General features: G+C 40.9%; 3 protein-coding genes across 4 annotated transcripts; 1 reads left to right on the forward strand and 2 right to left on the reverse strand.

Annotated features, from left to right (window-relative positions):
• The first annotated feature begins 563 nt into the window (after positions 1–563).
• fbxo16 (F-box protein 16) lies at positions 564–8,072 on the forward strand. Its single transcript, XM_030046803.1, has 8 exons — positions 564–659; positions 1,527–1,562; positions 1,689–1,895; positions 3,612–3,776; positions 4,361–4,617; positions 5,203–5,305; positions 6,421–6,694; positions 8,005–8,072. The coding sequence occupies exons 1-8, from the start codon at positions 564–566 to the stop codon at positions 8,070–8,072; spliced, it is 1,206 nt and encodes a 401-aa protein (XP_029902663.1).
• Positions 8,073–8,789: 717 nt separating this feature from the next.
• On the reverse strand, positions 8,790–54,191 carry fam49a (family with sequence similarity 49 member A). Of its 2 annotated transcripts, none has more exons than XM_030047032.1 (12): positions 54,044–54,191; positions 27,580–27,635; positions 20,578–20,657; positions 18,009–18,130; positions 16,246–16,351; positions 15,448–15,584; positions 15,182–15,259; positions 14,737–14,853; positions 14,328–14,407; positions 13,172–13,298; positions 13,011–13,081; positions 8,790–11,743 (listed from the first exon to the last, which is right to left on the reverse strand). In XM_030047032.1, the coding sequence occupies exons 3-12, from the start codon at positions 20,648–20,650 to the stop codon at positions 11,680–11,682; spliced, it is 975 nt and encodes a 324-aa protein (XP_029902892.1). In that variant the 5' UTR covers positions 20,651–20,657; positions 27,580–27,635; positions 54,044–54,191; the 3' UTR covers positions 8,790–11,679. The 2 variants fall into 2 exon arrangements, with proteins under 2 accessions (XP_029902892.1, XP_029902893.1); XM_030047033.1 differs by lacking the exon at positions 20,578–20,657 and adding an exon at positions 21,047–21,126 and having other exon boundaries at positions 54,044–54,189.
• A 55,274-nt stretch (positions 54,192–109,465) lies between these two features.
• LOC115355879 (uncharacterized) lies at positions 109,466–114,908 on the reverse strand. The gene is made up of 6 exons (XM_030046804.1): positions 114,807–114,908; positions 114,089–114,341; positions 111,936–113,441; positions 111,279–111,899; positions 109,648–110,792; positions 109,466–109,543 (listed from the first exon to the last, which is right to left on the reverse strand). The coding sequence occupies exons 1-6, from the start codon at positions 114,906–114,908 to the stop codon at positions 109,466–109,468; spliced, it is 3,705 nt and encodes a 1,234-aa protein (XP_029902664.1).
• Between the last annotated feature and the right edge of the window lie 29,271 nt (positions 114,909–144,179).

Raw genomic sequence — 144,179 nt, forward strand, 5'->3', positions numbered from 1 at the left:
ACACTGCACACACTGACTCCCACCGTGCTTGGGTTTGCAGCGCCCTCCTGTGTGAAAAGTGACAGCCAGGCCACTTGCAAGAAAAAAGAGCCGGGTGGGGGTGCAGTCAGTCAGTCAGTCACTGGTGCACGCTCAGCATTGCTATGGAAACAAGTAAACTGTGCACTGGTAACTCACACTGGAAGAGGCCTTAGAAACAGTTGGCTGTTCAAACACAACAGAGATCAGGATTGTGCACCAAGAGAAGACGCGTGTTTAAGAGTTGAATTTATGTCCCTCCTCCACTGGCCGACGGAAACTGACCGTGAGTTAAACACCAGAAGAGACATAAACATAGCCCATTTACCTTGTAAGGGCAGTCCCAGAGTGTATTGCACTGTTCTGTGTAACAGTTCACTGCACATTGTGTGTTTGAATGTGTGTCAGGCTACATTTGTCCTGTTTTGATCTTTGACACTGATATAGCACCAGGATTGTTTTACGCTGTGTAATTCTAACTCATTCATCATGTGTTCTCTCAGTACATCCCCTTTACCCAGTGTGATCTCCCCTTGTGCAGGAGGATGCCATTCGCACCGAGGTCAGCGCTGAGCTCTGCTAAGATGCAGACCAAACTGAGTGCCTGGACGCCTCTGAACCACCAGCTGTCCAACCACAACGTCAGATAAAGCCATCTTTCCTTGTCTTGTTAGTGACCATATGGTGGATATAAATCTATGAGGAGCCAACAGATAGCTTACAGAATCATCAGTAAAAAAGACACTTATTTGGAAGCAACAATAAAGAATTAATTTAGTTATATAAATTTGAACATCTTGGAGATTTGACTCCACACATGGAATGTGTGCTTGTAGAAACTTCAATATCCCAACTATAAATCACCAGAAGTGGTCTGATGAAAACCTCTTATCCTCAAAATGTCAACTTTTGAGGAAATGAGAAAAACATTTTTTTTTTTTTTTTTTTTTTTTTGGTACATGGCCAGACACTTCTGAGGTTGTAAATTGGTTATGAAATGTCTTCAGCAACGCTATAGAGTTGTAGTTTTTTTTTTCAGTCCCCTGAGGACCATGTAATATTTCGACTGAAGTCAAAATATAGAAATCACAAAGGTCCATGTGATGAAATCTAGGTGTTATTTTAGGCCCACTGCATTTTATACTGCACTACCAACATAAGCACGCCTCTTGCAGATATTAAATTGATATTTTCAATTATATACTGCCAGTTTGAGGGAAATCTCTTCAATCTAGTGAATCAAAACACTAACAAAGGCAGTAATGGGGTGACACTGATTGGACCTGTGGCACACTACATTAATGATATGGGCTTGTAAGCCATTGGTTTTGGAAATACTGGCTGCCTATTTGTGTGCAACCTTTCATTATATAATTCTTAACCATCTCATTTTGTGTTGTTGTGCTATTATTCACTATACCTAGCTGTACAAAAAAGCTCATACTGAATTATTGATTATTTAATTTTGTGTGATTTCCAGCTGTGTTCACAACTGTCTTCTTTTTCAGGTGTTTGTAGAGAGACGAAACCTTTTGGCAAAGTGGGTAAGTAGAGAGGAGACACATGAAGATTCAGTACATCCCCAATCGGCTGATGGTTATCAACTGCTCTGTTCTGCTCTATTCAGTTGTATCCAGTGTGTTTTCTCTGTGTGTGTGTGTGTGTGTCAGTTTGACAAGTGGTCTGACAGCCAGAGGAAGGCGGTGCTGCAGGACTTGGTATCCAGCTGTAGTGCAGAGCAGCTGAGGTTCCTGAGCCTCAGTGTGAGCAAACGGCTCCCCCTGCAGGCCGCCGACTTCACCTGCCTGCTGCCCAGAGTCCTCTGTCTGTACATCTTCTCCTTCCTGGACCCCCGCAGCCTCTGCCGCTGTGCTCAGGTAAAAACCTGCACCTGAACAAATCAGCATTACTGAGCTGCATATGAGCATTGTGATACTGTGCATTTATGATACTGTATATTGCTGTTGATGCTATAAATAGAAACCTTATTTCTGTAATGATAATCTGTGCTAGAAAAAATTTATATTATTCTAATTCCTTTGCCACAGACGCAGGTTGATAAAAGACTGCAAAATGCCCCTTTAAATATCTTTTGACTGAAGTACTACATTTAATTTGCATCTAAATTTTGTCATCTGTCTATGAGCCCTGCTGCAGAATCTAACCAACCATATGTGAAGTCTGCACCCAACCTGCATATACATGCTGATGATTCACTAAGCTAACAAACTATCATTAAATGCTCTAACTTAGGCATGGAAGTTGCTTTGTCAACTTGCAGTCAGCTGCAGTGTTATTGGTTTGTGTTTGCCAGGTTGGTGCTCAGCTAATTTACTGTCCTTGCAAGTTAGATGGGCTGTTAGCAGCAAAAGAAAAATCAGTGTAGTAACATTACTGAAAAATGTGGATTCACTTTCCCAGTGTTTAAAGGATAGATGTTACTTAACATATGCATGTTACATATTAAATGGCCCATCCTTTTATGCTGCAGTGGGAAGATCAAAAATCTCTATTTCTCTAATTTTTAGTTTTATGCCAGTATATTTTGGTATTGTGTCAAATAAATCAATAGATAGAAAAATAAATAAATAAATAAAATAAAATAAAAATAAACAGTATTCTGACTCAATGTTTTGGTAGTCTTTCCACTATTTCTGCTGATTTGGTTGATGGAAAATTATTTATCCCAGGCAGAAACAGCTTCACAGATACAGTATAACCACAGACAGCGCACTAGCTTTACATTAGCCTAGGCATTGAATTTGCAAGGTAAACTGAGTGCGTCTCATTGACTTTCCAATGCATTCAAATGGTATTCAGATGTGTCCAAACATCTCAAATTGCTCCACGTGTTTTAACTCGGTCAATTGTGTGCTCTTTGATTAGCCTGAACAGGAAAAAAGAATCTTGTTTTTTGGCTAAATCATGAAGTCCTAATAATAATAATAATAATAATAATAATAATAATAAAAAGCATATACATATTACATATAGCCAGACACACTGTATATTCACAAGTGCTGTTGTAGCAAACCACATTTGAACTGTGTTTATCAGCAAACCAAAATTATGAAGTCAACCAAAGGGTAATCCTCTCCTCAGGCTGAAGGAGATATTTAGGCTTCACAATGGGGCTTCTCTCTTACTCTAGAACATGTTAATGCACAGTAACATTAATGGGGTCAGCATCAGCAATAAATTTTCCATCATAGCTGATTGCTTGTTGATATTTTTGGTTTTCTCCTTTTATGACACAGATAAATAAATAAATAAATAAATAAATAAATAAATAAATAAATAAATAAATAAATAAAGCAGGACCACTGGCTGATTTAGTAGTAGCATAGGCCATGATTTGTATTGAGCCCTGAGTGGATAGTGGGTAGCTGCAGCAAAAACAGAATAAGATTTAGATAGCCATAAAACACATTAAAAATACTGAAGATTAAAGAAACTACATTCTCATCTTGCTAATACAGAGCTTTTAGCTACAGAGAAAGAACCCCTACAGAATAGTACATACAAAATTCACAAATGTGCATCATTGGATATTCAATACAATACATCGGTATGACCTCGCTGTGTGTGAGCAGGTGAGCTGGCACTGGAAGAGCATCGTGGAGCTGGACCAGCTGTGGATGCCCAAGTGTCTGAGGCTGGGCTGGTGCATCAGCTTCTCCCCCACGCCGTTCGAGCAGGGCGTCTGGAAGAGACACTACATCCACACCGTGCAGGAGCTGCGCATCGGCAAGCCACAGGTCAGGAGGCCAGACACTACCTTACACCAGATTTGTGCCACAATATCCAGTTTCATGATGTTTTAATATACCATGGCTAAGGATATGAATATTGTTCTATATCATGTTTTGCATATAGGTAATTGGGTCACTATTAAACTAGAGGAAAAAAAGACAAGATTTGTTGAATGAATGTGAAGACTAATGCTGCATTCACTTGGAATTTCCCACTTCCTGCCTTAAAGCATTCAAGTGGTTGAGGTGAGAATAATATGGTCATCCAAAAGAGAGATGCATTTGTGTGGCTGCTTTCAGAGCAGACATCACATGACTAACTGAGATACAAACATCATGCACAGGCTGATAACTGCTTTGCGGCTTTAATAGGGTTGCATAGAACAACTTAACCTTCCAGTTGACCAAATTTATTTATTAAGTATGCCATGCGCAAACAGAGGGTTGACAATCTCTTGAAACACTTGTGCTTAATGTTTTGCTGATAGTAGCTGAGAGAAGAGTCCCCCATTTATGACTAGGATTTACAAGTTGCAGAACCATTCAACTGCATGTTGTCCTTTTGCTTGAAGGTGTGTGTTCTTGCTCAGACGCCTTCATCCCAGCAGCAGTTTGTGGCTCCAGATGTCTGTAGTAAAAGTGCAGAACCATCAGAAGCCATCCTCGCCAGAGAGGAGCGCTGGGCATCCGCCAGCAAGCGAGCTGGAAGCGCTGCTGGGAGGGGTTCAGGGACAGTGAAGCAGACAGCTGCACTGCCCCCATGGAGAGATTCTGACAGACATCCCAAAGACACCCTGCGCTTCAACTACCTGGCCAACCTGGACCCCATCGAACAAGCCCTCCAAGCGTAAGACCGACCCCCCCCCCCACCTAAAACTGCAGGGCGACCGAAGAGGAATGCTAAGTTTTAGCTTCCCTCATGACTAAAATTAGAAATGCATTCCTTCAGTCGACTGTTAAATAAAGATAAAACTGACAGAAACAGCAAATGCACCATGATAAGCATAAACAAATAAACCCCTGACTCAAGTTAGACAGTTCACCCCCCTCATGTGACGAGAACCCCAAATCATCTCAATGGATTTAATGAAGCACAGTATAGGATATGTGGATCATTCATGGATGATTAGTCTAATCATTGAACTTTAAAATAAAACAGAACTCACACCTTTCTAGTGACTGTAATTGAAAATACAGAGGGTGCAGCTTCAGTGGGTTTTTCCAGTCAGTGGAGAAATTTTATAGAGAAAGCTCATAAATATTTCACCTTCTCTGTTTTCCCAAACAGTGATGGGAGGGTGATGATTTATATTGTCTATTAAACCTCAAAAACTGGACTCTCAGATTCCATTCAGTCTCATTAGTAAAGGTAAACACTCGACCTTCTTGTTCCACCTGAGCAACTCCCACTGACTCAAATTTTTCTCTGCAGGCAAATGAAAAGCAGAGCTGCCGGCAACAAGGCGAGGCCAGACAACGTGAGGACAAAACCGCTGTCTGAGGCGAATTATAAACTCCGCAAAGCCAAGTCACTGGTAAAGCACGCCACGTTCATCAGCACCATAACCCGACTGTGGCTGTGACCTCCTTGTCTGATTCAAAGGGAGACGATAAACGCCCAAAATCCTCTGGAGAAACTGCAACCAGCAGGCATCATGCATTATGGAGGAGCGTTTACATGGAAATGCATGTTAATGATGAGCTGCTCGGAGAGGGAGGTGACAGAGTGAAAAAAAAAATATGCTGATGATGGTGTTTCATGATGGGAGGGGGAGGAGAGGGTGAAAGAGAGGACACTGTGTCACTGAATATTCAAAGCGTGCAGCCTTTGTTGAAATTCCCAAAGTATCATCACACATTTTAGCAGCTGGATACACAGTTTTAATGCCCAGACTCTCCGAACCACGTCTGAGGACACGGCTGAAAGGAAACAGAGCAGAACACTTGCGATCATATTCAGTTTAGGATTTCAGGCGTATTTTCTCTTCTAAATTTAAATTAAGCTTGCACCGGGTGGATTGGGTTGGAGGAGAGGGCACAGCCAGTTCATTTGCCTCATTCCGTTTGGAGATTATACAGTGAAATGAAAAAGAAACCACTACATCTTGAAAATGTTTTCATATTTTTATATCAAAATCTCATTACTTCTAGATCTTGGAAATAATTATAACCTCAAAGGTGACATCCTGTAAGCATGAGCAAAAATTTCAGCCAATAAAAACATCAATTTTTGAGTAAGCACACCCATCCCATCAAATAAAACAACCCGTTTCAACAGGATATACAACACATTAAGGAAGCAAGAGGCTCTCAATATATTGTTTCCTTGTGACTTTAAAATTTTAAGTAACCTCTCTAACCCTACAGCTATTGCTAACTCCCATCATGACTGGTTAAGATTGTATTTGATATAAGCTACTTAATTTTAATCATTTTGTTACTTCCCATAGCTTACAACATGTAATAACAATGGATCTTTTTTTTTTTTTTTTTTTTTTTTTTTAAGAAAAATCCACCAGTAGCTGTGGATCCGGTTATTTTTAAGCTTCTACAAAGTCATTTAGTCATTTAAATGTGAGCAAGAATTTTCAAATAGCATTTACAGAAATGAAAACTAAATCCAGGCCATTTTGTCTCTCTCCTCCTTCAGATGTTCCTCAGCTCCAACTGCAGACCCTGCAATCCTCCCCCTCCTCCTCCTCCTCCTCCTCCTCTTCATCCATCTCATCATCATCAGACTCAGAGTCAACCCAATTGGGCTGCTCCCCGCCCGGACTACGCCATCACCATGGAAACCAGCAAGAGTCTGGCCCGATCAGGCCAATGGAACGCAGGGATACGTCCGGGGCCCGTGAGGCAGGCGGTGCCCAGGCTGAGTACAGAAGGACTGAGGGCGTCACGGCGCTCGAACAGGAGCGCTCCCAGTAAGACTAGACTTAGACTGCACCCGCCTCACTGCTCTGGGCTAAATATGATGTAATTAGACAGCAAGAAATTAATTGAGGACAAATTATGGGGTTAGAAAGGACTGATTCTACAAGAAATGCAGTAGCTCTATCTTGTTTTTCACAGTGTAACAAAATGATATATAATGAAGTATAACTAAATGGTGGATTTCTAATATTTTAAGGTCATTTTAGGGCCAAGTGTGCTACTATAGGAGAAAATACAGTAGCAAATGTAATGTCTGCCTGGCAAAAATATAACACAGGTATTCAGATTGGGTTCAGTGGTGAGATAAAAACACTTTTTCTTGATGGTGATTCTCCATTAAACAAGTTAATCCAATCGTCTGACACCAGCGCTTGACCACAATCTCTCATAAATAAAATCAAACAGAGATAGAGTTATAATGTATTAGTGTATTTCTATACAATTAGTTAATCAATCAAGAGGGAACCACATTTTAATTTCATTATACAACCTGTTGTATAATGACCAATAAACTTCCTTGTATCCTTGTATCTACAGCAGTGTAAAGTGGGATTTATTTGCACTGGGGCCAAAATGTGTTTAATGTATAGTGCCTATCAATGTGGTGCCACGATGACAGATCATCTTGGGGAAAAAGAGCGACAGAGGTGTTGCTGAGTGCTGCAGATAACAGGCCTGACATTCATTACATCAGCTCAAAACACAGCATCTTTGCTAACAACAGCATTCATATTAATCTCTCCAAATGAGGTATATGGCAGCCTTCTCGTGCATTTAAAACAAACAAACAAACTTTTGAAGAATCTTTTTCCTCAACTGAGTTGTTCAAAAGTGAGTTTAATTCACTGCTCGTACATGGCCTGCAGGTCTCAGCAGGTCCCACTCATTATTTAAATCACTGATTTTTCCACAATTACTGTGGTGCTGCTTGTTGTCTACAGACATGATTTGTTGGGTGGGTTCATTTTGAAATGTTCAGGGTGTGTGCCGCCATAGCAACAATGACCCAACAGGGCATTCCTTACTGTAATTATGGGCATGAAGGTGTTGCAACCATTGGCATCACTGAGATAAATAATGACAGTATGAAGGGCACTCGTGGGTTACCGATGCATACACACTCCATGAAGGATACACACAGGAACAGGAACAGAGTGGCAGAACACTAAGCTGATTGATTCTGTTGACTGTAGCACATCTTTGGCCAATCACATTTCTTACGTTGTGCAACAATGTTTTTCATTTGGTGACTTAAGAGGAGAAATCGCCAAAGCGAATAATTTAAACCTTCCCATCCCAGGTACACCACTGTTTGACTTTCAGCCTTGGGCCGCGGCAGCTTCAGACCGAGCATCACACAAGAAGTGAACCGGATCACCTGAACATCCAGCCTGCGCTGTGAAGCCCAGTAAGCAAAAGTGATTTTATTCCCCCCACCCTACCTTCTTTTTTCATAACACATTTGCAGCGAATTGTGTTAACACAGCAGCAGGTGAAGATAAGTAAAGGTAGTAATGGAAAGAGAGACGCGACCATAATGAACGCACTACATTTGCCTGTGATTAACTGGACACAGGAGATTCTCACAAATGACTGATCTCGATCATCTCCTTCTTTAAAAACAACTGCAAACATCCTCTCTGGGACTTTGATGGAAAAACTAACAAACAAGCAGTTTAATGATTTCTCTGATAATGAGGACAAAGTATTTTGCATGAGCGATAAATAGGCTAATGTTGGCAGCCTAGTTATGATGGGGCTGTTCCCATTTTTATTTGAGTGTTGCTCCAAAATGAATCATCCGTTATTTCAAAGTTTTACGAGATTGTGATGGCTCTCAACATTCACATAAATTACAGTGCCGCTTAGAAAATGTGCAACTTTGTCTTACAGAGGGGGTGAACTTCTGTTTTATTATTATTATTATTATTATTATTATTATTATTGTTATATTTTTAGTATTTTTTAATTATTTATTTTACAAACTCGGCAGTTATTACAATTCAGAATACAAACAGCTGTTTTTGAGAGCCCCCCCACCCCATCAATTAAATAATGTAAATAAAAAAGCCAAAAGATGCCTAGTCTGCATAGGAAATGCACCACCTTTATTTTCCAATTCACACATCCCATTCAATATGCAATACAAAGCCAAAGCAACGTCCGAACAATGAATCAGAGCTCCAAAAATATTAAACAATAACTTGTCAGTTAAGGACAAAACGAGATTTTTGTCTCAATATTCAAAACGACTTCTTGCATACAACACACAGTAGCATATAACTAAGTCTAGTCCATGTACAGTATTCACTCATTGCATATAAAACATTGCCTCCAAAATCCAAAGTATGGCTCACACACTAATATATTACTAAATACATAATGATCAAAAACAAAAAAAAGGCTTGACAACATATTAATATGAATGGTGGATACCTGATGTGTTAACTGAATGTTAATTAATTGAATGTTAATGTGAGTACTGATGTCAAAAGGCAGGAGTGTGTATGGCTTATGGATGAGATAAACTGAAGCTCAGTTGAAGAAACTTTTTTTTTTTTTTTCTGCGTTGCTGCTGAGAAATAAATGTTATTATTTAAGTACAACTTTTCACAGGTTAGTCCTTCTATTTGCCAGCTTATGCGACTGGAAGTCTTTAAGGCAATGTTGTGCTCCCATGATAAGACAGACATTTCCATATTCCATGTTTCTATACACGAGTGATCGGGGGGCGATTAGGTAAAATTTAATGATGTGGAAGGTACAGCAGTGAGGCATAAGCCGCTGTTTTAATATTGAAATATATGGGCTGCATTAAATGATTCATCCGTTGTCTATCAAACACTGGCAGAGCTACAATATGAACACTAAAAATTAAGGATTAATCGGACAAAATGCAAAGCCACAATGGTTTAATCCAATGTGGCTTTAGATGTTTGTTACATAAACACTGGCTCTTTTTTTTCTCTGTAAGTGCATTGGCCTTCACTGTCTGAGATTTTTTTTTTTTCTAAAGAGCACAAGTGAAGCAGAATTCACTGGATACAATGAACAGCAGTCAATAATGACGAGATTGTCTGACCTTGTGAATAATTAGGATTAGTCACTGGAGTGCTGTGTAAGTATGGAGCCTTGACTGATATTCAAAAGGATGGTGTAAAATTAGGCAAAAACACAACTGTACACACAAAATGAGCTTAGATATCAGTAATATTGAGTGTATAATGCCCCTTTGGTCTGCGATCACTGACAACAGTGCTGGGGATCACACGTTAAATCTCTCACAGGTGACACAAACAGGCTCAGCAACCGTTTTTCTCTCAGGACGCCAGAGCCAGGGTGGAGGCGGATCTCCACACAACGCAAAACGATGCAGTTGTGAAATGTTTCTCAGTTTTGGCTCTGCCTCCTGATGACAAAACAGCTGGGGATTGGAGATCAAGGATTTTATGTGATGGATGCAACTTAGCATCTCAGAGGGTCAGATCCTTTGACGGTTTATTTCATTTCAACTGTCGACTATGAAATGATTGTGAGTGTTGTTTGACGTTCAGTGGACACAAAGGAGCCAATATGGTTTGAAAGGGCTGTAATGAACTACAGTGAAATCTAATTTTTGAAATATCAAAAATGAAGCACCACCCCACTGGTTACTTCCATTTTTGGGGGGATTAACTGGGTGACATAAATCGTGGGTAATGACCCACATTGGCCAAGCAGTGGTACCCAAACCCATGAACCGTTGGGCGTTTTTAAAGAAATTTTAACAGTGATCACACCCACATTTCCCTACCTTGGCAGAAATATAAAATGAGTCACAGAAAGCAACTTTTGCTCTTACTCTAAACAATTTATTCAGAATTAAAGCTATTTTTTGATGTTCTTTTTAAAGAAATGGATTTCCTGTTTGATACAAAAGCCACATGGATAGAAAAAAAAATCACTTCAAACATGACAAAAAAGATACTATCATTCAGAGCTTTGCCATACAACAATTAAATAAAAACATTTGGTTGGCTGATTTATTTTTTGTGTCGGACATATACGGTCCTTTCCGTCATCAAAACCTCTCCAGTACAGGATGGAAAACTTTGACATCCACTTCCTTGACAGCACTTCATACGCAAGGTAGCAGCATCACCATCAACATTGTTTACAGTGGACGTTTGATTTATGTCAACAGAGCGGGGGTGGAGAAGAAGCTGAAAAAAGTGCAACCTGCCAGTCGCCCAGATGCACAGAGCAACAAATCAAAGCCGCTGATCCCTTCTCCGCCAACTAAACCATTAACGTTTAGGCCTTCACCACAAAAGATGTCCATCTTGACAAAACACTTACTGATCTCATTTTCTGTCATCATCTCTTCGTTTTGTACGCCAAATGAAAACAAAAACCAATACGATGAGGTCCTTTTGCTTCTTTAAACACTATTGCAGCATTTTTGATGAATGTTCTTGAAAAATGTGACAAATTAATACAAGGCTTTATTTTTTCCTCACTTGTTTCAAGGTCATGTCCACTGATTAAAAAGCATGTAATTTGCTTCAAAAAGAAGTTTCATTTTACTAAAACTTGAAAAATTAACTTATTGGCAAATCTTTTTAGACGTATAAAAAAATATAAAGACATTGACAGGAAGATTTGTTAAGCTAGACATTTTTTTTCAGTGTTTATTTAAATTCACTGAGTGGATTTCCAAGTGCTGCTTGCAAAGTTCTGGTATATAAGGCTGACAGGTACCCATCATTTTGTTATCATTTTAGGCAATTTCATGTTTCATTTTGATTTTTTTTTCCGTTTTTTTGCAAAGTAGGTGGTAAATGCTGTGTGGGTTTCAAAGACTTGGAGGGAATGACTATGCAAATACACACAAGTATTTACATCGAGTCTGTCTTTAAATAATGTAAACATATACATCTTTTGTGAGGTCAGGGTATTGATCCTCTTCATATCTATTTATATAAAAGATCAAACGTTACTGGAGCATCGTTCGGATGTTCTTCGGAGTGGACTCGTCGTTCAGGTGTTTTGTGGTGAATCTGAAGAGGAGACACAGATGATGAAGGTTACATTGGTGTGACGCCAAGAAATACCATCACCAAGCTGTCAGCTACATCAAAACAGCTCATCAGACAGTTTAAGATTTTAGAGGTTTGCAAAAAGATAATACATTTTCAAGTGTCAATGTGGTTATCATGTGAAAAGACTGTTAATCTGGTGCTTGTGTATAAATCTATGTTACAGTTACGATTCTACTGCTAATGTCTATTTCAAATAAAATAAATTAATAGAATGAGAGGATTATTAAGTTTTGGTTGCCATAAGGTAAAACAGACCAAATTATATCCCATTCCAGTGTTTGTTTGCTCCTGTGATGATTTTGTTTCCAGTGCCTATTTTATTGTGACACATTTCATGGCTGAGTTGACTTTGATCCTCATGGACTTGAGGAAACAAGTATTCATTCAGTCATGCTCATTTTATTCTTGTCTTACTTGTGTTAGTTTAATTGATAGTGTTTCAATACTGTTTTATTGTGTTATAAAGCATTTTGTAACTGCTGTTTGAAAAAGTGTGATACAAATAAAGTTCATTATTGTAAGAATTGATTATATTGGCTCCTTCTTGTAGTGACTAGCCACAGAACAAGTCCTACATAATCATTCATTATCTGGATATGCACTGATGGGAAAAAAAAATCCTAGTAAAGTGAAGCTTAAAAGTTACACTATGTGAACTAATTCACTAATTCAATTATATAAACTTAAACTAGGGTTTGACAGACATTAGCTTTTCAAGGCCAGTGCTGACAGTGATGCTGCTGAGAGACAGTATTTAGTGCCAATATGCATTTTTCATTCTAAAAAATGATTTGTCTCTATTGTTTCCTGAATATTTTTTTCGTGTCATGGTGAAGTTCCTTCTGAAATGGCATGTAAACCAACATGACACTAAAACTGTCCACTGTTTTAGGGTGAGCAGCTCTTAAAGGCTGAATCACCAACCACATCTATTCAGTGGCAGGAGAAACTCTAAGATACATGAAGACTTTAGGAAGAAATCACTTATTAAAACATTAATCAATGTTTAAATTAATAAGCAAGACAATAAAATTTCGCTGCAGGTTTTTCAGATTGATTTCATGGAGTTGTGATCAGGTAGGAGCCTCCTTCAAAAGGTGAACTCAAGGTGAGTGAGATAACTAGATCCTTATTTAAGATCTGACTGTCAGGAAACCCAAACGTTAACACTCCTCATGTGTTCAAAGTGTGAAAGCAGCGTTTGAAGTGAGGTGAGTGAACCTACTTGAGGGCGTTCAGGAGGCCCTCGACGTTGTCTGCCGGCTGATCCTTCAGGACTTTTATGCAGCCTTTCATCTGAAAGGAGAGCACACAGAGTCAGAACGGAAACACAGAAACTGAGGAGCTAAACCACAGAAACAAAAAGCGATGCTTGGTCAGACGTACGTCTATCTTGGAGGACTTGTTGAAGGCTCCGTTGGGGTGGACGTGGTCGTAAAGGATGATGACGCCCACCATCACCCTCATACAAAACAGCAGGGTGTCCTCGCTGCTGAAACGACTCGTATAGTCCCTGGAGAAACAGACAGACGAATGAGAGGAGGGACACTTAATCGACAGATTTATGGAGAAATATTGTCTAATGATAATTTTTAATCTTGAAATGCTGTATGCTGGGTAAAAAAGTAGGGCTGTATGATATTGGAATTTTTGTTGATACTGATATATGCACATATTTATTTTTCCACCTAATTGAAGAGAACATCAGCTCTCTTGTGTGGTGGAATTAACATATCATTATGCCTCTTATCGTGATGGCCCACTGGCACATGCACACATAAAATACATTGCTTTTCAAAATGCGCACATTCACTGCACAAAATAAGAAAACTACTTCAGCTTCGGTTATGTAAAATATGTCATTTTTATTGTCATTAGGGATGCATGATATTGGATTTTTTGCTGACGTCTGATTTGTCAATATTCATTTTAAAGCTTTTATCGACCGATATCATTCCCTCACAATTACCTCACATCTGTGCTAACAGGCAAATGGAGAGCAATTTATGCATAGGTTTCATTGTGAAAAAATGCAACCTTGGAGGGTCTGAAACATTACAACTGTCTTCATTAAAAAAAATAGTAATTTGGCATTGCAAGAGCAGTGTGCAGAGGTTTCTTCAGTATGGTTGATATTTTCACTTGCACACCTACCCCAAGTCAGTTCGATGTGCAAATAAACACCTAAGGCATCAGGATGTTCTTTGATAGAATTTAAGGAATTAAAATTGCCATGTTGTTGGGTAAGACATAATGACTTTGGTCAAAATTAGATAACAGAGACGTGTCATTTCTCAGCAATAGTCTGGTGAGGTCAAGAAATCATGGTAATCCCATGTTTTAAAACTGTATTTATATCAAACATGCATATATCACTGGATTTTCCTCAAGATGTGAAGTGAAGAAAGTTTCAAAAACCTGAGGTGTGCTAATGAATTTGGGCAATATTTTTAAATTAAAAACTTAAAAAAACCTAAAGCCCTGAGGAACCCTTGATTTAGTGAGTGTGCATGAGGAAAATGTAGTGACAGGAGTGACTCACGGCGTCTCCAGCATGACTTTACAGACGCTTGCCATGGTGCTCAGACAGTCTGTTGTGTTCTCCAGTGGAAGAGTCTTATTCTGGAGGAGGAAATACAGAACAGACACAGAAATTCAATCAATAGTTAATGATTATTAATTATCTATCAAATACGTTGGATTCCCTGACACTATGCTTTTATTTAATCTCAGTTTTTCCAGGGAAAACTGACCGAGAGAACTCCTGCATTTTCTGTACAAAAAATTATTCTCAAGCCTTCTTTTTTCCCAGTTTTTTAGCAAGTAGATTTTACTTTGCTGGATCCCACATTCACTCGCTGTAAAAATCAAAGCGTCTGAAGGCCCCACTATCTACCTAAATTATGTATCATAGTCACAGTTGTAACAACAACTCACAACGACACACTCACCTCTGTCACAAAGTTTGTGGTTGCGTTGCTCAGAGTTTTAAGCATGGGCGTGGCCTCGGCGTAGAACAGAGACATCCTATTGGCCATCTCGTTGTTGACCTCACTTTCGATGTCCAACTGTCAACAGCAACAAACAACACAGATGAACTACGGCTTTCTTTAAAACTTCAATACTGAGTGTGAGCATTTTTTGCATCTCAAGTTCTGATGTGAAAAAACAAACAACAACAAAATCAAAAAGTGACAGCCACTTTTCATTCAAGTTGCCATTCTGAGGTTGTTTCTGAATTTAGAAGGTGAAAGCAACGCAGATATTAAAATATATATCAAAGCTTGCAGTATGTTAGATATAAATTGTTGTGAACCCTGAGAAATGTGCTTGGCTTCTTAGGGCAATCTAATACAGATCTGAATAAAGAAATATTGTTTTATGTAGACAACTCACATTCATGTTGTTTATCCGGTTTCGACTGATGGTTCTTCTGTAGTAGCTGAAGTCATTCTGGATGGCAGGAATTCTCATCTGAAGGAAAATGAGGAAAGTGCCATAGTTTAGACAAGAACAAATACATAAAGCACCGACACACTGTTTAAGTGAATGGGGCAGCGAGCACAATGACTAAGTAAATGAGTGACTGACTGATGGAGACACTGTATGTGTCTGTGTTTGAGTGTGTTTAACTGCTCCACTTTGCAGCGTTTCTGACAGACCTTGAGTTCGTCGAAGCGCAGTGTGAAGTGGAGGATCTCTGCAAACTGTTTGGCCAGCGCCTGCTCCTTCTCCAGGTGCTGAGTGGGCGTGTAGGGCGGACATGTCAGGGACTCCAACAAACTCTGTAGGGCCTCCTCTGCAGATAAACACATGCAGACAAGCAGTGAGGTGCTGTGGAGGTGTCAGATCTGCCCCATAAATACTGTAAAACACTGGTGCCACAGCATCGTTGAACCTCCCATTCAGAATTTATTTGTCCATTCCCTTTGTTGAGAGGTTATGAAAAATAGATCTGTAAAAATAAATTGCATAAAAGTGCATCACAGGGTTCTAGTTTCTACAGCTAATAAATAAGATAATTATAAGACTATGGGCAAATCAGTAGCACTGAAACACTGAAACATTTTATTTTATTCAGAATGTCCACTGTAGTTGATATGAATGGAGTGAAATAATTTTGTTCCTCAAATCATCAAGAGTCATCAACATGACTGAAAAACAGTTATGATATTTGAGAAAATAAATGGGACTACTATCATTTGTGACCTTACTGTGAGGCCCTAATTTTATTCACATGGACTGTTGAGGAGATTATGGAAGGGATAATACACTTTCTTGCAACTCTGACAAGATGTTTTAATTCAAAATTCAATGTTTACCAGATTATAAATAACACGTCTGATAGAAGAGTCTCAAAATAAGCTGGGGTATGGCTTTGATAAAGTTTTTCTACCACTATAAATGCCATAGCCCGGGTGAAAAAACAGACACTCCTCTGCCGTACAACTCTACTGTACCTAGTCGGAGGGAGAAACTGTAGAACTTCTTGAGTCTGATGACCAGCGGGCAGACGGAGTTCCAGGCCCGTTCCTGCAGCAGGAGGTCATTGGGGTTTTGAATAGCCTGGATCGGACACAAACAGTGGTGTAACATGAGAAAAAAGCATCTGTAGTTTGATTTATGTTTGGCTCTGTGTGGTGCAACTATTTTCAGTTGTCCTCCTGGACTTTCTTCACTTGATGAAGAGAAAATCTGTAGCAGAGCTGCAGTACTTTAGTTTTGAGCTTAGTCTAAAGAACATTTCTGAGATCTTAGATCTGTCTCTTCTGTTTTGACTCAAAGTTTTCTTGGTCTCTGGGCCATAACTGGATGTTTCTTTGAGCTTTGGGAAAAAAAAAAAGAGTAATACTGCTTGTAGAGTAGAGGACATAAAACAACTCAGGGGATGTGAGTTCTATGCATTAAGTCAGATATTTCAGATTAAGAGTACAGTGGATATGCACAGAAATCTATATCATTCGCCATTACTTTAACTCTGTTTATGGCTAATTTTGTTTTTTATCTTGTATAGGAATCAATCAGCCATGATCTTGGTCTTCACATGAAACCAGCTTGACTTCAACTTGTAATCGAACTTGATTTCCAACAAAAGTGATAACCACCCTGAATATTTATCTTACTTACTGACAATGATGATAATAATGTGCTTATTACATTAGATGTTTTATTTTTAACTATTCTCTGGAAGACAAGAGACTTGCTCTTCCAGAACGAGACAGCATGGAAAAACAATGTTATTCTTGACAATCCAAAACAAGCCTGAGTTCCTGTAACTAGAGCAAAGGTTTTTGTCTGATTTAACCTTCTCTGTGTGTTCATACCACTTAAGAACACATGAAGGAACAGCTGAATACACCATGACTCAAGACTGTGGTTTACCCTTACTTTATTTTGTTACGCTCGGCTTTCGAGATACGAGTAACTGCCGGCTATCAGATGTCAACATCCTCCTCGTTTTACCTAAAAACCTTCCATTTTGGGGGTTTGTTCTAATTATGTTCTCGCTCCTAACAAACCACACTGCAGTTCTAGTCTGAACCCATCCTTTGACTCCTATATTAAAGAGCAAAAAGACCACAGCCTCGATACGAATAACTTTAATTTCTAAGCAAATCACACAGCATTTCAAGTGCTTTGCAACATAAACAGATGTTTTTAATTGCACCACACTGAGCTTCCTACACCCATGTGGTCTTGTTTATTGGTGTTTGATTGTGTTTCTTGTGAGTCTCTCCAGTTTTTGTCCCTTATGATTGAAGATTAGGGAAGGGGCTATGGACTGGAATCCATATTTATTATAATTTCTGAGCCTCTGTTGGCCTGTTTTGGTCCAAACTTTGGGGAATGATGGATGTTGACACTGAGGTCTGGCATCTTGAATATAAACCTGATTGTCCCACCAGCGGAGCTAAAGGGCCTTTAGTTTCATGCTCAATAACTCAGACACTGCTGAGTCACATTCGATGAATCTTTGGGGAATTATGCATTTTTGCACTGACATCCAGTATCTGGAAAATGTAACTAATTGGCGCTACCAACAAATATGAGGAAAAAAAATAAAAGGGCAACTTGATCCAGTCATGCAGAATGTCATGGTCACTTCTGTCTTTATTCTGTGGGGTTATGTGTATATTGTGTGTGTGTGTGTGTGTGTGTGTGTGTGTGTGTGTGAGAGCACAGTGTTCAGACCAGTGTGATGGTTCTTGTGTGTGTTGCTTACATCTCTGATCTCCTGGCCTGCTCCTTTGTAAGCCTGCAGGCCAGACAGGATGCTCTCAGAGTCCTGCAAGACTGAGTTCACCTGGTTCCACACTTCACGCTCGCCCTCTGTCGGCTGGGCATCTGACACACACACACACACACACACACACACACACACACACACACACAAAGACATCAGTTAGCCAAGCTAGCAGTCAACATGTGTTAAGACAAACGTTAAACAACACCACTTCTCACCATTTCACACCAGGAATCAAAAACTTACCTGCACTGTTGTAATTTATCATTTCTACTCCAACTTTTACATTTTTTGCTTTATATTTGATTGCATGAATGTGAAATGGCTCTTTTTTTAATTCTTAATGATGGGTAGTAGTTTTTTTAAGTTGTCAGGAAACACTCAAGGGGGGTGGGCATGTGTGCTGAATGTCTTTGCCATCATCAAAGGGCACTCATGCCTTTGAGATTTTTTTTTTCATAAACCACAATATAAGCCTCTGAGGGAGGAGTACAAAAACATTCAGCACAATATACTATATATGGGTACAAGCCTAGAGCAAACATTTCACTTTAGTGTTCATTAACATTTACATTTTCATTTTTAGCACATACATCCACATGAGTCCCTCAGATGGTAAGCCAATACTTGTTGTCTTGGTTCTCCATAGTGATGCCTTCTTATCCAAATGCATCTACATACAATATGAATTGTCTAGGAATAACTGAGTTACTGTGTGAAAAATAATGATCAAGGCAGGTTTCATGTATCCTAGATATATCTATACAGCAGCAATCAAATAACATGGAGCCAGATTAATTTTTTACATCCTGCCTTAAGCTTTTTCAAAATTATAAGTATTATATTTTTTATTATAAATCAATTTTTTTGTCCTGATTATAACAGTAAGAATCAAAAAATCCTAAATTTTCATGGTAGCAAAGCACTACTGAACAGGGCAGTCACTCAAAAATGAAGTAATGAATATTCTCCTTGATTTATAAAATGTACCAAAAATGTTTTGCGTCGGCAACAAAGGCTGCTTATAGCATGAAGATACATGTGCTGAAAATAATAAACGCTCCACTGAAGTGAAATGTCCACAGTGTGTTTTTGCAGGGCCGTCTCATCCAAAGCGTGCCAGTGCAAGCTCTTGGATAGCCGTGGAGCTGCAGTGGAGCCCAGTTTACACAATACAGGCACAAAAATTGACTGAAATGTTTTGAAATTGTGGATCAACCACCGTTCAAAACACAAATTATGTACGCACATAATTCAGAGAATGCTCCGAGACTGCTGAAGAAATTGTTGCAGACAGAACACAGTGTTTTTTGTTTATCTATTTTTAGTTATCTGAAATTAGAATAAACAAAGCTCAACCGTGCCCTGCCATGTCTGCAACTAATAGACAAGCATAGGGGTCGACTGGCTTTCTGTTTCAATTTATCTGCACGCCTAAAGCAGGAATACACTGCTTCGTTACACCTTAAAATTATCCAACATATTTTTCAGAAGCACCTCAAAATAATTAAATATATACATTAGCATCCCATTGATGTCTATAATTTTGACAGCTCAGACTGGCTTGGTTTAATCTGAGGGCCAAGAAATATTTTATTTTACACTTGTGTGAGACAAAGTAAGCCATTTCTGCAGGAAATTAACAATCTCAGATAACATGCAAACAGAAAAGTCAAAATTGTAAAAGAGCAATTCTAAATATAGTACATTGCTGATATTAAAATTCTACGTCTGGGGTCTATTTTGCATTTCAAAACCATTCCACTCCATCATTTCCTCTTTGCCGAATAAACAAAGCCTGAGGTTGCAGGGTAGAAACTGAAATGCCATTGTGGAGGAGGGTTTTCTTTGTAGGAGGTTTTTTTTTTTTTTTTTTTTTTTGAAAAAGGCCAAAGTAAATCTATTTGCTGTGTTAAAAGTTCATCTAATTTGACTGAACATTACAAGGCAGTGCAGTGAGAATGTACAGTAATGTAGTGCAGGATTTAATATTTGACCATAATAAATGCAGGCATGGTGGTTGGCACGCAGCAGATGATATTTTGTACACGTGCTAAATTTAGTTGAATGTTTGCTCTGATGCAAATTTATATACACTCTGATTATAGATGACAGTACTCTGCAGAAAGTGGAGCAAGGATCAGCGGTACAGAAAAAAAAATCTTGTTAAATATAAAGAGGAACTTATTAATAATTTGTTAGTAAATACATTTGGACAATACAAAAGGGATTCTTATTATTAGTACACATAACAGGTCATGCAGAGGAGTTAGTAATAGCAGGTAGCGAAGGTCAAGGGTCAGCTCCATTCTTATTCAACTCAGGGTGAAGTGATTGAAATCCCAATGCAAGAATGACACCAAAATTAATCATGCATTATAAAAAACAAAACTCAGAGATTGCATTATGAATTCAAATGAGGATGGTTGACAGGCAGTTGAATAGCTGAACAGAATGACCCTTGACAGGATGGAGCAGCTGAAGAAAGATCAATGAAGAATCAGGAGGGGGTTGGCCAGGCAAGAGGACAGGCAGAAGCTGTGCTCACTTTCAAAGTCAAGGAAAAAGTTTGGCCCCTGTTCAAGCTCTGTGCAAGTGAGCACTTTTAACAGATTCCCCATTTGGTTTCTGCAAGAGAGAAGAAAGCAACAGAAAAAGAGGGGGAGAGGGGGAGAGAGAGAGAGAAAGAGAGAGAGAGAAAAGAGGAAGAAAGTGCATGTTGTGTTAAAAAAAAAAACAGTCAATCATCAGTTATTGGAAGAGAGATGGGAGAGAATGGCAGATCTGAGAAATCAAAGGGCAGGAGGTTCATGACGAAGCGAAAGAAAAGGCGGGAGAAGTGAGGAGAAGAGAGAGGAGCGTTAACAGACTCCTTCGTGGCTTTGTCATCGGGAGCAGAGACCTGCTGACAGAGAAGAGACAGCTGAGAGGTTATATGCCCCCCGCCCTCCCCAACACACACCCCACATCTCTCTCCCCATCTTTCTCCCTCTCTTCCACTCCTCTGCCAGACTTACTTTCAAAGTCCAGGAAAAAGTGTGGATAGTTCTCAATTTCCCTTGTTAGGACTTTTAGCAGGTTACCCATTCCAGCAAACCTGATGGTCAAAATATAGTGGTAAAAAAAACAACATAAAAAAGGTCATAAATACATTACATTCTACACAAAACAGGTTATGTCAAAGGTATAGTTTACACAACAGAGACACTTGTGATAACTGAGACCAAGTTGAAAACATTTTTATTCTTAATCACCCAAATGACACTCATTCATGCCCAACAGAGGCTGTTTGTGATGGTGTTGGTGTTTGTGTACGTAAATGCAATTAAACAAAATGTTGACACTATATAGGCGACTGTAAACCCCCCAAATATGTTTCACTTTGTGTTTACTTTTATTTGCAGTGTTAAATCTGCTATCTTGCACCGTGTCTTCAAAAGCTTAATTTTCCTAAGTCAAAACTGAAAATTTGCTAATTTATTTATGTGAAACAAATTATATTATCTTTTATGGTCTGGTGCAAAGAGAACTGGATTTTTTAAGTTCATGGTATAAATTAAAAATGTAATGTAAAGGTGTAGTGTAGGTGAAAAGGTCAGGTGTAAGGATTAATTTGACTGATGCTCTTTGTAAAACTCTTCCCTGCTTTTGATTCTGTATCTTTCAGTCATATACAACCAGGTTTTACTGTAGCAAATGCTCTGATTGGTTGACAGCATGCAGATAGAGAAAAGCTGGTCTGCAGTAGATAAAGTGAAATAAGTGATACTCCTTATATAAAGAAATCATATCAAACCATTCCTGACTGAGTTGAGTGCACTGTACTCGATCTTTAAAGACGTTATAACTTATTTTCAGAGGATTTTTAAGTGAAACTACATTGGAAATAAGTGAAATTATATCTAATTCTGGGTGAGTCAAAACTTGCATAATCTGAAATGCATTTATCCATAAACAACTTTGGTGTTTTTGTGTCTGTGATTTAGTGACATGAAGTTATGTCAAACTCTCAGCTCATTTGTCTGCTTGTGTGGCAGTTACCGCTTTTCCTGTGTGTGTTTGTGTGTATGTGTGTGTGTGTGTGTGTGTGTGTGTGTGTGTGTGTGTGTGTGTGTGTGTGTGTACTGGTCAGTAAAGAGGCTGAGGAAGCAAAACCTTCTCCCGTCTCTCTCTGGTCAGAACTTCTAAGGATCTTAACCACTTTCTCAGCTCTTTCATATCAAGGACTTGTTAAATGTGGCTAAAGAGGCAATTAAGTCCTCAGCACCAGACCCGCTCTATAAAGACTTAATTGAAGGCAACAGACAGAAGGTAAGTAGCAATTTCCAGGGGAGAGTCTACCTCCTACAGCATGGAGGGTGGTCACTAACACTCTGTAATAACAGCAGGACTTCAACATTTCACGGTAAGAAGAGGCAATGATTACAGTAAAGAGGAGAAACTGTGTGCACGTCTTGGAATTATGCCAGGCATCGCCAGACCTGGCTAGCTTCAAATGTTTCATACCAGATGCTACATTCATTCTGAGTCGGGAAAAAAGTTATTTAAAGATGATATTAACATATTAAAATGCACATGGATCTCTATTAAAGTCTAATTATTTTCTAAAAAAGAAAAAAAAATAAGTTAATGTTTGTAATTCTTGATTCAGAGTTTGACCTTTGCAGCAGCAGTACTTTTTGTTGGAGTAGCAGCTACAGTGATGGATAGCCTCATTTTTACTCTTTAAAGAACAATGATTCAACACTGACAACTCTGTGCGTGTTGGCTGGCAAGTCCCAGACAAGGTCAAACAGTATTTGAGCAGAATGTAAGGCTTTGGATTTGAAGACTGAATTTGTTTAAAGAAATAATAATAGCAAAACAAATACAACAGAAATTTTTCATTCTGTGCGGGCAAATGCGGATGCAGACACCCTCTTCACCTTAGACACACACGCAGCTAATTTTCCCAAACTTTGGTCACAGTCTGAAGTGACCACAAAAGACACAGTGTACTGCTGTGTGCACATGATGATCACACTGCAGCTCTCAGAACAGACCCGGCAGCTATGTCGGCTTTTGAATCATGAGTCACCGCTCATCTTGTACTTATCAGATAGTCTCACATGTGATTGGCAATCCACATAAAACAGCCTTCATATTACACTCATAGGAAACGGGTAGATTCTGCAGAAATATCACACCTAATGAGCCTGATTATCAATCTGACACAACCACTGTCATAGCTGCTGATTAGATGACAGATTCTACCAGAAGAGGGCGGTGTTGGATCACAAGTTACTCATTACATTGCAACAACAGGGATTTGTAAAGTCATGTCATGTTGGTACATGTGCTTAGTAGTTTACACCTGCATTATTCCCAGACTAAACCTAACCTGCAGCTATATAAAAAAAAATCCATTACACCTGTGTTTCTCAACAATGTCTGCTTATATATCTTCACGAGGCCTTTCCTCTTTTATCCCATGGGGCTAACTCCAAAATATGAAATTTCCCACTGAAATGAAATATGGTCAAATGACTTTCTGCTATTGAATACCATTGCTGCTACAATGGTAATATCTTGATGTGATGGCTGAATATCAATATTTGGACAATAACAGTTAGAAAAAAAAAAAATACATCAAGAAATATGCATAACCAACAGCTGTTTTTGACCTGTGTTAAAAGTGTTACAGGGTGGATTTTTCAATTGAGTGCAATGTCTTTCATTGAGACACCTGCTCCCAGTAACATAATCTGGTCTGTTTGACATTTTTCAAAGAAAAACCTTGGCCACACCAGATGAAAATGGCTGTCATGTTTGTCTACAGATTTACCAAAAAAGGTAGGGGATGCACAAAAACATAAGGAAAAAAATCTAGCCATTATTGGCATGAATCAAACTCATACTACTGGCTGATTGTGCAAGTTTAACAAAGAGAAAGATAGAAATCATGAATCCCCTTCTCCACATTCATTCAAGGTTATAGGGTGCAGCTTGCATGTTGGAGCAAGCTGCGCCCTATAACCTTGTATATAAGGCACAGTGTCAGTCTTAGCTGGTTGAGAAAAGCACAAACACAACAACAGTGTTTCTAGTGGGACTGGAGTACCAGAGGTCACGGCTGTAGAGAGATAAGTGGAGTGAGAATTATCAACAATCTGACATATATTTTTCATTCTAAGCAGGTAAAACATTCCTACGTCCATGCATCTTAATCCTGATTCAGGTCTCCAATGACATCCTCTCACAAAATAGTCTCTCCATGTTTTTTTTTTTTCCCCTGAGGTATACAAACCAGCTCCAGCAGCCTCCTCTACTATTTCCCGTCTCTCATGAAGCCAGGGCGGAAATGAAAAAACAAGTAGGCTTCCAGTCCAAACAAACTGAAGGTACAGTATATACTCAGAGGAATGTAAGGGAAGTACAATGAGGTGACAATAGTATCATGAGAGTTGGGAAGTAAATATTATTTTCAACAGCCTTGTCAGTCTCTCTGGGCACTAATTGGATAAAATATGGAAATGCATGATGATCCAATCTCTGTACTGAAACATCTCTTGAAGGTATCCTCCTCTGCTGCTTATTTTCCCCGAGCAAGTTGCCATGTTTGTTTGGTTATCACAACCATACTGAGCAGCTGGAGTAAAAACTGTAGTGTGTGATCCAAGCAGCTTGTATGGTGAAGCAAGTTATCATCTGAAAGGTACAGTAAGTTATTGTAGTCCATTAAAGTTGATTATGTGATCTAATCTCAGGGAGTCTTAAACCTTAAATCCCTCAACAAAACTCCGGCAGCTGCATATGCCAGGCTTTTTTTTTTTCCAAAAGTAAGGAACAGCAGAGGTGTTTTTGTCACTGGCAACAGCAAAGCCCACAGTGTTGATGGGGATTTCTCTGGTAACTCTAGCCCCCACGGTGACATTACCGACAGTAAACAGTAAACAATGAGGGACAGGCCTGGGCCATGTTCCTTTTAAATGAGGCCTTTTCTTGCTTTTTATTTTTCATGAAGTACGGACAAGGTCATGCCCTGTGTCTACCTTTAAGACAGGGTGGAAAAGTGCCGAAAATATTCTGGACATCACTCACATCTGTTAAGGTATGATTTGTTATGCCATTTTTCATGTCTCACACACAAATATCTGTATCAACAGTAAATTGTTGAATTAATAAGCCTCTGCATACAACAAAGCACTTTCACCCAAGTGTGTTACAGTGCCATGCAACCATTCATTTCTCTTTGTAGCCCTGTTGGGAAAGAAATCCTTAACTTAGGCTGTATCCACTGAGTTTCACAGAGCCACAAACTGCACTTGCAAGGTCCTCCCAGTCTTTGCCTTTCACTATTAATTGCTGTTAACCACAGAGAGAGAAACAAAGATTATGAAGGAAATGCCCTCCGGTTCCCCTAAACAAACCAGTTATCTATACAGCCAAACCTGAAAATCTGGAGAGTTTACCATCTCTTTCCTCCTTCCCATTTACAATCAAATGATTGGGGAAATCACCTTTCCCATACACAGACAATGGCACTAGTAAAACAAATAACAGAGTTTTAACAGCATTTGTTAAGAGAGAGCTTATTTTATCTTTTAAACTTGCCCACATTAAGTAGGAAAAAGGTGCTTCATTACAAAACAGAAAACTAACTTCTGAAACCACACTGAGTCTCTCTTCATCACACCTTTAAAGCCAGGAATGAATAAGAGTAGCGCTTTGAAACCAATTAAAAAGCCTCAAATCCCCAGTGATGTCCAAATGATGTGGAGGCCAACCTCACAGTCTCTTTACCTGTGTGGCTGCAGATCATTATATTAGGCTGTCAGTCAACTTGTCAGTGTAAACGATTGATGTCCTTTCCGATCCACCCACAGTGTCAGAAACCGAAATAAACTCCCCCGACAGACCCACTGTCCTCTTTTAACCTCGGGGTTAAACATCCCCTCTCATTTCAAACATTGTGCTTGGGAAACCTTGCTACCATCACATGCCTTTTTGTGCTTTGTAATTAAAGCGGGCTCTGTGCAATTAAAGCCCCAAATGAGCGGAGTGCTTAAACAGCTTTTCCTGCTATTTGGGGGTTTGAAACAACCTCTGTTGGGAGAGAGAGAGTGTGCTCTGAGCAAACAGACAAACCGAATGCTTTCTAGATTGATGGGTGTAATTTGGATATGGATATTTTTATAACTAGGCAGTTGCATACAGCATACATCACAGTTTCCTTATCACAACACAATGTGGTCAAACAGCACTTCATAACTAGGATGAGAAAACATAAGCCATTTCATACACATTTTGATCAAATGCATTTTTCAGTACTGTTGAAATCATGTTTAAATCAAACTCATCAATAACACATTGTTATACACTGATGGCACTTTTACATCTAGCATTTAAGTACTGTGTTGTGTCTTCTGACAGCCAGCAAGAGGGACAGAGAACTATCTTGCCGATAAAATGCCACAAAACAGGACTCATCTGTATCGGGCTTAAGATCTTATCCCTTTAGCACTGCCTCAAATGACACGACATAAGATTTAGAGCTAACACTCAGAAGTAAGGTGCAACATTTAGATTAATTTGCCAATTGTTAAAGACTGAATGGGAAGTTGCTTTATTTTGTGGTAGTGTTGTCAGTTTAAGTCCTCCCTGAAGGAAATAACGCCCAGTAACTTTTACAGTCTTTCTCAATTCATTTTCAGTGCAACAGCATGAGGTTTTACATTGTGATGACATCTGAGGATCAGCTCTTGGCTCGGACTTCTGGCTAGGGAGGAGAGTTGTTCCATGCTCATAAATATTGCTTAGATTTTCCAAAACAACTAAACAGGAACTCCAGTGTTTTTTTTTTTTTTTTTTTTTTTTTTTTTTTTTATTTAGGGGTCCACCAAAATGAGGAATCATTTAAGTAATTTTATTAATCTAAGAATGGGTAAAATTAGAGAATATATACAAAATGCTTCTTTCTATTTCATTATATATTTTACAAGTCTTTTAAGTTTACTATTATATTATTCTGTGAGGGAAATATTTGTATTGGTGAAAAACTATTTAACTCTTTTACACTGAGAATGACAAAATTCCATAATATTCCATGGTGTGTCCCATGAATTCCCTGACTTTCCCTGTCTGAACCAGACTTTTCCATGACCCATGGGAACCCTGTCATCACCTGCAGTATAAACAACTGTCAGATGCATTTAACAGCTTTTTCAGATGGGGATCCTGAGGGCAAACTTTGGGATCTGTAATATAATGCATATTTCTATTGGGATCCTTGTCATGATAAAGTTCGGGAACTCTCCCTCTAAGACACCAAGAGGACCATATATCAATGCTAAATTGAGCGGTAAATCTTCGTGACCCAAACTGTCTAAGGGAGAAAAGTCCTGGGCTTCACAGAACAAGTGCAGGCTAATCCCCGCTGTAATCATCAACACCGCAGCGTTGTTGCTGACTGATCTGCCTCAGTGGCAGCGTGGACTGCCGTCTTCCTCAGGCATGACTGAACTAGTTCTAAAGAGTGTTTGTCGTGTGGGAGTGTGTGTACGCTATGTACCTTCTCTGGTGGAGGACCCTCGGTTGTCGTCTATATCATCCGCTTTCTCTTTGTTTCTGAAAGCACACAAAATGAGATAGAGAGGAAGACCTCACGTTAAAGATAATAAGCATTAAGTGGAATGGACACTGGAAGCAATAACCCACCACATAGGCAGGGTTTTAAATTGTGCATGCATTTGTATATCTATTAGCACACTCGTGCATCTCACACATCTGCAAGACAGACAGGTATGGTATCAACTTTCCACATTAACCAACTTCCCCTTTGCTCCTGGCTCACACAAGCACAAAGAAAACAAATAACTCCCCCTCCACAAATGAAAAACACACCAATGAATTATTCAACACTGAAACCTACACCATAGTCTGTTCTATTCAAAACAAAGCTGATTAAACCTCTGTCTGTCGCATGTTCACTGGAGTATTAAATGTCCTGCGACATACTGCAGCTGCTGATGGTCACTAGGATACTGTCTAATATCCCTCACTGCTACAAAGAGGAAAATGTGGTATTCTACCACAAATTAAAGAAAGTGACATGTATTACCCACCTCAGGCAATGTGTCACTTTTCTCTCTAGCTCCTCCTTAGATGTAGTGGGGAGAAGTCAACTTCAAACACCAGCTAGCCGATCAATACCTTTAATTGTTTAGTCTTATTCTAAAGTGCAAAACGTCATATTTTTAAAAATCATACAATTACTTGATGCAAATTGTCAACCAAGAAGTTAAGTTACACAATATCATCTCAAAACATCTTACTACCTGCTCAAACTGGTCTAAAAATTCAAGCTATTTCATGGTGTAAAAAACAATAAAAATTTAAAATAATGTTGTGACTGGTCAACAGTGTGTTTAGTCAATAAATTGCCTTGTTGTCTCAGACAGTAGCCAGCTAGCTGTTTGGACTTCAGCACCCATCAGTGGCTATTTCATCAAACAGTGAATATTTACACTCCAAAACTATGGCCTAGATGCAATGCATTAATGGTACAGTTAGATGGAGGGATTAAACTTTCTGTTTCTGTTCTGCATGAGAGAAGAATAAACATCAAGTCCACAGTCACCCTCCCGCACACCACTACACTCTGCAGCTATAATCAATAGACCACAAAGCCTCTTGTTGTATATATACACACGCACGTGTACATGTTTAACGAGTAGATGCACCCACATATGTGTCCCAAACCCTCAACAAACTCACGCATACATACACGGCAATTGTAAAGCGTATACTGTACACAAACACACACACCTACACAGAAGTACTTATTCTGTATTTTTTTTTTTTTTTAGCACACCAATCAGTATATGACAGCTTGCTACTGTAGCCTTTCTTCTGGATACTCTGTCAGTTACACAAAATCACCTCTATCATGTGAGAGCAGACACACACACACACACACACACACACCAAACACTACTTCCTTGCCTCCCATCTGTCACAGTGAATAGCCCTCGCCCAAGTCACCCCTCCTCTGGGCGACCTGCATGGCAACCGAGCGAGGGAGCAGAGGAAGGATGCTGTGGATGGGTGTATGGATGGATGGATGGATGGATGGATGGATGAGGCCCCATAGGGACACAAAATACTAGACACTGTCCTTATAAGGACATAGTGGTGTGTGGAGGCTCCATGTGGTCTGACACATGAGCAGACTTCACCTTCACGTCACGCTACATTTACACACATACACACCTCCTGCTTCCCTTTCTGGACCTCTAAGACACACACACACACACACACACACACACACACACACACACACACCGACGTGCAAAAACAAACAGGTCTGCAAAAATGCCATGTGGATGGCGCAGACTGAACGCTGATGATAACAGACTTCATGACGCACATCTCAATCGCCGAACATCCCAACTTCTCTCTTTCTCTCTGCTCCAACTTCTTTATTCACATGTTCCCCCCTGCTTTCCTTTCCTTTCTTTCCCCTCCCTCTTTCCCTTTCACTCTGTTACTTCCTCTCCAAGTGGAATTTTTCTTTTAGCCTGCCAGACAGCCAGAAATCGTCAGGCAGTCTTGCTTGATACACAGACAAAGACACTGAAGTAAATTAATTAAAGCAGCCAGCCAGTCAAAATACTAAACCAACATGCCAGCAAATAAGCAAGACAAAAAACGCAGTCATTAGCTAAGCAGACAGGTATTTAGGTACCCAGCCATCCTGTCAACTAGGTAGCCAGTTCAACAGCCAGCAAATCACTGAGTTTGCACAACATCCATCCAGTCAGTCGTTCAGCGAGCTAGCCAAACACTCAGCCAGTCAGCCAGTGCGTAAATCTGTCCATCAGCCCAGCAGGTGGTGGAGCCACAGAGAGAGATGTGTGCAGTCCTAGAAAATAAACATGTTTTTCAGGAGCCACAAATCCACAGCCAGAGTGGAATTTTCCAGTGACCCCCATCGTAGCAACACACATTAATACAAGGCCATAACGTCCTGTGGTGGCTTTTCAAACAATACCTGTCGGCAGGTCAGTTTTGTACCCTAAAAATTTATTGTTAAGTGCAGTGATGCATTTGACCACTGGAAGGGAGATTTTTTTTCCTCCTGCTAAAATGCTCTACATCCATTTTGGAAAACAAAAGTCACAGGCTGTAGTTCATCAGCTCAAGTTTTTTTTCTTCGATCATCTAAAGAATGAGAGATAATAAATGCTAGCTGTTGCAGGAATCAAGCCTGTCACATTTCCTTTATGTGATGGTCTTGCTACCTACTGGGCTGCCAGACTCAATAGACTAACAACCCTAAGAATGCTCCTCAAAATCAAAAATGGCTGTGACATGAACAGCTCAAGCTCACTGCACGACAGATGAACAAAAAAACAGGGTTTTAACTGAGATAATACTGTTTAGCATTTGTGCAATGAGCCAGGCCATGGGCTGACTGACTGATAATGACTGGAAAAGGTGTTTGGACAGAAATTTGAGAGAGGGAGTGAATTAGAAAATCAATGTCACATATTGATTAGATACAACACTCTCATCCGGGTTGTGTGTGTGTGCGTGGGTGTGTGCTGAGGAGGCTGATGGACAAAAAACAGTCAAGGTACAGAGAAAAGGGAAGTTTGTCACCAACAATTTATGATTTTAACTTTATCAATGCAAACAATGTGGGTGGAAATTCACTGTATTTTGCCTGTATTCATATAAGTTAAAAAACGTAATGACATAATTTGATGGTGCTATCTTGGTGTTCAATCTCTCCAGATGAATACAAAACAGCCCAAAGGAAGCATCACTGGTTACATCCCACTTCTTTAACCTTTTCTTCACCAGTGCACAGCACATACAAAACTAATAAAAAATGGCTGCTCTGTCTGACCCTTTGACTCTCAAATCAGCTGCACTTGCTCATGAATTACAGACATCAATCTCCTGACATAACCTGGGGCATTTTCCTCACTACTCAAACAGAAACATATACAGAAACACCCACAGGAACATATAACACTCACACAGTGAAGCAACACAGCCTCTCTCTTGCACACCTCGCCTGCAGGGCCGTGTGTAGGCGCTAATCGTTTCCATGGTGACAGCCGGGGTGTCCGTAAAAGCAGGGGAAGCACATGCAGATGACAGAGTGGAACCCCAGAGGACGTGCGCACACACACACACACACACACACACACACACACACACACACACACACACACACACACAGTTTGTTCCTCAATGGTTGACTGTTTAGAAAAAGGGAAGGTGCATGATGAGAGCTGCTGTCACTTTTGGTTGAACGCCCGACAGGGAACCTGCCAAATTTACTGGGTAGAGACTGAAAGTGGCAGCTTGCAGGGACGTAATGAAGACAACAAGACAACAGCAGAAATAATCCAGAAGGAACCTGCAGAAAGAGAGAAACTGCAGAAAAGAATAGGAGTTGTGAATGCAAACAAAACCTTCACTCCTGAAGGAGTGCCGCCTCATTACTTTGTCTCAGTACTACTGAGTGGAATAAACCATGACCGATGACAGTAAAGTGGGAGTGAACAGCACTGAAACACACTTTCACTTCATGCTGCCCAAGGAATGTATTCAAATGTGACTCATGTGTAAGCAAAGGACAGTCTTCCACTGTTGTGAATGACAGGCTGAAAAGTGTAGGTCTATGTGGGGTGAATTAATGTGCAGGGACACACACACACACACACACACACACACACACACACACACACACACACACACACACACACACACACACACACACACACACACACACACACAAACAATCTGACTGTGACAGGAGCCACAGAGTGTCCCAGCCCAGTGGTCTGTGGCTCAAGTTTACAGAAAGACAAAAGACTCCTGATCCCAGAGTTCACTCTGTTAAATGGACCAGAACGGTGAACATTCAGGAACCTCTTATCTGTTTCTTCATATCAGCTGAGTTTGGTTTGGTGTAAACATTAAAATCTAATGTATATTTGTTCAACACAATTGATTAAATTGTGGCTTGCACAGCAACGACTAAGTACATTTAATATATCTTGTGTAATGTTTGTCTTTCTGGAGTTAAGCTTACAGGTCAATCCAAGTAATCCATCCAGCAAAAAAATTATGGAATATTTGGTTTAATTATGGTGTTCAAGTTCTGTCCATTAAAACAGCAATGTATATGATCATTTTCCCAGCTCGACAGAATGCACAGGATGCTGAAATACAGGGGGTGCAATTTTTGCAGAAATGTTTATTTCCAATATGTAAATCCATCAGGCAATGCAACAGGAAAAACACTTAAAGTACATCCTTTGTATTTTCAATGGCACTGATGAGGGAAGATACAAAGATACAAACTCAGTTTGAGAGAGGTCTTGTCAAGGTCATCAGAAGAAGAGGTGACTTTGTCCTGAAAAGGTCTTACTCTACTTAGGCAACTACCAGCTCCAAGAAAACACTGAGTCAAGGTCATCGCACCAGACTGGAAAAAACAACGTTCTCTTGAAAAGGCAGCCATTCAGTACAAGAGGTTCTTCAACTTTTACAGCAAAGGACGCATATTGTAGAATGCCGGCCTCTCCCTTACACTTGAAACATATTCTTGTCCTGAGGGGACAAAACAGAAACAGGCCATGACCTGATTTGGGTCAAGACCCGTTGTTTATGATATGCCTCCTTTGGTGTGGGGGATTAGAAGATAACATAAACTTGTGGTCTGGTATAGTTCAAGAGAAAGAGTATGACGCCAACGCTGCCGAGGTCAGGGGTTCATTTCCCACTGCGGCCATCCATGACAAAAATACATGTACTCTCAGCCCAGTGTGGTGCTTTGGATAAAGAAACCCACAAAAAAGTAGTCACATGAGTTATTCAATTGCACAGAAACCACAGTGGGTGACACACCTAAACGGTCACACTTGATGATATAATATTTGTACAAATGTGTGATCTTCAACGGCTCTGTGTATCTAAGTCAGGACAATGCACATTTATGTTGCATCTTAATGCAAAAGAAATTCAACATTGATTTCAAACATTAATTTCTGCTTGAATAAAACTGTAAAAATACAAGACAATAAAACAGAAAGTATTGCAGTCCTGCTTTTCAACAGTGTGACCATCTTTTCAAAAAGATCAATGAAATAAAGTTAAAAAAAAAGCTCATTCTTTCACTTTTTCAAATAAGATCTGAACGCAGTGAAACTTGCAAAGTAAAAAGGAAGTGTACAAGCAACAGTACAATGGTTCCAACTGTTATTATTGAAATAGTGTTGATATTTCATTCACAGTTATCTGAAGACGTGTGAATTTTGTGTATTTAATAAAATCATGGTTTTTTCGTATTTAGGCTAACTACCAGAGAGTGTGTTTGCGCGATGTACATAATGGGCACAGGTAACACAAATGTATGTTAGGCAAAATTCAACAGGGATGTGCTGAAAATGCCAAATTCGTCTAGGACTATAATGTCAACCCATTCAGAGTCAAATCAGGTGTTTCTGCCATATTACATGCTCCATAAAAAAGCGACAGGATGCTATTGCAAAAACCATGGATGGCGTGACAGCTGTTGATGCTCACAGACATCCAGGATTAAATTGCAAATCAATTATTTACATGACTGAGCATCATCTGTACGACTGGAAAACGCATATTTGCAACATGGCTCCAGGTCACGCAAGGGGGTTGGTGTTTGAGTTTGTATGAGAGAGAGAGAGAGAGAGAGAGAGACTTTTCAATGTACACAGGAGAGAGAGAGAGAGGGGGAAAGAGGGCAGGAGACAGAGACTGTGTTTTTATGGTGCAAGCAAATGTGTTGTCTCGTCGATGTCAAAAGACTGTTCTCTGCTGTTGTGTGAAAAGCCAAGGATGGAGGATGTGAGAGGGGGAGGAGGGGAAGCGAGAGACACATCTGTCTCAGTACGATCTGTCTTGAGCAGACACCCTCTCAGAGTTCAAACAAGGGTGAGTCCTCAATGGAGCTTCAATGGGCTGGAAGGCTGCAACCCTCCCATGAGTAAATGACTCTGTGTGTGTGTGTGTGTGTGTGTGTGTGTGTGTGTGTGTGTGTGTGTGTGTGTGTGTGTGTGTCACAACTCTTGGGACATCTTTGCCTCATCTACTCTGCATGGCAACAGCCAATGGATGGATGATAGATTCATCACGGCCCAATGAGCTGGGGGGTCAGGGATGTTGTGGGAAGTAGGGAACGGGGATGCCCCTAACCATTAAGATTCATTCATTTCACACTGTCAAGTGAAAACAAGTGGAATTCACAGGGAATCTTTTTTTTTTTTTTAATTTCCCATTTATTCACTACTCATTCTCATCTCACTTCATATTTTTGCCATCCAGTCTTTGTCGCTACAGCCTTGTATTTGCTAGACTGAAATGGAGCAATCAGGTTTTTCTATGTCTGTAAATGTTAACCCACATTTGGAGGAGAGTACATTTTTCAGACACTGTGTGCAGCATACAAGTTTTAAATTTTTATCTTTTTAAATTTGATTTAAGATTGTTATATAATGACTGACTGGTGAACAATTTTAGCAAATGGATAAATAATTGCATTTGATGAATTTACTCAATGGTTGTTTATAAAAAAAAAAAAACAAAAAAAACAAAACAGGCATCAGGAGTGACTGTGAACTGAATAGAAAGTATATCTGCAATCACACTGGCCATTAAACTTATTTACTACACTGATTTTGGCACAATCCAGTCGTCATCAACAACTTTTGAGTGTCAGGCCCAAATATGAATGCTGGGAAGATGCATCTTACTCCTTGTAGTTTGATATCATAAAAGACCAGCAATGTGGTGTCCTTGTGATGTTTGCGAATACTTTCACTGGGATGCCATGTATTCTGCAGACTGAACCTCCCAGGCAGGAACAGTAGTTTATCTTTGGAAAAGCCGGTCTGATCTCTTTCATTAGAAAATGCCAGTGCGTCACAGCAGGGAGAGAACTGCTAGACTGGATAGACAACCCATACTGTCCTCTTCTGTGACAAAAGTGGTCCAATCATTTTTCTTTATCTTTTTGGAACACAAGACCACCAGCATCACAATTTCTTGACCCTCCTCTCCAACGATCTATGAACTCAAACAAGGGTGTGAATGATGATTGGTCGGGATGTTACTTGTAGTGTTGCCAGCCTCCCAAACAAGACATGGCAGGAATTTATGGCGCTATGATTGTCTGGTACAACACTTGGTGAGCTTTGTGAAAGACAAAAATATTGTGTAGTCTAAATCCGGCATGAAATGTTCGTGAGATAAGAATCTCTAACAAAGCCTTACTGGCCCAGTTACAAAATACCTTCAGATAAAATGTTGATAAAATTTCCTCTGTCATAGTCAAAGAAACCACACACATTATGAATGTAATGGCCTGTACATCACCCCATCACACCAAGTGACACCATCGCCTGTTCTAAATTTGAAGTCGGGCAACTTAACTCTGGGTGACATCACTTCTCGTACAGTAACTTATGACTCAGAGGCCCACATGACAGCCAACTCTGACATCGAGGTGTGTTTAGGGAAATTCTTGTGGTTCCAGTGCGTACAAAAACACAGACATAAACAAGGGATGTGAAAATACATAACACTGCTTGTAACATGACAAAGTAACCTTCCTCTTTCAATGCCCAAACACTGCACTACAAACACAATAGCATCCTCACATCTCCTGCACATACTCACATCCAGCCATTCATATACTTATGCATAATAATACATCAATGCAATGAAGAGAAGAGAGCAGTGCAGCGTTGCTTAGTAATGCCACCAAAAAGCTAAACTGCATTTACGATTAGTGCACCTAAATTTACCCTAATGTTATCACAAAGCCCTGTCAAAGGAGTGCAAGAAAGCCATTAGAAACCAGAACACAAACAAGAACACAAACAGGGTTGCTGCTAGACCAATGAATCAGTCCCTCAAAATGCTACACAAGCTACTCCTCCTATTGATTTGTACACATGGGCTTATTATAAAATGTCTGCCGGCAGTTATGACTACTGGAGTTACTTTCACTTACTGGTATGGTGTGTGTGTCTTGTCTCTCTATGAACAACTTCATCACAATGAACACAATGCTATAGCAAAGAAAATCTCTATGCTATAGCAAAGAAAACCTTGTGGTACATGAGGTGATCAGTATAGCCTTTCTTCGCAAGAATGTCAGGCTACAAACCTTTATGCCTCAAGGTTATGGTTTCTTTATCAGAGGGTCAGAACGTTTTCATTGTGCAGCCCACTGGATATGGCAAAGTTGTCTGCATTATAAAACCCATTGTGTTTATTTCATTATAGCTGATATGTTAAAAAAAAAAAAAAAAAAAAAAAAAAAAAAAAAGTTGGTAAAAATTGCCTTCAGGGCCATAAATGTCAATGCCGAAACCTAGCCAACCGATTCCAGGTTGAACAGGAAATGCACCTGACAAGCGAAACCAAGTGAAAACAAGAAATGCTCGAACTACAGAGAAAACCCCAGGCCTGCTGGCATGTGTGGGAACAGTTTTGAGTTCGTTCTCTCTCACACAAGTAGCTCTGCACAGATTAATGTGGGTAAGCACGCATCTCAATTTTAGCACCCATAAATAATACTCTTAGTATACTGCGAGGGTTAGGGTTAGGGTTAGGGTTAGGGTTAGGATACTATATGCATATGTACTGAACATTTCATGTCATCTAGAATGTCAACTGTAGCTAAGAATAATGTTGATGTTGGATGATGTTTTTTCCACCCTCAAATCAAGACTATTAAGCCTGGTTAATAATCCCAATCACAATGTTTGTCGTAATGATAAATACCGTCATTTTTGCCATAAGTGTGAAGCCCTGAACTAGGTGTCTAGAGTGCACATGACAATCAGTACTAAATTTAACAGGAAATGCCGCGAGCGACTCCACGCAAGCAATTTTCATCGCCAATCTAAAAAGCCCTTAAAAGGTCCAGCACAAGCTCCACCTGTACATCTAACATCTAATTCTGGAGACAAAAAAAAAATATGAAGGCAACTGAATATCTTTGGATAAGTGTTTGATTGCTACTTATGTGCTACAACATTTTGGCAATGGGCTTAAAATTGCATTATTACATATTTATTATTCCTAACAACATCAGTATGTGAATTGGATCAGACCCAACTCTCACTGAACCTGACCTGAAATATGTGGCATCTGGTTTGAGTTTGCTTCCTCTTACACATGTGACTATTTGGGTGTCTTCAGACTACAGCACTGACGGGTTGAGCAAAATAAATAAAGTAAGAAAAAAAATGTCAAAAGTTAACAAATAAACGAAAGCTGTCCACAACAGTATGCAGTGAAAAGAAACATCAATTTCCTGTCCTGTGTCTCAGTGCACAAACGTCTTTTTACTTTTTTTTTTCAAACTTTTTTACAACGAAAGCACTGCAACTGCTGAGTCAAAGCAATCTTGTCAAAATCATGTCTTAAAATACACTTTTTAGACATGCTTTTATTTCTTTGTTCTTGTCCTTTCTAATTTGTAATGTGTTGTTTATCTTTTGTCTTATTTATATTATTTTTAATGCATTTTCCCAGGCTTGTGCTTCTGATTTTATCTGATTAAACATCTCACATTTCTTGTTGTTAGAGTTGGGGTAACTGTCACTTTTCTCCACTGGTTTATTTTCTCGACTACTTTAAGGATTTCCCATATGGGTGGCAGTAAAAGGTTTTCTTAAATGAATTCATCTAAGACTCTAAATGTTCGTATCAAAACATCAGCAGTGAAAACATGTTGGCCTCTGAAAACAGCCAACTTACACTGCCATAAAAATAATGGCTTTTTAATCTTACAATAACATGATGTTATTGTAAGATTTCATGTGGTTATTTGTTCTTCAAACACCATAATTGTTTTCATATACAGGTCAGGTTATAAAAACACTGACACTACAAGATGAAACGGCAATTTCTAGCAACAGATAAAGTCTGTGATAGTTTTTATTTGCATGATGAGACCCCCCTGGTTCGCCTCCCTCCTCTAGTCAGCACTATTAGCCCATTAAGCTCTGTCTCTCCCCATTTCAATCATCATTTTGTCTTTGTTGGTTTGATACTGCTGTTAGGCATGCTCTTATCCTTGTAAAATGCACTTTAAAGCTGGTAAAACACAGAACTTGAATCATGATGAAACAGTGAAGTCCTGTCTTCTCAGTTTTGATCCTGATTTGCGCAGCAGATTACACACCCCCAAGCTGGGTCACAGCCCGCTGTACTGAACATGTTGATACTGTCCCAGTTTATGTGCAGCCAGATTGTCAATTCTGATTTGGATATAATTTCAGTCGTACTGGATGAACAAATAAAGAACTGATTTTTTTGTATAACTGAACCATCAACTCCTGTGGTGCTGTTCATACTCTCTCAGTGAATCCCACACAGGTTGGAAAACTCCCACCAACCAAGTGCTGCCAAATTTTGGTTGTGTCTGGAAAATTTACCCTCCAGACACTTTGGCAGGTAATCCACCAACATGTGGAGGGCTCTTATTCTAAAAATGCAGCTAGCTGGTGAAAACGTGATGAGTGAGCCACTGTGACTTGTTTACAATGAACTTGCATATAATTTTACATCAGGTGTACCCTCGACTAAAGGTCTTCCTAGTCGATTAGAAGGTGTTAGTTAAAGCCATTAACTAACTAGTCAAGGCGAGCCACCTGTTAACGACACTGGTAAAAGCTGTATTGATTTTAAGTGTGTCAGAGGTAGGTGGAGTTTGCATGTCCCCTTCTTGAAGTCGTCCTTTACACTCACAAAATGATCCCCTGGATTTCCTGCCCAACATAGTCTAATAACCGCAGGGACCGGCCATGTAAACAATGTCTGTCCCTTTGTGACTGAGCGTCTCCACTTCCTGTGTCCATCATTTCAAATTAAAGGCCCTCTAGCATTTCATCCACAGTCCTGCCACACTAGGCTTTGACCAAGTCTTGTTAACAACAAGGCGCAGCTCCTAAATGGAGTTTGAGTTTTTTCCCCTCTCTATAAAGAACCGAACAATGAAAACTTGGCCACCTCTTCTCACCAGCTAAAGCTTGGTTAGCTATTAGGGGACAACCTCATTTTACATTTGATTCTAAAGAGAGGGCTTGTGAGATCACTTTGCTGTACACTTGGAGTAAAAAAAAAAAAAAAGTTTGTCTCCTGCAGCTGTATTTATGAAAATCTGTGTCTGTGACTTTTTCCTGTTCTCCTTATCTTAACATGTTTTGTATATGCATTATGGCTGGCCTGAAACTAGACTATGTCAAATTCCAATCTTAATGAAGACTGACCACTTCAATTTTTGCACATCTAGAATAGTCACAAAAGTGTTCTGGTGTGACTGAATTATATTTGTTCATTTTTTAAAAAAGACAACTGCAGCCTCCATTTCGTGCAAACAAGGAAACTACCTGCACTTTCTTGTGTGCAGTACTCTCAAATACTCTGTACTGACCCACCAGCTCTGATGCCTTGAGTCAACCCATTTCCCTTGACAGAGACTTTGTATAAACCAAGGGAACCAAAAATCAACACCAAGTGACCCAAAATAACTTCTGTTTGGGAGTCTCTAGGAAAGTGCCTGGCAAAGACAAACAATTGTTAACTGTGTCTCTCACTACCACATTTATCCAAAGTGTCTCACAGGACCATGAGAGTACAATTTTTGTATGGACTGCCACAGAGGGTAAAGGTTACTGGTTGACTTCACACCTAAAGTGTGTTTGCTTTGGTTTGAATTAGTGGAACAGCTAATACTCTGTTGCATTTTTCATTTGGTGCAGTTTGGTTTCACACTGCAAAAAAAGCTATATGGGAGCTTTCAGCCAGCTCATTGGTCAGGTTAAGACAAACATCACAAAGTTGAAGAGTACAGCAAGGAAATGGGAATGTTTTTTTTTCTGGAAGACAATTTTTGTATTAAAATTCTGAAGTAGAATTACTAACACGTTTGGATAATACAGTGTCAAAGATAGGAAGGACATGCCATCTGCAGCTTTGGCATTTATTTATTATGGCAATGACTGTTTGGGCCATATACCCAAAAAGGTAAAATATTTCTTTTTGCTCCACATTGACCTTTGATTCATTTTGCAACGTTTGTTCTCGGGAACCAACTTTGTCTCGTCTTCAATGTTTGTACCAAAACATTAACTAAATCAGCCTTTCAATCATCATAGGCCCATCAAACAGCACCCAGATGCAATTTTTTAAAAAGGTCTACAGAATGACAGTCTGAGTCAAACACACCATAATGTTGCTGAAATCAATGATATTTCAGTGTTGCTCAAACAAATAAGCCTCATGTCCTTTGATCCGCAGAAGAAAAACACATTCAACCCAATTAAGTTTCAGAAGTAGCCTATGAGTGAACCATCTTGCTACCTTTTCCTCTCTGCCCAGGCTTCAGTTCAGCTGGACTAAACAAGGCAGGGTAACAAGGCTGGTAACTATAACACAGAGTGTTATAGAAGGTATAGACGGTAACTTTTACCAGCAAATTTTACCAGCATTTGGCACTTGACAGGTTTTAATATCTGAACATGCCCACAACACAGTTTTAGTCCTGAATGGGTCAATTTGTAGCACAGGGCACAGACACTGCCAGGGTGAGTGATTTAACTCCCAATAAAGATGTATGCACTCACAGAACCATAAAACACACTGGATAACAGTGGTTACCAAGCGGCATATGTTCAAACCCCACCCAGTTAAACCCATTAACAGCAGGTCCTCATTTAAAAAAAAAGAAAAGAAAAGAAACACCACCCTGCCACCCACAACAAAAACATCTCTGTCGGCCTGGGCTTTTCATATCCATTTTTAAAAGCCCTCTGCATTTTTGACTGGCCACAAAAACAGCCTTTCAAATTGGGTTAGGGGAGCTGAGTCTCCCTCAGGCTCCGTTTGCTGGAGCAAATGTGACAACAGGGCGTGTGGGGGGTTGAGCTCAGCTTGAGGGAGGGTTGGCCGAGTTTTGCCCTAATATGGACACAGGCTGGGGGGCGGGAGGGGGGCTGCCAACCACCACAATGGCAGCCTTGCTTCTCCCTGCTATAGCATTCACTCTCCTTATACACACATACACACACACTAAATACTTTTTAAACCCACTTTTTCAGACAATAGCACAGGATTCTTTCGAGGACTCAAACTTCCGCTCTAAATACTTGGTATGCACTGTCTAAAGATCAGTCTCAGTAGCTTTTCTCTCTCTTTCAAAAAGTCTGCACCCAAACACACACTTCTTTGTAGACTCTATCAAACCCATCTGCACATTAAGCTCAAAGCTCATTTCTAAGTACTCATATTGCTCTCACTCTCTCACATCCACACCCAACACCATACATCACTTCACATCACACAGCCATTCACACTCCTACACACCCACGTACTCACACTTGAGTTTACAATAGTGAAGCACAGTCTGAGTCTCCTCAGTAGCAATACTCAGCTCTGTTCAGCTGCTGGCACTGTGAGCCCTCCAAGTTAAGCCAGCTGGGCCGGCTGCCTGCTTTTACACTTGCTATTACAAACTCACCACTATCCCTCCTCCACATCTGGCCTTTGGTCGGGAGAGAGGGAGCAGAACGCTGATAACTGCAGCCAAAACAAAAACTTATAGTGGTTAGTCAGAGCTGGAATCAGTGAGATTAAAGGAGTACGTTTTCTACATTTTCTATTCAGACACTGGAGGGAGAGGTAAAGAAAAAGAGGGAGGGGTCAGCGAATGTAGTAAACAAGTCAGGGAGGTTTCTGTCAAAGCTGAGAAAGAGATAGACAGGAAGAGAAAGTGTGTCATGGCACAAGAGAAAGTATAAAGGAAACTGAGTGAGAACAAAAGAAATAAGGCAAGAAGCAAGTAAGAAAGTAAGGAAGAACACAAAAAGCAAGGGCGTTTGGCATTCAGAGAGGAGGAGGAGGAAAAGTGTCCGTCTGGCTAAGACCAGCCATTAATGCATAGTGTGGGACTCCAGGCGTAGAATTCCTCCTACGTCGCTGCTCAATGCCACTTCTGTTCTGCCAATCCCTCCATGTCAAAAGCACTGCAGATACAAAGGGAACCATGTCTGTGTGTGACTGACTCTGTGTGAGAAACTAGTGCGAGTGAGCGAGAGGGTGTGTGTGTAAGCATCAAGCAATCTCGACTACTGGCTCTTCTCTGCTGGGTGGAAGCAGCCAAGTAAAGTTTGATGAAGCAGGACTGGACTATATGGACAAAAATCAAACATATCATAATATCGTTGACCAAATACCTCTATGTTGATATTGTGATGATACTGTAAGGATGACTGCTGGTGCTTTCATAAGATATTAACACACAAGAGATGCTTGCTAAACAATCATTAGTAACGTGGATATGACGACCAAGAAGGTAGAGAGAATAAAACAGCTAGCACAGTCTAATAAATTCAGCAAATTGCATTTCTTTACTGTAACACAGCCTTTAAAACCTGGAAAAGACATCACATGCCATATCATGATATTACAATATCTGAAATCCCAGATCATATCTAGTCTCATATCACTCTACATTGATAATATATTGATATACTGACCAGCCCTACGATGAAACTGCAGTAACAAGACCCTGCTAGCAAGCTGCAGTACAATACAGCTTTATCTGGGGTGTGAAACTGGTGCCATGAAGGGCCAAGACGCTGCATGTTTTCATTCCAACCGAAAACTCCACCAGGTGATTTCACTGATTACCTCACCTTCAAGCAGAGAGGAGGAACCAATAAGTGAAATTACCTGGTGGAGTTTTTGGTTAGAATGAAAACCTGCAGCCTCTTGGCCCTCCATGGCACCAGTTTGACACCCCTGATCTAGCACCTGAGGTCTTCACCAACATCAACATCAACAAATTCTTCTTGGTAGCAGATAAATGTTTAGGTGTTCCAGATCGGATGCAACGCTGTGAATGCCTTTATTCCAAAGCCCGTTGGAGTATGGCACTGATTTCCTGATTTGATCAGATTCCGATTTACAAGGTCACGATTCCATTAGATATCAATTTCATTTCAGTTACATTCAGTGATTCAGTTGGGGAAAATTCAGTTACAGTAACTATTTCTCAGCTTTGTTCACATCTTCTTTACCATAATGGTTTTGAAATCCAAAAACGCATCATGACCTTTCAGCTTGATGGCTCTGGTTTTCAGGGTGGGAGCTCATTTGTTCAAAACACGTAATTTGGTCAGCTGAGTTTCCATCTGCTAGAAGTTCAGCAAACAATATCTGCAGGACAGGAGGCACACTACAAATATCATTTAGCAAAAATCTTCACACATCCACTGGAAAAATTAAGATATTAAAAAAAATATTAATTCATTTTCCAAACCGCTTATCCTAGTTAGAGTTGCAGAAGGTGCAGGAGGGTGGAGCCGATCCCAGAGCTAACTGGACGGGAGGCAGGGAAACACCCTGGACAGGTTGCAAGTCCATCACAGGGCTGACTCACAAACAAGCACTTTGACTAATACATTCACACTAAGGGGCAATTTAATATCTTTAATTCACCTGACATGCATGTCTTTAGACTGTGGGAGGAAACTGGAGACTGCTCAGAAGAAAATCATAATTAATTGAAAATTATTCAGTCAACATTATTACACCTTGCAATCCTATTACAATACCTTGCATGGATCAATTTTTCTATGGGTAGCCCCAGTGGCAAGTGAACTTCTAACCCCTAATCTCTTGACCACATGTTACAAAATGCACCGCACACCAATGCAGACTTCCCTCTTAAATCAGTTTATGTTGCCTTCCATAAATGTCAGCTCTACTGTGCAGAATATCTGCTAATTGGTGCAAATCACTTCATGACAGTGTAGCAGAATTTTTTCCCTCCAACACCAGTACATTTCACACCTGACCTTTACACACCATACAGGTCCAGTGAGATGAGGAGTTGTCAAGAAAAACACCTCAGCCAAATGTTTTGGTTTTTTTTTCACCTTAGTCTTCTCTCAGTGTTACCTTTGCTCTGTAACTGCCTGCTATCATATCTTAATCTGTGGCAAAGTGAGGATCTAACTCAACATGGCCTAAATTGCAGGTAGAAAAGTCTGCAGTGCAAAGCTCAAGCAGAAGAGAATGTCAGAAAAAAGGAACTGAAGCCACTGACAAACTAACAGAGATAACAGTGTTTGTTACTAAAGTGAGATGTGGCTGGTTAGTTTCAGGAACTATTGATCTTTAAGGGCTTTACACACATACAGACTTTACAATTACTCATAACGCAATCTTACATTGTAATTTTAATTCCCACAATTACAGAGAAGCTGGGCACATGGGAAACACAAACATTTCTTGTTACTTATGATGCTCAATGGATTAAAATATTTTCTGCTCACAAACAGTTGTATAATCTTGTTATCAGGACTCAAAATGAGGACTAATCATGATTGCAACATAATCAAGATCAGAATTTTAGCTCTAATTGTGCAGCCTTAATACATAAACATACACAACTCTTACTCAGTTTTGGCACCATCAGTAGCTGCCGTGACTAAATGGTCACTGATTCGGTCCTTCCACTGGTTTCTAGCATGACTGCTGTCTTTTCATATGTCCTTATATTCCTGGTTTCACAGACCGTTAGCTTGTCAGGAACAGTAAACAGCTGTAAATGTCTAGATTCTTGCACCTGCTAAGATCAATGAACACGCTACTGAGCTGCAAAAAGTCACTCAGCCAGAGGCTGAGGGTGCAGCCAAGATCCTTCTACCAGCTGTGAGAGGCAGAAAAGCAGGTGTAGAAATTTAGCACCCAGATATCTATCTGGGCTTTCCAGTATATTAAGATGCAACAATACATGTAGCTGACAGTTCACACCATGATGCATAATGTAGAATGTGAGTAGTGTAAGACTGTGTCAAAAACTTCTGCTTCTCTATAAATAAAATCTGGCAGCATCCCCATGCCAAAGAGACAAATGGCTCAGCTAGTATTTCAATATAAATCTGACAGCATAATTCACACAGCACTGCTGAAATACCGCTTTATAAAAGTGTGATATTACAACACCGTTTTAAGCCAACGCATATGGGCTAATTTATTTGGGGAAGGCAAAACGTTTGGTGAATGGCAAACTACACAGTGGACTTTGAAGAGGAAAGGTATTTTTTAAAATAGATAACAAAAACCTCCAGTTGATCATGATGGTTAATTTAAACTAACACTGGCTGTGTGACATTTACCTTGACAATCTCACAGCACAGCAGGTGACAAGGTAAGAATAAAAGCACAGAAATCCAAACTGCAACTCGCCATTTTATCTGTTATTTGGTATCTTTTCATTTTTGTACTATAGCCCATTTTCCAAGGCTTACAATTTTCCTGTGGCCTAGAAAGAAGTGTGCTTTGGGCATTTGTATATAAATAGACTGCCAAAAGAAAGAAGCCTGTTGTTGGGAGTAGTCTGAACCAACAGACATCAACAAAATTGATGGTGTGCATTTTCAATAAACCCATCGCACCCAGACTCAGGTTTCAGAAACAACAGACTACTTATCTGACATGATGCAGCATGAGCTCTGACACGGTGACATGAGGCACACACATAAAGGTAATAGCTGAGTACTGCAGTATAGGCCCTCTTTATTTGAGCACCCATTTTCTGTTTATGATGTACATGTATGGATTTTTGTATAATCTTGTGTCATGTTTTTTCATTATTTCCAATATGTTTGTTTGTTTGCTTCTCTGGGCCATGCCTCCCATTGGCTGTAAGGTGAGGCAGTGAGGCCACACCTGCATTTTCTGTTTTAAAGCCATCAGGAAGACCTACAGTGGTAGAAACATGTTGGGTTTTTAATGATTTAGCCACTACAGTAAAGGCTTTTTAATATTTCCACCCTTACTGTTACGTTTTCTTATTTTTGGAGTGCCTGGATTGCCTTTTTGTGTGAAGCAAATTGAGTAGATATTGAATCTCAAGATTACAGAAATGGTGAAAAAACCATGCTGCCTGTTTGTGCACCTGTAATACAAAAAGCCCCATGTTGACAGCTCAGTATAATGTGAAACTTTAATGATTCCTGTGGGGAAAGTGAATTGTTACAGCACCACAGAATTTATGGCAATGCTGCAAAGAAAAAATCAAATACAATAAGAGTGAAGCAGTGGAGAGGTATTAAATCTAATGCAACTGGCACTTATAAAGGCCACACTCAGCACAATAGCAGCCTGTAAGAGCGTGCTGAATTCTGCAGGGAGAACAGACTTACAGAGAGCTGTTGTCTCGCTGACAGGATGTGAGTAGAAAAAGTGAAACGTGAGCGGGAAGTGTGTGGGGTCATAAAACAGTGCAGTTCAAACATGCACTCGTTCTCACAGACAGAAAAAGTTTGAGAGACGGAGAGGAAGACGGTTGGTCACACAGTTTGGGGTAAAACAGGAACTTGGAGCAGCCGGTTTGATTTGCATAGTGTTTCGCTATGACACAGCCACGGTCGGACATATACAAATAACTTATTTCCTCAGGGGGAGAGGGCAAGGGGAAAAAATCCTGGAGGGCCAACAATGAACACAAACAAATATCTGAGAAAATGACTGGAGAACTTTATGCCTGGTGAACACTGAACAGTAAGCTGTTAAGAGTTTAGCTGTACTAATTAAGGTAGCAGAAATGTATTAATCCCTCTTTACCAAACAGTGAGACTGAAAAGGTTCCCTGTCTGAGAGTCCAAGCTAGTCTGCCAGCCAATCATGCCAATCAAAATAGGCTTTAACTGGGGCCTCCTGGCAGTCAGCTAGCTTACGTGCACTCACCAGATCGTGGACGGCAAACTTAAGACTAACATGATAATCCTGATTATTTTTATGGATGCAATAGTTGTGATTGCTGCTGGGCGATATGGATAAAATCAAATATCACAATATCAATAAGATATTGTAGGGATGCATATTGGTGTTTTAATAAGATAGTTACATATAAGAGGTGATAAACAATTGACAAATAAACAATCACTAGTAATGTGCATATGATGGCCAAGCAGGTAGAGGGAAGTAAAAGAGCAGCTAGAACAGAACAGAAAACTGCATCCCTCTACTGTAATGCAGCCCCGCCCAGGTAAAACACTCATGCCATTTCATGATATTACGATACCAAAAATCACTCCCAGCCCTAGTTGGGATCATTATCACTGGTAGTCTTGATGATTTGAGGAGCAAAATCACTGATTGTGACTTTGCCAGTATTCACTATTTTCTAATCAGGTGTGAGGCCTATGTGTGTGAAATGAGGTGGTTCAATAATTCCAACATGTGAACTATAATAAACTGGGGTAACTACAATCGCAATATACAGTACATGATTAAATAGCAGCCCTACCTAAAATTCTATGTTCCTCATCACTTTCCATTAAACGCCGTCTACACTGTGTTTCACCCTCCCTCACATACACACACACACACACACACACACACACACATACACACACATACACACACATACACACACACACACACACATACACACACACACACATACACACACACATACACACACATACACACACACATACACACACATACACACACACACACACACACATACACACATATACACACACATACACACACATACACACACATACACACACACACACACACACACACACACACACACACACACACACACACACACACACACACACACACACACACACACACACACACACACACACACACACACACACGAACACAATCTGTTAGCATAGCATGTGAAGCTCTGCAGCAGCCAGGGAGAAGTCTGTTGTGTTTTCTGTTCCAGCCCAGATGGCAGAGCTGGCTGAGTCAGCGGTGGCCAGTGGACCACTGTACACTCGATGATTATTGTCCGATAACAGGAGGAGAGGTGAGGACTAAGAGCCGGGGGCTGAGGGGCTAAAAACCTTACCTAGCTGGTTACGTCTGAGGAAATTAATGAGCTAAAAAGGTTTAATGATTAGGTTTTCCTTTGTTTAAAGGGGATGTACACAACTCCAGACTGCAGCAAATTATTCTGCTGTGGCCATGTCCTAGGGGGGAAAAACATGTTCATTTTAATACTCTACCAATGCAATGTATTAAACCATCAAGCATGAGCTCACTATCCATTATCCTTGTTCATGATGAGTTCAATACACTTAGTTTGGTGCGTAGTTTAATCTGTGTCAATTCTTTCCAGTAAAACGCATTGTATTAGAATAGCTTCATGTTTGAAATAACAAACAACTGTCAGATCCTGTAGCCTGTTAGAAAGCATTTGATAGAATACTTCATTGACCTGTCCTGATAACTTTCTACTTCCTGGAGAAGTAATTAGGACCAGAATAAGACCATCAAATGACTGTCATTAATTTACCTTTTAGGTCTAGATACTGGCAAATTTGGCACAGGCCAAACTCTTTATAGAGAACTGCAATGTGACACTAGTAGTTTTTGGCTACTGGTCTGCTCCTGGTCTAGTACCTGCAAACAACTGCAAAACCTATAGTTAGGGATGGTATTGAGAAACTGGTATAAAATTGGTACCAGTTCCTGATTGGTCAGTACCAAAATACTGATAAGCTCCTAGACAAAAAATGCTGCTATTGGTATTTATGTAACATTAATTCATTCTAACACAGCTGATACTTTCAAATTCCTAACCGTCCCATAATGAAGACAAAGCAGGAGGCATCAGGGCAATTAGGTTTGATGCTGCTTGTTTACATACTGTGCTCTCCAGTCTGCAAAGGAGGGAAGGGGTGGGGGGTGGGGGTGCTCTCTCTCTGGCTGCACTCTTTTTGGATGCCAAATACGACAGAAGTGTGCCAGGTAGGCAGAGTTAGCACTCTTTTTAACTCTGAATTTCAGCCTTTATGTGCCACTTCCCCCACTTGAACAAGCCGGCGAAAGCAGTGGAGACACAAAGAAGAAATTGCATTTTGAAAAGTATTACTTGAAATGTAATCAGACTCACTGCCTGTAAGGCTGAAATATTGTTTATGTGCCATTTCACAAGGAAGATTGTGCGATTTCTAAACCGACCAATGGTTTGAATTCGATTTCTTCTGTTTACCACTCCCATGTCTGCTTACTTAGAAACTGAGTAGAACAGGCACCAAATTGAGCACAGTCTGTCTGTCTGTCTCTCTCTCTCTCTCTCTCTCTCTCTCACACACACACACACACACACACACACAAACAGATGCTGCACTCAGTCAGACCAGCAGATACACAGAGGTCATAGCAGGGAGGACTAAACGTTTGAAAGTTTGGGTACATTTTACTCGAGCTGATGACAATAGTGCTTGTTGCCATAAGCACAATAAAATTCTTGCAAAGTTGGAGGAGGGAAGGCAACACTAGCAATGTATCAAAATTTCTGTTGAGTAAACCCAATAAAGATGTGCAGAAATGTGCAGTTTCCAACTGGTTTGCTCGCCTTGCAGCTCCTCACGGTCCCATCCTCATCCTCATCCACAGCAGGTACGCTGTCGCGTACAAGAAAGCTAAAAGCTAAAAAAAGCTAAACATTGAGAACCACTGAGAAAAATCTTTACTCACATTATGTAGATAGTAGACAAAAATAGGCTAATAAAAAAGAAGGCACCAGCAATGTTTCCCACATGTTGTGCTTGGGCAGCCTCCCCAAGTATATTATTGGCCGCCCAAGTATAATTCGACCCATTCAGGGTTTCCTATTAATGTATTAAACTGTGTCCACAGTTTAATTTTTAGCACTAGTCTCACTGACACCCTTGAGTTCACATCACCATGTAACTAGCACTTTCGGTTGCTGAGAGACAGACACACACAGTCTTAATGCTATTAATATCGCAAAGCATCAAAACTTGATACCTTTATGGTGCCTTAAATGCCTTGCTAATACAGAATGCTGGACAAAAGAAGTGTCATTCAATACCATGCTGGCTTCAATCATATCAGTAACAATCAATGTCATTAACAGAAAGCTACCTCCACACACAGCTCACCTGCTGTTGTGAAAATGGATTATGGGTTAAAAAAAAAAAAAAAGAAGAAGAAGAAAAAAAAGAGAGAGACATGGACGAGTATGTAAAAACACACTGCTGACAAAGAAACAGAGCAGACAGACAACACACAGGAAGGGAGAGACAGAAAGAGACAGAGCAGGGCAGGCCGGTGTGTGTGCAGTGAGAAACCAAGAAGTGTAGGTGTGAATTGGTGAGAGAGCAGGGAAACGAGTGGTGGTTAAAATAGTGTCACTAAAAGGCAAGAAGTAACTGTGGGGGGGGGGTTATAATGGAGGATTCTGATTACGTTTAAGTTCAAATTATTTCAAATGATTTCTCTTTGGATTCTTTCGAACTTGATTTTGGGGAAAAAGTGACAGCTCTAATAAGTAGTATCAATAAGAGTAGTAGTATAGATGAAATCAACGTTGCCCATCCCGACCCATAGCCTAGTTATTTTGGAAAAAAAGCTTCCTTGTTAGACTCTGTTAGAGCCAAATGTAATGTCATAACCTGATATTAATTTGTTATTGGTGCAGCAGTGAAGGGCTGCCAATAGTGAGTGAACAAAGGAGAGGGAATCATTATATAATCAATCAATTTATGATTCAATGAGCACATTTATGAGCAAATGTTTAGTCAAACCTGCCTTGAATCTCTCTTGCTGTTCTGCAGGCTAAACTCATCTGGCATCAAAAGCAAATTAATGCTATGAGAAAGCATGATCAGCTAATACCCCAAGCTGATATTAGGCTTGGCAGTGGTGCAGTGCGCGGTGCTGGGAGGAAATCCTTTGGGATTTCTCATTAAGTGTCGCAAAGCAGATTCCTGGTTGGACTCCACCGGACAAATTGGCCAGTGCAAGCAGCAGGTTCATTCAGAGTTGGAGGAACAGCTAAATGGTGAATATCACGTTACCTCCATCTGGCCTGGTGAGACTTTGAAGCATCATAGCTCAGTGGCTGGGTGCCTGCTGTACTAAGACTGTGGTAATATTTCAATCACTGCCAACTTTCTTACTGAAAGTAAGAAGGATATTTACTAGCTTGTGACACATGCAGTCTTACCAAAAACAAATTTGTTAGCTAAATAATTCTACCAGTTCCCACATTTGGTTCTAGCGCAGGTTGCAGTGGTAAACTTTAATAACTAGTATCCTTGTTATGTTAAAAGTATGAATGATAAACATCCGTCCATTGCTACATAACTGAAAGAACAACTGCCATACACCACAGAGGCTGTCCTGTGTTCCTGCCTTAGCCAACCTGCACTGCAACAACAGGTTGGAAACCACAACGAAATAACAAACCTCTGCTCTGATAGGGTGCGAAACAGCATATCCTGTTTTTCTGTCACAGTCGCACAAAAAGTGAGCGAGAACGCTGAGGCTCGAGGCTCTAAACTGCAATCTAACACCCACTTCTCTGCCAGCATGAGGACCAAGCACAGACTTTCAGCCACAGCACACACTGTATTCAGACTCTGCCAAGGCACATTTGTAAACTTTGACATGTCTCCTGCACTCTGCAGTGTTCTCCCATTCGCTGCGCCACATCACATCAGCACGCCATCTGAACCTCTTACATGGTTGACAAGAGGCACACAAAACCCAACCGCAATGGATTAGTCACTGTACACTGGCAGCACACTCTCAACAAAGGCTGACTATCAGGAGGGTATCATAATTAGTTAGTTACTAGAGTTGACAATGTTATCAGAACAGCTTCCTCAAACAGTATCTCAAACTTGAAACTAACACCGAGAGTGACAGAATGAACTTTTAAGTTGGAGGCACAGGATGCCACTGTTAGTCAAACCAAACCTGGGACTCAAGATTCAGCGGGCCCTGGACTAGTTAGTTCCTAGAAATATATTAATATTTCTTACTTTTGATGTAATGTTTCCCTGTAAATACCTATACTTCTGGCCCATCCTCAACAAGAAACTTTATATTGAAATCTACACAATATTTTTTGCTGACATACAAGTTGCCCTCTCAGTGCTGATTGGATTTTTTTTTCATATTGAAAAGACAATCACCACTGCAGCACTGCACTAGCACTTAAATCTCAGTCTGGATGGTTATGAATATTTCTGGAGCTGATATTAGTATGTCAGAGCTACAGTATATAAGAGGCATTATGTTACAATCAATTCTGTGCTCCTGAAGTGGGAAGATTCTCAAACGCAGTCTGTTTCTTCTTCTACAGAGCCAACCAGCACAAGCCTTGGCTTACTCATAACTCATATCCCTTACTTCCCAGCACAATATCATCTGATTTATTGTTTTTTGTATCTTACCATTTATAGAAACAATAGGTCACCTAGGTTAGGTAAGATAAAGCACAAATTATATGAATGTTTCTAAGGCAGATCATTTGGTTCATCCACATCCATTGTCCTGTGTCTTATATTCACAAAATTCACCAACATTCCAGAAATACTGCAGTTAAAGTCTAGCATACCAGCTGAAACAAAACACACATGCACGCGCGCACACACCCACACTATACACATCTTCACCCACACACACACAGACTGTGTTGTTGAGAAGTGCAGCTGCTGCTGTATGTCCTGTCCAACAGCAGGCACCGTTTCAATCTGAGAGGAGCCACGAAAAATCTGATTCCTCCCTCAGCTTACAGAAATGTGTATCTCAAATCAGACACAAATGTGAGAAATACAGCCTCACCTTGAGACTGTCTCAGCTCTGAGGAAGACATGCAGTTGTCACTGCATGAGGACCCAGCCATCACCAAGATTGTGACCCACTATAGATAAGCAGACACAGGCCTATAGTTAATATGAGAGCACTTTAAAAAAAATCCTTTAGGCTCTGTTAATTGTTCTTTACAAACTAGTGTTGGTGTGTCTCTGACTGCATACCCGGCAGTCATTTAGGGCCATATAATCCTCAGTTACTCCCAGTTTTATAGCTATGACTTGTTCTCCAGTGTTTCATACCAGCCATGTAACTTTGGCACTGCAACACATTGTAAATTTTGCAACATCACGTCATGATTCCCAATTAGCTAATTCCATAAGTGATCACTACAAAAGGAACAGTGTGTTATATCACTTGCAGCCCAGCACCACAGTGCCTCAAAGTCCTGGCATAACTAATAGACAATGTTCATCTCTTTCTCTTAAAAGCTGGATTTGGAGAGAAATGTAATGAAGTCCTCAAGTGACATCCCCATAGGGGGTGGGGGGGAGTAGGATCATTCATTGGCAGCCCATGGCCAAGATAAGAGAGACAAACAGCTGCTGTCGTCTGGCATTTGCAACAGCAACCTGAGACAAAAGTATGAGCACAACTAGAGTACGGCCCCTCGACCGGTTTGAAACTCCGGGAAATTCACACAGTTGCAGCAAGAAAAATAAAACAAACTTTGAGTTTTTGCTCCATGACATGATCCACTTCTTGGCGATAAATACTCGGTTTTGAGCGAGTTCGTGATGACAGCTGTAAAGTTGACTGAAGGCGCACAGATTGAGTCATAACTTTTAACAAACAAGGGCTGAAAGATGATGATGCACTCATAGGAATCGCAATCGTCTGGGCATCAGGAATCAAACTAAAGTGATAACGATGGGATTGTTTTGCTTGCAACTTGTGCGAAAAGTGACTCGACATCATCTGATAAGTTTGCTGGCTAGCCAGTCAGCCTCGTTAGCCAGCACTAACCTTACTGTCAAGTCAAGTCTACTTGCCAGGAAAGAATAGCCCATCTGTGCCAGAGTCTGGGAGCCTAAACAACAACTCACTGGTTAGGAAAACAAACTTAACAACAGCTGCTGGCGATATACCGGCACTCAAACCCTCGCCTGAGCCCCCACAAGTGGCTAATGTTGGCTAACACGTTAGCACGTCCTCCGGCATCTCTTCCATGTGAACTCGTTTGACAGCCACTGATTTTCTCAGCCCGGCCAAGGCGGTGAATTTAAGGTGAAGAAAATTACCTTCAGCCCCCGGTAAGCACGCACAAAAGTTTGTCAGAAGCTTATACTCACCGGTAAATCTCTTGGGAGTGTGCTTTCTGGAGGTAGAAAAGGCAAAGTCTTTCCCCAAAGCACTACTTTCTTCCAGCTCAGTGTCTGTCCGCGGTAGCAACGGACAACAACGCTCTTTTTTCAGCCCGCACCCCTCCCTCCGACACCATAAAAGAACATACAAAAAAATCTACGGCGAGGCCCGCCCACGCCTGTTTTAATTGGTCAATTTTAGGGATTGTGTAAAATAAGCCAATAAAATCCACTTTTTGTTTCTTCGTCGTCCAATGGTGATGCAAGAAAGTGTTGTGGGCGTACTTCTCTTTGCGGCTGTGACAACAGTCTGTGCTCTCTCTGGGCTGCAGGCGAAAAGGAAGTTAATGATGCGATGAGTGAATTATGTGTACTGATATACGCAGGAAAAAGTGTATTTTCCTCCAATACTTGAAAGCATTTCTCTAAAGATATCGAAGTATATAGGAAGTAGAACACATAACCTGCATTTATAGTTTTAATAGTTTGCAGACAGTTAATGTATCTATACTCCACGCTGTCCTGGATATGCAAAGTGTGTCTTTGATTAGATCTATGCATTTGTGTATGTTGTGTTTGGTGTTTATTTATTGTGCATGCTACATTTCTATCTTTCTTTGGGCCTCAGTTTCATTCATAACAAGGTCAGAGTTGATAACATTTGACTGCACTGCACTGCAAACTTCCTGCCTGCAGTGACTGATCTATCAGGAAGTCAGCATTAACATTGATGGATGAAGTCAAAGGCATGTTTGAGAGCAGTATGGGATGGGGGTGATATGCTGGTGATATGCTGTGGGCTTGCATGCTTGGCCCTCGGGGCTGCAGTGCAGAGCAACAGGCATGCACACACACACAAACTCAATCAATCACAACCTTTTAAATATGTCAGCGGTTTACAGTGACACCCTATAGTCTTCTCAGAGCAAGGCCACGTGTAGCTTGTTGATGCTGTTCTCGTGTGTCATCCAGGTTGATGCTGGATGACACAATGATGAGAAAGGCTGGGAGCATGTCTTGTTGGCATTGTCATTGAAGGTATGTATTGAGTAAACACACCTTTTCTAAGGGCATAACAGAGAATGAGACCAGCCAGGATGGAGTGTAACCACATAGCAGATGATGGGGGTCATACTGTAGTACACTCACCTCCTCCAGTGATTGCTATGTAATTGAAAGCTGGGCTTTCATTCACACACTTAGCAACACACAAACCAGAAACATTTCAGCATTTAGATTTATTTCTCCGTTAAACCGTTATTCTGTACATCATGATATACAGTATGTGTCTAATGATATATCATCATATGCTCTTATATATAATTAAGTCTGGGAACAAAACCTAGGTCATCCATTGAAATGATCCCATCACTGGCAGGAGTTAACGCCTTGGCAAAGACGGACTACTAACAGGAGGGACTGAAAGTGAAAGAATGACACAGCAGAAAATGTTTACTGCCTGTTCTCCAGGTCAGCAGACAATGCTAAAGCTCATGACGTGGCGTACTGTTGTATATACTTGTTAGAAAGTAGTGTTGCGGCTTCTCACTTGTCACATGGCTCTAGTTACGCACATGAGAATTAAACATATCCCTCAAAAATAGACCTTTTTTTCTTTTTAATAGGGAAGTGCATATTGAATTCTTTCCTAGGCTGCATTAAATTGACATCTGTGAACCCTCCTGATGTGTTGTAGTAGCTGTGGTCCTATGTAGGTCAGTGAGTGGGTGTGGTATTAACACTGACAGAGTTAGGGATGTCACTCTCACTTGAGCCATTCACACTCGTGGCACTACTGCTTTTGGGGAAAAAGGTGGCAGGTTGGCCTTGTGTTTCAAGAGACTATCTTTCAACTAAATCACACAGTTTTAAGCCTTCCTGTCCTGGAGCAACACACCGTATCCTGACCAAGAGGGCCAGTGTCCGGGCCATTTTTAGAGCCGTAGGCAAGATCCTGATAAGGAACCCCTATGATCTGACGTAAGATTGAAACAATAGCAACAGCAAACACCGTGCCTGCCTCACAACAAACATGTACTGTTGCTGATTTGTTTGCTGACATTTCAGAGTCTCTACACTCAGCTGATGCTTGCTTGCATGCTTTGTAAAACCAAATACTGTCTGGAGAGTTGTATCTGAGATTTTTGTTAAGGTACAAAAAAGCTAATTTGTGTGGGACCTGAAATTTGTAAATAAGTAATTTAATGTGATCTTTACTTGCTCCCCACTTGCTTTACACGCCATCCTATTTATTGAACCTATCTATTTATTTATTTATTTTAAATCCTCTGCTTTTTTATGCCCCTCTGATTAGATGGCACCAATTTATGTATGACTATGGCACCTATACTCAGTCAGTAGCTGACCCTGCTGGGGAGGCTGAAAAGGGAAAAAAATAAAGATCAATTTCTCCTTCAGAAGTCATTAATACATCTCAAGAAATTTAAATGGCTATCCACACAGTCCACTTGTGTAAAAATCGATCAAAAGTGACACCTGGTGGTGATTATTAGTAGTGCTGTTATATTTCTTACTGCATTAAATGGTTCAACAAAATGTAGGTTAATGAAATGCCTATAAAATAGATAGTTGCAACAGCCTAAACATCACACTGTGTTGTCAGACTGTGTGGAAACCATACTGAATAGCCTTTTTGCTGCTATATGAGTTGATCACAATTATCAAGTGAAATGAAACCACCAATAACATAGAAACCTAAGTGATCACTGGCAGGAATTTGGGTGAACATTGGACTCTTACCTTTCTGTAACTGCATTCAGGTAATGTTAGATATATTGTAAAAATAACATACAACAAGTCCTGCTTGTAACTTTGACTTAAACACCATTCAAAACATGATGAGATTGGAAAGTCTGAGAATATTTAACTCTCAGATTTCCAAGTTATGGCACAATGATGACTTTTACCCCTCGCATTGTCAATGCATAATGTGATGTCTGACTCTATGACTTGATGTTTATTCATCCAAACAATTTTGTGATTTGGTTTTTCCTCTGAATATTGAGTATACACCAGTGGTTGTCCACCACAAGAAGAATATTTCTCTGTCAGTAATAAAATAAAACAAAAACTCCATTATTTAAACGAACATTCCACCAAATAGTGGGCTGACAAAAAATTAGATTATATTTCACAATAAATGATCACGTTAAATACTTAGAGATACAACACGAGCAGGCAGACAGAACCTGATGAAAACCTGTGCCAAAATAGAGAGTGTATTGATCCAAAACCAAAGTCACCTTCATCCTCCACCGCAACATAAAAAAAAATAATGAGAGCACAGACGGGAGGCAGACAGCAAAAGAGAGAGAGCTCTGCATCTGTCTGTCTGTCTCCTTTTTATCTTTAGAGCTACAGTAGTTACATAGATAATTATACATATAGGTGATCAATGGCATGATACATTCTCAAATTTGGAAAAAGGCAACTGCAATATTGCATATTTAAATATATATATTTTTAAAACAAACTTAGAGTGAGGCCTCTGTCCTGTGTTGTACAATATGTATCTTCTTGTTTCAAATGCCATTACAATCATATGGGTATGCAAATAAAAGTGGTCATTTTGTATTCCCTAGTTCACCAGAATAATCACTGCTGAAGTAATGTTAAAAAAAAAAAAAAAAAAACACTTCAGCCTCTAAGTGGCAGTAGCTCACCATACTACCTCAGCTCGCTCTCTTGTTACATTTACAAGCCTGAGATTCGGCAGTGCTAGTTGCCAGTTTATGAAAATAATCATGCCATCAGTATATTTACATTAATGGATGATGCAACATGTAGTTAAACTATGAACAAGCTATACCATTTTTTTATGTTTTATTGGTATTTTGCCTCCCATGTTTTGAGTAGCTTCACTCAAAATTGTACGTTCTCATGCTGTATTCTCCTCCTCCATGATGTCGCTATATGATGCTTTATCATATACACAGCTGTACAGCTGAAGAGGGACAACTAATATTCATTTGCAAAATGTATCTTCTTTTCTACACATTGACAGTACCTTTAAAAATTGACACGCTATCACATAATCCCCTGCAGGGCACTGTTTATATAAGAGTTACAGATGCAGCCAGACACCATGCACATGATCACAGCGGGGGGACTGTGGTACAAAAAAGAGAAACTAAGTGGGTGAGACTGTTTTTTTATTCTGTCTCCTGAGGCAGTTTGAGGCATGATACAGCAAAATGCAAAACACTTTGAGGGATTAATGTTGCTGCTGCTGTAATATGACTGGCATATTGGTAGGTAGATTAGAGAGGAAGTCTAAAAGTCAAAGGGTTGCTGGGACCAACAATGCCCAATAGTGCCCAAAAGCAGCCCTGAGCAAGGACACCTAAACCTTGTTTGTGTCTGTGCTAATCTACTCCACGCACCAGGATTGAAAACTAGCTACTGTAAGCTTCACATGATGACATAATGCAACTGACTGGTGTTTTCAAGAGGTCACTGCAGTTGCATATTGATAGCATAAACCATAAATATGCAAATATGCAAATAGAAGTATTAAGGTGCTGGAGGAGGAATGACCCTCATACCCCCGCCCCACCTGAAAATGCCTTGATACTGCTCCCTTCTCTGTCTGTCCTTGGCATCGGGCAAAACAGTACAACAGTTTCCACTGCTATTTTTTCATCCCCCAAAGTCCATACTTGGCCAAATGCCTGAGCTCCTGCTCATTGATGTATAAACTTGTTGCAGATTACCCTGGCAGTTCGTCAATACATTTGTGTAATTGTAAAAAAGGATGTAGGATTTTAATTTGCATTCAGTGTATTCTCAACATGAAATATTAGTGAACAACTAATGTATAACCCATTGGCTTTCAAACATTGTGTTCAATCATGTTAGTTGGAGATTAATGCTCTATTATTTGATTCTCAGTCATTTCCCCTTTTGCCTGTTTTTAGATCCCTATGAGCGCTGCCTGCTGTCTGCCTTGGTTTAAAACACAGAGAGAAAATGTTAAGTGATATGTCAACATTTCCATTTTTGTGGGTCAGAATCTAAATGCTACCAGAACAGATGTGAGTAATACAAATGCATGCATGGTTTTTAAATGTCACCAGTGCTATCAGATGAAAAAGCTTTTTTTGCCCAGTGGACCAGGTGCATGGAAGTGGCATCCCTACTTTGTCATACTCTCCCCACAGTGCAGAGCATCCAAATGTCAGCATCCATTTTGCCCCATTTTTTTTTTTTTTTTTTTTTTAAGGAGGGTGTGGGGGGTGGCATTAGGTTCTGCATGATGCACTGCAAGTTGAGCAGAGCGGACAAAATGAATTAAGTCCGCCCCCTTTCTTCCATCTGTCTTTGGTCTAGTGATCTCAGATTAGCAGAAGACTCCACTTTTTAAAAATTGTAATGTTGCACAGTTTGTAAGACCGCTAGAGGCAGGGACATATCAGTTTAGGAAACAAGTGAAACCACTCGGAGCCTCTGTCCAAAGGAAGCTCCTGGCTTTGCCTGAGGCTGTGTGTGGCTGCCTGTTTGGAACCCAGCTGACTTGGACTTTCTACCCCAAACTCCTCTGCAGACTGTCTGCACAAATGTTTTGGAGACACCACAAAGGTTTTATACACGGAAATCCCTCAGGTAACATGGCTGAAAAGATAAATCCTTTGTGGATATGTGTGCTCTCAGTTTACAAATCTCTACACATCGATTCATAAATCTGTGTACTCAAATTATGACTCTGTACCTTTAGCTTTGTTAAGTGCAATCCCTGTGCTCAAATGGACGTTTTCTGTAAGGGAAATGGACCAAATAAGTGGCGCAACTCAAAGTCAGATAGCGATATCGTGTTATAATTATGTATGCACTTCATTAATTAATGTTATATAATGTTATTTGTGCTTTGTTTACTTCATTGTGTATCACATATAAATCCAAGGGTGCAGATTCATTAGGATTTATGAATCTGTGTACACAGATCTTCTAAAGTGAGAGTACACATTTGCACATATTTTTTTTTTTACCGTGTGACACCCAGGGGTTGTTCTGTGGTTTTACAATGTACCATCAAGCTTAAAGCTACTGAAGAGCTACACTGTCTTGAAATGCTGTTTGCATTTTGCCACCTCTAAAGGCAGGCAGTGCCTAAGTGCTGTGCTGCTCAGCAGCACCCATGTGCCTCACAGTGTCGTTAAACTAACTGGCCTCTGTTCTCTGAACGCACACACACACACACACCAAACACACACACACACACACACAGACCTTGACAGTAAACAGTAAACAGCCTTTCTCAGATCTGCCAGGCTCTCTAGACTTTAAAGCACTAGTTGGATCTTTCTGGGCATTTTGATCTAATCAACTTGGTCATAACCCCCTTTCTCTCTCTCTCTCTCTCTCTCTCTCTCTCTCTCTCTCTCTCTCTCTGTCTCTCTCTGTCCCTCTCTCTGTGTCTGTCTGTGTCTCTCTCTCCCTCTCTCTCTCGCTCCCTCTTTCTCTCTGTCCCTCTCCCTCTGTCTCTCTTTCTCTCTCTCTCTCTCTCTCTCGCTCTGTCTGTCTTTCTCCTTGTTTCTCTGCAGCTCACTGAATCATTATCAAAGTTGCCTGCCTCCAGACCCTGGTTAGGCTGACAGCAGTTTGATGTTGTTTGCTGTGTGTCTCTGCATCACTCTCCTCTTCTCTCTATTCTCTCTGTCATGCCGTCTCTCTTTCTCTCTCCTCGTTCTTCCTTTTGCATACCTCACTGTAAATATAGCAGCACCCTGTCGATGAAAACAGCTTTTGAGCGGCCTGGGTGGCTGTCTGCAAAGGATTCCAGGGTTTCTGATGGCAGCACCGCCTCCTTTTGTGTCCTGATCGATGGCCGGGGGCCCACAGTGGAATTATTGGCACAGAGAGGTGTCAGAAAAGAGAATAGCCACAGCAGCCATGGGGGGACTGACCGATTATTGTGTATGTGTGTGCGAGTGAAAGAAAGGGGAGAGAATTAGAGAATCCATTCAGAAAAGAATAACAGAATCCACACCTAAATCCACAGCATTTAAGCTATTGTGCACCTAAACCCATAGCTTTATCATCAGATTAGTGTCAGACATTAAAGTAGGGCGGTATGGAACATAGGTAGAGCAGCAAAAGAGAAAGTGTTGCTGGCTTCGTGCTTAACAATTGGAGCTTGGTCTGACTCAACTTGGAAAAAAAAGTTTGAATCAAAGCCCAAATGAGGCCCAAGAGCTGTTTTGGTGAGTCCTAACTCTGACTAAAACCCAAATCGCAAGTACCAATCTAATGATAAACTGGTACGCTTCAAAGATTTCGAAGTCGAATGCAAGAAAATAAATGAGATATTCTGCCTGGATCAAACTGAGTCCTTCGGGCCTGTTCTGCTCCCATAAGGTTTGGGTATAGAAGTGCTGATGGCTGTTTTTACCAGAGGGATGTTGTGGCCCATTTAAAAAAAAAAATGCATAGTCAGTCCATCATTTCCCATTTTTCCACAGAGACGTGGAATATCAGTTATTTATAAATCAGAGTCAGCGCACCTACAGTTAACCAAGAGACACAGAAAAGCAGCAATTATGGAGAAAACACAGATTAGGCTTAAAATCTCAGCCAAACCTTTCACCTTGCAGTACTGAGACTACACACACACACACACACACCCTACAGCACACACCTCATGCACAAACATGCACACGATACAAAAACCATTTCTAATATTTACATCATTTTTTTTCTTTAAAAAAAAGCATTCAAAAATGTTGGGTTCTCATAATGGGAACTCATATTATTTTTTATGACCATTTTTCTGCATGGTTACATTTTGTTTAGAATTGACAGGAAATGAAATGAAATGACAGGTACATATATCAAACAGGGAATGATTGATTTTTGTACACAATGAAATGTATTCTCATTTAGCAGGGAAAGATATATTTAAAAAACAGCCATTACAGAGCTTGTTTCAGCAGAGACATTTGCAACAATGCCCGGCTCTGAAATATATAAACACGCACACTCACTATGACTGTTTTTGTTGTGGGTAGTGGTGTTGGTGTTACCCCACCCCTCTCCACTGGCAGTGACTGAGTGGCCGTTTGACACCATGTTCTTATGCAATCAGCCGAGGCATCAGAGCGTGACTGTCGAGGACGTGCGAGGGACTACCGGGTGCCAGCAGGACCAACTGAGTGTTCCTTATGAATGCAGGGAGGGAGAGAGGGAGGGAGGGAGGGAGGGAGAAAGAGAGAGATGGAGAGAAAGAGGGAGGGGTCAGTGGATGTGGTAAACAACTCAGGGAGACTCCTATCAATGGCGTGTGAGTGGACCTGCAGGGAAAGATTGGTGATGGAGAGAAAGTGATGGAAACACAGGAGGACGTTTCAGAAAAATCAATCAAGAGAGGATAGCAATGATCGAGACACATGAGAGACCCACGCAGAAGCAGAGAGAGAGGGAGAGGAAACTCAGAGGAAACCGAAAAAGACCCGAAACACACAGAGAAAGAAAGAAGGAGAGATAAACAGAAAGAGCAATGAACCAAGAGAGAGAAAGAGAGAGAGCAATAGAGACAGAAATGCACTGACAGGCAGAGATGCTGCTGTCTCTTTGCCTCAGTGCAAAACCCTGGCAGGGCCACAGAGCCTCAGAGAGTCTGGACACTGCGGCACTCGCTCCCCCATTCATCTGTCTCACTCCTTCCAGCAGCACCAAGCGTTCAGATGTATGCCTTTATTAGCAGGCTGTAATGAAGATAAAACCCCAGACCCATAACTTTGTTTGGATAGGGAATTCATCCACTTACCACTGGCACAACACAACACATACAGATCGAGCGCTTTATCACCACAAATACTGTAATAGCACAAATAGGATGCTTGTCTGATTCTGAATCATTTTGGCATTTTCTGGAATAAATTGCTTGTCCATGAACATTAACACAAAGAGCAGATGTTGTTCTTCCTACTCCCTTTTATGTTGTTTTCTATGCACAGGCTGCATCCCATACAAAAATACAATAAGTGTATGTGCATACGGAGGACTTCCATATATGGCATGCATTGTACATCTTTATTAAATACCCATACATGGGACATATTTGAATTTGGCACATTTTTATACATGGATATCTCTGTCTGACATATGTTTCAAATACCTGCATCACACCTCTGTTGTGTACATATGTTGAGCAGGTATGGCTGCATATATTTGACCATATAAGCAAACTATGTCTTCACATATGCACATATAGATCACTTACACAAATATGTTCTGTTACACATATATTGGCTACACGTCACCCTATCCAGAAGGGAAGATACATATGTTTGGTTCATATATTACTCCTTATGTAATATAATGGGTGCCATATGACAACATTTCTCTGGTATGGGCACACATATGTTCATATATTAGATTTCAGTATGGGGTACAGATAAAAATACCTGTATCTACTAGGCCTACATTCACTTGCCACCAAAGTCAGACCATAAAAAATGGGCAGCAAGAGACTCGTAGCAGGAAGAAACTCTTGTTGGAAAAGAATAGATCCATAAAATACATTATAGAATTACATCCTCACTTTGGTGCACCCCAGGTTTTCATTCCCCTTGCAAGATTGTGCCCCACTGCTAATATCAAGTGTCCCCTAAGAGGTTTGATTCTGCAAACTAGCTCTATCTGAAGTTCTGCAATTATTTGCTCTGTTTGAGCCTTACACTGGAGAATATGGAGCCGGAAGCAACACCGGTGCCAGTATGTCTTCTCAGACTCCCGGCCTTAACTTTTAATGCTAAACTTTTTAGAACTTTGCCTCAGTGCATGATCTGAATATAAATGACACTGCACTCGGTGTTTAAAGGGCACACTGAAATGAGAACCTTTGAGACTCACCTGAGAAAGAAATGTAAATAAATAAATAAAGAAATGAAATACTTTAAAGATGGGGGAACAAGCAAAGAAAATTGAAGAGTCTGAGCTATGTGCTCATTATATGTTTTTGCCATTTGAATCTAAATAGAGTTTGGTATCATGTGCCCTTCAGGAATGGAAGTAACGTCACTGTAATTGAGTAGCTTTTTTGTGTACTAGTACTTTTTTGAGTATTTTTCACTTCTACTACTACAGTAATTTTACCTCTACCTAAGTACATTTTTGCTTGAGTATTGTACTTCACTGCATTTTAAATCATATCCTTTCCAGAGAACAAATGATCAGTGACAGATTTTAGAGCCTTTCACAATAAAAGCTCAAAAATTGTAGATAGTCGATGGAGGCGAGGACCATTTAGACTATCAGTGAGATGGCCTGACGATGAGAGCCATGTAGACTCAACCACCAACCATCATATTATGTGCTTGTTCCACATTTGTCAGCTGAGTCTACAGGGTTCTCATTTCAATGAACCTTCAGCAGTTTTGCAGAATGCACCTTTAAAAAAAAATCTAGTTTGAACTGTGTACTCTGATCCATTTGTAATTGCTATTACAACTGCTATTGTGTTGCAAAAGTAACTCATGAACTTTTACTCTGAGTTCGTATTAAATGAGCAACTTTTTACTTTTACTTCAATGGATTTTTACAGCTTTACTTCTACTTAGCCTCATCCACAGTATGAAGGTACAATGGCCCGGGGATTTCAAAATCTGTAGTGCAACTCATTTCAAACCAGTGGTGCAAAAACTTCCTTTGCTTCCTGTGTGAAAAAAATATCTGGCATTGAAAGGAACTGCAAAAAGTCTTTTGCTGTCAAAATTTTTAATTTTCTATTTCTATTTTCTTTTTACCCTTGATCTAACTATCCAGACTTTTCTGCTGCAAGTCGCATGGATATTTTTTCACTTAAAGGATAATGCTAGTTGTTCATGATTAACCTAGGGAATTACATTTGGATTGTCAGCATACACTTACATAGCTAATTTAGCAGATGTAGGACTGATGTGGTTCTGCTGTGGCACAGCTAATACTAACACAGGAGATGTGCCTTTGTGTGGATGTCCCATAAAGAACTATAAATTAATCTCCAAAAATCCATTAAAGTACAGTATATATAATTTTTTTAGATTAAAGTAAAACCTCATCTCAATTCTGCAGTTCATGAAAACTTTTCATGAATTCGCTGGCAGTCATACAAACACTGTGTGGTTGTGCACAGGCTGTTATTGTGTATACAGCTAATGAGCTAGCCCACTGCTTTCCTGCGCCTCTTCACAAACAGCTCCACTGTGCGCTCCTATAGGGCTCTCCTGCCGCTCTACCATCCCATCGGTATTTCTGCTCTGTATATAGCTGCTGCTGCTGGTAATGATGCAGGGAATCTATTTATAGTGCTATGCATGCTTTGAAAGTATAGGGGGAGAGGGAACGATAGACAGAGAGTGAGTAATTGAGTGAGAGAAAGAAAGAGACACTAAGAGACAAAGAGAGAGAGAGAGAGAGAGAGAGAGAGAGAGCAACAGGGATGCGTGTAAAACGGGAATCCATGACAGTGTAGCTTAACACTGTGTTTCTCTGCATTTCTACAGCCACAAGCACTTTGATTTGCATTCTAGATCAGATTTTTTAGATATTACAGGCGCTTGTTATAGTTCAGAGATGCTGTTCCTCGCTTTCAGGCGTTTTGCAGTTTCTCGTCCCCTTCCCTCTTTTATTGCTCTTCCCTCTTTTATTCAGTGGTGCAAGCCCCCTTGGGAGGCCGTCCGCTTCCTTGGAGCATTTGAACTCGAGCGTGAAACTACCAAAAGAAATAGTTGAGAAGTGTTTTTCTCTTGCATGTGCATGTTGAGGATGAGCATGCAGATGCCGCTGCCTTGGCGCGGTGACTTCACTGTTTCGAGAGTTTTCATCAGCGCCGAAGTGTGTTTGCACTGCTGATTAGCTGTTTGCAGAGGAAATCATCTTCTGTCGGGGAGGGAGGGGGGGGGGGGGTCTCCTCATTCATTTGACAACAACCGTTATTTGTCCTAACACACATTAGTCTTTCAAGACAAATAATATTCGGCGAATATCATTCCTGCAATGCCGTGAGGGTAATTGTGCTCATCTTCTTTGAGAAGACACTCTCCTCATTAATTCAGTAACAAGCATGACAGGAAGAAAGGAAGAGAAATCTAAAGCCGTGAGAAAGACATTCATATTCTCCCTTTTGGTAAATAATGGATGCTCTCTGAAATATACATGAAAGTCTTCATTCCGAGCTTGAATTATGTAATCCGGGGCTCCGCGAATCAAACATCTCCCAATCCCAGCCAGAGCTTGAGATCGTTGCGTAACACTCAAGATGGGAGTCAAAGACCTCGGGCCTCATCATTATTTCTGCTTAAAACAAATGACATTCCCCGGTTCTGAAGACTGGCAGCTGTTACCATATTATATAAAAGTGGATAATTGCCATTCTCTCCCTCTCTCTGCCTTTCTCCCTTGTTCTTTCTTTTAACACACCCCCACATGCAGTCATGCGCATGGTCTGTTAAGCAAAACGTGGCAGACTTTGCTGATTGCCTTGAGTTTTGCTTGACGGGGACTGACGTGTAATCAGTGGCTGGTGGCGTTGGGTTTTATTTGCTCCTCTGTGGTGTTTTCTGAAAGTCTGCTGCCTGTCAACGCGCTGATGGGCTGATGGCACATGGAGAGCCTCAACGCATTTGCATCAAACTACACAATACTTAGAAACACACGATGGCTTCAGAAAGCATTTTGAGCTGTCACGGGCCAAACATGTTTCACCATTAGGCTACAGTGGATGCACTTTGAATTAAATGGCTCAACATCTTTCAGCATCCTGAATACTGCAAAACGATCTGTTTTAATAATTCATTTAGTCTCTAATTCAGTGTTAAAATCTAGCTTTTAGATGCAAGGCACACGATGAGCTATAGGTGAAACTCACTCACTCACTCACTCACTCAAGGGATCACAGTTTGCTATAGATGCGCTCCATTTGGATGTGCTGACTTGCTGCTTCTTATAGCAGTGAGGGTGGAGCAAAGTGTTTGACAGGAGTGTGGGCTGAGCTGTAGTAGCTGCTGGCTGTTATGTTAATTGTGTAGCTGACAAACAGTAAATTAGCCTTTATTATCTCCTCATCAAAGTCCAACTTCAAAATAACCTTTATGCTTCTGCAAGTATTGATGGTAATCCAATTGCCATGATTCAGCCCCTCATTTAGCTATAAGTATGGTCAGATCAGCGCAACCAGCATTTGGCAGTCAGGTTTTGGAACATCAATCAATTTGGGAATACAGCAACATTAAATTGTGAAGAAGACTGCACTGCAAGTGCCACCCAAATTTTGGTACCTCTCAACTTTGGTACCTGCCGATGCCAGCATCACTAGTCTGTGTTTCTTTGAGGTGCCTTGACTTGCCATAATAAACAAAGAGGCTGTATTTTATTTAAATTTTCAGAAATTGGCTGAAAATAAAGAGTGGTGCTTTGACACTATGTCTCTCTGTTCTTACTGTGAGTGACAAAAAATCTGCCAGTGCAATGAGATAATCCCACTTCTTCCCAATGCTAATCAACTTTTCATGAATCAAGAAAAGGAGAAAACGAGCTAGGCTTCGTGTTTGTTTCAGTGTTTGAATTTGAGTTCCCAAATTCCTGAAACAAGTGAAACTGCATTGGAAAAAAAAAGTGGGATTATCTTTTCCTACTGCCAGATTGTTGTTGTTAGAGAAACTATATTTTAACACAGGCTATGAAGCTGACTAGTTAAGATGGAGATTGTGTTGCAGTGAGTATACAGAGTGACTCAGTCCCAGTTTTTCTGTTTGCTGATTATGAGGGAAGCCTGATTACAAATGAGGAATGCAATATGAAAGTGCACAGTGACGGGAGGGCTGTAAAACTGCCGGGGTGATTGTTTTCACAAAGAAGAGGGCTTTACAAAGTGTGAAGTAATGAGGTGAAATAGTGTTTGCACACAGTCAATCAGTAGGACAAATGAACTACATCTCTTGAGTAACTCCAAAATTATTGACGGCATTTTTCAAACGCTCTGCCAGCACCAGCAGAGGCAGCAAAAGGCCTACCTCTCATTTAACGTCACGGCTTCCCAGCATCTCCATTGTGACAGTGATTTACCCCTCTGATGCTGAGCAATGAGGAGCATTTTTACAGTGAAAATGCCTGAATGATCTCAGCACCAAGGCAATCTAAATCATGTGCCCCCATTTGAGCTGGGCTTCGTCAAATTATCTATGGTGCAGCTTTGGCCGACAGGGTAAATGAAATGGCAGCAGTTTTATCTCACCTCATTTTCTCCTTGGCTGTCTGACATGACAGGGATATCTAGTATCAAAGAGGATCCCCGCAGATTTATCGACCTTATTCCAAGGGCAGATGCGTGATTGGCTGGGGACGATGCATTATGCATGGTTGGTTTGCGCTGTGCCACGCCCAGTTTTCATCTCCAAGGAAAGGGTGCAGAACGGGGGAAGAGATCCTTAGTTCCTTAGTCTCGGCTGATTTCACTCCCACCATGGACACAACCAGCCTTAATGTAATGGAGCAGCTGTGGACACACGGACGTGTTTGTGTGTGTGGTCTATCTATAGCTGTGTTTCCATAAAAGATTAAAAATAACTGCAAGCGAAAAATTAAAAGGTGCATTTCCATAACAGCTGTTTAAGCAGATAAAACATAGCCTCCCTTGAGTGCCAAATGATGATTTATCCTACAATATCATCATCATCTGACCATTGCTACAGGCAAATTGTTTACTAGCTGCATGGCTGTGCCTAGTTTTTGTAATGATGGACAGAATCCCGGCATTCCTTGCATATATGAGACAAAGGAATATTTTCATTTCTTCTTCTGTCCATTTGAACCTGTTGACATTACTGCCATCCACCATGACAGCAGCTCTGTGTGAGGTCAGAGGTCAAAGAGCAACCCTTCATGTGACTAAATCCCATGGATCCTGCTTTTACTTTATAATTGCAGTTTATTGCATTTCCTTTTATCAAATTAAATGTGAGTGTGTACACCTTTAGTGACAGTTTTTCGACTTTATTCAGCATTCACTGTTTTCATCAAGCATTTTTTATTTGATATGGCAAAATGTGCATTAAAAAGGGTTGATCAGCAGGATGTGTCAGATCAAAACCCTGGCCCTAAATCAAACCGAGCCTGAGCTGCAAGGCAGAGATGAATTTTTAGATATTCTTACGGTGTTATATATAATTCATCTGTGATATTCAGTGCATTTTAAGAGTTATTTTGTGACAAAGTGCTATCATTTTCCTTTTCAGTGTGTCCACATTCACCCCACCTTCCTGCTTCTACTTCAGTTAGTCATTTCCTTCTTTTCCTAGAATGACTTTCGACAACCCTCGAAAGAATGTGCCTGGATGTGTTGTGTTCGGCTGTTGGTTACATGTGTAGGTGGAGAGAGCAACGGTGATAGCAAAAGCTGGGTGAAAAAGTGAGAGCTGTGGCCCTTAGTCAAGAAGCAAAAGCGCTTGCCTGTATTTCTTTACCATCTATTGAGGCTGCTGTCAGTGGAAAAAATGGAATCTCTGCCTCTCCTACAATGGATTTTTTTTTTTTTTAGTTGAATGACGGTGCAAAATGGTGGGTGCTCTTTCATTCTGAAAACCTGATATTCATCATCAGTGTTTCAGATGCTGTAGGTGAAAAATGTTCTGCCATCAAACTCCATGTTGAGGACATTTTGCTGATGTTTGTAGTCATTATGTTGCAGTGATATACAAAAATTATGGGAAATAATATTGAAAAGGAGAGTGAAATATAAGAAATATAATGTGAAATTGTGCATTTCATAGATTTTCATTGGATGTCAAGGAGAGGAAGAGATGAATTCTTCAAGCACGTCAAGACATGATGGGAAATGAATTTCTACTTTCTCTGAGTCAAAACTTGCATATTTGAAATTGAATTTCCCTTAAATTCTGCAAGTGGGGGCGTATTCTGAAATCCAGTGACATACTGTGATGTATGAAAAACTTTCCATGTGTAAAAAAAAAATGCTTGCAGATCATGGCACTCTCCTTTTTCACGATTCTTTGTAAAAATCCTACTCTCCGGTGCCTGTTAATGTTAATGTTAATTTCACTGGGAATTGTGCATGTCTCTTCTAATTCTCAAGGTTAACTCTGCCCATAGGCCAAGTCTTGTCCAAGGTTAGGAGACTGGCTGTGCCGGGCAGGTCCCATGCATGAATATTTATGAGCTGGAATGTAAATACGAACCAGGATGTTGCTTAAAAATGAGCGAGTGAGCCAGGGCTTGTAAACAAAATATGGACTCATGCCGTTTATTGGAAAGATTTTTGGTCATCTGTGAGGTTAGAGACTTTTGAAACCAGTCTCTCTAAGTGTGATGGACATGTCCAGGGTCTGTGCTGTAATTTCCTTTCTCTGGTGTTCAAACCAGCTAGAAACACAGGATAAAATTGCTCTATGTAGATAATATAATAAATATAAAATAATAGCAGCCCAGACTTTACTGTGCCCTTGGTTCACTTTGATATGCTAGCTCGGCTTTCCAAGCATGAGTAACTGCTGGGTATCAGATGTCACTATCCACCTCCTTATGTTAATATCCAAAAAAAAACCCCTTGTGTTGGTTTAGATGTTTTCACTCCTAATGAACTGCCCTGCAGGCTGGGATCTGCTTCTGTAGCTTTCTTGTTGCAGTTGCTCTGGCACCACCCAAGTTTGAATGGCATTTTTCTATGAAGCAAACTAAAAGCAGAAATGCTCGTACGTACAAGGAAACCGCCGCAAACGTGCTTGAGTGTGGACGTGCTCTCAGTCCACGGTCCCCTTCCCTTACAGCAGCCTCGCTCCCCCAGCTTCAATCAATGCGTCTTCCATTTTTAGATGCTTTCAGTAACCTTATCAAGACAAAGCAGAAAGCCTCTGCGCCACCTGACTGCCATGTGTCTGCAGCTACTTCATCCCTGCCTTCCTCTCTTGCTGCTCTCCACCCCCACCCCTCCCCGTTTTCTCCTTCCCCTCCTCTCTCCACAGGGAAAGCCTGGGAAGGAGAATCCCTTTGTATGAACTGCAGTGCTTTCTGGAATAACCCGCACAGGATGACAGACTGACTGCAGAGGTAGCAGAGAGAGGGAAGAGAGAGAGAGGGAGGGGGGAGGATGGTTTTCTTTCTTATCTCTCTCTCTCTCTCTCTCCCTCTCTCTCTCCCTCCCTCTCTCTCTCTTTCACAGTCACTTGCTCTCTCGCTGTCTGTCTCTCTCTGATTGGTATGCAGAGCCAGGCCTGCTCTGTTCTGCAGTGTGGGTTTGTGAATGCTGCTGCGTGTCAGGGAGAGAGGGGAATCGCACTGCGGTGGCGGATGGGGTGAGCACATGTACACACACACACCCACACACACACACACACACACACACACACCCACGCAAACCAAACCCCCTCTTGTGCCGCACCAGGAAACCCTTTCTGGAATGCCTGTGTCATGGTTCTGTTTTTATTTTTTTGTAAGTGTTTTCTGTTCCGAAACCTTTCATATTTCATCCTCTGCCCCTCCTTTTCGCATTGAAATTAAAGATTATCATCTCCCCTATGGCCACTGTAGAAATACAGCATTATATTTATCGATTACAGCATTTTTATGGTAAACGCGGTGCAATGCGATCTCTTTTCCAATACAGTCACATATAGAATGCCAATACTACTGCAGATGCTGCATTAAAAAATGACGTCTTATTTTACATTATTGTTGGCAGGAACTATTGATAGAATAATTCATAACTGGGCGGTGAAGAGAGGCTACTGGAATACCACAGGGCTGCATTACAATACGGGGTGCGGGGAAACTGGAGAGGACTTTCAAAGCAATCAGTTTTAATGATGGGGTCTGATATTGCAAGCCATAATTCAGAATTCACCTGCAGGAATTCAAACCAAAGTTCTTTCCGGGAAGCCATTCTTCAAGACGGGCAGGACGGGAGAACCGAGCGACTAACTACCTAAAATTATAGCCCCCCCTCTGCTCTGCGTATGCTATTTAGGGTGTGTTCATTTCAGGGAGATGATTGGAGCTGCGCTGCTTTCCATTGTGTGGTAATATGTTGCCCTGAGCTGCCACTATGCAGTAGCAGCAGGAATGGGGGAGTCATAGCGAACCAACAGCCTGCTCTCTACCACACCGGAGAGGAGACTTCAATGGATTTTCTCTCCAGGCGCTGGTTGAACCCAATTACACTTGAAGCAATAAATCCTTAGCAATGCAATTTCCCTTCTAGACAAGATCTGCCGGGCTTTCCCTCTCTCTCTCGGCCTCTCTCTCCAACACACAAACACAGTCTCCCTGTTCCTCTGCCTCACCCTCATGCACTCCGCTTATTTCTCGCTTTCTCTTCCACCACCTTCAATCATTCACTCTCTCATTTCTTTCTGCTCAGTCTATATCATTCACTTAGCCTCACTTTCACTGTTGTTTTTCTTTTTCTTTTTTTTTTTGCCTCCTCACTGTCTGTCTCTCTCGGTCCCAGCCCAGTCTTTTCATTTCACTCGCTCTTTATCCATCCCTCGCTCTCGCTAATGCTCTCTCACTCTCTTATTACAGTACGCTTGCCCGCGACCTTCAGTTCTCCCTCCGTCTCTCCCTCCCTCCTGTCTTTCCTCCCTCTCTTCCTACTGCCATGTCAACCTGGACCTGCCTCCCATCTTTTCTAGCAATCCCTCCCTCGTTCATCTCTTCATTGCCTCCTTATTTCCCCCTTATTCTCTTATATGTCTCATAACATACTACTTTTCTTCTTCTCTGTCTCTTTCTTATCCTTATTCCTCTCTTTCTTCCCTCTTTCCTCAGTAGCACCTCCCTAGTCGACCAGAATATAGAGCACATGTCGGACATTTGTTTTCATTTACGGGCTGTGATCATGTGTGAGATGACAGGGGCCAGTCACACATCAACGGCATGAGGGTCCTTATGTGGCTGATGCCAGGACAATCATGATTCATCCAATAATATATTTTGAAATGCAATTTGACCAGCTGCAGGTGAACCCAGCTGTTTCCAGTGTTTTGTTGACCCAGTGTTAACATTGCAAAAAGTCAGCTACTCTCATATTCAGTGGTGAAATCTTTATTTATTTCTTAAGACAAGGTAAAAATATGCCTGAGATGAAATAATGCCATTTTTTTCTCAGCGGTGCTAATCAACTTACCTCCAGAACTGTCTTGAATCAAGCATCATTTTCTTGATACTAGCGGGCTGATCTGCCTTATTTGGCTTTGTTTCAACAAATTTATACTTGTTTGCAGAACAAATCCTGAAAACAAGTGGGATTATCTCATCCCACTGGCAGATTTTTTTCAGTTGTTTTAAGAAAAACAAACTTTTAAGACTGAGTCTAAGACCTGGTGATGTTCGTATTGGCTATTATGATTCATTTCTTTGTTGTAATAGTAATAGTGCCAGTAGCAGTTTTATTGGTAGTAGTAGTAAGAATAGCAGTGCATTTGTTTACATCTTATTTCATGAAATAACTCACTGAAGCAAAACCTGAAAAACTGGAAGCTGTAATTTAAACACTTTGCCACTGAATTAGAATCAAGTTTAATTACCAGGTGCATTTACCTTCAAAACAAATTAACTTAGGGAGTCAAAGCACATGGCATAAATCCAGCAAAATATACAGGCAGGTGCTATACAGTAAAACATGATTAGCATTTAAACACAAACACAAAAACTCAACTGACTAGATGAAAATTTTGAATAAGTTTTCACTGATTGAAAATTTAACTAATCTAACTCCAAGAGACTTCTTTTTTTGTTTTGTTTTGTTTTTACAATAGCTGTGAAAATCATGATGGTGTTGTGGGTTAGTGACACTGACGCACGCACGCACGCACACACACGCACACACACACACACACACACACACACACACACACCATTCTTATCTTGTAGTGTATTTCTGTCTAGTGCAGTTAGCAGAGCTGCTGTTGTGGGTCTTGTACTGTGTGACACGTCAGTGAAGCTGGAGGTGTCGTTATTTCAAAAAGAACATCATTTCCTTTGTGTTGGGGCTGCTGGTGCCCAGAGGCAAGATCCTTGTTTTATCTTGCTGACTGTTTTCCTCAAATGAGAGCAGACAACTGGACTTTTTTCTCATTATTGTTGCAGAAAATACCAATAGTGCTGAGAGTGAAAGCCTCATAAAATAAAACTACTAATGAATTTAGTCACTGTTTTTTGTATACAAAGGTCCATTCTGTGTCTGCCCTGCTCCATGATTAGTATTTCTACATTTTCCAACAATTGACATGTTTGAGGTTGAGGTTGCAGACCAGATGTGCTTGAAAAATCAGCCGCAGATTCACTGCTGAGGGAGGAGCTTGTGCTTCATCACCAGAATGGCCCAATTATAATGCCATGGAGATTACTAATTGCACCCAATGAGCTGAATATGGTGCTATTTGTGCCGGTCAACAAATAAAGCTTTTTTTTTTCCACCCGTTTGTTGTCATGCATATGTGAATTATACAGTATGTAAATCTCATTATATCTTGTGCATGATATTCATTTGTAAGGTGAGACCATGCGAATTGCACTATTCATTAATGAATTCATTAACACTTGGCATCATCAAATCACCCAAATTATTGTAGCTGATTTGAAAGGTGGTGTAAGGACTTTGTGCAAAGAATTTATCGATTCAGAACAGCAGCTATCTTTGCTCACCGTCAGAAAGTTAGGCAAACAAGGGAGAGGGTATCATGTCCTACAATCTCAAGTCAAATCAGAGAAAAATCCAATTATTAAAGGAGCTTTAGGTGCACGGCCTTCATGGACCAGTCTTAAAGCTGAAGTGCACACATGATGATGAACCGGCTGTTTGCCTGCACAGTGCACCTTTAGAGGAACTGTTTGCACCTCAACTTGATTTGCATTAGTTTCCTCGTCAATGAGACAAAAACCCAGCTCTTAGCTCAAGTAATCGAGGTGCCAAAATAATAAAATTAAAAAAAAAACAAAACAAAAAAAACAGTTGACTAGTGTCCAGGGAATCATACATCTGCATTTAAGCAGACAGATACAGTAAGTAAGCTCTTGGCCTTAGTTCAGAAATGTCACACTAACCTACTTACATCTGATTTCTACATGAAACTACCCGAGCAGAAGGAATAACTGTATCAAATGCTATGTGTTAGTAAGACATCTCCATGCCACTGGCATTTTTTCCCCACATTTTCTCTTTAGGGTCACAGCTGTCAACTGCAGGTCAGGTCCCAGTGTGACATTTCCATAAGTGGCTTGGAGGGAAAACATATTGATATAATTGATCTGACATACAAAGATGTTGGTCACTTTGTTGATGCAATTTTTCATGTAAAGCAGATAAAGTCATTACAAGTGTGCGGAAATTGCTTTGTCGTCAGTTTGTCCAATCTGATTGTCTTCCCTGGCATTGTGTGAGGAAAAATAAAGATTGTGGTTTAGGATAATGCATGGTAGCTAAACACAATGCACAGTCACGTGGTGGGAATGATTCATTCAGGCTATGCAAAGTGTGAAACCTAAAGCAGTCCATATCTACATAATCAGGTCAGAACCTCAGCCCTGCAGCGCTGTGAACGTCCCTGACTTCAGCACGCTTCAGAATAGAAAATATGTTCAGTGTAAAAACAGACTTTGAAGGGACTGCAACAAGCCTTTGAATACGTAGCCTATAACATTGTGTGCCCTGTGTAAACAAGTGTCACATCAAAATTAATGATAATCATTTACTCTGGGCAAATGTGAAGCCAGAAAAAATTTAGTTGCATAGCTGTGTACATATAAATTATGCATCTACATGCCAAAACATGCCGGATATGAAGAGCTCAGTTCCCAAAAGTAATACATCCATCTTGGAGAAAACAAAACAGCAATTACATCATTCAATATTTCTGAAACAGAGAGCATCTGAATTGTAAATGTGCTCAAAGAATTTTAAGTGTTAGCAGTTTTTAAAAGTTTCTCACTATCCTTTGCAAAATATAATAATTAGTTCCAGTTTTGTGCCATGAATCATTCAACCAGTTTGTGAAAGTACTGTATGTTTTACTTTTTTATGTTAGATATCCTTTTACAAAAATGAACCTCTCCGGACTCATGTATATGTAGATGTACGGTGCATTTACATGTAATCAGAAGACATGACATCAGAGAAAAATAGAGAAACAAAGCTCACCAGGATTTTGGGTTATTCATCATTCATTTCATACGGTGATCCAAACACTCAAACTTTTTGGTCAGGAGTGTATCAGTGTAACACTTTTCTCTCTTTGCAAAAGCTTGGTGAAACATTAAGAAACATAATTTATAATATCATGTAAATCATATTCCTCCCAGGGGTGTTTCTCATTTGAGCCTTGCAACTCAGAAATCAGCGTGCAGAACAATGCACTGCAACAGCTCTCCCCTATCAGCCATGAATTGCTTAAGATACGGCTCTGAATATTTAATAGGGCCTCTTTTGAACACCTATTTTTATCAGCTTAGCTTAATAATTCAAAGCACACTTCTCCTGTTCTCATCTGCAGCGCTGTGCATGTGTGTGTGCCTGCGTGTGTGTGTGTGTTACTGCATTGTACGCGTGTATGTCTGCATGTTTCTGTGAGTATATTCATCTGTGTCTACGTGTTTGTGTGTGTGACAGCGTCTTTTTGCCTTTCTGCATGTGTCTGCAGCGTGTGTGTCCATGTGAAAGAGACAGCAAGTCAGACAGAGGCTCATGGTGAGAGAGACAGAAAGCTGTAGAGAGAGAAAGACGCAGATAGAGAGAGAGAGTGGCTGAAAGGAAACACTTTGTTTTCCTCACTGTCAGTCACTAGGTAAATGCCTCTGCCCCCACACTGGGCTATCAAAGACGCCCAGCTGAGAAAATAATTTAAAGTTTGCATGGTCTTGATCAGCTTGTCATCCTGTCAAAGCCTTAGGGAAGAAAACGGCTTTCTTCTTTGGATTTGTATTTAAAGAATCCTCGTTTTTTCAGCAACAACCAAAAATGACAGGTACAGCATCGAGGACTTAGAAGCCCACCCACATTTTCACATGACGTCAATTTCCCCTTGAGCCGGCTTCGCAGCCTTAAATCATCTCATGAAAAGGTCTGCTTTTGAATAATAAAACCCTAATCAAGCCCAGACAAAGAGCAGCACAACACTTGACCTACAATCAAACAGCCCAGTCAAGGGTCTTGCTCTCTCTCTCTCTGCCGCCCAATCAGAAAAGACAACAGGTGCAGACAGGAAGTATAGTTTGACAATGCCTGCCTCAAAGTGTTGCCATATAAAAGATTTAAATTGATTTAATTAGGTGCGTTAATGACAGCCCAGAGTCCACTGAAGAGAAACGGTGCAAGAAGTGAGACATCTTAATAACTAGGCCTGTGGGCTTCGCAATTGACAAGGTAATAACTTCAGTTATGAAAACTAGAATAGCACTCAGAGAGATGCTAGACACTCACTGCTGTAACCTAAGGGTCACAAAGGAAGGTATTGCACATGGCAGCCATGTTTTACAAAGTGGAAAGGGGTTATCTGAGTGTGACCTGTGTATGTTATACTGGAAGTGTGTGAAAGGTTTTATAATGTCAGTCTGTCACTTGCAGCCTATAGCCTGTTAGTAAAACTGATCCATCTCCTGATAAGTGCTTCCTCAGTGAGACTCGGGGAGCTCACACTGATTTGTTATGTTCAAAAATGAATGTGGTCTTTCTGATGATGGACGTAGGCCAAAATAATTGGATGGTGATCAGAAAAAAATGCAGTGTCTGTGCCATAAAGTCAGTTTGTCCTACAAGTGGGCTCATTTCTAAGCAAATCTGAGATACTCACTGGGAGTGTCAGCTTTTTATCATAAGTTACCACACCAAAAAAATATGCATCAGCAATTGGTATAGTGGATCATTTATGACATGGAATTATAATGGAGAGCACTGGAAATCGTTATGACAACACAGCAACAATGTGCATGCACCGAATTGTCTGTGTATACTATATGTCTGTTTGGGTACATGCATGTGCATAATAATGTGTGCAAATGTATATGCTTGCATTTTATCTTAATGTATGTGTTTTCTTGTGTTTCTCTTTGCTTTTTGTAATTATGCATGCAAGCATACATGTGTGCATTTGCATATACTGTAAATGCATTTGTGTAATTGTGCATACACATTTTATGTGTGCAAGCAACAACATGGGTCTACATAAGAGTGTGTGTGTGTGTGTGTGTGTGCGTGTGTGTGTGTGTGTGTGTGTGTGTACGTGCGTGTATGCTTATATTTGTATGCAGTCGTGCCTTCAAAGAGACATAATAGAGACAGATGGCTCAGGTGCCCTCCACACCCATGCTTCAGCGGTGCTCATGCCGGCATATTGCGTCGTTCACCACATGTGTGTTCTGTTACGGGTGTGTTCCTCCCTGCGTGTGTGTGCCGCGGCAGTGTGTTATTCTCCGCATCGACCGGGATTGGTGCTGTGGCCCCTGATGGTAGCAGCGAGACGAGTGCCAAGAGAATGAGAGCCTGGACTCAAGTGGGAACACCCCAGACAGCACACGAGAAAAAACACATGCTTTTTTTTTTGTTAATAGCATTTTTAATAGATAGTGACTATTTGAGCTGAAACTGATTCATTGTCTGACTCACTGCTGCCTTTACCGCCGAACTTTATTCTTCCTGGAATTGCTGTATTATATAGTATCTAGATGTTCATTGATGCACATGAACGGCTCTGTTCTGTTGAATAAAAACTTAGGGGGGAAAAGTCTTCACTATTTAATAGGCCTCAGAAATCTGATGTGACATTAAGCACAAACCTTTGCCCAAATATGGAATGCCAGATCAAACTCGTTTTCTTTATGGGAAAAAAGGATGGGGTTTTCGCATAGTCATCCCTTAAATCACAGTCTGTGGTTTAAGCTGACATTTCAAATTTGGATATTTTTATCTTAACGTTATCCTCTCTTAAATGAGACTGGATCCACTGAATTCTGCTGCTGCTCTCCAACCGAAATTATAATATTGCTAACAAACCCTAACACTGCCTGCTATCCAACTAAATGTATGATCAGACTTATTCTAGCCTGTTACTGAGCCATAAAAATACTTGGTTAGCTTGCTACCATGTCCATTTCTTTGGCCGATCTGTTATCTTTTGTAAAAGGTGACAACAGAGGAGGCAGAATCACTGCAGCTCCCAGTGCTTCAGGCCCAGCCCTGAAAGATCAAGACTGAACTAAAGTTGATATTAGGTCATACTTAGGTCCACATTCAAAGTGTTATACAAAAATAATATCGATTCAGCAGTGATATTTGGTAAGCCTTTCAATGTCCAGAAAGCAATATTGAATCAACACTGATATGGATTTCAACACTGAAAAGGTGCATGCGCTCTGAAGATGAATCAATCAAATCAACAAACCTCAACATGTTTGTAGATTTTTTTTCAACAATGAAAGATGAGATTGAGTCAGCATTTTGCTTCCCTTAACTCCCACTGGTCCAAGCCACTGAGTATAGCCACAGCTGACTTCATTTTTTCTGACAAGTACAGGAACCTATGGAAATGTGGATGGGACAACCTAACTGGGGTTGCTGTATTTTTGTCAGTGGAAAAAAAAAAAAAAAAAAAAAAAAAAAGTCAAGTAAACCTTATTAATTTCTCCCACAGACTGACCAATTTTTTGATCCAGAAGTCTTGAAAATGGACTGTGACAGTAGCCTCCCTGTCCTCTATGGCATACAGGACGATGGCAGCATGACTGAAAATGGACTCAACTGCAGGGACAAAATTATCAAACACAAGCAGGGGAAGGTTTAGTAGGACACTCTCTCAGCCAGTACATCAATGTCCATGATAGCCTGCTTTTTCTAGAATCTTTTACAGATATTTCTAGTTGAGATCATATATTAGGCAATAAATGATACAGTGAGGGAGGATAGACTGTGGGCTAATGGCGGGCATGTTACGCTGGTCTAGTGGGCAAGAGCGGGTGCAGCAAGAAATCGTGTGGGGCCGGCAGGCACAGTCTTCAAAGCACAGACCTGCACAGACCTCTACACTGAAGTGTTGATAATCACAGTTACAAAGTTACTCTTGCAGATGAATAATATAACTATTACCAACAGGTGTACTGGCGTATAATAGTGCCCTCCTGTGTAGTAAACATACAAAAACAGACAAGAGGACAAGAGCATTTGCCATCTACATACCTGGTTGCTACAGTGGTTGGCATAATAACTCATTAGCTGTGATTTATGGGAATCATTAGTGCAAATGGAATACACTGACAGCACTTTCTAATGTTCATCATCTCTAAAATCTACAGCAGAGCATCCAGTCGGTGGAAGTTATAGCCTTTATTCCAGCAAAGACAAAAGTTTTCCACTACACTTCAACAAGTACCATCATTTGTTTTGATTTAAAGAACCAAACCAATGATTTTTTTTTTTTTTATGTTTGGTCCATATACTACAATTTCCTCATTTTACATTGCAACAAACCATTTTGTAAATCATAGGGGGTTGGGGGGGGGGGGGGGGGGGGGGGGGGATTTTACAACATACAATAAAAATCTCAAATATTAATCATAATCATTTCAAATATGCATTTTCAATTGAAACACCCACCTTATAATGTCTTCTTAACAAAGTTGCTGCCATTCATATCCCACATAACTGATGATTGCCTCTGTAAAGCAAATGTTTCCCTGGGGACTATTCAGTTTCAGTTTCCCCAGTGTCATCACATCAAAACACAAGAGTGCTGCTGCTTTTAGGAAAACTAATGAGGACAACTCAACTCAAAGTGATTGAATACTGGAGTGAAGAAAGGCTGCAGTCTCTGAAAGTTAATTTTCATATGACAGTGAAATGAATGGAAACCAATGGCTGAATAAAAAGTGGGAAATATGATGTTGAAGTTGTAATATAGATAGACAGATCGATAGAGAGAAACAGAGACATATAGATGTGTAGATATTAGGACAAACATGCAGAATCACTGGTATGGTCCTTTAATGCTGTTATTCTGAGCGCAGGTGGGTGGGCATAAGTGGGTGATATCTCATTATGAAACCCAACTGTTTTGGCCGTGATTCCATACAGTTTGATGCCCTAATGTGTTGATAAAATGATGTGTGTTTGTGTTCCGGCCTTTCAAAGAGACATTTTTAGGCATGAGCACAATAAAACGACTATGGTGCCATGGTGCCATAGTCCACAGACCCCAGTCCACACAGTAAAGTCACAGAAAAGAGTGCACTGGACTCAAATCCAGGCATTACATGCCATCTATTTCCTATTAAACTCTTAATGCACTGCAGAAATATGACACTGAATTCATTGTTTTCACTTTACTGGGATTGTGTTTACTCAGCAGTCTCATAAGTAATCTCCTTATTACACATCTCTTTAGTGCTTATTAATGTCACCAAGGATGTTTGATTAGCGTTATATTTGAGTTTGTTTTTCATAACAGGCAAGCTGTGATTTCTTCAATGTTATTCAGGAGGTTCATTAAACAGGGAGAGCACTTTTTTTTTTTTTTATTAATTTGCAAGGGCTTTCTTAACCAAAGAAAAGCAAATCCTTAGGAAAACTAAATATTGATGAATAGTGTGAAATTACATTGAAGCGATCACAGTGTCACTGAGTCATCCTCAGTGTCGATGCAAATGGTGCCACATTTGGTGTCATCAGAAAAAGTCAAAGTTACAGAATGTTGTAGAATATTGAGTATTGATTTGATTGTGAATTTAAGTGGATACACACATGCACACACACACTCACACATACACAAAAGCTCACAATGACTGTCAATTTATGCCTCTGTCAAGGTTCTGCTTTTGTTTGCATATGTGCTTTTCCATATTGGCCCAGTTAGGGTGTTTTTTTTATGTGATATATCAAATTTTAACCTGATTACATCATCGTTCTCCATACCAGGGGATGCAGAACATATGGTCTAGAGGAAATGGCTGCCATAGATGATCTTGGACTGTTGTTGTTTTTGTTTATCTGATGCGCTTTTATTGTACCTATATGTTCTGTGCTGTACCACAAATTGCCTCTCGGAGGACGTTCTAGTTTCTCTAAGTCTAGGTTGAAGTCTAAGTGCCCGAGGCAGACATAACGAAGCGGACATGAGTTCCTTGTTCGCAGTGTGAGTCTTTTGCTTAATGGATCCCTGTTTAAATAATAATAACGTCTGGTTTTCAGAGAGTTTCCTGTTTAAGTTAGAGCCTGTCCATGCGTGAAAGGATGAAACACACACACACACACACAGTGTGCGGTATCACATGAAAAGCCAGACAACAGATAGGGGGGTTGGCAGAGTGAGGCAGACAGAGCATCTTATCAATGGGGGGCCTAACCCGGTCGACTGTGAGGTTTCCGTCAAGTTTGGAGACAGTAAACAACAACGTCTGAGCGCACGACAACAGTTCAGCTGGTCTCAAACCTTCTTTCCAAATTAAATATAGCTCCATCCATCTGTCAAACGTGACCGCTCAGGTGATTTCCTGGACACCACTGCTCTGATTTTGATGATAATTGGAGGAATGACACATCTTTGCACCGGGTTCCTGCGTTCTGAAAAAATGAAATTGATTGGCCTAATGGAGATGCTGTAATTAAAGGTCAAACACTTTAACTCAATTGTTGTATCTCCGATGCCATTAGTGTGGTTTTTGCCAAAACTTGGGGAGATGGTGCATTTTGTGTTCTGGCTTTTAAAACTAATTTTAAAGCCACTAATTGACCTAATGGAGAGAAAATTGTTACTTAGTCGGTTGTCAACACTTCAAAGGCCATAAGTGCCACATTGTCGGTTTGATCAAAGAAGGTGGATGAGAAGGAAAGATGTTGGATTTAATTGTAAGAGCCTGGAAACACCTCCATGATGTCACTGTGTGATCAGTCTGCCCTGTTAAATATCATGCCAGGAAATGTTTTATTGTAACCAATTAGCGCCAAGTTGTTATGACCCTGTTAACATCCCTTGGCCTGTATACCCATTGACTTTCCTTGACCTAAGCTGTATCTAATTCTGTGCCTCTTGTCTATTTGCACTGTGTCACTGTTTAACTCACTTTACTTTCTTAGCCTATTGGTATTTTGTGTCTTATGTCTGATGTTTTTAGATATTTTCCATATCTTCTGTGTTTGTGGCCAATCCAAACCAGTCAGACCAAACTGTGTCCAGGCAGAGGGACAACAGATTGAAACAAGCCTTTCTTTCTCAACTTGATGATTTTTAATGTGCACATTCCCTTTTTAAATAAATAAACTTAAAAAAAAATAAGACAATTTGTTGTTGGGTGCAAGCTGATGTAAGCAGTGCCATGTAACATCAGTTTGTTAAAATTAGACAGATTGACTTTTTATCTAATGCAAACATCTATGGGGAAACTTGAAAGCAATTGTACGAAATCAGTTAAAGATGACCTCTCAAACAATGAACCCACTCTCAGTGGAGCCTCTCAAATGCTCGTCTTTCATAAGATAAAGAGTCATTTTTTCATCACATCTTGATTTTGCTTGGCACATGGACATTACTTTAAGCTTTTCAAAAATACGGCTCACAATTTGCTTAGAAAATATTTCCTGTAGTATGTTGAGTTTTTCCATTGACGTCAAAAAGCAGAAATGACAAAACTGTAAGTAATGAACCATCTGGCTTGGCAAACTAGTCTGCTATGCCAGTCAGGAGTCTGTTATCTTTATGTTATGTTGACAATCTTTGGTTTGATTTTACTGAAACTTGGAGAGAAGATACATCTTGTCACCGACTAACCAAAGTAATACTTGCGTCATTTATATTTACTTATCATTAAGTTAACTTGGATTGCTGAATTGTTGTTGTCTTCGCTCTGTTTCCTTAATTCAGCTGGTCATTTGCGTTAGAAACATTGTCAGCTGTAATAAAATGTTCATTCTTTACGGACATCATAGAGGCTGGATCATTTATATTGTGATCCAGCCTCTGCCCAAAGGCAGATTATTAGTAGGTTCTGCTATGCATATTTCACTGAATCTGTAATTGATGTGTGCTCTCTTCATCCTGATAACTCTCATCAGATAGCGAGCGAGGAGAGAGAGAGAGAGAGAGAGAGAATCTGCCCCGGCACATGAGAAAGCACAAACAAAAAGCACGTCATAAAGCAGAAAAAAAGCAGAAAAAGTTTGGTAATCAGAAGAGGGTACATCTGCAGCTTGTGTGTGTGTGTGTGTGTGTGTGTGTGTGTGTGTGTGTGTGTGAGTCTGTGTGTCCTTGTGTGTATAAATGGCTAAAAGAATACGTAGTAGAACCACCTCACTGCCAGCTTTAGTGAAACCACTCAACACAGCTTCAACACAATCTACACACTGCTCACTTTCATTATAAATGTACTTCTTGAAAACTTTTTGATAAATATTAGGATGACAATGTTTTCAAACCCATAAACCAGGACCCTTAAGTGTTACATGTTTACGCATGTGCACATGCATACACTTATGCAGATGATGGTAGGTGTTTTCATCAGGATGGGGGACAATTATTTCAGGGACATTATTTCAATTACTTTCAACACCACGGACAGCGCCCCAGCAGACGAAGAATAGTTTTATTTCCCAAAATCCACCAACACATACTTGAAAACTCTTTAATAACACTAGTAAACACAAAACAAGGACTGATCGGTGAAATATAACATGTATCCTGATTATCAGATACCTTTTAAAACAAAACACAAGGTACACTCCTGATCAAAATTTTAAGACCAGTTGAAAAATTGCAAGAATTTACATTTTGCACTGTTGGATCTTAAGAAGGTTCTAAGTAGAGCTTCAAAATGCAAAAAGAAGAAATGGGAGTGAGACAAAAAAATAAAAAAAATTGAGTAAGCAACCATTAAACTGAAACAGGCTGTTCATCAGCTGATCAAAAGTTTAAGACCACAGACTTTAAAAGCCCAAATCTTCGCAAAAATGTGGATTCAGTGTCATTTTCTGTCAGGTAACCACACTGTCATGAGTGTATTTGTCAGTGTCACAAGTGCATTACTATGAGGCATTGTCTGTCAGCTATTTTTGCAACTGTTTAGACTCTTACATCATTAAAATCATTGTCTAAAAATATGGCAACAAAGACACCCATAAAGGTCTTGTTGGGTAATCTGTAGGGATCTGGTAGCAAAATCTGTGACTACTGGAAAACCATGACAATTTGGTACTAGATCTTGAAAACCGGGGCAATTTAGCGTTTTACAGATATTTGACAGGACTCAGGACACCCAGCTTGAAACAATCCTGCACAAACTTCAATGTCTGGTCACTGTACACAATATACTCAAATGATACTCAGACATAGAAGAGATGATTCCACTTGGTTGCAGAGCAGATTCTCTTTTTACAGGGATTTTGTAAGGAAAAAACACTATCTTGCATCAAAGGCAGGACTGTCCAAGTTTTTAATCTTTTGAGGAAAAAAAATAGAACTAGAACCAGATGAAATGACTCATGATGGATAGTTTTAGTTTTTTTTACCATGCATGAAGGTGAACTCCTTTGCTTTAGGCTAAGCAAACACACACATACACACACACACACACACACACACACACACACACACACACACACACACACACACACACACACACACACATGCGATATGATGATGGGCGTGTTTTGCAGTGCATGTGCGTACATTTACACTTACATTTCTGTGAGCAGTGTGCAGAAGGTGTGTGTGGATGGGTGTGTATTAGTCTGGCTGGTGAGAATGGATGGCGCTGCAGCGGTTCACTGGAGGATTTATCCTCTTTCCTTTCTTTTCTGCCATCCATCCATTTATCGCTTCTTCTTTCACCCCTCGCTCTCTCTGCAGAGAGAACACAACCACTTAAAGCCAAATGGAGTGAAGTGGGTCCACATTATGGACTTAGATATGAGAGGACTTCAAATGGCAGCGCTACTCACTTGGAATTAATGTAGTAAGTTACAAACACGAGTGGGAGAATAGAGAATTTATGTTCAATATAAAGACTGCATGGTTGTTATTGCCACTTCCATCAGCAGGAGTGGAGGCCTAATATTATTGCTTCTTGGAGGAGTAAGTACTTGTTTCTGTGGCGCTCTATTGATCACCCAGAGCCAAATGTACCGCATTATGCACAGCATTAAATTTATGTGCACAAGGTTACATTTGCTTGTATTTGTTTTACACATTATAATTGCCGGCAACTCGGTCCCTCACACAGCTGTGAATTTGAACAGTCTGAATTTTCATCAGAGATCTGCAAGTTTTATAGCCGAAAAGCAGTTTCACTGGATCCCATCATAAATAAATGAAAAAAAAAAAAAAAAATACCACAAATGTCACTCAGTGTTTTATTTCACTATGTCCACATTTGCTGGCCCACTGAGTTGAAACCGTGAGTTGGAATGGGCAATAAAAATGAACTGAAGTGCATTTGGAAGGCCCTGCTAACTCTTGGAAAGTGTCTTGTTTCTGTATCATCAATCTGTATATTCATTATCATTCAAATATCAGTAATTAGTCATTTTAAATGCAGTATAAGGCATGAAAAATTTACTTGTTCACACTGGTATTGCTGCTGCTTTGCCTTATGTGGAAATATTGCCAATAACTACCAAAAGGTTTCAATCTCAAAACATTCATTAATTTCTGTAAGTGTGTTTTTTTCATGATTTATACAAATATTGATGTGTGGACTGTTTTGAAAATGATATGAATAAGAGAAACCGACGATCCTAAGCGGTCCCAGACAACACGTCAGTAGCAGAAGCCTCAGTGAAATTAAACTAAGCTGAGAGGCCGAAAGCTAAGAGGCAAGTCTGTTAGCAAGCACAGGATCTAGACTTTAGTTTTAATAATGTAATACGTCCTGTAATTGACCGCTGGAGGGAAATTCTTGTATCACTTGGAGGTCAGAGGTCAGGGTCGGCTACAGAGCCTGGAGCCAGCAGGGATTCAGTGTTCAGATCAAGGACACTTCAACAGGGAGGAATTATTGTCGCCAAAGGCGTTTAAGGGCTATAGTTGTTGTGGTTGAATGCTGATTTTTATGCACTGAAGAGAAATCTGGTTGAATAACAAAGATCATATAGCCTATGGTATTTTGTATACATTTTTCTGGTCTTTCTGTCCTGCAAAGCTAATTGCTTGCTTTAGGAAAAATACATACAAGCCCTTTTTTCATGTGGGCATCAGTGGAAGACTGCAATAATAGCAGCAGTCATCTATTTTGTATTGCATTAACTGTATCCCTTTCCTCTTGAAACAATAAATCAAAATTTCACCATGCAAATCGTGTTAAATACACTGTGTTATTGTCCTCATCTTTCATAGCTTGCACAATGCAGGACAAATGAAAGCTCTGAATTAAATACTGCCTTTCTGGAAAATAGTCTGCAGCCTGTCATTTATTTTCTGGATGAGCAGAGGTGTGTGGACATCAGCTCGTGAAAATGGCAAATGCAGGGCTGCCATAGGAAAATGCTAAGCAGCAAGCCCTCTTATTGGATCACTATGCATTTGTGGTCCCAGGGCAGCCGCCTACGTGTTGGTTGATGATATATTTTCCTCGCTGATTGATCAAAGCCCACAAACCTTTTAAGTTAATGCACCGATAGAGAAAAAGAGCCCCAATCTTCAAGATTCAGACAGGCTATTGAGTAACAACTAGCAGCCGCAGCAGCAAACGTCAATTTCGCTTGTCTTGATCTGCATTCACATTCATTGGAATAACTCACCTTTGACATGACAGGAAATTACAGTGCTGAAGCGGTGTGACTGATGTATGAGAGGCTGTTTGCTGCACATCGATGATGTCATGATGTAAAAGTGTGCAGGGAGGACCTGGCCTCGCTGTTGCCTGCTGCCACACTGGCTAATGCAGACACAGGAACATTTTGTACAAAGACAGTCACCATTCTCTCGCTCCTGCTTCTCTCTCCTCCTCTATCATATCTCCACACACAAGCGGTTCACTCAAGTCTCAGCAAACACAGGCGCGCACATACGCACACGCTGTCATACACACAGCTTAATCTTCTGGGACAGCCTGTTCCGGTGAATTTGCAGCTCTATTTATTTCAGTGCAGCTGGCTGAGGGCCCAGCTTCCAGGGCCACCCGGGCCTGGACTCGGCCACGCAAACCCCAGGGAAGGGAGAGGCCGGCTGGGGCCACAGAGAAACAAGAGAGGGCCCACACAAGCGCGCCAGCTCCCGACTTAGATCAAACACACACAGAAACATGCAAGTTCACAAATAGAGACGTGCATTCACATTTTTTACACACTTTTGTATGAACAGTCAGGTAGTCATAAATGTTTTAACTCAACAAACTCACACATACAGACATACTGTACATAGAAATACATTTGCTGTATATGTAGGCACTAACCCACACGAACACAGACACACACACAATTGAATGGGCACTGACTCAGCCAGTGGCCTCTCTCGGCAGCTTCTACTCTCTGCATAAAGTATGAAGCATTAAATGGACATAAGTCTGTTTCTTCACTCCGGATCGCCATAATATCTAAGCCATGAGTTAGAGCTAATGGAGACCCCTAGATACAAGTCAAAGTGCTTGTTAAACAGTGAGGATCCATTTTTCCATCATCAGGCCCATTACATACTTTGTAACTGGCCAAGACAAGATGCATCCACATTATATACAGTAGAGCCCACATGACCAACATTGTTTGACCCACAAAATACATACACAAGGCTGTACACACATATTTACATAGATCCCTAACAAGATCAGGCAAGTGTGGCTGATGTCAGACTGCCAGAGTGGCTTGAATCACTGAAGCTGAACAATTTCCACTCTGCTAATTCATGCTGCTCATGCGCGTGTTTATGTGTTTGCACACCAGTGTGAGAGGCGACGTTACTTACTGTCTGTCACTCTGTGCACTTGAGCCGCTAAACAGCCTCCCTGCTGTTTGGTAACCTCCCTACAGGAAAGTAGAGCCCATCAGCACTTGTTGATGGGCTCGCTGACCTAGCCTAAGTATAACTGTATTACGATTTACTATCTTGAGCTATCCTGTTTATCTGTATTCATTTTTTGGTCTATTTTTACTACCTAGAAATACAAATAAAAAAAAAGGATAGCTGTAGTACAGTTACGGTAAATACTGTTGTTTAATAACCTGTAAATTCTGTCATCCATTGCTGAATAATTCCCTACACATCCTTATATACAAGATAACGTGTGCAGCAAATCATAAACTAGATGAATTTATAAACTACATCTTTTGTGTCCAGTTAGTAACTGAACACAACTGCCTCAAGCTGTAGTTGGACCTCAGTGTCTGTCTGTTTGAACAATGGGTGTCACTCATAGGTGGATCGATTCAGTTTGGGACATTCAGTATCCTTGGCTAGCCCCACTTTGGCAGTCAGGCAAAAACAGACATCAATGCTCAACAAATTAGGACTGCAGAAAAAGCATCCAGACCACATCCACAGACCCGTCGACTGATTTTTTGCTATTGATGCTTGCAATTCAAACTGAACATACACATACTATACACCAAAATTGGTCCGCGTTTTTTGCTGAATCTAATGATGCCAGAGTCGCAGGTATCTGTGTTGTACATCTGACGCTACGATCCCTGGAAGTCAGCGAGGCCATGTTCAACACAGATTTTGTTAGCACATTCCCACGGAAACGTCTTGCTCTACAAGCACTTCACGGGTGTCTTCATTCCCACAATTTTAAACATACATAGATATATTATACATCAAAAATGTTGAGTGTTTTCTGCCGAACGTAGGGGTCCAAACAGTTGCAAAAAATAGCTGGCAGCGACTGTGTCAGAGGTGGCCGACAGCCTGCTCTTGTGCACGCTGATAAATACCTTGTGTTTTGTTTTAAAAGGTATCTGACAATCAGTACATATGTTTAATTACATCATTTTGGGAGACAAAACTATTTTTCGCCTGCTGAGGCGTTGTCCATGGTGCTGAAAGATGTGCTTGGTGGGTGTGCTAAGTGCTGATAATTGTCCCCCATCCCGATGAAAATGTCTATTATGTGTGCATGTGCGCATGCATAAATGTGTGGTGCACTTATGTGTGATTTGTGGGTTTGAAAATAGAATAGAATTGAATAGAGTAGAAGATACTTTATTCATCCCACAGGGAAATTCAGGAAAATATGATCCTGTATTTAATTTATGTGACAAGCTGCTTGCCAGATTATTCAGCTCAGTCCTCTGTCCTATAGGAAAAGGAGCACATCTCCTACATATCACTATAATCCCTTTGAAACAAAGCTTTTGGAGAATCAAATTAAAATATAGATTTGGCACCAATCCTGAAACAGTGGCCATGTAGAAATCGCTGATAAATCTGCTTTAAAGGCTACAAGTTTGTGCCAGTTACATCTAATCCATCTATCAGACTTTTTTGTGGAGTTTTTGAACTAAAAGTCCTTGACATATAGAAGTGCCACTAAAATCACACTCGCCCTGATACATCAGTCAAGATGAAAAACGAGCCGGCCAGGTGAGATTGTCTTTAAGCCTGCAGACGAATGGGGAGCTACAGGTGCTGCAACCTGTGTATGACGTATCCAGTTACTTCTCTGTTTACAGGCTTTGTAAGATCCGTGAGAGGCTCCATGTCTCCAAATCCTACTCAAAACCCAAAGCAGACCCGTTGTTGTTGCACTACCATACAGTGTTATTGATTTTTGTCTAAAAATCCTTTGTCATACGCTGTGAAGCTGCCAGCCCAACATGGATCCAGAAAACAGAGAGTTGCCTATTGATATTATGTTACGTTTGACAGTTTATACTTACAAGATCTTTCATTTAATTCATTTAATTATTTTTTATAAGTCAAATAAATCCTGATTTCAAATTTTCTGTGGAGTCTGATCAGAGAGATGACACTTTTTAGACACATGGATAAACTTACAGATGGTCGCCTTCACACCTTTTTCTGTCTCAAGGAAACTGATGGAAAGCCGTTCCTGCTCGCTATGAGCACACATCCAAAAGCACTAAAATATGGCATTCAAGAACTCGCTCTATAAATGTAGACATATTTGTCATTGCACCGACAATTTCACTGTCAAAACCATGGATATGAAGGTACACTTTTTGGCTAGAGGGTATCCACCAACGTATTGATGCCGCCCTTGTGAAATCATGATCTGATCTATTGCAGTAAAGTGTTAAAAAAAAATCTCTGTTTCATTTATTACCACCTACATAAAAAATATTCTGCTGCAGTCACGGTGAGAGGGACTCATTCCTGAGCTTCATGCCTCAGACCAGCACACTTAATTTCGCAACCTGTTATCCTGCAGATATACAGTGTAATCACAGTTTTACTAATTGAATTCAGTTCAATCAATTCAATTCAGTGCTTTTATTGTCATTGCACAATGTACAGCAAAAATTAGTTTCTCCAGTGGATCACATAAAAAACACATGCACATGAAAGACTGTAATAATTAAGTAGAATTATTTAAAAAAAAAAAAAAGTCTGTCATAAAATAAAATAATTTAACTTATACTGCACTATTCTCTACAGACTTGTTATCCATGGTGTATTTTTCTAGAACATTATCATTTCCAGTTTTCTGCAAATTGTAATCACATTACACATTATTGAATCAGGTTTGCCAGTTACATCATATTAAATAAATGTTTATATCTTATCCTTGTCCAGCACTCTTGGTTCATCTCAATTTACAGAAACAGATTATCATCATAGCTGACTTTCTCACTTTTCCTCATCCATCCATGAGTGTGCACACGTGTGTGGTTTCTCTTCATTCTCCAGTGGTTTTCTGGTTGAATATAATAATTGATAAATATTATAAGGATTCTTAGTTGCAGCAGTAGAAGTGAGTTCAGTTTAGGAAGTTGCATGATCCAAAGTGGTGAGGAGTTTCAGTGTTTTACTGTATGGATGACAGGATGTTTAAGATGAAACTGTTTGTTGAGGCACACTGGTCAAGACAAATCTCATCTCAGGATACACTGTATTATATTCTCCCTGCTAAGAATCCATATTTCACTAACAACACTAACAACCTGATCAGGAGGGGACAGTGGATTTTCCTGGTCTCTGGATGTTCTTGAATGATCTCCCCAATAATCCGCCCACCTGTCACCGCTCTCTCCTCCGCGGTTTTTGCTGATCCAACCCGCTGCACTGGGCAATATGAACACAAGCAGGCAAGAGTGATTTGGATTGTTTACTTGATGTGATTTTTGATGCATTAAATTTGCAGTATCTCCAATCCTCCAATGTTTCCTGTGCTCAAGTTGATGTATTTCTCACAATTAACCGCTCCGTGCCTGAACATTCAGGTCTCAACCGGCGATGTAAAGATGCCCCAGTGTTTCCTTGCTCCTTTAAGAGATGGATATTGCATGGTTGTTTGTGTGTAACAACACAAACAAGACCTAAAACTTTAGACATCCTAGGCCAAGAAAAAGATTCCATCAGAGGCTTTATTAAATGTGATGGTAGTTTATGTGCTAGGATGTTGATGTGACGCATAAAAAAGTACAAATTCCATAAGCCAAAATGATAATACGGGGCTCTCACACCAGTCCTGTGTGGTCTGTTTTAACTGAACTTGGGTGGAATAACATGTGTTACCCTGTTAGTTTGTTTTGTTTGAAAGGTGTGGCCACGCATTTGAACTGTGTGTGGACCAAACAAGTGAGCCATAGTCTGCCTGAAAAGTCAGGATTCAAATCTCTACCCCATTACTCCAATCCAATCACAGTGAACTGTGGCTTGAAAGCAGATGTTGACAGCTGACTCAGACAAAGCCTCTTGGGCTGCCAAAATGAGTCAATGACAAGTGTGGAATAACGATGAGGTGAGGGCTCTTGTGGAAATATGGGCTCATGACAACTTTTCGCAATTGCTCGTAGAAACACAAGTAATAATTAACACACGTATGCATAATGCAGTTGCTTCAATGTTTCAATATTGTCCCGTTGTTGCAATGGACTGTGGTCCTTTACCTGAGTTTATCCTTGTGAAATGGCTTTTCAATAGATGAACGAACTGTTCAGCCATGCGTCATCTGTTCACAAACTTTGGTTTGCTCAACACAAACAAACTAGAGATGTAAAAGTGCTCAATGGATAAAGTGGTTTCCAGACCAGTTGAACAACGATTCCATGCCTCCTATTTAAGTTTTCAGGTAAATGAGAAGGTGACCAAGAGAGGGTGACATTCATAAAAGTGGGGTCTTCACATCATTTAGTCTTTAGTGAGGTTTCAGTATGTTTGCAATATAATAGTGATGTTCAAGGACTGGGTACACAGACTTGATGACCGCTAATACCCGATATTTGTATAAGTAACTGTCCATCCCTACAGTGTATGTGTAAATACTAGGCAAATATATATGCAATGCCTCCTGAAAGTCTTATATGCACTAAATATAATTCCTCTATATGTATAAATATGAATAAATTCTCCAATTTTTTTTAGCTTCTTTGGGGTGTGCCAGTGATAAAATTGCGTTGTTTTTGCTGAGACACAATAAAACGCACTGTTTGTGGGAAGATAAGCCAAACTTAACCCAACTGCTCGTATCAGTGGGTGTGCTACAGTCAATAATGCAAGCACTGAATCACCAAGTCAGATTTTTTTCAATGGTATTGTTGAGGCCCATGCCAAAACCTGAAACTCTTCTATTCTCTTCTGTTCCCATCAGCCTGTGGTGGAGTCAACAGCAAGGTGGCACAAACTTCGGCTCACTGTCCCTGCACTGCAGCGCACACTGTAGACGGCAGATTGACACGGTGTCAGCACACAGATACACTATTGATTTCAACAGTGGATCTTCTTACACATCCTCTTTGGACCTGCTAATATGTTTGTTTGCTTTTTTCTAACCAGCTTGAGTAAACAAATATAACAAGGCGGCGTGGCTCAGCAGGTAGAGCGGTAATGGAAGGGCTCCTGGTTTGATCCTTGGCTGCTCCAAACAGTGTGTCGAAGTGTCCTCGAGCAAGACACTGAAGCAGCCTCTGCTATCATTGTTCAAAGTTTAAAATGCACAATCTGATTTATGAAATAGGAGCTAGTTAGTAGCACACATTACTCATAATTCAGACACCTGGCTGGGACACTAACCTGTTAAACATGGCATGAATGGAGAGGTGGCAAATACAAATCAGTGGCAACCGCACCAAATTTTTCCACATTTGGCACTAATTTGAGTTCACATGCTACTTACACAGGATTAACTGATTACATCCTGGATTTTTAATCCTATTAACTGCCGTAGCTGTGGACCTAGAAGATGCAGTAATGGGGTAAAGGTCAACTATCCATGCAATTACTGGTGAGTATGTATTGTAGCTCTGTGTATTATTACAAAGTACTCTGTGTCCATACAGTATGTGCTCTCTTTATCCTCCGTATGTTGCAGCAAATTGACTGTGACTGGTAAAATAACTTTAATGACCAACTTTCAGGTATGTTGTCCCCAAGGGGAAACTGTTATTGCAGCCAGGTGAGTAATAAAATGCACATCAAGTGGAACATAAAATGCATAAAACAATATACACATAAGAACCTAGCACATAAAATCACAGGACTAAAATACACATAAAATCAGGAACATAAAAAAATACATTTGCAAGTTAAAATCCAGCCCAGTCATCAGTAAAACATTTTCCCCATCACAGCCTGCATGACCCATTGTTTAAGTTTTGCTTTTATATGGCCTAGAGCATTCACCATCAATTTGAAAATGAGCATTTAACATGTTAACGCCACATGAGATTAAAAGTTTCTTTCTCTGTTAGCCTAAATATCTGACTTTGAGTTTTTAAAAACTTTCAAGAAAAAAGCTCGTAATATGTATTCAAACCCTGACATTTAATGTATTGCTCTCTTTCTCTTATTTTAAACAAGGTAATCTGCTATAGCAACATTTCATTCAGTGAATAATGGCGGTAACAAAAATGAGCTTGCACACCGTTTGCAGCAGCAGCAGTGCATTATGGCTTGAGCGTGATGCCAATATAAATGCCTAGCCCAGTCTACAAAAAAAATGAGTGAGTGAGCGAATGAGTGAGTCAACAATGTAAGGGTGGACGAGCGAGAACAAAAACAACAGGAAAGGAAGTGAGTGGGTGATGGAGTGAGCGCGTAAGTGGCTGAATACATAAGTGAGCAAATGAGCGGGTGAGCGAGCCAATCACACACACAACCATCCAAAGTGTCAAAGCAGAATTCTGGTTGTGTGTTGTACAACATCAGCCTCCTGCAAGCCATCAGCCGCTGAGTTCAAAGGGCATCAACCCGTCCAGCCCCGTCATCCGGCTGTCAACACACTCTGCTTTACTGAGGCAGCAGTTCAAACAATCGTGTTTGAAATGGAAAGAGGCTTTGCTCTCCTGAAGGGAAACAGCGGGGAGGGGATATCAAAACATAGTGGCATTGAGAGTGTTAAATATTTATCATCATCTGTATGGGCCAAGAATATAATGATGGTGTGTGAGAGTGTGTGTGTGTGTGTGTGTGTGGTTCAAAGTGCTGTGGGGATGGTATGTTATAATATAATGACAATACACTGATCTCTCTCCCTCTAGTGAAATACAGTTCTGTCCTAGCTTGTCAAAGCCAATCTACCCTCTCTGTGCTGCCCTGATGGAGGGTGAAAGAAAATGAACAAGGCCAAGAGAGAGGGAGAGAGAGAGAAAGAAAAAGGAAGAAAGAGAAAGAGAAAGAGAATGATAGGGAGAATAGAGGATCAGAGAAAATGAGAGAGGAGAGAGTCCAATAGTATGAATGAAAGAGGCACAGATTGGAAAATAAGAGAAAGGAGTTTTTGATGTTTTTTCAGCCGGAGAGGAGGACTGTAGCTGGCACAGTGGAGAACAGTACTACAGCGGTTGCATCACCAGTGCAGAGTTACATAAGACTCAGTCACAGATCCCTCCACTCTTCCATTCAGGCCAAAGCCGCAGGAAAGCACATTCATGTTTCCACCGCCATTGAGCAGTGGGCTACACTGCCGCTCTGTAACAACATCGTTCCTTTATATATTTCATAATGGAGAGTGTCATATTTGTCAACATGCTGTTTCCAAGGCCTTTTCACTGAGAAATACGTCTGCAGCAAACAAGCACACACTATGAATGGAAAGTGATTAGGCAGTGTTTTAGCTTTTTGTGTGAATCTAACCCCATACAATCCACACAGCTCACAAATTTGTGGTTATTCCATCTGCATTCCAGTGGGCTTCATTTTTTATTCACATCACAACTGGTGCAAAGTGCATCATTCAAATGTATTCAAACTAATTCAGGCTTTACAGACCTGTATTGTCCCTTCCTCTCACAATGTGTTTTCACCTATGAAACCTCCAGTGGTTTCAGAAAAAAACTGGGGCTGGCTGATATATGCTAAACCAATATATCCAAAAGGAGTAAAATATTCTTTGAGATGTATTCATTTCAATTTTTTATTTTGCCAAAGGACACTAGAGAATCTCTGCTGACTTTTCAATGAGCTATAAACTATATGGACAAAAGTATTGGGCCACCTCCACGTTACACCTACAGGAGCTTTTCTGGCATCCCATTCTAAATCCATAGGCATTAATATGGAGTTGGTCCCCCCTTTGCAGCTAGAACAGCTTCCACTCCTCTGGAAGGCTTTCTGCAAGGTTTTGGAGTGTATCTGTGGGAATTTTTTGCCCGTTCATCCAGAAGACCATTCATGAGGTCAGACACTGATGTTGGACAAGAGGGCCTGGCTCACAATCTCCATTCTAGTTCATCCCAAAGGTGTTGGATGGGGTTGAGGTCAGGGCTCTGTGTGTACCAGTCAAGTTCTTCCACACCAAACTCCCCCAGCCATGCCTTTATGGAGCTGCTTTGTGCACTGGGGCACAGTCATGCTGGAACAGAAAAGACCCTTCCCTAGACTGTTCCCACAAAGCTGGAAGCAGAGAATTGTCCAAAATGCCAGATAGAGAAGCGTGATTGGTCGCTCCACAGAAAAACGTTTCCACCGCTCCAGAGTCCAGTGGCTGCGTGCTTTACACCGCTCCATCCGGCGCTTGGCATTGTGCTTGATGATGTAAGGCTTGCATGCGGCTGCTCGGCCATGGAAACCCATGCCATGAAGCTCCTGGTGCACAGTTTTTGTGCTGATGTTAATCTCAGAGGAGGTTTGGAGCTCTGCAGTTACTGAGTTAGCAGAGCGTTGGCCACTTTTACACACTATATGCCTCTGCGACCCCACTCTGTAACTTTACGTGGTCTGCCACCTGGTGGCTGAGTTGCTGTGGTTCCTAAACGCTCCCACTTTGCAATAATACCACTTACAGTTGATGGTGGAATATCTAGGAGGGAAGAAACTTCACCATCTGACTTGTTGCAACGGTGGCATCCTATTACTTTACTATTGCTGTACCACAGTTGAATTCAGTGAGCTCTTTAGAACGAGCCATTCTTTCACAAATGTTTGTAAAGGCTAGCTGCTTAATTTTATACACCCATGGCACCTGTGGAACTGAATGAAACATCTGAATTCAATGATTAAGAGGTGTGTCCCAATACTTTTGTCCATGCAGTGTACCTGTGCCTGCAACATGATCCACAGAGATGGGGTTTCCAACAGCAGCAGCTTTTGCTGTCAGCTGGAGCACAGGAGGCTGCTGGTGGCCCTCCCACGCACAGAGAAATGCTACAGCATTAGCATAATGGAAGGAAACCTGGCATGCAGCAGGTGCAGCTGGAGAATGGATATGAGAGACAGTCACTTCATGTTCCAGTTCCGGGGAATGGTAGCCTATGTATTGTGCTGGGTATTACGTGAAATGTGCTACATATTGTGCTAAACAAAACACTTATCCACTTATCCACACTTTATGTTGGCGCTCGAGACTAAGAAGGGATCTGCAGGCTATTGTGCAGACCTTCATGCCAGCCTCTGCTCCTGGCTAGCCTTGTGGATATCAATTCACCTGGTTTCACCTTCTTCACACACCAACCCTTTTGAAATCTTGGGGTGAAGAACTCGATGAGGAAGGATCAGGCCGGCCAGCTTTTTCCTTTTATTGTGTACCAAGATGTATCACACAAACATTTATCACTTCACAACACTAAAAACCATAGCAGTGATTTATGAAGGCATGAGAGTTCATACCTTTAATATCAGTGTGGCCTAAAGATCAATTAAACAACATACAAAAAGGCAAGAGCAGAAGCGAATATGATGCTACTTACACAGTGATGCATTGTCCATCTGCTCTCTGTGTATTACTCTATCAATCAGTTGAACCGCAGAAAACATTTGTTTCATCCGACTTCAAATTGAATGCATTTACTCTGATGATGGAAAAAGACAACAACTTTAATCCAAGTGTTTCTTCCTGCTTTGTGTGCCTGTCTTCATTTATTATCATCAGATGAATGAACTCAACTAAACAACAACTAAAAACAAACAGAAAACCTTTTGCTTTCCATTGGATCCAGTTTTGTTTCTGATTTTCTTTTCTGTTCCATTCTGTCCTCCCGACTCCAGCTACAGATAAAAACTCAACTACTGGAACTGAGCTTCCTGATACTGATCGTCAAAGATCTAACTCAGCATTTTGCATCACCATTTAATAATCATCTGTGGAGAAATCTGCTACAGAAGAGGCAGAGACATCCATTTCTCCACCAGGAGTATAGCCTCAACAAACCATAATGCAATGCAGCCACAGTATAAGGAATGCAGCTCATTTTTTCAGCTTGGAAAAAATCTCATTCTCTTGCTGTTTCTATAATTTCTGTGTTGCTATTGCTCTATCCTCCTACACAAATATGGTGACCCATGCACCAAGCTCAAGTCTGATGGAAAAGTAGGAAATCAAGTTGGAAACTACGCAAACAAAATTAGACAGTTGGGGGAAAGTGCATGGCAGACCATAAAAGGTTAATTATAGAATTTCATCACAAAATAATCTCTTGGATTGTGCTGAACTTCACAGACTGATGAGTCATAAACAGCTAAGAGTATTAACAGATTTTTTTTTTTATAAAATGCCTAAAATGTAAAAGGTAAAGCTGAAGCACTTAGACTCAAGACTTTCTTGAGAATGGGGAATGGATAGACTGAAAAGGGCTAGTACTTTAAAAGCCAAGGCCCCTTTACGTCTAAGATTACGTCAGTTATTTCATAAGCTGAGACGAGTTTGTAAAGCTTTGTTAAAAAAAAAAAAAGATACAGTACCCTGTTTTTTGTACTTTCATACCCCTCCACTTTACTAGACTGGAGTGACGAAGCTTCAGTGCCTGACATTTCAATCTGACGTCGAGCAGCAAACAAGCTGCTGAGTGGAAGAACATGTTGTTTTTTTCATTGAGTGTGTGTGGCCTTCTGCTACTGTGCTGAAAATAAAACATCACACAGGAGGGCAAGCTCATAATTTTAATATGAGGAGCAGAGAGAAAGAGAGAGAGCAAGAGAGTGAGAGAAAGAAAGAGAGCGAGGGAATGTGAGAGAGAGAGAAAGAAAGAGACAGAGATGAAGATGCAGAACATGATCTGTGGCAGCCTGCTATTGAAATAGAAAGCAAATAGATGCTATTTTATTCTATTTTATTCTAATCTTTTATATTATGCACCTCTCTACTGGCTGTGTGTGTGTGTGTGTGTGTGTGTGTGTGTGAGTGTGTATGTTTGTGTCAAGCAGCAATTTTGCTTTCTGCAGCTGTGTGTGTGTGTATGAGCGTGTTTGACAAGAGAGAATAAGTGATAAAATGGAAAAAGAGGCAAAGTATGACAGAGAGAGACAGTGAGATGTACAATCTACGTGTGAAAAATAAATAAAGAGAGAAACGGTGAGTGAGAGAGAGAGAGACATAGAACGTGTGTGTGTGTGTGTGTGTGTGTGTGTGTGTGCAAGCGTGCACTTGTCTGTATGTATGTTGTAGTGTGATCTAATGGAGGGAAGTCATGGACAGAAAGACCACAAAGGTCAAGCAATCTAACTGGAGCGCTGGCGGGGGAATTCTCTGGTATTCTGATCTGTAGTCTCTCCATTGCTTCTTCCTTTACTGTAACCACCGAGGCTGGCCAGCCACACACACACACCGACACACACATATGCATGCACACACACTGAAGCTATGTGGAAAATAAATGCCGCACTGGCCTGGAGGGCAGAACTATTAATGGACTTGAGAGAGACGGCAGGACAGGGGAGGAGGGGTTGAGGGCCGTGCTGCTGATGAGCTGTGTTGTGTCTTGCATTATTGTGGTGATCTATTAGCTCCATTACACAACACTGTATAGTTTTTGGCTTCCTTTAAGGCAGTTCTGTATGGTTTGCATTTTCTAATAGTGCCCACGAGGAAGACTTCAACGGAAAATATCATTTAGTTTGAGAATCATAAACAATGTCTTATGCTAATGGCTTTTGGCGGCTCGATTAGTATTTATGTCCACAAATAATTCTCTCCCAGGCCTCCAGACACTATAGTTTAAGAGTACAGTTCTCATCATATTGATATAGCAACTTTCTCAACCATGTTGGAACAGGCTGTAAAATAATAGGACCCAATAATAGGACCCAAATGAACATATCAAGCCAGTGGTGAAATATGAGAATTTGCACCACTGCATCCATTAACAAAAGGAGCTGGTCAAGACTGAATTAGCAGCACTCCAAACCCCTCTTGTACTAACCAACAAACACATCAACAAAGACAATTACAGACTGAAATCAGACTGAAAGGTCAAAACTGAAGGAGTTTCTGCAAGGTGACTTTGGTGAATGGTACTACTGTGTTCATGTTTCCCGGCAGCACCAGTTGCCTTTTGTGTGGGCAAACAGGGTTTTTATTTCCCTCAGGGGTGCCCATGAAGAATTGCAAAAAGCAGGTGACATTGTTTACGTTAGCAGAAGCCCTGTGTGTGTATTTTACCTCCAGGTTAACTAGTGACATGATCTTACTTGATGTTTTCTCTAACGTCAACCCCTGGCAGTCTCTGAGTCCAGTCCAAAAGATGCTGATTTATTGATAATTTATCTTACATTAGGTACTGGGTGAAAGTTATACTGAGGTTAGAATTGCCTATCTAAAATGTACAGCATGTCGTGTATCATCACATCTTACATGGGCTGCAATTTACCAGGTGGCCTTTTATACTTATGCTGATCACAGTCAAAACTCATAACTCACCACTGTTAACCCTGAGCTGTCCTGAACAGTGGGATTTTAGGCCAGTGTGTAAAAGGGGTATTACTAGAGATGGGATGTTCTTCTCTGTTGTATCCCCTATTTGTGATTTAGGCTGATAAAATAAGTGTATTTTTGCATAAAAACTTTGCCTAATATAGCTGTAAATGCTGTATTATATATATATATATATATATATATATAATACAGCATTTTCGATATCTAACGGCATTTTCGATATCTTAAATGTTTCAATATCTAAAATGTTTACTACCATGAATATATATATATATATATATTTATATATATATATATATATATATATATATATATATACATATGTATAAAGATTTTCTCAGTTGTACCTCAAAATATGACGTAGTTGACTATACCCTCACAAGATATTGAAACTGAGCCAAGTAGAAGCCAAGAGAAATGAATCCAGGTCCATATTGGATCTGCTTAGATTGAAAATTCATGTAACTCTGTGTCTGCAGCATCACCGTGCACCACCACCGTGTTCAGAACAGATTGCATTGTAAGATCACACAGCTCATGTCCATATGCAGGGCTTGGTTTGGATTTTCCTCCAGACAGATTGGACCCAGTTCAGTACACAAATGTTAACAAGGCGTACTATAGAAATGTGGCATGCCATTATTGTGACACTAATTTCCAATTTCTGTGTGGTGAATCTTCCTTGAGAAATTCTTTTACTCATTTCAACATCCCCTCAGTAAATCTCTCAATTCCAAGCTTTGGTTAGTGCCAACATACTGTATGTTTGAGTAGACAGGGTTTCAATTTAGACAAATTATTGGCTTTGGCAAACATTTATAACATTATTTAACTGACGTTGTTCACTGTGCATTTAATATGAAATCAATTTTTTTTTAAATATCATTGTTCCTATTTAGTCAGTGTTACCTAATTAATTTACAAACAAGGATTTAACATGAAATACATTAACCAAGACTAAAAATGTACATGAGCAACTGCGGTAGTTTATGATGTAGAACACTTTCGATATCTAAAATGTTTACTACCATGAATTATTTATCATTTAATGTGAAATTACAGACAATTACAGAACCTCTGATAGGAGTTTTGGCTCTTGACTCTCATACACAGAATCATACACAGACTCTCATACAGAAGAAAAAAAATGCTTCTACACAGCAGGACTGAAACGAAGCCTCTATTTCTTATGCATATCAGTGGGTGTCATCAGCAAACTGAATGATGCACAAAGTGTCGGGCTTGACCACATAGTCATTTGTAGATGGGGAGAACATGAGTGAACATACAACCCTGTTAGCCCTTGTGTTCACCCATGTGGAGGTGAGGCTGACAACCTTGACAACCGGTGGGTTTCCCAGCAGGAAGCCGCCATTTGACAGCTCCGCCCATCTGTCTCTCACTGTCTGTCTGGTTGTAATTACAGAACACCGCAGTAAGAAGCTCCTCTTGTGGATCGACTCCCCTAAGAACCCTAGTCTCATTCACATTTCCCCATCAAATCAGCCTCCTCTGTGATTAGATCTGGCAACAGGCGGCGTGGCTCTCCGCACACTATGGCTGTCAGGACCAATCAGAGTGATGCCTGGCCTTGTCAACATGCAGGGCCAGTTCTGTCCAATACAAAACGGATGTGTTTGTGTGAGTGTGTGTATGTGTGTGGTGTGTGAAAGAGAGGGATGCTTGAGTGAGAGTGAAAGGAAGAGGCGGCGTGTTGTCCAGACCAATCTAAAGGCAACTCCATGTACAGGGCTGTTAATGCAACCCGTGAGGAAATTGTGGTCTGCAAGACAATGAAAATGAAAAGCCCACCACTGCTTGACTTTAATTAGGAATTTGTGGTGCTTGTGCTGGCAGAACAAATAAGAACAAGAACAGAGCCCATGCAAAGCACAGAGCCAAGGAAGTGATGAGAGAAAAGAAACATAGAGTAAGACAGACAGGACCAACAGTGGCAGTGAAGCCAGGGGAGAAGATGGAGTAGGAGAAATAAGGGACAGGGCAGGACTAGCAGGACTGCAGAAGCCAGGTGGAGGTGAAGTGAGAGACCAAACCAACAAAGACTGTAGAGCCAAGCGAGTAGGATGCCAAATTACCAATAGGAGGAATATTAGAAGCAGTTTTGGGGCATAAAAATCTGACATCTAGGGAAGGAGGGCAAGACAAAGATTCAGGTAAAGAGGAAGCATCACACATGGATCAGATGTCTTTTTAGGGGAAATAATAAGAATAGAGGTAGACAACATATAATCAGTATATACAAACCAAACTGAGCCAAATTAATCTTGACTGTATTCTTCAACAACTAGAACTATAATTTTAGGTACATGGCACAGAGTTGCCATCATCTTTTTTGGGATATGTGTATATAGAAAAAAAGCCACTTTCTGAGCATTTAATGGTCACTTATCACAGGACTAAAAAAAAATTAATGATATGTGAACACCTTTGGCAGGAATCCATAGGCAAGAGACCAAAAATTAATGGAAGTGGATTTGCATGTCGACAACCAAGAGAAATTACAACCCTGATTGTAACTGCTGTTGAATCACTTTTTGCTTGTACTGTAGGTTAATTTACACAGGGGATAAGACAGCTGTAAATTAACTATTTCAACTGGTGATTTCACTAATCATGGTAAAATCACCTTAAAGATGAGATGAGTTTAGATTGACATGGCAGTCCCCTCCTATCAGTCAGTCTCTGTGGTTTTCCTCACATTGTACGACTGATAGACCACAATTCTGTATAACTTGGTTACACGGATGTGGTTATAGTGTGGTACAGTGTGGTGTGGTTGTAGTGTGAATGCAGGTTCACTCACTCTACTTTCCTCCACAGCTCTAACTCCACTGTGTGCTATACTTACTGCAAGAACACATGCAGTTCTAGAGATTATCAGACCTCATCCCAAACTCACGATCCTTTAGGTAACAACATGATCTAATTCTGTGTCTGAAACCAGGCAGGAGGAGTTTCAGCTTCAGGGGCACGTCATCATTCATCAGCACCATAATCTTACTGGAGGTGGGATTTGTTTATTAGAAGTTACTTGCAGAGTAATGACTGTGGGTTGATGTATTTGTCCTGAAAGGATGAATTATCTATCTTGTTGTTTGTTATGCCATAAACAAATGAATTTAGTGATTTTATGAAAAGCCAACTACCATCTTGGTGTTTTTTTTTTTTTTTTAATACAAAATGTGAAAGTGACTGCAAAGAAAATTGTAGTTCTAAACTCTTTACAGTAGCATTTCAGTGGGATATTTGGTCTGAAACGCCTCATTGCACAGCCGGTGAGGGTAGGCCCAAACAGTGAATCAATGTTGAATGTAATTTTGGTGTCAGAGCATGAGAAAGTAGCTTGGTCTGTTGCCTCAGCGAGTTAAGTACCTCCTTATCTCAGTAATGATTTTGTACAAGTTAGTTCTTTGAAAAGAAATTTGAGTGAAGTTCACACAAAATCACACTAATGAGAAGTGGTCTGAAGTAAGGAAGTGTGGCAATGTCGACACAACATGAAATCTTTATAAAGTGAAGATTGGCTTTGTTCTTGATACGTCGGCACCGTTAAAACAAGCCAGGATCAAACAGGGGACAACGAAATGGATCAATAGTGAGATTTCTGACCTGATCAGGTTTTATTACTTTAATACTTTAAAAGACAGAAAAATCACATTCTGACCTTATACAGTAGTATGCTGAGAAATCCCAAGAAACAAAACAAAATCCCAATATTAATACTATATATGCAGTTTATGTTGAGTCTGTGTAATGCTATCTCATGATGTTACCATGTTATCTTTTACAGGTGAAGTTTGTTTAATGAAATAGTTTATTTACCAAGTGGGTCCAGAGCTTCGTTGGTGTGTGGAAAGACTTTTTGACTTGGGTATTTTTTGCGATTTCCTGTGCTTGACCACCACCTAAACAAATTACATGGCTGTGCAGGGGATATCTATTTTTGTAAGGTTTATTGTCAGGCATGAGTTGACATGCTGCAGCAGTTGTCCTGGTGCCCTCAGGCTTCGTCCGGGGTCGAGACTCTGGAAAGACAGAACAAATATCAGAGTTTGACGGTGCTGGCTGCTCTGTCTGTGGCAAACAAGTATGAGTGCAGACAGGCTGCAGCTGTGTGCCAGAGCCCACAGGTGAATAAAACTACACGCCTCCTCTGCTATGAATCGTGCTATAATCAGCCCAGCCCCTGGATATCCTGCATCTGATATTACTACGACTGACACAACACATATCCAGAGCACCCTCTTCTACTTAAACCCACTTTTAACAGAAATAAAATAAATTACGTTACAAATTGAGAAGTGGTGAGTATTATGACAAGTTAGTTAGCGTCCTGTGTATCCTAGAGATCATTTGCTTGTGATTTTATTGTGTTTTGTGTTTTATGTCAAAATATTATTATTCCATTTTCCATGGAGGATGATAATGGGAGCTGCTGCCAAGTATACATATTGTATTAACAGTAATCAAGCATTATTTTATTCACCAAATCAAATCAAATTAAATCAAATCAAACCAAATCAAAGATGCATCAGTGAAACCACAGAGCACTGCGCAGAGCATTAAAGTAATCAAGAGTTTGTGTACTGGAGGCATGAATCTGCATTTCAATTTTTGTTTGAAGCAGAGAGTTTTTAAACTTTGCTAAGCAATTTTTAGGCCATAAAAAATTGCTATTATCTACCTGTATCTATATCTATATCTGTATGTATTTAAACAACATAATATATTTTTTTAGTGAAGATTTAACATGGACAAATATTCAGTGTTATGTCGATTTGGAATGAGCTATTTTAATATCTAACACACATATACTAAAATTAAAGTATTATAAAGTATAAACTGATGGAAAAAGAGTGCTGCCCTCTGTTCACTGTGTGCACCGCCATGGTGATGGGATATCATGCAGCAAAGTCTGGCCACATCAGTCTTGGCCGAGTTCCCAAATGAGAATTTTGGTTTGAACAGCCGTTCTGCTGGACATTTCCAAGTAGGTGATTGTTTTTTGACTTATGATTGCAAATCAAATGCACCATCAGCTGCACACACGGTGATATGGGTAGCATGCAAAAAGGAAACTTTGCTGTAAAACAGCTTAGTGCACCTTTAAGTTGGAAAAAACATGCAATTTTGGAAACATTTCCAGTAATCACACCGAGAGATGGTTAAATGTCAGCCATGTGAAAAAAGCAGGTCCTGATCAATGAGCGATGAGCTTGTTTTAGCGCTCCAGTAAAACTCCTTGCTTTCCTGTCCAGAATGTCCTGGAATAACACCTAACCTTTCAGCTGGGGAGATGCTCGGTGCAATCGTATTGTAATATGGTCTGTTTCAAGGCGATGGGTCACTTCTCCAGACAAGACCTGCTTCACATTGTCTCTGATCGATTTGACCCCCGTAACGATCCACGTGGTTTGTCCTGAAAAGTCTTTTGGATCTGCTGAAGGCAGCTGAGGTAGCAGACACCCAGCAGGGCAGCATCACAGATCACGGGTGAAAGCTTTATGGCTGATTACTATTGAAATAGACAAATCAGTGAGGAATATGTTCTTATTGAAATTGTCGGGGTTGATTGTAGGCCTGTAGTTTGAGCACAAGAGCAGAAATACTGGAACTGACATTTCAGTGAAAAATCTATACTGATGACTCAACTGTGCTGCGTCAGCCCCGTAGTATTGAGTGTGAAACATACAGGAACCTGTTCTGCTCTAAACTGTGTACTCATAACTACTGTGACACCAAAGAGCTCAGATGTTACTCAAAATATAATGGAAATCAGATATTGTCTAGAATCTTTTTACTATCTGTCAGCCGTCTTGTGTGATTTCATTGCACTGGAGCTTATCAAAAATCTCCAAGCTTTCTGAATTTACCCACATTTAGTTTGTACAGTCAATAATTTGTTGTCTTGGTCTTTTGAATTTTCTGGGGAAGTGCGCTGCAGTACTGAAAAACTCAAAAAACACTGTTATGTGCATAATAATTCACTCAGGCAGTCCCGCCTCCTGTTCTCTTGTTTGCTCTGTTTATATTGAATTTCTGCTAATTTCCCCGCTGATCCATCTGCCTGTCTGTTGGTTTGTTCGTAAGTCACTGAAAGCACATTATAAGCACATTATGAGAGCATTAGAATCATTATAATAAGAACAGGATATACTATAGCAATGATATCTGAGAGGGCATTCGTTATAGAGATTATAAACCCAACTGTGATGCTGTCAGCCGCTCACAGTAAAGAACACCCTCTTGGGCAATTTGGCTTCTGTAAAACACTTTGCGGTGCATGTGAAGGATCCAAGCAGTGTTCCTCAAAGTGTAGCACACACAGAGGAATACATACAGCGGTGGGAAGAACATAATAATATTCAAGTAGTATCACTTTGCTGATGTCTTAGACCTAATCTAAAAGTCGACTTAAGTAGATGTAAAAAGGCACTCATTTAAAATGTACTCAGAGTAAAAGTTACCGAATCCCTTTAGAGAACACTTTTGCTGTTTTGCAACAGAGATAGAAATTTGGAAAATTTTGAAATTACTGCCGAAAATAACAAACAAAGTAAAGTCATATAATCTTCTTTTCTTTGCTGAGACTCACTGATCCTCACTGCACTGCAAGCTTTAAGTGCTTCTAAGATGCTTACAACACAGTTATACTGTTTATAATGCTTCCCCATGCATTTCAAGCAGATATATACAGGTGTGTGTGGTGAGAATGTTATGAGAAATGTAACTTCCATTTCTTTGGCTTTCTTCTTATATACATAGATCCTACACTTTAACGTCATTTAGACTTCAACTGCATGAACGTGACTGTGTGCATGCATATGTGGCCCGGTTATATGTAAAGGCACAGAGCACACAAAATAATTTGGGATCTTTTCTCACGACTGCACCCACAATGAGGCACAGCATTAATTTATTTGGAATTCAGGGAATGAAATCAAGGTTTCACGGTGGGACAATTCCAAACATAAATAAAAAGAAACAACAAAAACAAAGGAAAAAGCAGTTTCTTCACTTTTCCAATTATAGCAAAAAGGACAAAACTGAATTTTTGCTCTTATACATATGTTCTTTCCCTGTATATCTTCTCTCAGCGGTATACACGGTAAACAGTCAAAGTATTAGACGGTTGTCTAATGAAATACACGGTGAAATAAAACAGTAAATGGTATAATTTAAACAACGCCAAATATAGACAACGCTGTATAGACAACTCTCTCTCTCTATATATATGTATAGACAACGGTAGTGGCCTTTCAAACCTGGTAAACAAAATAAATGTATAAAAAATAAACAAGATGTAGCACATCATGCGACAAGGCCACTCAAGTTTAGTTAACAAAATCCTACTTCACAGTGAACATTTCACAGTGCAAATTTGGAAATACAGTGCTTTACACAATGTATTAATAACAAAAGAAAACAAAACCCCTCTCTTACAGCAACAAACTGTAAAGTAAACCATTTAACAGTGATTCAACTCACTCAAAGTGTAGCACGCACACCAGGACAACCGTGCGGGGCTGGACCTGGCACCTTTCTCCCCTCTGTATTAGGCACAACCAGCAAATGTCATTATGATCAACAAAATCCATAAAACATTCACAATTCACATAACTGTATGTGGTTCTAGCATTTTATGCAAACCTACGCCGTCACTCCGTTCAGCAGTGCACCGCACCCACGACAGAGCACCAGTCGACGCTCGCACTGCAAACCCTGAAATATCGGGGACATCACACAACCATCACAGTAAGATCCACCCGATTAGCCCACTAACATCATGTTTCACCATAATATAGGGGAGTATTTACCCTGAAACACCAGCGACAGCTCACAGGTAGGGCAGCTCTCTCTTTCTCTCTCAAGAGCGGCGATCTCTGCCTGCACCAACCCAAGATGGGCCCCTTGCACTCTCGCGCACTTTTCCTCAAGCTGCTCTTAAAGTGACAGTGTCGCCTTAACAGAAAGACAGCTAATTCAATAGGAAATGCACGCTATATTATCTAAACATGTGTTCAAATGCAGTTCTGCAGAGTTATAAGGGCTGAACACTGTTTACTGTTTTACAACCAGTTTCACCTGGTTACATTCTCCCCTGCTAACAAGTCAACGTCCTCGGTGACTTATTAAACATCCAATGGCCCATGAAGTGCTCCTGAAGTATAGAGAACCATGCCTGCCAACACCTGAGAAAGCACATCTGGACTAATTGACACTGCATTGCAGGCTGACCTGGGTAAGTGGAATGGGTTTTTGTGTATCCCTGCTGTTGCTCTCGGACTCCTGCGTGGCAGAGGAATAGGCGCATCTACACTAACATTTCCCTCCCTTCTCCTTCTTGGAGCGGGCACAGGCCGGGCTACCAATTCATCAGCTGGCAAGCTGACACTCTCTGGCGTGGGGTGAGGGCAAGGCACGGGTCTCGCCTCCGGGTCATGAAGTGTGTCACTGGCATCTTGCCCGGGGACATCTTCACCTCCCACCATACTCCCAGCCACATCATCCTCACTCTCTGACTCATCAGTTATCACATTTGGATCCTCGGTTTCTAGTCCTCCCACCTCCTTGACAGTTGGATACCTGACGTCCTCCACTATCACAAACTCCTCTTCCACAGACTCCGTGTCTGACTCCAGGCTTAGGGTAGGCTCTTCCACATGAGAGGCTGCACGGCGACGACGCCTCTCCATCGGCACAGGCTCCACACAGGGCCTCAAGTTGGACCTATGCACCCTTTTCACTTGCCCTCCTTCCAGTGGCTCCACTGCATATGTAGTCCCTTGGATGTCAACCACTTTATACACAGTAGCTGCCCAGGCGTCCTGGATCTTATTCCTTCCTGGTGGACGGTGGCGGAGATACACCAGCTGTCCCAGGGCAACAGGTGGACAGTATACCTTCTCCTGTTGCTGGGCCACTCTCTCCGCAGCCTTCCTCTCAGCACACTTTCTTGCCCTCTCATGTGCCTCTCGCAAACGCTCCTGGTGCACAGCTAACCAGTCAGGCCTCTCATCCCCCACCTGCTCTTGGCCTAACAGGGCATTAACTGGAAGGTGTGGGTGAACTCCAAACAGTAGATAATAGGGCGAATAGCCTGTGGTCGAGTGTGGTGTTACATTATATGCATACACCAGCTCTGAAAGGTGTTCAGGCCAACGCCGTTTCTTTTCAGGGGGAAGCGCACGCAAGAGGTCATGCAGGGTTCTATTGAACCGCTCGCACTGTGGGTTCCCTTGGGGGTGATAGGGCGTCGTGCGAGTTTTCTTCACCCCATACAACTTGCACAACTCAGCAATTACTGCACTTCCAAAATTTCTGCCCTGATCCGAGTGCAGGCGTTCTGGGACCCCGTATTTCATGAACCATTCCTTCAGGATGACTTTAGCAGTCGTGTCTGCTTTCTGGTCTCGCGTGGCGAAAGCTTGGCTGAACTTTGTGAAAACATCAGTTATCACGAGTACATTCTCGCGACCATCCGTGGCACGTTCAAGTGTGGTATAGTCCATAGCAACCACCTCCAGCGGGCGGGTAGCTAAGAATGGAGTTTGAGGTGCCTGAATCTTAGGCTGTGGCATTTTTGTTAACACACACCTTTGACATCTCTTAACCCACTGTTCTACATCCTCATGCATACCCCCCCAAAAACATCTCTGTCTCAACAGACCCAGTGTTCGTTCTATGCCCTGGTGCCCCATCTGATCGTGCACACTCTTGAGCACTTGTTCCTTCAGACAGGTAGGCAACAACAGCTGGTGACATTCTCCAACATGTACATCATCAATAACACGGTACAAAAGTCCATCCTTTTCTCTGATGCGTGGCCACTGTTTCAGCAAGGAGCGTACAGGTTTTGTTAAACCCAACCTCTCCTGGTAGGTGGGTTTCCTCTGTCTGTTCCAAAACTCTCTTATCACTCTGAGTGTTGGGTCTGATGCCTGAAATCCCTGGAGCTCTATTTTAGAATATCCAGGCAAAGTGGGAGTGTTAGCCTGAGCTGCCTCACTCACCTCTGTCTCACCTGTCTTAGATACACGTAGCTGGCGTATCTGACAACACTCAACCCCTGCTGCAATTAAGTCCAGGTCTAGAGCTGTGCCTGTCCTGAGTGTGTTACATATGGCTATACATCCATCATACTCTGCATCTTCACTGTAAGGTTCTGGTTCATTGGCTGCTGGTTGCCGGGAGAGAGCATCAGCTGCATTATTACATCGGCCGGGGCGATACTTAACATCAAAGTCAAATACAGCCAACTGAGCGACCCATCGCTGTTCAATGGCTCCAAGCTTGGCGGTGGAGAGGTGACATAATGGGTTGTTATCTGTGATGATGGTGAACTTGGACCCTAAAAGATAACCCCTAAACTTCTCTGTGACCGCCCACTTGAGCGCAAGAAGCTCCAGCTTCATACTACTGTAGTTTTGATCATTCTTCTCAGCCCCTCTGAGTCTCCTGCTCGCATAGGCTATGACTTTCTTCCTACCTCCCTGCTCTTGGTACAGGACTGCACCTAAACCTAGGCTGCTAGCATCTGTCTCTAGTATAAAAGGCTGGGAAAAGTCTGCATAGCCGAGTGTGGGGGCACCTGTCAGCTTCTCCTTAAGCTGCTCAAAAGCTAGCAGACACTGCGGTGTCCAGGCTGCCCTGAACATCTGATTAACCCTGGCCTGGCTACTCTCTCTGACACAGGCATTTACAACATCATGAAGAGGTCCTGCGATTTGGGAAAAGCCCTCTATAAACCTCCTATAGTAACTGCAAAAGCCCAGAAAAGACCTAAGCTCCTTTACAGTCCTAGGGATGGGCCACTGTTTCACTGCACTTACTTTGTCAGGATCGGTACCTATGCCCTGAGCCGAGACTTGATGACCCAAAAACCTGACCTCAGGCTGGAGAAAATGACACTTCTCCATTTTGACTTTTAGCCCTGTCTTCCTTAACCTCTTAAGGACTGTCTCAAGCCTCACCAAGTGATCACTGAACGTCGATGAAAACACAAGCAGGTCATCCAAATAGACCAACACAATTTGAAAGACCAGATCACTCATTGTAGCCTGCATCAGGCGTTGGAACGTTGCCGGCGCGTTACATAGCCCAAAAGGCATTCTCAGATATTCATACAGGCCGAATGGCGTGGTGAACGCTGTTTTGTTCCTATCCTTCTCATGTACTGCAACTTGATGGTATCCGCTTGCGAGGTCGATGGTTGAGAAGAATTTTGCATCACACAGAGCATCCAGACTTTCATCAATGCGTGGAAGTGGAAATGCGTCACGCCTGGTCTTTGAGTTCAGCCTCCTGTAGTCTACGCATAGTCTCAGGCTTCCATCAGACTTGCGCACAAGAACAACTGGTGACGCATAGGGGCTGGAGCTCTCTTGAATCACCCCTTTTTTCAACAGTTCAGAAATATGCTCCCTGACCTCTTTATACTGGTTAGGTGGTATACGCCGGTAAGGTTGAGAGACCGGCACATCGTCCACCACGGGGATTTCATGTTTCACCCTATCAGTATAGCCCAGATCCTCATCATTGACTGCAAACACATCTGCATACTTCCTGAGGAGAGCTCCCAGCTCTGCCTGCTGCTCAGGGCTGCCTCCTATGTGCAGGCGGTCCAGTAAGCTCTTTATGTCACTGTCAGAACTTTGGCTGTCTTTCCGGTTAATAGTCACTTCTTCATGGTTAGCAGAAATACGCTGAAACTTCACCTCATAGGGGTCTCCCTCAACACACTCACACTGGCTGAGAACACCTAGCCTAGTTTTAGGGGGCAACCAAACATCTTCCTGGGAAAAGTTAATTACCTGGACTGGGAACACCTGACTGTTAGATGACACTACAGTAGGGACAACCACCAATCCACCAGGCAGTGGAGCGTTTCCTGGCTCCAGCAGCATAGTAGTGTCACCATCAGACTGTCTCTTCAGTCCCCTTGCATAGACTGTGGCTACTGACAAAGCAGGCACATGCACTTTTTGCTGGCCGGCTATGCGAGCCGTGGACATCTTTTCCACAAGCTCTGCCTCCTGTACCCGCTGAAAAGCCTCTCTCCAGGCAGAATCCAACTCCCCCCCAAGAGCAGTGTCGAACTCGGCAAGTACCAACTGTCTGCACCGTTTAGCAATGTTCATTCCAATAATGCCAGGTGGAGATGGATCTGTCTCTTTGCTGTCATCATCTTTGATTATCAAAAAACCACACTCTGGGATAGTGAGCCCCATTGCCTGTATGTCCAGCTCCACATAACCCAAATATGGCAGTGGTAACTTGTTGGCTGCTGTTATTTTAAGCCACTTAGCTGTACTGTGCATATCCTCATCCCCACCATGAAGATGGTTTCTGAAAAAGCTTTCCGTCAGAGTGCTTACATGACTTCCTGTGTCTAGTAGACACCTAAGTGGGACCCCGCCTATCTGGATGTCAACTTCTGGACACTCGCCCACAGCATTTTTTAAAAAGCGCTCTTTGGTTAGGGTGTCAGTTGAGCCTTCTGACTTGCCTCGCATTGCCCGGCTCATAGCAATGGAGGGCCCCCGTTTCCCTGTACTGCAGGACTAGGAGTGGCAGTGGACTGACCTGGCTTACGTGACACTGGGCACTGTCTTGCCATATGCCCAACCCCTTCACACCGCAAGCAGATTGGCTGACCATCATTGGTGTACTTGGGCTGGATTCTAGGTCTAACACCCTTGCTGTCACTTCCTGAATTGGCATTGTGCATAGTGAGTTCATGGACTGCACTGGTTAACTCATTAATAGCCTTACCCTGCTGTGTAATTATTTTAACTACCTCTTGCAGAGTCACTGTCAAATCATTCTGTGTACTGTTGGGCGAGTCTGCTTTTCGTGAACCTTCATCCAGGCTGCCGCCTATGAGATTTCTGTTTCTCGCCACATTAGTACCACGCGGCCGATCTTCAAGGGTCCACATCAGTGCCTCCTCTCGAACATCAAACAGGTTAGACTCAGGCTTCTCTCTAATAAGTTTACGCAACTCACGCCGAAGGGTGGAGTCGCGCACACCTTCAATGAACTGGTCTCTAAGCGCTAGCTGTACATCAGCTACTACATTAGGAGACTGTTGGAGAGCAGAATTAAGCAGCTGTGAGAGTGCATGTGAATAGTCTCGCAAGTCTTCACCATCTAACTGCTTGCGGGCATAAAAAGCATGCAACAGTTGTGGAGTAGTGCGTTTCTCCCTAAAGGCTTCCCTTAAGTATGAAAACAGATCACTGGGTTGCTTTGTCTGTCCCCCCATGCACAGCTTAACCTCCTCTAGGGCTGAGCCCTTTAACAGTGAGAGGATGAAGTCGAGTTGGTCCCCTCCCCGTAGACCCCTGGCCCTGATCACCCTTTCCACCTCTTCTATAAACTCATCCACAGTGTGAACATCTTTCCCTGGCTCACCACTAAAAGGTACAATTTGTTTCTCTCTTGGAATGTAAACAATAGACCTTGTTTGGGTATCGCCCAGGTTAGCAATACTGGCCATTACTGCATCATGTTTTCTGCTCAGTTCCGAAATCTGTGTCTGCAACTGTACCAATGGGTTACCTCCATCACCATTCAGTGAAGCAGTTGAGCCGTCCTCATCATGGCTAACTCCTGCCCTGGGAGCAGCCGCACCTTCTTCGTCTGACGACATCCTGAAATGTCCCCCTTTTTTTTCAGTGTCTTTATTACAGCAAGATAACACAGTCACAGCCAGCTACAATCTCTTTCTGGCCAGCAGTCTCCTCCTCCAGCAGTCCACGACGACGATGCAGACACCCCTCCGGTCCTGGTACACCAGCCACTCCAGGAACACCAGGCAGGCAGTCGTCACCCCGTCTCACACCAGGACTGGACCACTCTTCACCACTACCGTTGTCTATAAACCTAACTATCTCTGTCCCTGTCTTACCAAAAATTCCCCAAAGCCAATTAGAGAGACCCCACTCCTGGTACCAAAATGGGTGTGGCCCGGTTATATGTAAAGGCACAGAGCACACAAAATAATTTGGGATCTTTTCTCACGACTGCACCCACAATGAGGCACAGCATTAATTTATTTGGAATTCAGGGAATGAAATCAAGGTTTCACGGTGGGACAATTCCAAACATAAATAAAAAGAAACAACAAAAACAAAGGAAAAAGCAGTTTCTTCACTTTTCCAATTATAGCAAAAAGGACAAAACTGAATTTTTGCTCTTATACATATGTTCTTTCCCTGTATATCTTCTCTCAGCGGTATACACGGTAAACAGTCAAAGTATTAGACGGTTGTCTAATGAAATACACGGTGAAATAAAACAGTAAATGGTATAATTTAAACAACGCCAAATATAGACAACGCTGTATAGACAACTCTCTCTCTCTATATATATGTATAGACAACGGTAGTGGCCTTTCAAACCTGGTAAACAAAATAAATGTATAAAAAAATAAACAAGATGTAGCACATCATGCGACAAGGCCACTCAAGTTTAGTTAACAAAATCCTACTTCACAGTGAACATTTCACAGTGCAAATTTGGAAATACAGTGCTTTACACAATGTATTAATAACAAAAGAAAACAAAACCCCTCTCTTACAGCAACAAACTGTAAAGTAAACCATTTAACAGTGATTCAACTCACTCAAAGTGTAGCACGCACACCAGGACAACCGTGCGGGGCTGGACCTGGCACCTTTCTCCCCTCTGTATTAGGCACAACCAGCAAATGTCATTATGATCAACAAAATCCATAAAACATTCACAATTCACATAACTGTATGTGGTTCTAGCATTTTATGCAAACCTACGCCGTCACTCCGTTCAGCAGTGCACCGCACCCACGACAGAGCACCAGTCGACGCTCGCACTGCAAACCCTGAAATATCGGGGACATCACACAACCATCACAGTGAGATCCACCCGATTAGCCCACTAACATCATGTTTCACCATAATATAGGGGAGTATTTACCCTGAAACACCAGCGACAGCTCACAGGTAGGGCAGCTCTCTCTTTCTCTCTCAAGAGCGGCGATCTCTGCCTGCACCAACCCAAGATGGGCCCCTTGCACTCTCGCGCACTTTTCCTCAAGCTGCTCTTAAAGTGACAGTGTCGCCTTAACAGAAAGACAGCTAATTCAATAGGAAATGCACGCTATATTATCTAAACATGTGTTCAAATGCAGTTCTGCAGAGTTATAAGGGCTGAACACTGTTTACTGTTTTACAACCAGTTTCACCTGGTTACACATATATGTGTGTGTGTCTGTGTGTGTGTTTGGGTGGATCAGAGCTGGGTGAGTAAGGGCTTGTTAGGTAATGTATGCACCTGCGTGTGCTTTTTAGCATGTGAAAGGTGTCCGGCGGTGTGAAGGTGTGTGTGTTTGAGCGTGCACGTGCAGCTGAATCTGCGCTCTGTCTTGGAACGGTTCATTTCCTATACAGATTATCTCACCAGCAGCCTCAGCCATAACGTGCCCGTTCCCTTTCTCTCTCTTCCTCTGCCTTATGTTGAGCTCTCTCAGTTTTCCCCACCATATGCTCTGCCTGTTTGTTTCGTGCATCTATACTGTCCGTCTGTCTGTCCGCCTGCTTCTCTGTCTGTCTGTCTGTTGCTTTGGCAGGCCGCGATGGCCCGTATCTGTCTGTCTTGTATGCCTGTCTGCGGGCATATGCTGTCTACAGATTTCTATATAAGCATGCCTGTCAATCTGAGTCTGTATTGTCTACTTCCGTGCTTGTGTGCTTGTGTTTCTGTGTGCAATCTGTTTCCCTCTTCATCTGGAGAGGCTATTATCTGTCTGCCTGCATGCCTGTCTGCCTAGTTCGGCTGTCTCTGTGTCCGTTTACACTTCAGCCATGTTTCATAACTGTGTGGAAACAGCCAGGAGCAGCTGTGCGCCGCACCCTCCCTGCGACTCCCCCTCCACCACCACCACCTCCCCCCGTGTGTCTTTGTTGCTCCATTTGCCAGAGCACTTTTTCAAAATGTCACCGTCTCATTTCCGGGGCATCTGATGAACCAAGGAGGACCTACAGTAGATAGCTCATTATGATGGAATGCAAGATGCCAAAAAATGCCGCGTATTTGTGGAAAATTGTGCGAGACAACTATTTTGGTTTTCTTTCTTTCTCCCTCAAAACATTCCACAGCTTTATACCTTTCCAATTTGCCTTCTCTTTGTGCACGGGAAGTGATGCATTTTTACATTTCTAGAAAAAAGCAGAAGAAGAACTGAAGAACTGGGTAGGATAGCCTCTGTGGCTGAAACGACAGCTATGAAAAATGTTCTCCCTACACAAACTCAAACTTCACAAAAAGAAAATCAAAGGAAGAAGACATCACAGCACTGGACACAGCATTTCATTGTCAACTGATCTATAATTAAAGATGAATTTGTCTTCGTTCATCTGTGCATCTTGCAATTTCTCACTCTCTCTCATTTCTCATGTTTTTTTCATATCAAAACTTTCACTCAAAAACGAAATGCATTAACATTCTTTTATTGAACGCAACTAACCTGGATAAATAAAAGTTAGACAAAAATCATCTACAATCAAACAATACCTGACCAGTTTTGTCAAAAAGTATGGCTTGTTTCATTTTAAATCTATATGACAACATTTCTCAGTGGAAGGTTTGGCTTAGTCCAAGTCCATGACGTTAAATTTTAAGCAAAAACTGAAGGATTTGCTGAAGGACCCGGCAGCACTGCTGAAGTCGATTGTGTGGCCCTGTTTTCTTTGAAACATTATTATGATACATTATGGCTGTCAGGAGTCTGGACTTGCCCTCTTGCACACACTTCCTTGGATTACTGAAAAGCAAATACAGTCCCCCCGCAGCACTCACTAATAGACTTTGAGTCAAAGCACTTTTGGGACAAAATAAACCCAGCTCTTTTTTCCTTCCTAAACTAAAACAATTTAAGAACCTAGGGGCTTATTCCATGCCTAGAATAAAACAAACAAACAAAAAAAACTGGCTTCTCTTTGCATTTTTAATGCAGCGTCCAGGTGGGCGATGCAATGCGACCTTTGAAGAGGTGCATCCTCTCTGCAAAACACTGTTTTGCTTATGTATTACCCTTCTGTTTTCTCCAAGATGCCCTTGTATGTAATTGTCAGGGCGCTCTCGTTTTTATTGCTTGTATGGCCATAATGGGGGTGTGGGTGGGCAGCGGCAGAGAGGTGCTTGCAGGGCTGCTGATGTTAGCAAGGGGATGGAAATTACCTTTCATTACAGCGGCAATCACACTGAGATCTCCAGGAGATCATTAATATTCATTGAACACGGAACACATCACATGCAAAACACAACAGATCCACTCACTGACCGGCCTGTGGAGTGCTTTTTAATTTTTTTTTTTCGTCGCACAGTAATCATGAATTTACATGAACATGGACACACTCGTGGGAGCAGATACCCGGGCAAGCAGCTGCTGTGTTTGGTCATGCTTGCATTTCATTGTGAACACCTCTCCAGTCACCGTGTGGAGCGAGAAAGAGAGAGGGGACGACGTTGTGCAGCGAAGAGCTTGGCTCCGCAGCCATGTTGCTCTCCAGCACTTGGATTTATGTTTACTTTGCTGTGGGAGTGCTTTGTGGATCTAGCCGGGGGGGCTTATCTTGTGACTGCAGTGGGAGTAGAGTCTAGTTCAGCCCCTGAGCTGCTCCGTACAGTATGGAGAGCACAAGGAGAATTCAATAAGACTCTACGTTAGAAAACACATACAAGAGCCTTGAAATTATATTTAGTATTTGATATGTGATTCACTCTGCCTCTTCCATCGATATCCTTTTTCCTGTCTCCCTCTTTCTCTATCTTAGCCTTTCTCATTATTCTCATTATTATTTCCCTTTCATTATTATTATCTTTCATTCTCTTTCTCTCTCCAGTGTCATTACATGTGCTTGTGTAATTTTCTGTGTGTGTGTGTGTGTGTGTGTGTGTCTTGGCAATAATATTACTGCAATAAAACCAACACTATATCTGTAATTTCTAAAAGTGACCACGGTGTCCCGTGTTAATTTTCCACATAATTGCCATGGATCTTTTTTTTTTTTTTTTTTTTTTTTTTTACTGTGGCTCATTAAAGACAAGGCCATTATGTAGCCCCAGTTAACATCTCCAATCTATCTCCATTTCACATGACATAATCTTTATGTGCTTGATAACTATCTACCTAATTCCTGCCGGATATCTTGCTACATCTCCAATTTAGCATTTTAATTTTAAAATCCTGACTCCATCGCTCCAACTCCGGCAATTACAGATCCTATGACAGCTGACATCCCCTCTCGTGCCTGAGAACCTCCGAGTTGTGATCATGATATTCTATAACAAATCTTTGGAAACATTTATCGTTTATGCACCAGCTTAAGCTTTGCGTTCAGGTCCATTACACCACAGTTAGCTCAGCAAAACTCCCAAGTCCTCACTGCAGTGTAAAGTGCAAAGTGACAGCAGCCAGTGGCCCTTGGTGCATGAAAAACAGGATTCAAACGAGACCAGTGATGTGAAGAGAAAGAGAAACATCCACTCTCAGGAGTAGCATGTGGCGTTTTCATCAATATATCATCAACATATACCTCGGTATAACAAATTAGACTATCTCAGGTGTGAGTGCTAGTGCTTTTCAAAATTCAGGACACATAAACTTCTTTTCTTCCTGTTGCTACTCATCCCCTTTCTCCTCCCAGGCACCACTAAACCTGCTGGAAGTCATTTGGCCATTGGATTTTCACTTGTTTCACCAACTGTTATTGTGAAAAACCTATGGTGATGTTAAGCTGAAATCCAACCTGGTGGCACGTAATATAAAATGTCAGTCTTCTCAGCGATGATCTTCTTAGTTTGTTACACTTGAATATTACAATTGCAAAATTAAAATGGTAATTATTTGTTGACGTTAAACTGAGAGTTATGATAGTTCTGTATTTTTCATTGGTTTTAATTTTTTATTTCTGTTTTCAACTCAGTTTGGTTTCAGGTAGTTTCAAGAGTAGGTTTGCTTTTTTCAGTTCAGTTCTTTGTTGTTTAATTTTTTAAAGTTTTAGTTTTTATTCGTTTCAGTATTAATTTTTACTTTGTTTGTTTTTTATTATAATACTGGGGATGTTTGTCAGACGAAAAATTAAGAAGTTCAGAATATGCGTTTACAATCCAAACCCGTTGTGAAGGCAGTTGACTGACAGTTATGTGGACGTCCCAGCCTCAGTGAACATCAGCACCAGCACCTGGTTTCATGCCTGGTTTTAGTTTTTAGTTTAGTTTAATTTTAGTTAACTATAGTAATCTTGGTTACAAACACACATAACAGCTTTCGTGGCAGGGTTGCAATAAGATTTTCTCTCACTCTCTTGCTTGCTTATCATTTCTCTCTTTTTATTTAGTATACTGTGCTCCTCTCTCTCTCCGCCTCTCTGCTGCGATTCTGCTGAGCAGAGAGAGGAGCCGGCCGTGTTTGATACCACGAGAGATACTCAGCTTGAAAGCCACGCCACATTCCAGCACCTGGGATACAGCTTTACTGCCTTATCAGGGCAAGAGAGCAACACAGCTGTGAGTGAGTGAGGGAGTGAGTGTGTGTGCGTGTGTGTGCGTGTGTGTGTGTGTGTGTGTGTGTGTGTGTGTGTGTGTGTGTGTGTGTGTGTTTGTGTGTGTGTGTGTGTGTGTTTGTGTGTGTGTGTGTGTGTGTGTGTGTGTGTGTGTGATTTCATATTATAACATAACCACAAACACATCTTGCCGCTCTGCAATGTTCCACTGAGAGAGAGACAGAGAGAGAGAGAGAGAGAGAGAGAGGGAGAGAGAGAGAGAGAGATACCTGTCATGTACAACTAACAGGTATGATGGACCACTCTATTCTGTTCTATTCTATTCTATTCTATTCTATTCTATTCTATTCTATTCTATTCTAAATGCAATTAGAACTTTAGAACAACTAGAAACAACAACAACAACAATTAGAAACAACAATTTGAACTTCTTTTTTCAGTGCTTATGGAGATGTATGGTTTTAATCTAAAGTCCATTGGCCACAGTTTGTGTTATGCTCCAGACTTATAAACCAAATGCGAAATTTCCATTTGGAAAGTGGACGACAAATCTTTTAAAACCTGAACTCTTACTGGACTCAATTCCTTTAAGAGGAAAGGGCCCCAGCTGGCTTTTGTAGTGTTATATTCAGCGAAGCGGCTCAGAGTGTAAATGACTGCTGAATCCATGTAAAGGTATTATGCTAAGCCTGTTCAAAACCCCTTGAAAAGAGGACATGAGAACAAGCTGAAACAGTAAACTCAAAACTATTATACATGTTGTCAAGCTGCCATGCTAAGAGCAGCTTCACGAAAACAGGAAAAGTGAGCGAGGACTTTCTAGTTTCGCTCACCAAGGCACAACAACTGGTCTAATAACAGAAGACAACAAATGACGTAGTTTGATATTCTGGTTGTGTCTCTTTGAGTTTGCTTGGAGGGATTTGGCATCTTGCTCAAGGACACTTCAGCCGGCAGGGAGACGGGGGGCTTTGAAGCTGGGACATCCGGTTGAAGGACGGTCTCCCCGCCCCCTATGCCGCCCTGCCGGCCAAACTGACCCGTGAGCGAGCTTTTATTTTTAAACGCCACCTCTGGGTATGACTTGCACAGCAGACCAGCATGATTCAGCAAGCTTGCTTAACATTTTTTTGGTCCCGGCGTCACTGAACCAGGGCTGGGGTTAAACCAACACACTGATTTGTTCATATTTTACACGGCTATTTTTCAGTTTTATTTATTTATTTATTTATTTTATGCCATTTCAGTTGAAGACCGCTGGTGTAATGGAAACTTCTGTACACCAGCCTGTGAAACCTGCGATCTTTTTTTCTCAGCACCATTTATTTATGCCTTTAATTGCACAATTAATGTTTGTTTTTGTAATTAAATTCATTCACAGGCAGTAATGCATTCCAGAGTTTCCCCTAGCACACTGAAGAGATAAAAGTGGGTCATCCTGCCTTAAAGAGCTGCATGCTCACCAGGACAGTCTTTCATTAGTATGGATTTCACTGTTGACTTTTAGTGTCCCATTGGCTAAATGCTGTTTCAGAGGCTTTTCCACCCCAAGAGGAATATTGTTAGCCCTATGGATAAATGCACTGGCTGTGGCTTATGGCCTCAGCCTCAACCAGTGCATCCAGACAGCTTATATGCGATTTATATTTCAATTCTTAACAAATATTTAATTACTCACGATTTGTTGCACTTGGATGGCAAGCATGGGTGATAATCCTGGGTAATCCAACAGGGGTTGAAAGGGTTTGAATGAGTGTGTGTGTGTGTGTGTGTGTGTGTGTGTGTGTGTGTGAGGTCAAATCAAGTTTATTTATGTAGCCCTTCATCACAGAGCATGTCAAAAGGCTTTCTTGAGAACGAGCCTATAGATCTAACTAATCAATCGCATGGCAAAGTGATGCAATCCAGCACGCAACAGAATGAAACACAAGGGAACAAAGCAAAGCACAAGAAACAAAATAGCACACAACAAGCCTACCTAACCCACCTTGCTTTACCAAACACCCTCACCGTGTGTGTGTATGTGTGTGTATGTGTGTATACATGTGTTTGCATGCAGTGGACTTTATGATAAGCCTCTCTTGAAAGAAGAATAAGATTTTGATACATGAGCTGAAAATAGCAAAATGAAACAATGAATATGGTTCAACCGAGAGCAAAAATCAGTGGTGATGATTATCCAAAACTAAGACAAGAGCGCTGTTTATGCTGTTACACTACTGAAAGGCTGAACTCACGATAAACACAGGAATACACACTCTGTCATGTGCCTCAGTACACACAGCACTTCACGTTGCACTTTAATATCTCATAAGTTTCATTCTAAATGTTTTATTCAGCTAGTAGAGGCAACTCTTTTCTATTTAATCACATTTTTAACTTTTTTAAAACTTTTAGCACTTTTTGTTCTGGTTATATTGTTATTTATGATGTTCTTATATATTCATGTGACTTTGGGTATGATTGCTTGTACATGCTTTGTGAATTTCTTTATAAGACCTTGCTGCAAACCAGTTTCCAGGATAATAAAGTTGCAAGTTGATGTTGATTAAAAAGTTGAGATAGAAAAAAGTACACCTTTGCACAGGTGCCTCCAGCTTGTACCTTAAATTATTCCTTCCAGCAGCAGCAGCATTGCAGCATTGATTATTGACAATAAATACTACCTAATGGCAACTGCAGTGTAAAAATACTGGTGTCCAATAAATCATTCAAAAGCCATATTGACAGTACCCGTGCAGCTGAAAAGCATGTGACCCCATTGACGTGGTGTACATCTGTTTGCCTGTTTGTTGCTCAAAAGAAGTTAGAATTCAATATCTAATTTTGCTTCTTATAATGTACCACTATATCTGTTTTTCCCCAAAAATTGTGCCTTTGAGATTATATTATTCAGGGTTCTTTGGGGTTTTGAGTGACATATTGGCCTTAGTTTTTGCCTCGTTCTGGTTGCTCTGGCATTAAATAAATAAATAAATAAATAAAAAATACAACACCACAACAAACGTAAACACAGTGCCCTCACTTCAAAATGACCAGCTCAAAAATTAATGGGAGATCACTTTGTCCACTATTTTTTTTTTTTTTTTTTTTTTTTTTTTTAATTGCACCTGGTTGTAACCTAGTGGGACATTCCTTTGCTATTCCCTTTATTGGTTGATCTGAGTAAATAAACACTAATGTGAGCTTTATTTAACAGCATCCAACATAGTATTTGAAAGTTTGACTTCCGAAAGCATTGCCGACATTTCCAACAAGATCATTACCGATCATTAAAAGCTCATCAGGGGAGGATGTGCGAGCGTGTGACTAAAAGGAAATGTGTGAGCGAGGCAAATGAGTTCATTCTTAATGAGGTTTCTAGAAAAGTATGCATGCACTAACCACTGACCGAGATGACACAGAAGACATAGGAGAGTCTCACTGATTGATTGATTTTTTTTTTTTTTCACGCGAATTCCTTTTTTTTTGCTATTGATTACCATTGTCTTAAATTTGATTTACTGGTCACAGGCCTGTTTTAATGTACATGAAGGATGTGAGGTCAAAGCTGTTTACGATCTGTGTTCAGATTGTATCCAGGTCTATTGTATCTACAGATCCTCAAATCACACCGAGCTGAATCACAGCACTACGTAAGAGGAACTTGTGTGTGATAAGAGTCATTCCATGGAAAGTCAATAAGTGCCTCCAACCCCCTCAGAATCAGCTGATTTGTTTCCCCACAATACCTTTTTCATATTCAGTGAAGCCATACATAATCGTACATCCATACTATGATTATTTTCTGGTACAGTTTTGCTGTTGAAACATTCATTTTTCCCAAGATATTGATGCGTGAAGTTGGTTACAGAAAAAAATCCTGAAGAAAAAACAGACTTTGGCTTGGGATTATGACACCTAGGATGAAATTCCATGTGGCTCTTTTAGGAATGAAGTTATGAGGAGTCAAAAATGCTAAAAGAAAAAACAACAAAACAAACAAACAAATAAACAAACAAAATCAATGTGATTTTAACTCCCTGTGCAAAATTTTGCATGGCTTGAATATGCAAACTGAATATGCAAAAGATATTGTGGGAAAAAAATCAGCTGATTCTGAGGGGAATTTTTTTTCTGAATTGGTTTATTTTATATGGAAAGACCCATAAAGGCTTTTCAGCGCAACGATTCGCTGTCCAATTTTTCAGCCGTTAAATATAACTACATGGTGTTAATGCATGGAGTTTGTGATCAAAAGAAACCCGGGCTGTGTCCTGCTGGGTGGAGCCTCATTTTAAATTCTCTCAGTCTCCCTCCACTGGTCCGTAAGCAGGCCGAGGATATCCATAAACACATCTAACTTCTGCAATAGTAACTCGAGGAATCGCTAAGCCTAGCAGACTAGCAGACAGCCACCCACAGCAGTCACTGCAAGATCTGATGAAACACTGGCTGGGGCACATTCACCTGCTGCCAAAAGATGTGAACACGGGCGAGAGGCACTTTCAGCTTTGAGAGAAAGATGGAAGGCAGGGAAGTCCAAGTTTGCCTGCTCAGCTGTCATAAATCTTCACTATCTGTGTGAACACAGGCTGACTCATAATTTGTTTTGGGGCCATTCCTTCTCATATATATAGATGTGTCTGTGTGTATGTAGGTCTGTGTGTCTGTGTGAGCATGCCTGCCTCTCTGACTGATTTCCATAGCCGCTGCAAAAACACACTTTTCCAAGAGATGCTTCCCTGGTTTGTTTCTGTCATTCGGTGCACTCAAATGAGGCTTGCGCTCAACACCGAAAAACTTGCAGAGGATTACGAAGTGATGGTATTATTTCTAAAACTGTGCTGTGCCTATAGGCAGGTTCATGTCACTTTGTAAACAAACTAAAGTCAACATGCACTCTCGATGTAGAGCTCCCCTTCTAGCCAGGCGGTGACAACACTTTAATGTTGATTGATGAGAGAGAAAACTCTCAAATCTTGCTTCTGTCAGTGTGCCAAGCCTTGGGCGTTAAGCTCAGCATTGCACAGTTTATGAAAAATGCCACCTTTAGACCTTGATGATATTCCCTGTAATAAAAGCATATATATCTCAAATAGCATCTAATTCCTAAGACATTCAAATGGCAATGTATTTTATGTACGTATGCATAATTTTCCTATGTAAAGATTTCAAGTTTTTTTTTTTTCATAAAAACAAAGCTGATAAATCTTAAATGTTCTCTCACATTTTCTAACACTTATGAGCAACTTTGCTTGCTTTAAAAGTAATTAGCAATTTCTGAGTGTGAAATTGTCTCCCAAGTGATACCATCAGGACACTGAATCACTGCTGCATTAATTACATCAATTACAGCTGAGTGAAGTAATGTAAATGAAAAATATGGATTGCTCAGCGGCTCAGTCGGGAAATGAAGTTGGCAAGTTTGTAATCTTTCATCTTTCTTATGCGCCTTTAAACACAGAGGGAGAGAGGGAGGAAGACAGAGCGATGCATCTGCTCTACATTCTCCTCTTTATCATACGATCATCTTCTTTTTGCCAGAAAAATTTGCTTTTTTTTCTCACTTATCTACAATATTTCTCTTTAGCTGTATTCACATGGCATACCAATGAAGCTAGAAGAAACTGAAACAGAGAGAGAGAGAGAGAGAGAGAGAGAGAGAGAGAGAGGGTGCTATGGTTGGGAGGAGGAGATGGTCTCAGTGGGAGTTGGGCTGCAGGTGCGGAGGTGGGCTGGGTCTTATCCAACTTCTTTCTTGAACCAACATTTCTTAAATAACCTGTAACTGGGAGCTACAATTTGGTAAATAAACTGTAGCTTGTCAGAACAGCCATGACAGCAGCGGAGCAAAAGCGAGGAGGAGGTGGAGCTGAGCGTGAGGCAGCTGAAGCTCCTAACAGCTGGGAGTGTGTGTAAAGACGTCTTTTATATGACATTGCATAATAGAGCGAGAGTCTGACTCTTATCTCCTGGGGACTACAACACAGCATTTGTCGAAACAAGCAAACACATGCTCAAAGGACTGCAAGCCTAATGCATACTTTTAATTGGTATTTATTTGGGCAAAAATCACCCCAAATTCTATCGGTCATGGTGTGATGGCTCAAAATGGCGGGACATCAGAGGATTAGACATGTGGGACAGTCAACATCTGTTAGTCCGGCTGCTTCCCATCAGAGTGCTCTGTCTACACATTAGGAGCTCAGAGGTCGTTTCACAGAGGCTCTTCCCTGCAACAGTTTTCTATTCCTGTCAGCTCGCTAAACCAAAGTACAGTCACAGAAAGTTGGATGGACCGGACTCTCTTCCATTTTCAGTATGAAGCTAATGTCACAGGTCATTTGCTCACTTTTTCTCTCTGAAATGGCTTTTTTTTTTCCACTTTCTGCTCCTCTCCAAGACACAGAATTAGATGTTGTCACTTCAGTGCAACGGCTGAGAGGACCGATCCTGTAGGACTGTCTCGCTGTAAAGAGTCGTGTCAGGGCTGGTCCACTTGATTAAAATCTGCAAAAATTATAGTTTGTTATGTAACAGCAGTCTCTTTTGTCTCTTTAGCCTCCATCCATGCATCCATTGATTTTCCATACACACTTCCATACACAGTTCCTGTTCGGGGTCACAGGGCGGTGTTATCCCAGCATGCACTGGGAGGAAGGCAGGGAAACACCATGGACAGGCTGCCAGTCCATCACACAAACACAACATTTTCAACCCTTCTGACCCCCATCTGTTTGGACCCAAGCATCTGGAGGAAACCTACACAATCATCGGGAGAATATGTGTGATAAAAAAAAAAAATAAATAAGAATTAGATAGTATTTCATTTTTTTTCATTGATTTTAAATGTAAAATATCTTCCTATAATTTAATCTCTTCCCAGGCTTTGTCAAAGAGCATCATTTTGTTCTGAGAATAAAAATACAAAGATCAGTTGCCTCAGTGTGCTAAGGTACATAACATGTAGGGCTGGACGATATATTGTTATCTTGTCAATATCATGATATAAAACTAGATATCGTCTGGGATTTTAGATGTCGTAATATTGTGATATGGCATAAGTGTTGTTTTTTTGCTGATTTTAAAGGCAGCAAAGAAAAGCAGTTTTCTGAACTTATTAGACTGTTCTCGATGTTTTAATCCCTCTACTTGCTTGGGCATCAAATCCACATTACTAATGATTGTTTAACAAAGATCTCTCGTGTGTAAATATCGTAAGAAAGCACCAGCAGTCATCCTCAAAATATCGTCACAATATCAACATTGAGGTATTTTTTTTAAAAGATATTGTGGTTAATGATTTGGTCCACGTTGCCCAAGCCTAAAGCTGGCATCGGTCACAACATCAGCCCTCCTGTCCGTCTCTCCCATCCCTCTCTACCGTCTCAAAAGCAGCGATGGAAGTACAAAAAGCCCATGGAGATCTCAAGTACAGTCACAATGCAAACTTGTGTATTGTTTGTGCCAGTGCTGCATTCCTCCCAACAGCTGCAGGAATAAATTAACTGTTAGCCGTCCAAAATGAATGACTACCGCTCCCAGATGGGATGTGGGATCCATGGCAACAGCTCTACCACCTTTTTCAATGCTGTTGTGTTTAATTATTTTTTTTCTCTTTTTTTGTCTGGGGAGGGTGTGTGATTTACACATCTCAGGCTACTGTATCAGTGCCAATCGGCCTGGCATTTCCCCAACCTTGGATGAATGTTTCTTTGTTACATTTTTGGATCTGGATGCAACTTGAAAATAAGGCACTACAAATACAAATTATCCAATCTTCTATTTTATTACAGTCCCCATAGAATCTGGAAAACAACCTGTTATCATCTAATGACACCATAACTACTGAGAAGGAGCTGTAATTTCTTATCTTACCTGCACATTCAATATTAAGGAACATGCATAGATTATTAAGGAGCCACGCAAGAACGAAAAGTGGCAAAGTACCTCTAAGGTGAGGTGTTTTTTTTTTCCCACTTGGACCTAAGATGCTTTATGTTTCTGTATAAAGAGGCAAAGCAAGCTAAAAGTAACTACAGGTACAACTTATCACATTGCAGCAATACTCACATTAAATGTAACTCCTCATGTTGTAGCATTTCTGTTTAGAAAAGGAAAGCATCAGGGTACTTTGGCAAAACTGAAAACATAAGCCCTTTGTGAAGCCTTGAGGATTTTGATTATTTTTGCTACCTATGTCTTACATCACAGTACAGTCATATCACTTCAATCAATTTACTGCATAGCCGTCCCCACATTTAATTTAGTGTGCAGAGTGATAAAGGAACGACAGATGTAATATATCCTTTACAGTTCTCAATGTAAAAGCTCATTAGTTATCACAAAAAAAGTAATGAGTGCTCCAGCGTGCTACTTTGTAACATGTTACTCAAACACTGCTAATGAGCTACTGTTCAAAGGATTACATTTCCAATCATACTTTTAAAAAGTAATCAATAATGTGTAATGGAATGGGTCTTGAACGCAGCTTTCAAGCTTCTCTGTAAAACATGTGCAAAGACACCCTGTGGCGATTTGAAATTGGTCGAGGATTTCCAATAGAGAAAGTTTTGGCCAGTGGCTCCCACCTGAGGTGATTGTGCCCTTTTTAGATTTCACCGAGCAGAGTATGGCAGGTCGACAGCAGCAGCGCGGATTGTGAAATCTTTGATAGGAGTGGCCATTTTCTCATTACAGCCCGACACTGTGCTGACCTGAAATGGACCCAGAGAAAGTCATCATCTCCGGACTTCAGTTTGGTAACCTCTGCTTTAATATTCGCTGTGTATCAAGTCAGCTAAATCAGCCCTCGGAATGGGCCCTCGCTGGTGTTTTTGATCTTATATTCCACATTTCACTGACGAGTGCTTGTAAAGTGAATGTAATTTCACACATGACTCTGAGAGCTGTTTCCATGCACGCTCTGGGATGTGAAATAAGATCAGAATTGCGGTTTGGATGATAGCAAGCAAATTGGCCATGAAATAAGCCACGTGAAGTGTTGATTGTTTTACTCTTTGTATAAGAGCACATGTTGTAAATGATAGAGGGGCTCTTAAAGTGCATTAATATCCTGTCACGGGAGCATCACTGGGAGGATATGCCATGGTTTATAATCATGGTGTGCTGATGTCACCTTAAAATTGTCAATGCAGTGAACACAAAGGTAAATCAGACTGTTCTTGCATGAAAAAATTCAATACTTTATCCTCTTATTTCATAAATAGCTAAGACATTGCCAAGGGATTAGGCTTTGTTTACTGGGTGATGTAAGATGTCCATAAAACTCATGGAAAAAATAGTAATAGGAAGCTCTTAAATCTCATCTCTTTGGAAAAAAGCTTTGGAAATTTCTTATTTCAGAGGGTTTTTTTGTCCGACTATCAGCGTCTTTTATCCCAAACTAGAGTGCCTCTGAGAGTTTCTGCTAAGTGGAGAGGCTCATTTTCCCCGACTTCTGGCCAAAGATCAAACCCCAGAGTTTCAAGGCGATTGTGTTTCTTTAGGAGGGATTGTGTGTTGACTGATGATCTTTTGCAGGCCCAGAGGGACTGATGGGAGATGGTGAGGAAGAGGGGGGGAAAGGGATCGATGATTTGTCGACTCCAACACCCAGATAAAGAGGCGACATCTGAGGACAAACCGATGAAACCCGCATCGCAAAACAAAGACAAAGTAAGAGAGATGGAAAGAACAAACAAAGGCGGCGAAAAGAGAGAGATGGGAAGGAGGGAGGAGGGGAAAGTGTTGCGAGAACCTTTGCCATGAGGACTTTTTACCTTTAAATAACACATTTTACTCACTGTGCGAGGGCCACTGAATCACCCAAACTTCCCCGAGGGGCCCTGTTTAAGGCCTGGATGAAGCACTTCAGTCTTGTCCGAGGTTCTCAGTGATCTATTTTCACAAGTAAGTTGAGATGACTTCATCCTCAGTGGACAAGGGCAAATTAAAAAAAGGGAAGAAAAACACACTCCACCGAGTTTCCATGGTGGCAACACTGTGCTGAGAGTGATACATCAAAGGAATTTATTGTTGTGTACTGATAACCCCTCCGGCCAGAGCTCTTCCTTATTTATCTTGTTATCTGCCTGGATCTTGTGCTCTTTCTCTCCTCCATCTTGTGCATTTAGATTGCCCATACTTTCCACACATTTCCCTCCTGCGGCATTTCCCTGACTCTCTCCCTACTTCCATCTCACTCTGGTCTTCTTCCTCTCTTTCTTCCTACGGCGCGCTCAGAGGCAGAAGTTTGGGCACCGCTGAGTACCAGGATCTATAAGAGACAGAGGTTAACTGTAAGCTGCCCTTCCTTACCCTGCCTCACTGAATTATTTATCCATCAACTGGCAGGCTCATCCTTGACATCAGGAAGGAGACAAATCTGACATAACACCTTGGGCCATCTTCATCGTCTCACCTGGAACTCAAACCTTGGCCTGGGCCCCTAATGCGGACAGGTTTGATATATCTGACCAGGGCTCCTCTTCTTTGTCGTTTTTGCCGAGCGAGTTGAGTGACAGTTGAAACGCGCTCCTCCAGGCACGTTCCAGCCAATCCCTGCCTCCGATGCCCATGAGACGGTGCATTACCATGCGGCAGCAGCATAACTTCATTAAAGTTTCATTGTGTCTTGGAGCAAGCTTGACGGGGAGCTCTAAGTTGCCTGCCTGCGTGTGACTGAAATCACAAGAGTTCCTCCCTCTCTTCAACTCATTTTTTCTCCAAGACCCCGTCTTTCACTTCATCTCTGTTGCCACTTTCTCTCTCTCCATCCTCCTCCCTGTGTGTGCCTGTTAAATAACATTAAGGCCCCCTGAGCCTTGCCTATAAACCCGTTGTTCAGTAGATGGGCCAGCGGACCCACTTACTCACTTATAGCTGTCTCTTCTGATATTTGAGATGCCATTAAGACCCAGGAGAAAAGTGGAAGGAACACATAAAATAGACGGTTGCCTCTATGCTGCAAATTGAGAGAAAATGAGTGTGAGAGAGATGGAAGGAACTTTTCTTTCTTTTTTTCTTGTCTAAGAAATTCATTTGTTCCCACACTGGTAGGTGTACCTGCATCTCTGTTATTTAGGGGGATCCAAGGTGATGTATGTTCAAGAAGTATCAGCTGAAGCTGAAGAAGAGATTTTACATTTTAGATTTCAGATGTTAAGGTGATGCTTTTATCCAGGACGACTTTCACTGAGTGCAACATTAGCTTCTCTGCTGGTATTTAGTGAAGCTTTCTCCCCGGCTTCCCAGCAGTGGGTGGGTATATGCAGCAAGGCAACCTCTCAATGGGCCTGAAAAAAATCCTTTTGAAAATGTGATCTGGAATCAATTTGACTTGCTTGTTGCTGGATTTGTAGCACAAGATTTATGTGTCTGCACCCTCTGTGTAATTGCTGTACGTGGGGATTCCCATGCTCAACAAGCATAACCAATATTTGGATTCAAAGCATCAGGGCAATTTTGCAGACATTTTTTTTCTATTTCAAAATGCCTTTGATCCTCATTTCATATGATGCAATCATTCATTGCATTCATCCTGCTGTTTATCGATACCTCTCCTCGTCGAGGGTAGTATTGTCTGACTTGCTCAGTGTATTACTGCTTTTGAGGCTGCAGCAAGACAAGGATGAAGAGAATCACCAGTCTATTTTTATGTGTAAATAGACCCACCAAGTGTTCAAAGTGGAACGGCTGTCAGCGAAGTCAGCAGTGCAAGTCTAATATGGCCGATGACATTTCATTGTTATCTGATGCATTGCAATGCATTTTTGCAGCAATGTCAAACTTACTGGTAAATTATGTTAATAACACAACCACTACTGCCAATAGATAGATAGATAGATAGATAGATAGATGCTGACACTGCTAAAGCCTATATCTTTAACCTGTGACGCTCAGCACATTGCATGAGTTATTTTGGAATTAAGTGTTCAAACAAGGAGAAATGATCCAAAATGCTCAAAGAGAGAGATGCTTCATCACTGTTCTTGCAATAACCTTCATTAGGTAACATATCATCAAATGATTAAGTGTTTTAATTTACTTTTTTGGGGGTACCCCTTTTCCCCTTGAAATGCCTCATCTGCTTATACTTAAGTTGGCATTCTCCCAGTCTACATTTCTTCGAGGGATTTTTGACGACCCTGAGTGAAGAGATGTGAATTTGTTGGACTCGGCTGTGGGATACACTACCTTTTTGAGAAAAAGGAAGAGTCCGGCCCCGTCGCAAGCAAAACGCAACATGTCTTGCATTGCGCTGTGGATTTCAGCATTCTGTTGACGCTGCTGAAATCACTATCCCTGCCTCTCCTATGATGGATTTCTCCCTCTGGGACTGGTGCGCTTCAGTGAAAGATGACAACGCTAGAAAGAAGTCCTTGCTCTTTGATTCTGAGGAATTGATACCGGAACTGATGTTTATGTGGTGCCATATGCCACTGGTCCAACGGCCCATTATTCTGAAACCCCAACAGTCTGAAAAATGTCCCATTGGACTCAGAGCCTATTGGTCCAGTGGCCCGTTATGCCGAGAACAAACATGCATTGCTCTGAAGGCCCATTGCTCCGAAAAAAACACACAGAGTGGTTGGAGTTCAGTGACTGCTGGTGTTATGCTGAGTTTTGAATCTGTGCTGAGTAAGGAATCTACCCTGACCTTAAAATGAGGCAATCCCTGCCTGAACTTAACCATGTAGAAGGAGTGGACATTTTTGGGACTATTGGGGTTTCTGAATAATGGACCTGTGTTTTTGGAATAACAGGCTGTCAGAATAGCTGGTTTTAGGTCCAATGGGACATTTTTTGGACTATCAGGGTTTCCAAATCATGGGCCTTGTTATTTTTAACCATTTATCCACAGGAATAAGAAAAATACATAAGCAAACAATTAAAATGCAGCTAGGAATGAGAGGTTCTATGCCACTAGCTTTTTTATAAACAATGTTTTGGGACATTGTATGGCTAAAATGAGATGCATACAGCTTGTATCAAAGTGCAGTTATCAGTCCATTCAAGATACAGCACATAAATCAGTTCCATAACTTAATATATTTCTCTTTTTAGTTGACTCTCTTGAAGCCAGGCATATGCAGACTGACGGTGTTGGCAGGTGGTTTATTAGTGCAGAGCTCTGGGTTCACAGGAGGGAAGGTTTTACCAAAGCGCTGCCCGAAGCGCCCTGCACAACCACTGATGAAAGATCATGAGTGGGAGTAGATGATGCTTTCATTAATGAAACTTTTACAAGTCTCACTCTAAAAGTCACATCTTTCTGAGGAGTGAAGGCCTTCAAGTTGCAAAGTCCTTGGCACATTGTCGCCCACTGACAAGACTCATTTGAGAAGTTGACAGCCACTCTGTACTTTGTCGTTGCTTTTAAATGAATACATTGCTGATTTTTATTCTGCCAGAATGGGAAGTTCCCACAGGCCACAGAGTCCTTTAAACTCCTTTACAGCACAAAATGTAAAATGTGTGGTTACTAATCAGAGCTTTTCTTAACTTTCTGGCTGCCTTTCATTGATGAGTAGGGACAATTATGCTTTAAATGAGTATATTAATTTGCAGGCTGCCATTTGAATATAGCCTCATGATCATTACATAGCTCTGAGCCTGTTTGAGCACCATGTAATGATTCTGTTTACAACTAAATCAATTATTCAAAATCACCTGCCTTTGTTGTTGGGTACGCTGCAAAATTTATATTTTTTAACAAGACATTTTATATCAAAGTCTTGTTTTTCTTGAACCCAGTGAAAAAACAAATCTGTCCCAGTTTTTTTTTTTTTTTTTTTTTTTGCAATGTTAATCAATTTTTTTTCCAGAATTTTCTTGATTCAAGTGTCATTCTCTTGATACTAGTACAGCTTATTCTACCTTATTTTAACATATTAATACCTTTTCTCTACTGAAACATACTGAAACAGGTGAAACTGCTTTAAATTAAGTTGGATTATCTCAGCCTACTGTTGGATTTCCCCCCCCACTTGATTCACTGACTTTAACACTGAATATGAGACTGAATGACTGGTTTAAATGGAGATTTTTTTTTTTTTTTTTTTTTTTTTTTTTTTTTTTTTTGCAGTGTACCATACAACTGAATGATGCAGTGAGTAACACCTACTTCTCCAGGATGCTTATCAACAAATTATTTTTTTCCCTGTGTTTTGGTGTTTTAATGCATCCTTTTTACCATGTAGATTACTGTAATCTCATTCAATCAAATACATGGCTTTGTGAACCCTGCTGAAATTAAAGAGAGGTGCTCCCCTGGCAGGTTCTGATCGCGGCTTCAGAGACAAACAGACTAAATTATCAACAAACCACACTGTGATTGTTCAATTACTCAGCGGGGAAAGAAGCAACCGCCAGGCTGCGGTTTCGCTCAGCCCATTCCCTTCCATGTCAACACATCGTTTGTTCTTGCAGAGAGCGTGAATGCCAAGCAGCAAGCAAAAACATGGATGAAAAAAAGACAAAAAGAGAGATGGAGAAAGAACGAATGTTAATGAGGGGGTGTGACGCGTCCACAGGATGTTGTTGTGTTGGGTGGGCGAGTGGGCGCTGGGGCTGATGTCACCTGGTGAATATTCATCATCCAACAGGGCTAATTCTCAGACAGCGGTGGTGACAGAGGGGGAGCGAGAGAATAAACGTGTGTCATCCTCCTCAGAGGAGGGGGTGGGGGTGGGGGTGGGGGGGGGGGGGTGGCAGGGGGTGGGAGAAGAGAGGGAGGACAAAATGGGAGGTGGGGTGGCGCATGGCCTGTTACCATGGCAATGAGTCTGCTGTCAACCTGCACAACATAAATTCACACCAGTTTGTTTTGGAATCTCTCTCTCTCTCTCTCCCTCTCTGTGTGTGTGTGTGTGTGTGTGCATGTGTGTGTGAGTGTGTTGCTTCTCAGCTGTTCCAAACTTTGTCATCCTTGACCTTTCGCCCAGCTTTGTGTGGTGGATTTATGTTGCCAAATAATAAAAAAACAAGAATGCTGTGAGAACTGATGTTTATGCTGACAGCGAGCCAGAAATAACGCTTAGTCATAGGGCTCATTTATATTCATACCCATGTAACTTATGCTCATAGGCACAAAGTGGGATCTTTTTGCTTTTGGGAGAAACTCATTTCGGCACTGTTAAAACGTGTTGACGTAATTTTGATTGCATAATACATCTTGACGCGTCTGACAGATTCATGGCTGTGATTTATGGTGGTGAAAAATTGATGCTGATGGTGTGGAGATGAAAGGTTTCAGCAGGTGGCTTTAACAGGAAAGAGACAGAGACAGACACAGAGAGAGAAAGACAGGCAGACCAGTAGCGCTGAAAAGATAAAAAAACAAAGTCTTGGGTCCCTCTTACTTGCACAGGTAATATCAAAACATGTTCATTAGTTTATTCAAGACATTCTAAAATTTGAAGAAAAAAAAAATGCCCATTAACCTGTAGATTGTTAAAATGTTCAAAAGAATACAAAAAAGTTTTTTTCCTACTTATGCTTACTACAATCTATCCAACCAGTTGTTTCAGTGTAATTTGGTCTCCCTTCACCTCAAGTACATTTAGGCTGGATGGTGTTAGCGGAGCTCAAATGGTCAAAAACCTTCATTAAAAAAACCCAGCAGCTACAAGTTTTTCATAAAACAATGACACAGATACCCGACATAATTCACAGCACTAGGGGACTATAATATTACATTTTTTTTTTTTAATATATCAGACAGAAACTATCTGGATATATAATTTGCATTTGGATAAAGCGGAAAACATATATAGAAAGATTTTTTTTTTTTTTAAACTGTTACAGAAACAATGAAACACACATTTATTCAATATTTCTTGTAGGAGGATGCAGAAGTTAATAATTATTACACTCCAGTATTTTGACAAGAGCAAGCTCATATCAAAGAAATGTTCTCGTTCTTACGATCCAGCATGTGGCTTTTGGCTGCTGCAAACTGCCAGCGAACACTGAGCGGGAGGGAAAAATATTGACTATGCTCTGTGTGGCACATGTAGGCGCAGCAGCCTCGGTTCACTCGGGTCAAGGGAAGAGCAATTGATTTAGCATGCAGCCTAATTCTCCTTCCAACCACCTCACAACTGCTGGAAATGTCAGCAGCCTCTCTCAGAGAGAGCACGTTGTTTTAGATCATTAGCAAGCACAAATGTTTGTGGTATCAAGGGTCTGAGAAACAGAACATGAATTCCCATTTGTTGGAGTTAGCGTGTTTGATTTTCCCCTATTCTGATGTGATATGTGTTAATGTCCACCGTACGTTAAGGAGGTTATTTTTGAAGAATGTTAGCTGGGCACCTCAGTGGGAGGAGGCTAATGATTAGCATTTGGAGCATCCAGCCAATATGAAGCACTCAGTAATGATAAGAGGAAGATAGCATCACTACTGTCCTACCTAACACCTGAGGGGAAAAGTCAAAAAATATTGAATTTTTTTTAAAAATGGGTGAATTTTCCCTTTAAGGGATAGTGCTTATCTGCTTTTTCAAAGGATGTCCACATTTACATCACAAGTCTCTCACGTAATGGATTGTTTCTTACCTAATGGATTGTGTAATTCCCCATATTAAAAAACAACAACAACTCTTTCCTCCCTCCTCTATGCACTTTATGCCCTTCTATACATTCCCTCCTTGCACTGCCTTGCAGCATCTATGTCCTTTAGGCCAGAACCAGAGAGTTATGGCACTTGATGTAATCATTCTCTCCTGAATAGATCCTGATTGTGGTGCATAAAAATCTCATATGTTCGCTGCTTTGGATAAAAGCATTTGCTAAATGCGAATTGTAATTGTAACTGTAAATAATAATGCCAGCCTGAGGACTTTTATGCATACGTGGGTGGGTAAACAGGGTGTCGGAGGGTTGACCCTTTAACACAGGGGACAGAAACCTTTTAGCACCCCTCACACACATACACACACATGGCCTTAAACATCATGAACTGGGTTGCTGTGAAGTTGGAATCACGGGTAAAAAAAATCCAGGATGTGTATTGAGTTTTAAGGATGAGTTTATAAAACACACTGCAGATCAAGAAAATCAACAGAGCAGAGCAGCACACATAGGAAGAGAAATACAGACAGAGGCAGAGTGGGGTGTGTGTGTGTGTGTGTGTGTGTGTGTGAGAGAGAGAGAGAGAGAGAGAGAGAGAGAGAGAGAGAGACCTCAGCAGTCATTTTCTATCTTGAGCCAGAAATGGCTTTTGAGCTATACATTCTCAACCACTGCTTTAATACATGAGTGGACTTACTGTAGGAGATAGGAAGCACATATTTCCCTAGACCTACATTTCAGATCTTTGAAGAACCCTTGCATGCTTTTTTTTTTTTTTTAAGGACTTGTATAATTTGTATGCAAAGTACATTTCAAAGCTTTGTAGAGGTATGGATGTATGATAGTGCTGGAAATGAGTAGGTAGTGAAGGTAAAGGTAAGCTATCACATGTGAATTGCACATGAATCACACATGTGACAACAGATAACCTTGAGAGTCATGTTGGTTTTCAGACTGCATGTCATTGCACAGCGTTGTCATGTGTAAGTCATGTCTAGGTCAACAATATAATAATGGTCCCCTAATTACAGCATCATGAAAGGATATGCCGCAGTGGGAGCATGCTTCTCTAATCAGGACAATATTGTGACACTTATGTCATGTATTGAACAGGTACCAGGGGAGAGAGAAACAGAGAAATGGCCTCTCACTCAAATTCTAATCTGTTTCTCAAACTAGAATCTCATCCTTTGCTCCAAACATATCCCCATTGTTTTCACTTTATTGATCAATCTCATTATGTAGTATTATAGTGTTGCCTCATTTCATGTTTGACCATGGAGAGCCGACCAGCGTGCTGTGGAAAAATAACAAGAGAGCCTCCATCCTGCAATCAGCAACACTTAACAGATTCTCGCGATTTGTTTTGCTGCATTGCAGCATTGGTTCCCTCATGGCCCTCTCCCTGGGAAGGAGGGAGACTGAAAAAAAGACATGGCAGTCTAAATCTCAGTTCAAGTCCTTGAGTAAAAGCGCACCGCTCTAACACATTGGTGTTTATGGTGGACTGATCTGTTGCTTTTATTGTGAATGCATCGAAATGTTTAGATGATCCCAGTGGCACCTCAGTTGTTATTTTTCCAGTGTCTTAGTGGCGCGTGGAGTTGCAAAAGAGGCTGTTTTGATGCTTATTCTCCAGCTTTCCTCACCTCCATCCATCTTTATTGCCATCTATTCTTCCAATCCATCCTACTTTCATTTATATATCCCCCAATTGGCCACATTATTTCATCAATAGCACTAATACTCCTATTTTTCCCTGGCATTTCATTCCTCTGGGCAGATTGAGGCAATTTATTAGCCCCTGCGCCAAAACAGACATCAATTCCAAAAATATCAATATTATACTGTGGAAGGGGTTGCCTTCATTTTGATGATTTAGACAGATTCACCAATCCACTCCTTTTTCTGTGATAAATCAACTAATCCCAGCAGGGATGTGTGAGACGGCTGCCTGAAGAGGCGTGATCCTGGGTCAGAGTATTGACAGTCCTGCCTTCAGAGGTCAAACCTTTTCACACTAATACAGTCGTAATGACAGGAGGCCCTGCAGGGGACCAGGGGAATACAAATAGAGGACCACAAAACCTAAAGGGATCTCAGCTTAGACTTCATTTTGATGCACCCCGTGGGTGGACTAAGAGGGGTCTGAGATACCATTCTGCTTGTTAACATAAAGAAATTGTGTTTTGCCATGCCATCCTGTATTAATTAACACAGACTCATAATGTCTCCACAATTTTACATTCATAGTTCATACATATTACCTTAGCAGTTCATATTTGAGTAAGATCCAACTTGAAGTAACAGCAATAACAATTGTAACAGATTAGCCGATTACAATAATTGCATGAACACATACAATTGCTATGGACTGCACATCCACAGAATAAGCGGTGAAATATTCTTTTAATACATATCGGTTAGCAATCCATGCGCCTCCCTTTATTTTCCAGCCTATTTATTTATCTATTTGTTTGCTTGTGTGTTACTGTGTTTGCCACATTATTTGTTCTCTGTTTGTGCTTCCTTCCCATCCAGGCTGAGAGCCCGTGAGTCCATAAGTCCATAAGTCCATATGTCCATAAGTCTGTAAGCCAGTTCAGTTTATAGCACATGATGTGTGTGTTCGCTCGACAACAGTGTGCCTTCACAGAACCCCACAGCTGTTTACACTTGCATTCAGTTGTTTTCCGGTTTTATTTGCTCAAGTTTTCTTTTTTTAAATGCTGCTGGTCCTTCTGTCCCATTTTGTCCCAGCACATGAATCCTGGTACTATTTGCTGTTGAAATGACTTGTTTTTTCCATAGGGATCAATCAAGTTTCATGCTATCTCATTTTCCTGAGGTCTGCTGGGCCAAAAACACAGAACCATTTTGCACCATAGCAGTAATCTGAATCAAAAGAAACTGGTGTTTATTTGATGCTAATCCAATGAGCCAAAGACAACAGGCAAAATGTCTCATATCGTTCACTGGACCTCCTTTAATCTAAAGTAGTTTTGAATTGGTGGCATACAGTAGATGCATGACAGTGGTTCTGCCACAATGACAAAGTCATTGTCGCTGATGGATGACAAACATGAAGGACAGTCGGTCAGCTTAGACCTTTAGGATTTTAGTGAAGCTGCCTCGGTATGTATCAGCACAGTATTTCCCATTTGGGTGGCCTACTGGTTAGAGAGCCCATCTCTGACCTGGAAGGTTACAATGTCAGTCAGCCCCAGCGGCCAATATCTGTCCATCAACAACCAATATGTTTCACTTAAATGCCTAAAAATATATGCTGTAAAGGTTGCATTGCAGTATGCATAGACTGATTCATAGTGGCATATAACAACATCCAAACAAATCAATACGAATGCATTTCCCAATCGCATACAATAATACACTAACGCTGTTTCTTTTCTTGCCTGCAGTCAGTCACTGCCCCTGTTCCGCTCTATATCTCATCTGTCCCTGCTTGCCACCAGCTCAAATCAGCTGAGAATTTATAGGAGACACCGCAGTATATATCCATCATTTCGGTGCGATATCACATTTATAAAAGGCAGACAGCAGCAGCAGCAACAGCCGCGGCGTTGTCCAGGGCCGTGTCATCGTGCCACTGACTGTTGTCGAATGGCACCCAGGAGATCAATGAGGGAATCAGCGTCATGTGGTGAATCAGGGGGTTTGTGTGGAATGAGAATTAGTCCGGAGAATCGATGCACTATAAACAATTTCACTGACAACACCCTGCCTCCGCCCTCTCCTCCCCTTCAGTCGCCTCTTTTCTTCTTTCTCCCAGCCCTGAAATAAATACGCGTAATTAAATACCACCGGGAATGCTGACTCCGAGACCCTCTGGCAGGCAAATTAACAGAGCAGACAGATATACTGTACATTTTTAAAACTGAATAGCACTGATCGAGATCAATAACGCTGCTTTTCTTGGCGCCTCCCGTTCTTGCAGGCCACCTCAGCAGCTTTGAAGTGATTGGCAAGACAGATCTTGGTTGTGACTGATAATCAGAGAAGGTGTTTTGCTTGTCTTTGATCTGATTTCTGGAATGGTAACGATAGCGGCATAAGTCACTATAAAATTGGAGATTCAGCTGGAAACTGTAAGGAGCATTACCTGACTGTGAGCTTGTCAGCGGAGGCCTGATTTAAAATAATTATCACTTTGATAGTCAGTCCCCTCTCTAATACCTGTGCAAGTTAAGTGTGCCCCTCAAGGTTTACAGTTTTTTATTTATTCATCTGGTATGACTGCTTTCATTTGGATTTTACCTCTGAAAAGCCAGATTTTCTTCACTGCTTGCCTGCAACGTGTAAATGCTCAGTCTCTATGCACACTGATTATTTTTGTTAGTGTATTATGCAATTATGCCTTTCTCTCTTTGTGTGTAATTATGCCTTTATATGACTGGGCACGGTGCAGATTTTAGTAATGCATTAATTCACCAAGGAAAATCATTAATGTTGGTACACATGTTGGTAAATCCCAGTTCCTCCAGGTGACATAATATGATACAAATTTATGGTCTTATAGCCCCACAGCTGCTTACTTTTGATTTTTTTCTTTGATTTTTTTTTTTTTTTTTGTTTTGCTTCATTGTTTCAGCTTTTTGCATGCTTTCCATCTGTCTCCCTATTACCAAGGAATCATCACAGCGCACAGAGTTTGGTGCTGGAGGGGTTTCAAGAAAAAACATCAGGTATCTATCAAAGTAGATGAAGACCACATCAGGCTCACATAACAGGAGATGAAATTGGAAGACAGAATAATTTGGCTCTTTTGGGTGCCAGAGTGTTTCCAGTTGGAAGAATAATATCTGGAAATGTCTGGCAAAAAGTCCTTAGTCACTGCTGACACTGGAAGAATGGATGGGTGGATTGTGAAGAGGAAATAACATTATCTATCTTAGATATGCTCCAAATGCCTCTTTGGTGAAGCTTCAGGTCTGCAGCACTGGCCCATGTCATCTGTAGCAGTGCGTACATGGTGTGTCACAGAATTACAATTTATAGAACGGACTACGTTTTCATTTGGCTGGTACGGACTATTTGATGAGATTGCCTTCTGAAAGTCATGAGGTTCAGAAAACATTACTCTGGAAAAGGGACCAGTTTTCTGTTGAATCGAAATATTTCTGCTTTATCATGTTTTCCCACATGAAGCAAAGCCCGTTCCCATGACAATGCCATCCATTTCTGTGGCAGGCAGTCCATAGGAGCCATCTTACAGGAGATTACCACGACTCTTCAGGATGTGCCCTTCCTACCAGTTTTAATACTATGTGACGTCTCCTTGAATATCACTTAATAGTAGCAGCTCATTAAAGAGGGCATGTCTTCCTCTGCCCTGCAGTTGCTGTTTTTAAACAGATTAACAGCACAAACTACATCTAGGCTGAAGGAACAAATTCCCCAGCTAGTCTTCTGCAGATTAATGCCCTCTCCCATCATGCCTGTGGGGTTAGCTGAGAGGCAGACAGCGATTAGTCACTGGGAGTCGTGAATTTATGACAGCGGCTCATTTTGCTGTCAGCTCGGTGGCTGTGCTTTAGCAGAAACATACACATTGAATATCTTCTTGTTTAATCAGTCCACTCCGAACATGTGGTCAAATCTGCATTGAGTGTGGAGATGTTGTTATAAGTCAAGAGCGCTACATCTTTATTGATTCTTTGCAAACTTTATTTTATGACAGCACATATTCATATATATATTCTTTACATTTTACATATCTGAAATAGCATATACAGTACTTCCTACACATTATGATCTTCAAATATCAGCTCTAAAGACAGCTCAGATCCAAAAGGACAATGTTGAGCGTGTGGGTGGGTTGAAATGGTCCAGCAGCATGTACTGTATGTAATGAAGTATCATAATGGAATTATGAGAGATTCTGGCACTTGTTAATTCAGGCCATTACTAAATGGCTCAACCTACGTTCTCTGAGCTGATAGCGCTGGCCCTGATTCAGGTTCCACAGACTCCTCTGGACTTTGCCTCTCTGAAATACCCATCCATTTCATCACCCAGCAGTAGATTTTCCCGATGCCCAGAACAGCATTTGATGTTACGGGGCCTAATGATGATAAACTGTGCTGCTGTTACTGCTATTGTATTTTAGAAAAAGCAGTAGTGAAATGGAGAGAAAAAAAAAAAAAAAAAAAACTTCAAAATGTACCTCCTGTCCAGCAGTATCTATGGTTACCTTTGGTTAACAAGTGTAGCACATCATTTATTAGCATTAACTGTTATGACTTTAGGTGATGGCAAATATTAACCCTTGTCATGACCTTTGGCATTTAAATTGCTCCTGGTTAGGCTCTGCTGTTTACCTGATCGAGGCACCGTACTTGCTGTGGAAATTAATTTCACCAGGTTTATATGGTCAAAGGGACTGTTTTACAGAGAAAATGAAGTACTACATTGGCCTCGCACTCTGCTTGTGCACAGCTTGTAATGTGTAAGTGATAATGCACAACGAGGCGTCACAGCACAGCGACTTAATGGAGAAGATGAAGGCAAAGAGTGTCACAATGTGATGCTGCATCGTGCATTTTTGTCATCATACCGTGCTTAAGAAATAAGGAGAAGGAAGTAATACATTTTAATTAATTTAGAGAGTGATATACTCTAAAAAAAAAAAAAAAAAAAAAAAAAAAACTGATTCAATTCATTAACTTGAGCCACACCATTGTACACACTGGGAACTTGCCAAACTGACCAACACATACACAAAGTATTGATGTTAAAGGTGCACTATGCAAAATTACTCATGGTTGACAAAACAATGGAATAAGCACGTAATTCCATGA

This window comes from Myripristis murdjan, chromosome 24, assembly GCF_902150065.1.
Source record: "Myripristis murdjan chromosome 24, fMyrMur1.1, whole genome shotgun sequence".
NCBI lineage: Eukaryota > Metazoa > Chordata > Actinopteri > Holocentriformes > Holocentridae > Myripristis > Myripristis murdjan.

Coding starts and splice junctions, on each gene's coding strand:
- fbxo16 (XM_030046803.1), top strand. CDS start 564: ATGCCATTCGCACCGAGGTCAGCGCTGAGCTCTGCTAAGATGCAGACC. Junction 1,563..1,688: donor GAAACCTTTTGGCAAAGTGG/GTAAGTAGAGAG, acceptor TGTGTGTGTCAG/TTTGACAAGTGGTCTGACAG. Junction 3,777..4,360: donor TGCGCATCGGCAAGCCACAG/GTCAGGAGGCCA, acceptor GTTCTTGCTCAG/ACGCCTTCATCCCAGCAGCA.
- fam49a (XM_030047032.1), bottom strand. CDS start 20,650: ATGGGGAATCTGTTAAAAGTGCTCACTTGCACAGAGCTTGAACAGGGG. Junction 15,260..15,447: donor TGCGCTTCGACGAACTCAAG/GTCTGTCAGAAA, acceptor ATTTTCCTTCAG/ATGAGAATTCCTGCCATCCA. Junction 14,408..14,736: donor CCACAAACTTTGTGACAGAG/GTGAGTGTGTCG, acceptor TTCCTCCTCCAG/AATAAGACTCTTCCACTGGA.
- LOC115355879 (XM_030046804.1), bottom strand. CDS start 114,908: ATGTCGTCAGACGAAGAAGGTGCGGCTGCTCCCAGGGCAGGAGTTAGC. Junction 114,342..114,806: donor GTGATGGAGGTAACCCATTG/GTACAGTTGCAG, acceptor GCTCTCCAACAG/TCTCCTAATGTAGTAGCTGA. Junction 111,900..111,935: donor AAATGCCTGTGTCAGAGAGA/GTAGCCAGGCCA, acceptor TGTTCAGGGCAG/CCTGGACACCGCAGTGTCTG.